General features: G+C 45.5%; 2 protein-coding genes across 8 annotated transcripts; both read right to left on the bottom strand.

Annotated features, from left to right (window-relative positions):
* Positions 1 to 13,962: 13,962 nt before the first annotated feature.
* On the bottom strand, positions 13,963 to 21,962 carry KLF10 (KLF transcription factor 10). Its single transcript, XM_006122403.4, has 4 exons — positions 21,822 to 21,962; positions 17,388 to 17,627; positions 16,361 to 17,273; positions 13,963 to 15,516 (listed from the first exon to the last, which is right to left on the bottom strand). Exons 1-4 carry the CDS (start codon positions 21,855 to 21,857, stop codon positions 15,257 to 15,259), a joined length of 1,449 nt encoding a protein of 482 aa, XP_006122465.3. The 5' UTR covers positions 21,858 to 21,962; the 3' UTR covers positions 13,963 to 15,256.
* A 52,236-nt stretch (positions 21,963 to 74,198) lies between these two features.
* On the bottom strand, positions 74,199 to 143,958 carry AZIN1 (antizyme inhibitor 1). Of its 7 annotated transcripts, XM_075919735.2 has the most exons (15): positions 143,650 to 143,958; positions 130,407 to 130,544; positions 125,877 to 125,965; positions 118,637 to 118,808; positions 117,812 to 118,025; positions 102,578 to 102,775; positions 97,196 to 97,369; positions 96,698 to 96,870; positions 92,363 to 92,497; positions 88,729 to 88,810; positions 85,498 to 85,572; positions 81,553 to 81,718; positions 79,759 to 79,877; positions 77,270 to 77,484; positions 74,789 to 75,465 (listed from the first exon to the last, which is right to left on the bottom strand). In XM_075919735.2, the coding sequence occupies exons 6-15, from the start codon at positions 102,677 to 102,679 to the stop codon at positions 75,354 to 75,356; spliced, it is 1,353 nt and encodes a 450-aa protein (XP_075775850.1). In that variant the 5' UTR covers positions 102,680 to 102,775; positions 117,812 to 118,025; positions 118,637 to 118,808; positions 125,877 to 125,965; positions 130,407 to 130,544; positions 143,650 to 143,958; the 3' UTR covers positions 74,789 to 75,353. The 7 variants fall into 7 exon arrangements, with proteins under 7 accessions (NP_001278670.1, XP_075775850.1, XP_075775851.1 ...); XM_075919736.2 differs by lacking the exon at positions 125,877 to 125,965; XM_075919738.2 differs by lacking the exons at positions 117,812 to 118,025; positions 118,637 to 118,808.
* Between the last annotated feature and the right edge of the window lie 221 nt (positions 143,959 to 144,179).

Below are 144,179 nucleotides of genomic sequence, written 5' to 3'. Positions count from 1 at the left end.
AACCAAGTGGACCGTTTTAGCAAATAAAAGATATTTATTTATAACAATGATGAATTTATAGTATTTATTCTAAGATTTTTAATAGACCGTGTTAATAATGAATTTACAGTATTTATTATATTTATTCTACGATTTCTAGTTAAACGTGTCAGAGATATAAGGATGGGAATGGCAAGGAGAATAGTCTCTATTCTAAAGTCGCAGTCTCTGAGCCACTGCAATGCACAAAACTTTCTCTGAACCCTGTAGATATCTAAACTCAACACCTGCATTTTTGCAGCATAAATTCCATAAGCACTTATGTTTCTGCCTTTCAGTGTGTACTGCTGCCATCCTTAAGCCTCCAGATACCTATCTCTTATCTAAGCTCTAGCTATTCACAAACTGGGATATATTTGGCTCTTTAAGTCATGTGCACAGCCCAATTTAGTTGGATCCAGTTCCACTGCTCTAATGACTATTTCTCCACAATGCAACAGCTTTAGGAGGCGAGAGTCAGGGAGTCCTATATCAGAATATCCTATAGTCCAGTTGTTAGAACACTCACCTGAAAGATAGGAAGTCCCAATTCAAATCTCATTTACCTATGAAGGAGCGAGGGACTTGAACTGGCGTACTCCCACTTTTAACTGGGCTAAAAATTATGAGAGAGCCTTTCCTCTCCATGGTTTTTGCTAAAGAAGCATAAACACCTGACTGCAGGAGAAAGTTCACAGTTGAAAAATCACTAGCAGAGAGGGGCACCAGCCTGGACTTAAGTGACTATCACCTGAGAGGGTCAGGGCTTAGCCTATAGCCCCCTTTATCAATGAAAGAGAGAGCTGCACGGTGGTTGCTTTTCCCCCCCTCTCCCCCAACAATTATTTACATTGGGCCTGATAATAAAGTTTTTATTAAGTATATAAAAAAGGATTTAAGTGGTTGCAAGTGAAAACAGTGAGATCAAAGTAACTTACCAAATTAAAACAAACAAAAAATGCCAGCTAGTTCTAATCCACTAAGAAACATGTTACATGCGTATCCTTACTATAAGCAGCTGTTCTTATCTCAGGTAAAAATTTTCAAGTTAGAGTTGATCTTTACTCTGGCCTGGGTCTACAGCTTTATCAGAGTTCTTTGTATCCTCTCAGGGTGGGCCAGGTAGTTTCAAAGGCCAGCTGAATCACAGAGCTGGAAGAGACCTCAGGAGGTCATAAAGTCCAGCCCCTTGCGCTAAGCAGGACCAATCCCAACTAAACCCAGCCAGGGCTTTGTCAAGCCGAGACTTAAAAGCCTATAAGGATGGAGATTCCATCACCTCCCTAGGTAACCCATTCCAGTGCTTCACCACCTTCCTAGTGAAACAGCTTTTCCTAATATCCAACCTAGACTGCCCCCACTAATTTGAGACTATTGCTCCTTGTTCTGCCATCCATCACTACTGTGAACAGCCTTTCTCCATCCTCTTTGGAACCTCCCTTCAGGAAGTTGAAAGCTGCTATCAAATCCCCCCTCCTCTCTTCTGCAGACTAAACAAACCTAAATCCCTCAAGGTGTGTCTAGACTACTGAGTTTTGTCGACAAAAGTGGACTTTTGTCGACAAAACTATACCTGCGTCTACACTACCGCTGAGTTCTGTCAACATAACGTCAACAGAATTCAGCAGTTTTGTCGACGCTGGTAAACCTCATTTTACGAGGCATAACACCTTCTGTCGACAGAGTTCTGTCGACAGAAGGTGTTATTGCCTGTAGGGTTGCGTCTAGACTACAGGGTTTTGTCGACAAAGCAGCTTGCTTTGTCGACAGAACTGAATGTGTCTAGACGCTCTATGTCGACAGAAGTTTTGTCGACAGTATCTGTCGACAAAACTTCCGTCGACAAAACCCTGTAGTCTAGACGTACCCTCAGTCTCTCCTCATAGGTCATGTGCTCCAGCCCCCTAATCATTTTAGTCACCCTCCGCTGGACCTTCTCCAATGCATCCACATCCTATCTTTAGTGGGGGGCCCAGAACTGGACACAATATTCCAGATGTGGCCACACCAGAGCCGAATAAAGGGCAATAATCACTTCTCTAGATCTGATGGCAATGCTCCTCTTAATGCAACCTAATATGCCATTAGCCTTCTTGGCTACAAGGGCGCACTGTTGTCTCATATCCAGCTTCTCATCCACTGTGATACCCAGATCCTTTTCTGCAAAACTGCTACTTAGCCAGTTGGTCCCCAGCCTGTAACAATTCTTGGGAGTCTTCCATCCCAAGTGCAGGACTCTACACTTGTCCTTGTTGATCCTCATCAGATTTCTTTTGGCCCAATCCTCTAATCCAGTGGTTCCCAATCTTTTTGATACTGGGGACCTGTAAACCCATTCACAATCTTTTGAAAGACCAGTAACATTTATTTTCATATTTGCATATGCAAATAAATTGTGTTGCTGGCCCTACCTGTCCGGTGGGTTGTTCCGCCCTCCCTCCTGGCCCTAATCCCAGCCGCTTTATTGACCGGTGCTGGGCATTCTGCGCCGGTGCGCACGGCACCTGGCCTTTTCTCTGGGTCCTAGCACCTGCCGGATCTAGCCCCACCGCCCGGGAGCATACCCTGCAGAGATGCCGCAGCAGCGAGCTCTCTCCCAAGTGGACCGCGCCGCTGCACTCAGCAATGCAGGGTGCTTTTATCCTGACACACAAATTAATAGGATCGAGCACGATAATTTTTGAAGGACTGATATTTTTTTCTAAGGACCGGTATTGGGCTGTGGACTACACTTTGGGAAATGCTACTCTAATCTGTCTAGGTCACTCTGGACCCTATCTCTGCCTCCAGCATATCTACCTCTCCTCCCTAGATTAGTGTCATCTGCAGACTTGCTGAGGGTGTGAGGGGGTCACTCACCACCGTAGCGGGGGTCCGTCGTCTGTCCCCCGGAATCAGTCCATTCCGCCCGCACCGGCCTCCGCTTACGTGGCGTTTCCCCTCTGGAATCTTCCGGTCGCGTTGCTCTCTTCGCCACACTGCCCTCCGGCAGTGCCCAAGTCACTCGCTCTGAGCCCCCCTTCCGAGGGTTTGGTGTCTCTCCAGCAGGCCTGTCCGCAGGCCTAGCAGGCTGGCCGGTTGGCTGTCCGAGCGCCCTGGCCCAGCCTAACTCTCTAGCCCTGTCCTAGCTCCAGAGAGCGTCCTGCTCCCTCGGCAGCCAGGCTCACAGCCTTGCCGCAGGCCTAGCAGGCTGGCCGGTTGGCTGTCCAAGCGTCCTGGCCCAGCCTGACTCTCTAGCCCTGCCCTAGCTCCAGAGAGCGTCCTGCTCCCTCGGCAGCCAGGCTCACACTCTTGCCGCAGGCTGGCCGGTTGGCTGTCCAAGCGTCCTGGCCCAGCCTGACTCTCTAGCCCTGCCCTAGCTCCAGAGAGCGTCCTGCTCCCTCGGCAGCCAGGCTCACACTGCCTTGGCTGAAGCAGCCCTTCCCTTTTATAGCCCCCAGCTGGGCCTTAATTGGCCAACGCCGCCCAGCTGGGCTGAACTCCCCGGGCCTGCTCCAGGCTGGGGTTTGGCTCTTAAGGGGCCAGTACAGGGCAGCTGCCCTGTTACAAGGGTGCAATCCATCCACTCATCCAGGTCATTAATAAAGATGTTGAACAAAACTGGTCCTAGAACCAATCGTTGGGGCACTCCGCTAGAAACCGACCGCCAACCTGACATTGAGCCGTTGATCACTACCCGTTGGGCCCGACAGTCTAGCCAGCTTTGTATCCATCTTACAGTCCATTTATCCAATCCATACTCCCTTAACTTGCTGGCAAGAATATTGTGGGAGACTGTACCAAAAGCTTTGCTAAAGTCAAGGGATATCACATCCACTGACTTTCCCATATCCACAGAGCCAGTTACCTCATCATAGAAACTAATCAGATTGATCAGGCATGACTTGCCCTTCATTAATCCATGTTGACTATTCCTGATCACTTTCCCTTCTTCCAAATGCTTCAAAATGGATTCCTTGAGGATCCCCTCCATGATTTTTCCGGGGACTTAGGTAAGGCTGACAGATCTGTGGTTCCCTGGATTGTCCTTCTTTCTTTTTTTAAAGATGGGCACAAAGCTGAAGACAAAGGACCGATGGCTTCCCATTGCTTAAATAGACTTTTCCCCAGAGAAGAAACCCTTTGTTCTGCATCCCTCATCCCCTTTAAAAAATATCTGGTTTAAGATGGATTCCAGTACCAGGTGGCATAGTAACATGTCTTTCTAGGACCAGCCACAGTTTGAAAGGCTTATAGGACAAACTTAACCATTCACAGGTGGTTTGATTACTAAGTCATTAAGTACCTGAAGTATCACTAATGGCCCTCATTAGAACATTCCATAAACAGATGGAAAGAATAGCTTCTGGATCTTATTTACTATATTGTAAGCCATCCAGTCCTGCTAGAGAGTTTGAAAATAAAACAAAATACCGGCAGTATTTATTACCATTTTTCATTCTAATTGTGTATTGTAAATAGAGACCCAATCTCTACAAAATTCAAGAAATATCTAGGTATGACAGCTACAGAACAATCCTAAGCCTACATCCCTTGAAAATCCAGTATTAGTTAATTTGTAAATACGAAGCCCATGACATTATTTATAATTTTGTGGTTTAAGCTCTGTCAAATAATTTGTATTAGAAAACAACTCGTTTTCAAAATATCCAGATTAAACAATATTTTAAAAATTAATAAACATAAGAGATAAAAATGCCAGAGACATAAGATGTCTGCAGTATGTTAATATCAATTCTTACATGAGTAAGATATTTCTTTAGTATATATCTAACATTGCGTCTGTTAGATAGTTGTAAGGCCATATCATGCACTATTGGAAGCAGATTTCTAAACCTACAAAGCTTCCATTTTATAATTCAATTACAGCAATTACTTTAAAGTGATTTCTGAATATTTATATCATTTGTCTATTGAAAACATAGATTTTACAGATTAGAGAAAGAATCATTCTCTGGACCAAAGATCATACATACTGGTGTATTTCGTGCAAGACTGTGGATGCCTTCAATTCCCACAGAAGATGGTGGGAATTGAGGGTATTTACAGATGTTCAAGATTGGCCTCATATAATTTTACAACTCCTGGTGAAATAAGCAGTTTAGATGTATTTGATTATTTATATTACAGTTGCACCTAGACACTCGTATCTAGGTTCTCTATAGGAGCCATCTAGGAAATAATTATGTTTTAATAAAAGTATCATTGTGCTCGGGGTGGGTGAACCTAGAATGTAGTTTTGAGAAAGAAACCAGCCGTGGTGCACTTTGTGGATTTTATTAAGAGAGTAAGCAAACACATATAAAACTAAACAATCACATCATTAATTACTATTTATATTAATTAACAGAACAATGCAATGATCAAAGTTATAATTGAATAAAAATTAATTGATCTATGGCTCAGTCTATCAATTGCTCAATTAACACAAGTAATCCAAATTCTGAGGCTGACATCAGAAAGAATTACTTTTGTAACCAGAGTTAAGGAGGAGGGGGTTTCTCTTTGATCTGAGTCTCCAACCAAATGACACTGCTCAGAGCAGATGATGTTCTTGCCTTGGATGGTTTTAAGGCAGTGGTTCCCAGCCTTTTCAAGCATACAGACCTCTTTTCAATCTATTAAAATTTCATAGACTTCCCTCCCTGGGGGAGAGAAAAAAGAAAAGGGGCCAATCGTTATTTTTAAAATTTTCACAGACTCTCTGCAGTACTGTTGCAGACTACAGATTGGGAACCACTGTTTTAAGGAAGTAAAGCTCTAAAAGCTCTGGTCTACATTATATAATTAAGTCAATATTCACTTCTGGGGAAGTATTAAAAGAAGCTATTTTCCTACAAACGTACACACCCTAATGTAGTGATGGGAGTTGGAGGAGTACCTCATACGTTATAAAAGTTCTCACTTTGCTTAGTTGTGTCTTAAACTCATATGAGTGTTGTTAACTGGAAGCAGGTAATAGATGTCAGAATTCATAACGTACCTGTAATGAATCCACATCAGCGGAGGCAGCGCTGACTCCCGCTATTGCCCGTTAAAGGGCAATTGCAATGTCACAGTCTATAGCTAAGCAGTTTATCTGGCCCAGCCCTGGGTCAGGAAACACAAAAGTTTACAAAGGGGGGTCAGGTCTCCTAGCTGGAGGAGAGCTGACAAACACAGGGGTTTTGTCTCTACAGGGAGAACAGACAGTGGCAGTGCAGCAGTCTTGTTTGGTGGGGATCCGGACCACAACACACCAACCAGGTCTGTGGGTCAGCTGGGATCCAAGCCACAACACGCTGCCCACCCGACTTTCATCTCCTCAACTGCCCCTGGGTTGGCATTCCCTGGGCCACTTCCCAGTCCCCCCTGGAGCCTACCTGGCTCAGGTGCTGTGTCTCATGGTCAGCTGGGGACAGAGGTGTGGCAGTGTGTCCATTGGTTCCAGCTCCGGCTCAGGCAGGGATCATGGGGGACCGGTCTAGTCATCGAGGTCCAGTGGGGGTCCTTTCAGCCAGTCTTTGGGCCATGGCAGCAGTCTCCATGGCCTGGGCAAGTCGTCAGGGGCCAGCAGGGATCCTGGAGGTCCCACCCAGTCAGGCACAGGGTAGCTGGGCTCTTCTCTGTGAAAGCTGAGGCCGGGCATCTGGCTTGTTCAGCCACCAGGCTCCAACTGAGCTCTGAGCTCTTATGCCCCTGCTTCCGGTTTCCTGCTTCCTGAGGGTGGGGCTAGGTGAGGCTGGACTCCCCCCTCCAAGAGGTCTTAGAGGGCCCTTCCGCTTCCGGATCAGAGGGAGGCCATGTTACTGTCCCAGACCCATTACAGTACCTTAATGCATATTGTGCAGGAGAACAGTCTCATTTGGTTGCAGATTAATCAGGATGGCATAGCCAAAGACATAGGACTTTGCCCTTGTCTTCTCTGGATGGCCTGTCAAGGGAGAACAAGGACATGTAGTGTCTGGTCTTGCTAATATCTCAAGAGAGACACATTTAATTGTCATGGTCTAAACTTTTACTGGGGTCAATACCCCATTTACTTCTCCTCAGGGGGCCACTCTTATATCTTCAAAGGCCAGTTAAATGGTCCCTGCATGTTAGATAAGACTGATGTGGTTCAAGGCTTTGACAGTCTCTTGGTCTTCAGTTATAAAGGATCATTTCAGTCTTGCAGGATCTACTCTGGTGACTGGGGGCCCTTCCAAGAATGCTAAAACCAGGACACATGTGGGGCTCATGTTTGGAGGGACTGGCAACAGGCTTCTACATCAGGTGATGGACTTGGAGCCTGTCCTTCATTTATTTGAAAATAATTAGCAACCTGTCAGCCATTCTTACACATTAACGCATGACTGTTATGAGGCAAGACATTAAGGAAGTGTCTCTGAAGCTATGTCTACGCAGCAACGTTATTTCTGAATAACTGACATTATTCTGAAATAACATAGTGCGTGTCTCCACTATAAGACTTTATTTTGAAATAATGGAGAACCGGAGGACTTCTTACTCTGACTCCTGTAACCCTTATTTTATGAGGAGTAAGGGAAGTCAAAGAAAGAGTGGTTTTCCTTTGACTTCCTGCTGTGTAGATAGCACCAAAAGCCGAATTAAGCTATTTCAACGTAAGCTACGCAATTGACGTAGCTGAAGTTGTGAAGCTTAATTCAAGTTTTGCCCTGATGTGTAGATATACCGTGAGAGCCCCACCTCAATGCAAGTCCACAGATTACCTCAGAGTGAAGTAATTCCAGGCCCACTTGAGTATGCATCCACATACTTAAAAACATACACACTGTGTGCATCTCTTGAGGACTTCAGTCTATGCAGACAAAACAAATGGCAGGATAAAATAGTATTATTTTCCCATTTTATAGATTGATAACTGTTAATTTTTGTGACTGGAGAGCTACTTGCTGGAACGTTAGGTGCTATGCAAATTAAACGCCTTTTATTTCAAATTAAAGGACGGAGAGGAGGGTTGAACAATTTGTCCCAAGCTGCACAGCTAAGATTAGAACAGGGCACTTCCTGTATCACAGTTGAGAGCTCTAGACCCTGATCCTCTTGAGGTTGCTGCTGTTGGGGTTTACAGTTAAACGGTGTTATTTCAAGTCTCCCTGAGCCAGCCAGCACTATAGCCTTGGCAGACACTGGCATTCCTTCTGGATGCCAGGCTGGGTGCCACAATGCAGACGTGGCATCAGTCTGTAGAACTGACTGGAGGATTTGGTCTTAGACATAGACAAAATATGAAGAATCATGGGGTTCTTCATTTACCTTGGCATTTGTGCCATAAATAACTACTTGCTGTCTGCTTTGTCAGAAAATTTTCACCATTTAGCAGACTCTGATAAGCCCTCAGAAAAGTGAAAACAATTGTCCAAGGCAGGATAAATAATGAATGCAGAAGTGACATCAATTAAACCACGATTCTTCCTATTCTCCACCACAACCTGGAGTTTACCTGAGAGGGAAGTGAGAGCATGTGTGTATGGCCAGGGTCAGATGAGGTCAGACAGCCTGTACTCAAATGCCACAAAACACTTAGCTGAAAAATATGTTGGCTTTTAATCAACTATATGATTTTTCTCGAGACTATATTTTGATCCAGAGTTTTGTTTTGTTTTCATTGAAGAAAATCTTAAAATGTTTAAGCAGAGTATCATCAGGACAGCAAGAACATAGCCAACATTCATACCTCTGATTTTCTCTGTTTGCAATGTCTACATGCTGTAATAATTGGTGCCCTACCTATAGAGAGTTTAGTTTTGTAGAAAACCTAATGTTTCATGAAATGGCATGTGATGCGGTGTGGCCTGGTCTCCTCCAGCCAAGGCACAGAGCTGAGATCACAACTCCTCCCCAAGGAGCAATATAAACACTAAACTCTTTGGGTCCAAGGAAAATGCAGTTTTAAGGCCCAACTTCCAGGGAAACAACACCCCAAATGGAATAAATCATTCAGGTAAGACCCCTTTAACAATGAAAGGAGGATGTACATATTGATTTCTCCCCCAGATAACAATTATTTACACTGGGCTTGATAGTAAATAAAAGTGATTTTTTTTAAGTGCAAACAGTAGGATTTAAGGGGTTGCAAGTAAGAACAGTCAGAGTAAAGTGAATTACAAATTTTAAATAACAGAAAATGCATAGCTAATTCTAACACTAAAAGCTCAGTACAAACTTACTCTAAAACTGTTCTTACTCCAGCTAACCCTCCAAACCAGGAAAGCTCTTTTTCCTTGGGGTCTTTGGTTCATTCTCTTGGGAATGACATGCCAGCCAAAGACTAAGGGCCTGAAAACGTTGCATCCTAAATAGCTTTATTTTCTGGCGGGAATTCTTTGTCTTTGCATTCCAGCCTTCCATGGAAAATTACCTGATCAGACCCCTCCTGTGGGGGTGGTCACATGACTTCCTAAGACCAATCGCTGCTAAGACTTAAAGGACAAATGAGGCTGTTGACAGGTGATCTCCCAGATATTGAGGGAAACACCCCTGATGGCTTTCATTTGCACATTTAAAATCATAAACCATTCAAACTCCATATTCCTAAATCTACATATAAGAATAATACATACACCAAAATAAGATACACAGATACAGCAGACTGAGACATTAAAATTGATAGGTTACATGAGGTATTTTATCGAAAGCATCTTTAAGTTATGCATATTGGTATTCATAAGTCAATTTCATACAGCATGGGGGTGGGGGGTGAACTGTCACATGGCACTAGTAGTAAAAGTATGTATTAAAAGTCCAGAAACCTGTTTCGATTGTGTGTCCTGCTTTATCTGCGTGTATTGATGTGAAGATATGACGATATCTTTGCGGAAAAAAATCTGCAGCATCCATTTTTCATCCATTTTGAAGGTTTCAGTACTTTGCTGTTAGGTAGCACATTATTAGTTTGTCAACGATTATGCAAATAAGTTGAGTTAGCATTAGCTAGAGACTGAATACACTAACACTTGTGTTAAGCCTGTGAGTATGCCCAGAGTCAGCTAAATCACAGAAGCCTAAGTAAACTAACTGAACTGAAAGTTAGTGCACTTTTAAATAAATCTTCTGTCCAACCAACCTGATTCCCAAGTACTTATGATGCATTACAAATAGAACCAACATATATCAAGTCTGGGTTTTTTTTTTAAACTTTCACAAACTTATTTCATTAATCCAGTCAGGACTGCATTCCCACCCAGTTGTTATTTATTTAATGTGCTTTTCAAAATTGATTGCTAGCGACTGGAAACTGATATTTGTTCTGTGCATGAATTTCACATATTTAAAAAGAAAACTGCAAGAGAACTGTATCTTTTAAAGTTTAATTGCCTATTTGGGAAATGAAGAAATATGACATAGCCTTAAAAAGAAGTCCCATATCTGCAGAAAAAAGCTTAGAAGATCACTGTATGCATGTAGCCATGTCAGCCCCATGATATTTGAGAGACAAGTCGGGTGAGGTAATATCTTTTATTGGATCTACTTCTACCAGAGAGAGAAACAAGCTTTTGAGTTTACACAGAGCTCTCTTTCAGCTCTGGGAAATGTACTCAGCAACTGGTGTGGAGCCTTTTCCAGTCCAGGAGTTGCTGCTGTAAGCTAGAACCTGCTGGGGCCTTGATCTAGCTGGCTGCTTCAGGGGTTGTTGGGGATTGTTCCTGGAAGGGAGAGACTTTGGCTGTGCCTGTGGCTGAGAAGGGCCTGCATAAACCTGCATAGGAGGTAATGTGAGTAACTGTGGCTGTATGCAAAAATGCTGCCTGGAACCGAGTGCAGAAGACAGACTAACTAGGTCCAAAGAGGGCCAGAGTGATCTGCCCAGTGAACCAGAGCTGTGGGGCCAACTCCAGTGGCAGAGCGATTTTGCAGTTGTTTCTGCCTGGACTAACTGACACACACATAACCTGCGCAGTGCTGTCTCCACTCCAGTTGCTGATCTTCAGGTGTGCCCACGCAAGCATCTGGGACTCTGAGACCCAGAGGAGTGCACATTTTGGGGTGGGATAAATGGTGGCAATGTAAATGCCAGTTAGATAAGTTTCATTTATGTCTGTGTATTTTAATTGATTTTATTCAATTTTAGTCTGTTAAACCCTGTTTCTTTGGGTTGTTAAGTAAAGGCGTGTTAATTCTAATTTAATCAATTAGATGTATATTGTCATTTTGGAGTTAGATCTAGATTATTACTGGAATAAGTTTATTCCTGGAGACTTCCTAAGCACACCATTAAGAGTGTATAGGGTTAAGTCATTAGGATGTGGAAGGTAGTGTACAAGCCAGCCAATATCTGTTCATTCCTCTCTGATAGGAATCAAACTTGTAAATGAAGTTAAGTTCCAACCCTTCCCTGTGTATTTGGCTTGTGGAATTGGCCTGAAACAACACAGTTTTTGTCTTTTATCAATTTCCTGTAGAGTTCATTCGAGAGCATAGTGACTGTTTGTTTTACTCACAGATTTGCTATGGGGCATTTTGTGCACTGGATAAGGTACAAAACATGTAATATCAGTGTGGCTGCACATTCCTCTTGAAAGGTGTATTGTGGGGGATATTGATCATTGTAGCAGTGGAGAGAAGTCAGCAAGTTTTCTAGCTATTGTTCTGGCAGAGTCGGGTGCCTCTGACTTAGGGTGTTTTGGTCTACTAAGTCTATGGGGCATTTACTTTAGATAATGATCTTGGAGAGGCTGCGGGAAGTGGGGTTGTTTGAAGGCCAGAAGACATGGGATTCAGGAAAGGCCATTCAGAATGGGGTCCCTATTGAATATGATATATAGTTGATTTATGATAGTCTATATGGATTCCAGTGTGGGTTGGTTGGAGATAGGAAGTGATGTGGCTTCAGAATGGGTTTTATTTCTGTATGGAAGCAGGTTCTCTCAGCCACCGGAGCAGCTGCATGGACCTAACTCCACTCTGACCCCTGGAGCAGCTGGACACCCATGCAACACCAGCACCCAGAGACAGCCAGGTGGCCCTGGCTCCACTCTGGCCCCTGGAGCAGCCAGGCAGCCATGTAGCACTGGCCCTGGCCCCAGGAACAACTAGGCAGCCAAGAAGGTACCAGTTAAAGTATCTAATTGCTGTGCATTTGTAATATGTCTGATTGGCATGAACAGGATATATACAAAGCCATTTATTTCATTACATGTTGTATCATTATATTTTGTTCTTGCTATGGTGAGCCTGGTAAAATAAAAGGATTAATTGAATAAATTGCTGAGAGAGTGCTTAATCTATTTAATAAAGTTTTGTAAATCTGCCCAAGTACAAGATTTTCAAAAGGAATGTCAAGATTTTATAGGCAGGTGTTTTAGACCAAGCTGGATGAGCAAGCATCTCAGAGAGGTGATTAAGAAAAAGCAGAAAGCATATAATGAGTGGAAGATGAGAAGGACCAGCAAAAAAAAGCTACCTTATTGAGGTTAGAGCATGTAGGGACAAAGTGAGAAAGGCTAAAAGTCAGGTAGAGTTGGACCTTGCAAAGGGAATTAAAACCAATAGTAAAAGGTTTTATAGCCATATAAATAGGAAAAAAACAAAAAAGAAGAAGTGGGACCGCTAATCATTGATGATGGAGTGGAGGTTAAGGATAATGTAGGTGTTAGAGAAAAAACTGCCCCCCCAGTAAAAAGTTTGGCCAGGCCGCTTTTGCTATAGTGGGCTGCAGTACTCCTTGGGAGAAACCGGCCGCACCCTTCCTGCATACCATTGCCTTTAGAAAAAGGGAGGGTGTGAAAAGGGGAAAATAGCCTCAGACTCTCCCACCCGTCACCTTGGTGTGAGAACTGAGGGGCTTACCTGGTCGCATGAAACCTGCACAGTTTCGGCCCAACCCCTGGGACACAGACCTCCCACTTGGTGACCATTGGGCCATATGGTAATATGCAAGCACGGGAAAGCGATGTGCAGATTTGGGGATAAATACCCATCGTACAGTTCCCTCGAGGAGGTCTTCGCAACACACGTACCACCGTGCGTGTGCCTTCCCGTATACTCCAAAGCGCTGCCGGCCTGATCAACCTACCAGCCACCTCCCCCGACTCTCGGGCGTAATCAAGGCCTTCGCAACCGAACTGATATCTTTGAAATGTTCCGTGTGCTGTGTAAGTTGGTATGTATGATTTGATTTTCTTTGTTGTATAAGCTTAGTGTTGTAGTTGTTTTTGGTAGTACAGAGAGTTTGTAGTTATCACTGTTATTAATTAGTGTAGCTGGATATCTTTAATAGAGATGTAAAATCCTGGTTAAAAAGTTAACTGGTTAAATCAAATGCTAAACATTCTGTTTAACCAGCTAACCATGATCCCGCAGGTGGGGGCTGTGGAGTGGCACAGCTGGGCTGGAGCAGCCTCTGCCAGGCTGAGTCTGCCCACAATGCGGTAGGCATATTGTCTCAGTGTTTATGCAGTATGATGTGCACAGCCGGGCTGGAACAGCCCCCCACCCGCCTTGGACTGCTCCAGCCCAGCTGAGTCATTGGTCAACCAGTAAGCATCACCTGGTAAGGATATTTACCAGTTACCCGTTAACATCCCTAGACTTTAGTATCTGAAACCAAAACTAGGTACCTATCTCCTTTTGTGCATCCAGGTCTCTGAACCTGATTTATGAGAGCCAGATTTTGGTTAATGTCCTCAGGGCTGGTCTACATTGGGAAATGTATTAACAGAAATGCAGTTTTAATGCTGCAGTTATATTGGTATAACTCCTTATAGAGACAGTTAGTATGGAGTAAGAGTGCACTGGAAAAAGAGGGCACAAAAGAAAGCTTATAGAAGTAATAGCATGCTTAACTGTATAGTCAATTCAAGTGAGTTTTACAAGGTTTACAAATAAGAGGGTAACAATACTGAATTTATCACTTATCAAGATTAATGCTGATGCATTTGTTGCACTGGCTTTTAATGTTTTGTAAGCAAATAAACCCAATCAACATGGATCACACAGATCTGTATTAAAACTGTTATTTATTGTAAACAAAGGTATAAAGTACAACATAAAAAGTACTGTGCAAAATTTTAAAGTAGTCACAAAAGAGTAGTATCTAGCACACTATTATCCAACTGTTGTCTATATTTATGTACTCAGCATAATGAGATACAATGGAAATATAGTTAGTGAACGCTGATGCATTAGGTCACAAAATCTACAGTATTAATTCCAGACTGGTGCTTTTACTGCCTTATTTCACTTTATAAATAACTCCTAACTTTCTAAATGAATACAGTATAGATTATACCCTCATTACATCAAGACCATTTATCTTTAATAGAAATTATCTTCAAAAGTGACCTCTACATTAAGTAACCTAGCATAACATTCTTGTTCTTTCCTTTTTAATAAACTCATGTTTATTCTTATGGTTACATTTTAAAACATACTGTCTGTGTTTATGAAAAATGCAGTAGTATGGAGTTTTGAAAGGTATAAAGGAATCCATAAGTAATTTGAAAGCAAAGGCATCATAAGATAATTAAATATAACCAATTATAATCATCATGAGCTTTCAAAAGGAATAGCAAAAATAGTACTAGCACTCTCTATTATAATAAATTATTCAGGATTCAGGTACTTTTGGCTCTCTTTGGCCACATGTCAGCACGCAATCTATTCCATATTTGGACAGTAATGTAAAACTGGCATGAGTGACATACTTGATACAGTATTTAATGTATCAATAGTTGTTGAGCCTCAATGCCCATCTCTCAAGATTGGGCCACAGTGTGAACAGAAAAAAAAAATCCTATCAAGGAAAGGTGATAGCAATAGGATAATCGTTTTTATACTATCTAGTTCAGATGCATTCCTGATCTATACATCTGTACCATACACTGATATTTGTCTCTAGTTTGTGCTCTACTGAAAACTCATTACATCTTTGAAAACTGTAATTTCAGATGGTTTCAAGAATTAACATCAGCCAGCAGCTCTGCATGATTTATAATCTGCATAAATGACAAATAATCTGCATAAATTCAAAACCCTTCACTACCTGTGCTGCTCTGTTCTCCAACCTTCAACCTCTTTTCTTTTCACCACGTTGAAAAGAAACCTGACATTCCATTGTTAGTCACTGGTTCTCTCAGTAGCATTCCTGTGACCAAGCACAGACTACCTTTGCCTCTCTGCTGTAATGCCATCAACAGATGGCACTGAAGAACTACAGACCTGAAGTAGAAGCTTTTATACATCCCTGGTGGTATACCATAATAACAAGTTAGTTCTGGTAAATTCAGGAGTTCTTTCACTGTGTAGGTATGGATGCAGGTGGCACACCAATGTCGTTTAGCTTGCTTACTTCCATTTGCCAGTTTGGTAGCTTCTTAGCTGACAAATGCCGCCGTGCATGCTTTGTTAAATGGTCACTCCTCATGAACCGCCGATCACACATTGGGCAAGCAAATTTCTTCTCACCAGTATGTGTCCTGCGATGCCGTGACAGTTCATCAGACCGTGCAAATCTCCTGTCACAGCCTTTCCAACTACAGCTAAAGGGCTTTTCTCCTAAAACAAAATAGAGATATGAACATTTATTTAGCAACAATTTTGCTTTTGACTGGTAATATTTGTCCAACATTTTTAGAACCAATTTCTACTATGTCAGCCAAGACAAAGGAAACAAAAGCAGAGATGTACAATATTAAGATGGTTTTGACTGTGCTAACTCCAAGGATCACCATCACCAAGTAGCCAGCTGTAAACAGGATCAATGCACTAGCCTTTCATCACTGGAAAGCAGAATACAGCTTGTGCTTAAAACCATGACAGCTTTGCATGATTAGCATCCGCTGCTGAAATGCAATGTATACTATAAGCAGGAAGGATGTTGCATGACAAGACTGAAATGTACTGTGTAAACATACGTAGCTCTCTATCCTTTCCTAGTGTGATAAAAAAAAAATCTAGTAGTGAATCTTAAGAACTGCCAGAAACCTGAATGAACAATTCTTTGGGGTGTTAACATTGAAGGCAAGAAGGCAAGTCATCTGTCCTTTTTGAAGCATCCTACCAAAGATTATGCCATGTAATAGCCATGCTGGCAAAAGCAAGCAATGGCACTCTGAGACTGCCCCACAATGTTTTCCACGATACCAGACAGTGTTCAGTGAAGACAAAAAAAGAAAAAAATATAGCTGTACAATGTTAAAATAGCTTTGATTGGGGTAACTAGACACATCACCATTACCGAAGCCAGCTGTAGAAATGATTAGTTAACTAGTCTTTCACCTCTGGAAAGCAGCAAAACATGGACAATATCAGAACACACTAGAACATCGATCAACATTATCATAAATATACATGAAAGTCTTTCTTTGGCATTCCTACTATTCACTGATTAATGACCTACCTGTATGTGTTCTCACATGGGCCTTCAAATGGGAGCTCTTGAAATAAGTCTTTCCACATCCTGGATAGTTGCAAATATGACTTCTTATTCTTGATGAGTCAATTGATGGAGTGATTTTGGCTACAGAAGGTGTAAAACCTGGAGCAGGAGCAATAGGAGAGAGTCTAGTGCCATTTGGACTAATGGTGGGAGCCTTTGTGTTCTGCACAACTGGCTGGGGCACAACAAACATAACAGCACCTTTAGGAACTTGAGTTCCCATGAACACCATAGGCTGGCAAAGGGTTGACTGTTGGCTAGAAGAAGAGTTGGGCACTACTGCTGTCATAACAGAGTTATTAGTAGGCAGAGGAACCATCTGGCAAATTACTGGCACAGGTGAAACACCACTCGCTTGTACAGAAGGTGCTTGTACAGAAGGTGAAGATACTATCATTGATGATTGTTGTACAGATCCAGGAACGGGATCATGTTTACTGGATGAAGTCTGGATCAGGGACAATGGACTGACAGCTAGTGTTGTTTTTTCTTCTAAAACTGGCCCTTTGTCACTTATGGAAGTTGCTCTGTTTGGTGACACAATTGCACAAGGTGGATTTTGTTTTACAATTCTACTCTGTGCATTTATTTCCCTTGAAGTACTGTCCTGATACTTTGACACACTAGCTGCTCTCACTGGACAAGTTTTGTGATTACAAAGCTGAGCATCAGCTGTATGGCGAATAACACTTGTTGCTTGAGCTTTCATTGGTCTTGGTGCTGGAGACTTTCCAGACTCTTTAAAAGCTGCTGAAGGAACAGGCTTTGGAATATCAGAGAATGATCTGCATTGTACAGCAGATGACGCTACTGCTGACGGATGAATTACTTGAGACATCTCAAAATCAGAAGGGCTGTACGGTGGAGTCAAGCACTAAAAAGGGAAAAAGAGATGCAAGCAATGACACAACTATTCCTCATGATTATTTCTCAGTTAGTGAGATTTTAAAAAAATGTATGGCATGCACAATAATAGAATAAAGCTTACAAATGCTGGTATTGCATGAAAGTCAGCTGCACCAGGTAGCAGGTTATCATCAGTTTCTTCTGACATATCAGATGCTGGTGTTATAGGTCTCAGTTCAGAATACTTTTTGAAGTCTGATTTCCAGTTGCAGCTCATAGACATAAGGGCTTCTACGGCTTCAAAATCACTCTTTTCAGTGGTATTGTTCCAGGAACGTTTATTATTATTTTGCTTCTCCGTAATCATCTCTATTCTTTCCTCCTAAAAGGAAAAAAATGAGTATTTTTCAGCTTCCTGTTAATTAACAGTTCCTAGTTTCAATTATAACAATTAAATGCAATCTGTAAAACCATATACTTTATGGAATGGATTTAATATTTTAAAAGATACTCTACATTTCCTCCCATATTAAATACCCTTCATAAAAAGGTTAATATGAAAGAGGAAATCTGATTAATATTGTGTCTGTACAATTGCCTAGTTCAGGGCTACTCAACAGGCGGTCTATGGGCCACATGGTCCCGCAGTCTGTTTGTTTGTGGCCCGCAGTGTGGTTTGGGTTTATGCGAAGCTCAACCCCCGGCCTGCAGGTGGGATCCTTTGAACTTGGCCTCCACTAGGAACACTCTCCACAATGGTGAGGTGTCTCCCAGGTGAGGTGAGCATTGAAAGATGCAAGCGGACAGGCTGGCTGGAACAGACTAGGGATGTGAAGGATGAGTCAACAGGATAGTTGACTAGTCCCTTCCCTCCCTTGCAGCCTCTATTAGAGGCTGCAAGGGAGGGGAGAAGAGGAGGCTACTTCAAAGCAGCAGCACTCTGGATCAGCTGCTCCATGCAGTGCTGCCGCTTTGAATGCCATGGGAAGCCCAGTGTCAGGCTCCTCATGGCATTTCAAAGCGACAGCGCCATGTGGAGCCCGGAATCAGCTGGGGACTCCAACTGATCCCGGACTCTGCACAGCGCTGCTGCTTTGAAATGCCACAAGGAGCCCAGCATGGGACTCCTCACTGCATTTCAAAGCGGCAGCACCATGCGGAGCCCAGGATCAGCAGGGAAGTCATGTGTCCCCTTCTCCCCTGCTTGCTGACCCTGGGCTTTGGCGCTTTCACCTTTGAAGTGTAGCAATAGCCCTAGGGCTGTTGCTATACTCCAAAGGCGGAGGTGCCCTATCAACTAAATCAAATAGTCGATGCAAAAATGTATTGACTATTCGATTAGTCAGTTACCCGATACGAAGTGAGCTGGGCTCACAAAAGCTCAAGATACCATTTACATGTTTTGTTAGTCTATAAAGTGCTACCAGATTATTTTTTTAAAGTTTATCCTGTATAGACTAACTTGGCTACCCCCTGAAGATCCTTAGAACAGACGTCAGCATTTCTAGCCTCCAGGGAGGAGGTGCTGGGGCATTGTGTGAAAGATATTTGCATATATATTTAACCACACTTAAGTTGTGGCCCTCAGCATGTGCTGTGAGTATCACTGTGGCCTCCTGGGGCTTCCAAAGTCGAGTATCCCTGGTCTAGCTTAGGAGGAGGTGTGAGTACCAAGGGAAGAAAAATGGCTCACTACAAAAGCAATTTTCTCTCTCTTGGTATTCACACCTCTTAAACTGTTGGGAGTGGGCCACATCCACCCTGACTGAATTAGCCCAGTTAATACTGGCCCTCCACTTGATAAGGTAACTCCTTTCTTTTCATGTGCTAGTATATTTATGCCTGACTCTGTAATTTCTACTCTGATGAATCTGACAAAGTGGGTCTTTGACCATGAAAGCTTGTGCTCACAATAAATGTTATTTATCCCTTGTTGTTTTTGCAGATACAGACTAACTCAGGTACCCCTCTGATACTTGCTGTTCCTTTATTCCATCCTGCAAGAATTTTAAGTAAGGTAAAATCTAATTTTTTTTGTTTACATAAACGGAAAAGGGACCATATTGAGGTTGAGGCACAAAATCTGACTGACTTAATACCTGATAAAGAAAGCTTGCCAGATAATATGGAAGGTGTTCTTGTTATTTTCCTTTGTGTGGTGTATATATATATATAACACTCATATAATTGGAATATTAAAAAGTTAGGTAAACACTATTTTGTGTAGGTGGAGGGTGGGTGAGGAGTGTTTTGGGCTCTCCATGAAGAAACCCATTGCTGATACTATTGATTTTTAGAGTGCTGATGCACAGATGGATATTTGTGTGCCTGAGCTGAACAATTTTCCTCTCAGAAAGCTGTGCTTAAAGTGTTTTTTTCCAAGGCCCAAACTCCAGGAGCTGTTTGATTAAGCTTTAAGGAGCAGGAGCAGGACAGGTAAGGTTTTATAGATAACTTTTTAAAGGCCTACGGTTTGCAGATTTTGAGTGTTTTAAGTACAAGAAAATATGGAACAATAATATTCTGAAGATGGAGGAAGTCCTATTAAAAAACCTCAGTAACAAAAACGGGCTCTAGCACAGCTAGGGAAAAGATATCCTCGCTGGGTTCTACAAAGAATTAACCTATAGCAAGACATGATCACTGAGCAAATGAAGGGGAGAAAAACTGCCTGTGGCTCAGAGGGGAGGCAGCAGAGGAGCAGGGAGATCCTCGCTGGCAGCCGGATGCTGGGTCTGAGCCACGCTCACCTCACTGAACCTCTGTGTGACTCACTCTCTCCCTACGTGAGCTCAAACCGCGCAGTGCCACCCCCGCTTCTCGCCCATTGGTCCCCACGGTCAGGCACCTCAGAAGCCGATTGGCTGGAGGAGGGCCGAGGCGAGGTTTGGGCGGAGGCATGTGAACAAAGCGTGATCAGTGTCTGGTCCCAGGCGCCCGCCAAACGTGGTGAACTGGGGACTGCCACTCAGCGACCTTTCCCCTACTTGTGCTGCGTGCGGTCTCCCTTCCCCCGTCCGCCTCCCTCCCTCCCTCCCTCCCGGACGGGCGGGGGCTCAGCCGGGGCTCGCTGCCAGGCAGGAAGGGAGCCCGCCTGCTGCAGCACTGGGCAAGGCGGACAGCCAGCCGCATGCTGCTTCCCGGCCAGAGACACACATATGCAGCAGGGCGGGGGAGGGGCGCGACCTCAGGCCACCCCCGCGGCTCCCAGGAGAGCCAGGCGGAGCCAACCCCTCCTCTCACAGGGCTGGGGCCGGCGGAGAGGTTCAGCACCACCACGCCCGCCGCTTTCCCGCCAAGGGCACCAGCGTGAGCCCGAGGGTGGGGCTCGGCTGCTCAGGGTGGGGGCTCTCAATAAATGGAGCTAGGGCGCTCCTTGCCCCCCGGCTGCAGAAGAACAGTCACCAACAAGCAGCGAGCCCTGCCCGGAGCCTGACCCCGGCCATCGTGCCCGGGCGGGGCTTTTGCAAGGCGGGAGCTGGCCACGCTGCTCTGCCTCGTCCGCCGAACTGCGCGCTGCAGCCTCGCCCACCCCCTGCTGGGCTCCCGCCCCCGCAGCCTCGCCCACCGCCTTCCTCCAGCCTCATCCTGCCCCGTTCCGCTTCCCTCGCCCACCGCCTTCCTCGGGTCGTGCCGAGGGAATCCCCCTCACCCGCCCCTTTCCCTCGCAGCCCCCCTTCCCGCCCCCAGTGCAGTCTGAACCAGGTGTCCACCCCTCCCGCCATAGCACCCGCGCACCCCTCCCTCCAGACAGGGCTTCTCCCATCACCCACTTTAGCTGCGTGCGCCCACAGCTCCCTGCACACCGCGTGCCCCCGCCACAATGCCCGGCGCTTCCCTCTAGCCACGCCGCCACCCCCCGCAGATCATGCCCTGCGACATCCAGCCCCCCAGTAACCTCCTCAAAACCCAGACTGTCTCTGTCATCCCTCTGCGGACCACCACAGAGACCCCAATCACCCTTCCCCCGACTGCCTCGGCTCCCCTATAACTTCCCCCAGCCCCCCCCCCCCGAGTGCCTCAGTCTCTGCCCGGGTTACCATAGGGTCCCCAATAACCCTTCCCCAGATTGTCGCGGCTCCCCCATAACCTCCGCCCCCCGACTGCCTCAGTCTCTGCCATCCCGTCTCCGGGTCACCAGTGGGTCCCCAACAATCCTCCCTCAGATTGCCTCCCTCTTTGCGGATCAGACTCCCCCATAACCTCCCCCAGCTTCCCCCCCCCCCCCGCCATCCCTCTCCGCAGCGCGCCACAAGCTCCCCAATAACCTCCCCAAGACCCCGATTCTCTCGCCAGATCCACGCAAACTCCCAGTACAGTAACCTCAGCCCCGGATCGCTGCCTCCTCTGCCATCCCCTCTGTGACCACAGGATTCCCAGCAGCCCCTCCCCAAAGGGAACCCCTTCTTCTCTGGGCCACAGACATCACCCCCCACAACATCCCTCTCCACCCTCCTCGGGCTGAGCCCCTTCTCGTGCCCCGCCTCGCGACCCGCATCCACTTCTCCCCGGGGAAGCTGATGCGGGGAGGGCTCGCTGGGATTCAGCCCCCCGGACTAGGAAGCGCTGCACTTACAGCTGGCTGGGAGAGAGGAGCTGCGAAATTCAGCATGGTCCTGCGGGGCGGCGCGGTGGCTGGGAGCTGCCCTGATGCTGCTGCTGCTGCAGCTGTTGACAAGAGCCTTCACCCCAGGCGCTCTCTGGCCGCTGCCTTGATTTTCCCCTTTTGTTCGCAGCTGCCCATTCAGCTGGCGGTTCCAGCAGCTCGGCGCAGGGGGAGTCCGGAGCTGGCCGCGGCCAATCCGCTGCAAAGGTGTGTGAGGCGGTGGCCAATGGCGAGCGGGAGCACGCGTGATCAGCGGCTGCCCAGCGGCGTGGAGAGCGTGTCAGCTCTGCGTGTGCACAAGCCCCAGCAGCGTGTTCCCGGCGCAGCCCTTGGGTAAGTCCCGACGCGGGCTGAGTCAGTGTCACGTCTCCGCTCTGTCTCCCTCTCCGGATCCATGTGGGAGAGGCGCGCCCGAGCGGGTGGAGGAGGGGGCAGCAAGATACTTCCTGTCAAATGAGATCATGCCGCTGGGGGAGGGGAGAGCACATAGCTCAGGTCACCGCATCTCTCTCCTCATCCGACTAGCAGGGGCTTGTCCTTGCGCCTCCTTTGACGTGTCAGTCTGAGCAGGGGGTACCTTGTTCAGTGTTTTTTTTGAGGTGGGGAGATCACCTTTAGGAGTCCAAATGGCTACTTAGGTGACATCAAATGGAGCAGTTTAGTCACCAGTGATAGCTGTTTATTATTTTATATAAAAGTAATTTATGGTCCCTATCTGAGCAAATTAACCAGCTTTTCACTGCATCACCCTGGTGAAGTATACAAGTATTATTATCTTAATGTTACAGATGGGGAACTGAGGCACAGAAAGATTTGTGATCCCTGTGATAGGTGTGGCAGAGCCTGAAAAGAGATCTTAGTCTCAGCCTTAACAACAGGACTATCTGATACTATTTGAGTGGGCTGCTCAGTGTGCTTTACAGAGTCCTATGATCAATATTCATTGCTCTGAGGGCGGGTAATCAAAGGAGACAGCTGCTCAGGCCCCTTCATTTTTGTGTGTGTGTCACAACTCTAAATCCAATCAAGCCCTAGTGACAGTGAGTTTGCAGTTCGTAGTTTAGAATGTGACCATAATCATCTGCAGAACCCAGCTAAAACCTCAGTACAGTACTATCCTAAGCCATAGTCTATTAATGTTACATACTATGTTACAGATGGCATGAGAGGATAGCCTTGGTTTCCTTCAGCTGCCATCCTAGTGGCTGGGTCAGAGGTGGGCAATCACTTTTTGAAATTTCTGAAGTGGCCCCGGGCTGCAAGGGGCGGGACCTGGTGTGAAAGGGAAAGGGCCGGGATACTTTCAGGTTCCCCACCCCCAGACCATGATTGGCCTGGAGGAGGGGAGAGCGCCTTTGTCCACCTGCCTCTCCTTCCCCGTAGGTGCCCATGCCCCTGGCTGGGAGGAGACTTCCCACACGCTCCTCTGCTCCCAGGCCATTCAGGGTCTGGGGGCAGAGGAGTGTGCAAAGTGTCCTCTGCTCTGTCCCTGCCCTGCGTGGTGCTTAAAAGTGCAATGCACTCCTGCCAGGGTGGGAAGAGGCTTCATGCCAATCAGGGGCTGGGGAGAGTGCAGAGTCTTCTGCCCTGTCAGGGAGTGTGTGGCACTTGTAAGTGTTGCATGCGCCTCATAGGGTGGAGGAAACTGCGCACTCCTCTGCCCCCAGGCCTTGATTGGCCTGGGGGCGTGGGAGTTCACAAAGCTTCCTCCCACCCTGCCAGGAGCGCATGGTGCTTTTAAGTGCCGCGTGCTGCTCGCAGGGTAGGGACAGAGTGGGGGAAACTTCTCCTCTTGGCCTGGTGGCTGGGGAACACATGAAGTCTCCTGCAGCCCTGTCAGGAGCACCTGGTGCTTCCAAGTGCTATGTGCTCCTGGCAGGGCAGAGGAAACTTTGCGCACTACCCCCACCCCCAGGCCCTAATTGGCCTCCATGGGCTGGATCCACCTGCTTGGCGGGCCAGATCTGGCTTGTGGAGGCCCTTTTGTCCACCCCTGGGCTGGGTCCTTAATCCACCACTGTCCAAGACAAGTTCTACTGGTCCCAGCTTGCTTTCTGTCATTGAGACTAAAAGGGGAGATGATGATAATTCTGTTTTTTACACACATGGTTCCTGGGAGCAGGCCTTGAGAGGATGGTTTGGTTTCTCCCCTGGTAAGTTGGGATATAAACTGCAAAGCCAGCCTCATCTGTATCAGAGTGATGTGGTTTATGTGGCTGTTAGTAGCTATTTTTATAAGTTCTTGTATTGTTACCAAACCTGTGGTATCTCAGTGCCTTCCATATATTAATAAATGTATTCCTATAACACCTGTTATTTAGGAAAGTAGTATTGTGTTTTACAGATGGGCACAAAGAGAGATTAACTGACTTTGCAAGATAGCACAGAGGTCTAAGGTGAAATTGAAACTAGATGTAATCCCAGTCTAATGCCTTGACCATAGCATCTGCTTCTCTGCCTTGATCTGAGAGAATGACTCTTGCTTGGTTCTCTCAGGCTAGGACCTGTTTACCCCACAGACCATAACTCTGAATCAAAGATGTAAACGAGTAAGGGTCATAAGGTTGAAGTTAGAGTGCATCTACACAGCACCTTAAATTTAAAATAAGATACACAATTTGCATAGCACATCTTATCTTGAATCTATTTTGAAATTTGGCATGTCTACACAGAGCCACATTTCAAAATAATGTGCTATTTCGAGCCATCCCTTAACCCTCGTGCATCCCTTAACCCTCGAGGTTTACCGGGATGGCAAAATAGCACACCTGTTAGTATGAAAAATATTTCGAACAAACGGGTGGATTGTGTAGACAAGGGGTAGCTATTTTGGGATACCTTTTGGTATCCCTAAATAGCCATGCAGTGTAGGCATACCCTTAGGGTATGTCTAAACGGAGCCATGTAGATTAGTTTTCTTGGCAAAGGGGAAATGAAGTGGCAATTTAAATAATCGCCGCTTCATTTAAATAAAAATGGCTGCCATGCTGTGCCGATCAGCTGATTGTCGGCACAGCGCGGCAGTCTAGATGGGAATCTGCTGACCCCAGAACCCTTCATCGGCAGAGCCTTTATGCCTCGTGAACGAAGGGTTCTGGGGTCGGCAGATTCCCATCTAGACTGCCGCGCTGTGCCGACAATCAGCTGATCGGCACAGCATGGTGGCCATTTTGATTTAAATGAAGCGGTGATTATTTAAATCGCCACTTCATTTCCCTTTGGGGTCTTGCCTAATCTACATGGCTCCGTCGACGGAGCCATGTAGTTTAGACACACCCTTAGTGAGCTGTGTTTGATAAATGGATCATGTTTTGATACCTATATCTCTCAATTTCACTGCTTTGTAGTAATTTGTTTTTAGATAAAATAAAAGAGGTTAGTAGTTAAGAGTGGTGTTTGATTGGTGGTGTGTGGTGGTTTTTTTAAAACACTGTTTCCCTGTAAATCTGGATGGAAACTTGAAGAGTCAACACATCTAAACAAATTTAATTTTAAATTTGTCCAACTTGTATTTTTGTGTTCTTAAAAGAGCTTATGTCAACACTATTTTAAAATTAGTGTTCTTTAATGTCTCGACTCTTTATCCAAAACATCTTTGATAGTGATGCTGTAGAAAGTACATAAGCGTCTGACCTAACTTCCATTAAATTCAGGGGGAGTTGGATTTCTGGGAGCAGTTTAGATACTGAAAAGCAAAAGTAAAGTACTTTTTTCCCCCTGCATTTTGTAAAATGGGTCTGTCTTTCAATCCTTAAATAGTAAACTTTATTTTTGGACATTTTATAATACACATTTTAAAGAAAGATTTAAAGTATTTATTCTAAAAGGTTCCAAAATTCTTGATTAACTACATACATATAACACCAATGAAATGCAAGCCTGTCTTGGGTGGAGGCTAGAAGTCATCTGACATTGCATAGTAACAAGTAGGGAATGTAAAAGGTTAACGCAGGGGTTCTTTAACTTTATGATTCCATGAGCCCCCCCCTAAGTTGCTTGTGACCCCCTGGGGGTTGGGACCCACAGTTTGAGAAATGCAAGGTTAACAGATTATGTCCCTTACCAGCATGTTTACCCGGATAACTGATAGGGGGCTGGTCTGGTTGGGCCCAGCCCCTGGAGGAATCCCCCACCCATGGTGCAGCAGACTTGGCTTGTCCGGGCTGGAGAAGTGGGGGGCAGGGGAGGTTGCAGCTGGATGAGGCTGCTCTGGATGGGCCAGGCTGAGCCTGCTGCACCCATGCCACAGGCAGGGGGCTGCTCTGGCTGGGTCCCTGCTAGTTAACTGGTTACCCAGGTAAGCATGCCAGTAAGGGGCATGCTTACCAGTTAATCTGTTAACCTTTTATATCTCTAGCCCTGACAGAGTTCAACATGCCATTCCATCTCTTGCTCAAGGGACAGCATCCAAAACACGGTGTGTGGCTTGAACATCAATACAGAGTATTTATTTATTGATGTAAAATATTTTTACCCTGCCTCTCTCTATTTAAAATATTCAAAGGGGTTTACAGAATTTTAAACAAATATGTAATATTATAAAATAATGAGACCCCAAATGGGGGGACATAAAACCTACTAAGATACCAAGGGGAGGGACACCTCCCCCCCTCCCAATAAAAGCACAGGGTAAAAAGGGTGACTTTAGCCCGGTGCCGAAACAATGACAGTTTTGGCACCAGGTGAATGTCCTGGGGGAGAGAATTCCATAGCTTGGGAGCAAAAGCTAAGAAGGCCCTGCTTGGCATAGATATTAATCTTATCTCCATAAGTGGAGGAACACAGCAGAGCCTCCCCAGTTGACCTCAATCCCCAGGCAGGCTCCTATAGGAGGAGACAGTCCTTCAGATACCCCGGTCCCAACCCATTTGGGGCTTTAAATGTCATAACCAAGACCTTGACTGTGTTCAGAATCATGCCGGAAGCCAGTGCAGCTGCCAGAGCACCAGCATAATGTGCTCTGTATAACGGGTGTTAGACACATTCTGGACCAGTTGAAGCTTCCGAAGACTCTTCAAAGGCAGCCCACATAGATTGCTTTGCATGCTATCACAATCCTGTTGTAATTCTTTTTCTCGCATCCTTTGGACTAGATTCTCAGAGACCTAGCCAGTGGCAAAAGGAGATGAGTTTGTGGTGGCCAGCAGAGAATTTCCCTGGTGCAGAAGAACTCCATGCTGGCAGAAAGCTGACACACTTGAGTCCTATGCCAGCTGCTCTTGAATCCCTGGCACTGGGGTTATATCACAGGGGAAAGGGAAGAAGCGCGATGGAATAGAATTTTGCCACGCTTATCCTCCACTGGCAGATTCCACTGATGACAGTGACCTAGACTTGTCAGGGCTGGGAGTGGGTGCAGACCAGCCCTGATGAGAGATCAGTCTCAAGAGTGGTCCTTTCTGTGTACTCAGAACTTTCTATTGGACTAAACTGCTACAGGATAGTGGGAAAGGGTGTAGCACTGTCATTTCCCTCTATTATGCATGTTGGTCTCAGGGTATTAGAGAAACAAGGCAAATGATATAGTATCGTTTATTGGACCAACTTCTGTTGTGAGGGACATGGTTGCAAGCTGCATAGAACTCTCAGTTCAGATTGCTGCTGAGAAATACTGTCCCTGCTTTAGAGAAAGGAAAATGTGAGAGCTTTATTTTCACACCTGAAGCAGGGCAGTGGGTGTCTGAGGCAGAGAAGTTTGAGGGGGTGAGAAGGAAGCACTGCGCTGAACCAGCAGAAGAATGCTGAACAGGGGAGAGGAGAGAAGTGGGAGGAAGGGGAACAAACTAGAATGTGAGGAGGGGAGGGAAGGGAAGAGACAAAAGGGAGGTCAAAGCTGGCCAATATGTGGCAGTTGAAAGGATAGATACACTTTTCCTTTGACTGGAGGAAAAATGCATTGAAACAGAAGTGTTTGGCTGGGGGGTGGGACAAGTGGTGCAGAGGAGGGTACAGTGCGAAGCTGTGTGGATATTGTAACTGTATAGTACAGATGGAACTTAAGAGTTTGCACCTGAGGTGACAGTTTGTGGGAGGTTGAGGAAATTAGTAGTGTTCATGGACCTGAGGGGGAAAAATGGTGGGGAAGGGTGAGCATGTGATGAGAGATGATACAGGTCCTAGCCACTCAGTGGGCCAATCTTGCACGTGCAGGGCTTTGATCTGGCTTGTGGGGTTGTTCCAGGCCCAGTCCCCAGCACGCTGCCTGGGAGCCAGAGTTGTGCGAGCCCTTTCAACTGCTTCTATTTAAAGGGCTCCTGCCTGCCCCGCACCTGTCAGGCAATGCGTTGCCTGGCAGCCATGGGGAAAGTGCAAGCCCTTTAAATAGAAGCAGTTGAAAGGGCTTGCATGTCCCCAGCTCCCAGGCAGTGCTCTACCAGCGAGAACGGGAGCAGTGAGCCCTTTAAATAGCAGGAATTGGAAGGGCTCACAGCTCCCATTTCCAGCTAATGTGATGCCTGGGAGCTGCAGGGGAGGCAGGAGCCCTTTCAACTCCTGCTATTTAAAAGCTCCACCCCTTCCAGGGTAGCCTGCAACCTTTTCAAAAAATTAAATGCCTCCTTGCCCCAAAAATGATTTCCCACCCCTGTCCTAGGAAATGTTCAGTGTCCTGGTTATATAAGTAGTAGTTGTAGTGTCAGAAAAAGGACAGAATTTAATCATAATGCATATTAAGGGGACTCTATAAGGCTCTGGAGACATGCAGCTCTCTACAGTTTCTCCTAGCAGACTGATTCCCAAACTAACTAAGGGCTGTGGCTGTGTGTGTGTGTTCCCCATCCTCACTTACATCTGCAGTAAGTAAATGAGGCTACTTTGTGTATGCATTTCACAGAACACCCCTTATAGCAAGCCTTAGGGCCTCTTGTCTAGAAGCACTTGTGGCTGATTGTAAGGCATCGTACGGCTCTGATTTTTTCCCTCTCCTGATTGGTGCCTTTCAAGGGGAGGGATCAAAAGAGGCTCATAACGGTGACCTTCTCATTCCTGATGGTAGGAGGAGACCAAGGCTGCCAGGAAAAACAGTGACTTGGACATCCATGATGAAATCTAAGGAGAGCAAGAGAAACTATCATCAGATAAAACATTTTCAATAAATAGCTATAGCCTATTGTGGTGGTTCAAATGCTTCTAATAAGCTCAAACTTAACTATGCTTCTCATTCACTTTGCCAAACATGTTCACAAATTTTCTCTTTGAAACATGAATGTAGTGAAGAGTTTACAAGTATGCATTTGTACAGGGCTTAGCTGTTTGTATATGCCTGTTGCAGTAGATTGCATCTCTTTATGCTGAATTTCCCAGAAAGTCTGCAGCCAGGAAGTCGAGAAGCAGGTCATATTCTTGTTATATGAAAAACTGTATTACCATGGAATTGTGAAATTAAACTGGGAGGATAATTAACAGCATGTCAGGTTTCAGTTGGGGATCTTCTAGGGTTAAGAGGGAGAAATCTTAGGTCCTGCCTTCTGGGGAGGAGGGGAGTTAGAGTTAACCTGTGGAACAACCACCTCACTTACACAGAATTGTTTTGTTTTGATGGTTATCCTAGGAATAGACCCATTTGAGGATCTCTAGCAGAGTTTATACAAACTCCCTTGTCTCTGACACTGCATACATCACCCCATTTTCCCTTCCCCCACACCCATGCGTGACTGCACACACAAGATCTCTGCTCTACACCAATGAATCCCCCTCCTCCTCCTTGGGTTGTTATAACCTGTCTGTGCATTCTGATGCTGGGATGTGATGTGAACTCAGAATGGTGTCCTGTCATGTGGTGTAAGCTGCTCTGTCAGCTTGAGGCTAGGCATTTATAAGAATCCCCTTTCGCAAACCGCTGGCTCTCTTCCAAACAACTCCCTAGCTGCTGTAGCTGAGGGTTTCAGCTTCCTGTGCTTGCTGCTTTCTTTGTTTCCTCCATGGATTTTTCCCAGGCTTGTCCCTGTCTGCTCATTTTCTCAAATCCTGTCTGAGTTAGTTCTGTATACTTTTTTTGGAGTGGCATCCCACCCCTGCCATCCCCATCAAGTTTGCACACAGTATCATCAGAAAGGGGGGAGAACAGAAGGAAGGAACTTTCTGCTTAGCCCCACACCCACCACTACGTAATATGTGTCACAAGATAGTAGGCATGCTCTGTGGCTTGGCCATCATCACTACTGTTAAAGTAGTTGGGTACAGAGACCACCTTCCTTCCCCTCCACCCTTTGGCCTTTGAGAACAGCAGAGTCCTCTGCCTCATTGCTCCGTTCCCTGACCTCTTCCTGCTCTGCTCTTGCCTTTCCACAGGGCCAGACTTACATGCTTCTGCCCTGGATATCGTAACTCTGTCACTCTCTTGATCTGTCTCAAAGCTGGGAACAAGGTCCAGGGTTTCTGGTGAAGATTCTCTCAGTGTGATCCACCCACAAATAGGAGCCCATTTATTCTCTTTGGCCCTGTCTGATCTCTTCCCCCACATTGTTTTGTGACTCATGCTTGAAGTGGCAAGGCCTGAGCATGTTGTGGTAGTCCAGGGTCCAGTCCATCCACAGACTTTGCTTACATCTTGAATCCTGGTTCTTTAGGGTATCGGATCCCACAGATGATGCATGACTTGGGGCCCCATGCTGGATCCAATTTGGAGTGCCTTGCTGCTTGAGTAGGACGAGATCCCCCTGTGCCAGGGGCCTGGCATGGACATGTATGTAATAGCTCTATTTTTCCTTATCTCGGTAATGGGTTGTTAGTGACCACAATCAGGCTGCCTTCTGAAAGCATTGGTGATGCTCCTGGGCTAGTTCTGGGACCCTTTGACCCTGGTTTCCCTAGGTGGCTGCCCAATGTCATGTCTGTTGGCTGCTGGCCCTGCCTGCTGACCACCAGGAATTGGGGGGTGCATTTTTGGGGTGGAGTGCACTGCATTATTGTATATGTAAATCAGTTCTGGCAGGTAGGAAGGCCAGTCTCTTGCTGCATTTCTGTCAGACTTCAGCCCTGGTTTGCTTGTTTGTAGGTGGTAGGCTCTCCTCTTCAGCTTGTGGCTGCCATAGAGTGAACAGTTCTTTGAGTCCAAGGGCATGCCTTCATCTGAAAGCACCTTGGTGGAATAGCTGTTGGCTGGACAAAGTAGCACCGGAAAGGTTCTGTGGTTGCTCTGGATGTGATCTCCCTGAGGAGCATGGTGACCAGGAATTTGGTGGCATGATCTCCCATGGCCAGAATGTAGGATGCACTGTTGTGGTTTATTTCCATTTTCACGGGATCCAGTGCTATTGACTCTAAGAGTGTTTTGGTCTCTTGGCTGGAGTATTTCTCCATTTCTATTTGTTTTTTTTTTCCTGCTGTCACCACACTCCTATATGGTTTGGACTATCCTCACTCAGTAGAATGTCCTTCAGATGTTCTCAATCTCTTAGGGGCCAGAATAGCTCACCACATCAAGGTAGGCTTGGAGCACCAACCTGGTTGCAGTCTGGCGCAGTAATATCTGGAAGATTTCTTCATTAGTCCCTGGGTCTTGTGCACCAGTCTGCCCTCTTCCTCACATAGGGCAGCAGCTGGGTCAGAGATCTCTGATCTGTAGCAGAAAGCCCAGCGCTTTGTTAGATGATCTCTAATATGCCCTGAATAACAGGACCATATCCTTGGATCTGGACAGAGATCTTTTCCCTTTTCAAACTCTTTTTCAAGGCTTTTTCATGCATGCCTACACTGCTTCAGCAGAGATGGCCACGAATTGTAACGTCTCTAAATCCTTATGATCATCTGGTGCTTCTGGCTCTGATGCTGTTGGGAGCCTGGATAGGACATCTGCACTAATGTTGCGCTGACCATGTCAGAATTCCATGGAGAAGCTGCAACTGGCCAGTCCTGATGCCCAGCATTGATCTAGTGCTCCTAGCAGGTGGGTGGTAGGAATATAGGAGGGGAGAAGCTTTCTGCACAGCCCTACCATGGTAAATCTCAGCACTGTATTTGTGAGCCATTTCAAATGCTTTTGAGTCTTGTATTGCAGCCTAAGTGGTTTGTCCTGTAGTCCCTACTCACTGCCAGATTTAGTTTTCCCCTTTCGTGGTAGAAACATACCAGCATCACACAGTAGTTCAAAAACTGTTCTGTTTTTTAGACATAGCTCTGTGCATAGTTGTCAACTCTGTGGGTGCCGAGCACCACAGGCGCTCCCCCCACAAGAGACCCGTGCCTGACAGTGGGCTACAGTGATCAGCACCTCTCCCTCCCACACCACTCCTCCCACATACTATGATCAGCTCTTTTGTGGTATTTTGGAGACCCTGTGGATGGGGAAGGATGTGGCATACTCAGGGAAGGGGGCCAAACTGGATGTGAAGAGAGAGGATGGGGGTGCAGCGAGGGTGGGCCCTCGAAACAACATGGGAGGTGGCAGGTCCTGGGGCAGCTGGGGATTAAGCAGCTCCCTGGACAGTTCAGAAAGTTGGCATCTGTAGGTCTGTACAAGTGGATGTCTGGCTATTGGATCTTGCTCATATGACCAGGGTTTCCCAGATCACCATATTTGAGGTTGGGAAGGAATTTTTACCCAGGTCAGATTGGCAGAGACCTGGGGTGGAGGGGTCCGCCTTTATCCACAGCATGGGACACTGGATGGGGCTCAGTAAGCAGCTAAATTGTGTGGTAGCACACCCTGCAGAGGGAACCCTGGTCCTAGGTCTTAGCCCCTAGTTTGAGAGAGGTTGCATCAGGCTATGTGCCTTGAACAAGAAGATTCCAGTCTACCAAACCAGGCAAAACCAAAGGCTGCTGTGTACTGATCACACATACTCTATAACTCTTCTACCATGTTATTGGAGACACTGATGTGTGCTGATTTAGTTAGGTTGTCTCGGGGGTAGCTGTGTTAGTCTGTTACTTTTTTTTTTTTTCCGGTTACAAACAACAAATCATCCTGCAGCACCTTAGAGACTAACAAAAATGGGCTCTGGACCCGTTGCTTCGTTCATCTGAAGAAGTGGATTGTGCCCACGAAAGCTCATGATACTATCTCCATTTTTTGTTAGTCTCTAAGGTGCTGCAGGATGATTCATTGTTGTTTTTTTTTTTTTTTTTTTTTTTTTTTTAAAGGTTTGTTATCCTTGAGAGCCATCAGCCCAGGGCGACCATCACTGGAAATGCCAAGGTCAGGGCAGGTTGTGAAAGGTGCCCAAGACTGGTGGATAACACCGAAGTTAAACTTCCCAACCCCACACAAACTGTGCTGCTGATACCCTCACTGCGTATCAAGAAGCAAAACAAAATCCAACTCTGAAACAGCCCCCATATTTCATTTCATTTCTCTAGCTCCCAACCAGTACCTGGGTTCAGTTCAGTGAGAAATATTTAAAAACTCTGCTAACAATACAAAATGTTATTCTGACCCCAAGGGCCAGCACATTGCCATGTCAATATTAGGTTGGATCTTGTTCAAAATACTATGCAGCCAGCCAATCTCTTAGGCTATGTCTACACTGGCGGCTTCTTGTGCAAGAAGTCTTGCGCAAGAAAACGTCCACACTGCCATGTGCGAGCTGTGCTTTTGCGCAAGAGCGCCCATGGCATTGTGGACGCTCTCTTGCGCAAGAAAGCTCTGAGGGCCATTTTAGCCATAGGCTGTGTCTAGACTGCATTCCTTTTCCGTAAAAGGGATGCAAATTAGACACATCGCAATTGCAAATGAAGCGGGGATTTAAATCCCCATGCTTCATTTGCATAAACATGGTTGCCGCTTTTTTCCAGCTTGGGGCTTTGCTGGAAAAAAGCGCCAGTCTAGACGGGGATCTTTTGGAAAATAAACCCTTTTCCGAAAGATCTTATTCCTTTTTTTTTTTTTTTTTTTTATTTAAAGAATAATAAGGGATCTTTCGGAAAAGGGTTTATTTTCCAAAAGATCCCCGTCTAGACTGGCGCTTTTTTCCAGCAAAGCCCCGAGCCGGAAAAAAGCGGCAGCCATATTTATGCAAATGAAGCGGGGGGGATTTAAATCCCCGCTTCATTTGCAATTGCGATGTGTCTAATTTGCATCCCTTTTACGGAAAAGGGATGCAGTCTTGACACAGCCATAGGGTTTCCTTGTGCAAGAAATCCCTGCTAAGCGTCCACACTGCCCTCTTCGCAACAGCTCCTGCGCAAGAGGGCTTACACCTGTTTAAAAAAGAGCGTAGCTCTTGCGCAAGGAGCCCTCTCTTACCACGCCATACTGTAAACTTACTTGCGCAAGAGCGGGCAGGCAGTGTGGATGCTCTGCAGATACTTGCACAAGAACAGCTGTACTTGCGCAAGAAGCTGCGAGTGTAGACATAGCCTCAGTGTCTAAAACTAAAGATTTATTGTAAAGGAAAAAAGTGAAAAGAAGAGATTTGGTAAATGATAAAGCAATTAAATATAAACAGAGATGATCAAAGTCCATATAGCAGATTCTTAGCAATATTGGTGAGTTTGCTGGCTTGATATCCCTGGAGGATCCATCCACAGCTTGGATAGGATCATTAGGTCCTTTGTTCAGAGCTTCAGTTTGTAGAAAAGTTACTTCAGAGGTAAGAAGCAGGAATGAAGTCAATGGAAATGATGCAGCTGCCTTTTATATTCCTTTTGCCATGTGGCTTGTACTTCCTGTGTCCCAAACAAACTTCACAGCATGTGGCTCTGAAATCCCTTAGAATTCTGTCTATAGGATGTCTCTACATGGTTTGCTAACTCATAAAGTGCAGTCCCTGGCTTGTTTCAAATGGGTTCATTATATAGCTGATAGCGCATCAAGGGACATTAAGCAAACCTAATGCTGATGCCAATCTCCCTGGGAGTGTCATCCAGAAAAATGGCACAAGTTTGGAAATATGGATATACAGTACAAACACATCTAGATATGTAAGTTAAACAGGATTGGAAAACTATACCATTTTCACAGATATCAATGTTGTTAAATTGCAAGACATTATAAAATTGCAAGAGCTCACATGACCTATATGCTTAGATATATCTGTAGTATGATAGTGTCTCATATTCCATACAATGTTATAGTTGTAACTCCAGCAACTTCACATTTTGAATTGCAGGTGATGCACACAAATTTAGAATTAACTTTTCCTCCTCACTTCCACCCAGATCAATGACACTGTGTTCTTGAGCTCAAGGTTTTTTATAAGATGATTGATAATTTGCACCTACCTCATAAATACAAAACCTTAAGTCTTGATCTGAGACTATAGCTGCTCTGGTTTTTTCAAGCCAGTTGGCTACTGCCCAAAATATCTGCATTAGGAGCCAGCATCAGACAGATGCAATATATTAGTGAAGCAGACTTCTGCCCACACTTATGAGAATAGCTCCTGGTGTTAGCTGCATTCTGTCTGAGGTTAAGGATGAGTAGGTGTGCCTGTATATACTGCAAGAACAGAATCTGTAAGAATTAGAGATTGCTGTTTCAAATGCAAAATGTATGCTCTCTGCCTCCATAGTAGTTCTTGGTGATTAAGCCTAGAGCCCACAATTTAGAGAATAGTCTTGGAAGTGTTCTTATCAATAAGAAATACACTCTTGTATAGAAGACCTTTTGGGTCTAAACTGCTCAGGGGAGAGTTCTTCTAAGGACTGTTCCCAGATAAGGGTAGATGGCATGTGGAGAAGGGGGGACATACAGAATCCCCAGCAGGGGCAGAATAGGGGACATTGGCATGAGGGTGAAGGGAGCTCAGACCCTGGGATAGAGGGGGAAGACTAAGGGAGGGAGTCATGGAGAGGCAATGTCCCTGGCATTGGAGGAGGGAGAAATGGGAGGACACACCCAGAGCCCCTGCCATAGGTGAGAATGGAGAGTACATAGAGCCTCACGTGAGGGAAGAATAGGAGATCTTGGTAATGGGAGGGGGAATGTAGGAGTACACACAGTACCTCTATGATGAAAGAGACAGTGGAGAAGATATAGGGAGTCTGAAATGAAGGGGGATGGGAGGTTGGCACACATGGAAGGAATTTATGGGAGGAATGAAGGGATGTGGGAAGCTTCTGGTGTATACAACCCGCTTGGTCTACAGAAGTCACAAAATTACAACCTTCTAATGAATCTTGCAGTTAGGGAAGCTGACTTTTTCTGCCTCATGGCTTTGAACTCTCATTCTGGGGGATTGTCTTGCTTGGGAAATGGAGCACATTAATGGGCTAACTCTTTCCTGTACCACACAGCTAGAATTCCTGGTAAGAGCTGAAGGAATGTTTGTTTTCACTAAATTAACGCAGCCAATGAGAGGCAAAAGAAGACTTCTCTATCTTTAAATGTTCAGATTAAACATTCAATCTACTCTCCCTTCTTCAAATGTTATCTGTTTGGATAAATATTTGCACTTCCAGGTATTTGTAGCCTTTAGGGTTCAATCACATTAGAAGTTAATATTAGATTGATTTGCTGATTCATTCCATATAGGCATTGTTTCAAATTTGGCCATATTTATGTATAATCTGAATATGGCCCTGTTCTTTTAGGGCTAGAGTTGCCAGTTCTTCTGTGTGAAATGTTGGTATCCCCAATTAGAAGTCAGAACTTGTGTTCATAGTCTACTCCTGGGGGAATTCTGTGTCAAACCTAAATTCTATGCACAATATTTAAAATTCTGCAGATTCTATCTGTCAAAATAATACCATTATGCCAGTTTCAATTATTTTGAAAGAGATTACCAAAAATACTTGCCAGTAAGTTTGTCTGTAACAATACAGATGACCAAAAAAAGGTCAGGAAATCTTTTTTTAAACTAATTCCTTTATAGGCATATCAATATGGAACTTAGAGTAATTTGTTGAAATTACAATACTGAAATGTATTTCTTGTTCACCCTCAGAAGGAGAGCAAGGGCTTGGAGTCAAGGGTTATGGGGGAGCTGAAGGAGAGAGAAGGAACCTGAGAGTGAACCTAGCGTGTTGTTGGTTGTGGGTGGGAGAAATATGGAACCAGTTTTATTTTCTGGGGGGTGAGAGATCTCATGCAGATTTTGGTTAACCTCTAGCCTCTTCCATTCAGTCAAGCACACATCTGTTCCCTGTCCCCATGTGGCCTGCAGCCCCACTCTGATTCAGCCCCAGTTTAATGCTGTCTCCTCACTAGCTTCTGTCCTGAGCCCACACTCCAGTCTTGTCTCCCCCACTGGCCCTTCTAAACTGCAGTCTGTGACACCTTCCCAGCAGCTCCATGTGCAGTCTGTCCACCTCATGCTTTCTCACCTAGCTGTTGTAAGTGTAAGGGGACTGTTACCCCTTACTAAAACTCTGTGGGAGTTTTTTGGTTTACCAGCTTCAGAAGGGGAAGGGTTCATGAGACTGACAGACCCCAGAGACAATGGAAAGCAGTCAACACTCCAGCTCAGCCTGACTGACAGGTTGTAAGTGGGGATTGTTCTGGCTCTGTCTCTGAACAAACAAGCTGTGTGCAGAAGAGGTCCTGCAAAGACAGAGAGCTGAAAGAGGAGTACAAGAAGAAGTCCTGCAGCGACAGAACCATACACAGACAGGCCAAGCAGTGCAGACCCTGTGTTGAGCAGCAGACTGGCAGTGCTCAGAAAGCCAAAAGGAACAGAGAAACAACACAAGGAGCTGGAACTGGCCAAGCAGCACAGCCTGCAGCTGGATGTGGTGAGCTACTGGGACCTGCAAAGTGTGGGGAAAGGCTCTGGACTGGGAGAGGGGTCTGGCCACTTAGAGACTGAGGCTGTGTGGTCACTGCCAGTGCAAGCGTGTCCAGCCTGCAGCCCCTTGCAGCACATCCAGGGCTTCTAAGGAAGAGACTGTGAACTGTCCTTACACTCTGCAGACTGCTGTGTTGATGTCCCTGTGCTACAGAGCAGGGCTGTGTGTTCTCATTTAACCATTCTCATTGTTTCTTATTCTATTCTCTTTAATCAGTTGATGTTTAATAAATTGTATTTGCTTTGAACCTTATGAAGTGATCACTGGGCCAAGAAGGCCTGCAGTGTAAAGAGAGCACCTCGGAGTGGGGACACCCTAACTCCTGCCCCTAGTGACTACAAGGTCAGGGATTAAGCCCCAGGAAACCTGGGCCCAGCCTTGTTGGGGTTTCAAGGGCTCTGCTACTCAGGAGTGTGGAGGGGGAGCCCTCAGGATCAGGGAGCCGTGGGGTAAAGGAAGTGGGAGCGGGGACTCAGATCCTTTCGCTGGTTCATTTCACCGGGGTGTATAGAAGCCAGGAAAGTTCCCCACAATAGCGGGACCATACCCCCGCTTACATAAGGATTGCATCTTCCCTGGATGCCTGCCCTCTTATGGTGCCCCAGTAGCCTCTGGTGGGTAAAAGTTGTAACTGCAGCACGTCTCCAGAAGAGTCTATATTCTGTGAAGGAAAAATAAAGTTGTGAGGGGATATGAATTCTGTGCATGTGCAGTGGTGCAGAATTCCCACAGGAGTATTTCACTTACATCGGTGCCTTATCCATCTTGCTTCAACAAATATAAACTGCTGGTGGGTCTAAAGATAAGACATATAAGGGTTGGGACAATGGGCAGCCTTGTTAGAGCCTATATAATTCAAGTTGTAAATTTTTCTCATTTTAAGAATGCTTTTGAATAGTTACATCCATCCCAATAACTGATTGCAGAAATATTTGACAAAGCTAGATTACATTCTTTTTGTACTTGGGTGGAAAAAAATCTCATAATACACAATCAGAAACCATTTTTGCACGGAAGATAAAAGAATGAGATAACACACAGGCTTCTGAGTAGTGTAGGGCATTGAAAAGCCTCCTCCTACAATTATTATTGATTTGCCATATGTAAAGTCCACTTAATCTATGTGAAACAGGACTTGATCTTGCCAACACTGATAGCTGAGCTGTCACCAACATTGGTTGAAGTACAACAGCCTTTAAGTATGACAGAATGATGGGCTTTCATGAGCATAACACCATCTGTCTGTATGATCAGAGAAGTACATTTCTTGGCAAAATGTTATATGCAAACTCAGTGGCTTTGATATAAAAAAAACACCATTTATTTGTGATATAGATGACTTAATTACTACTATTCTTGACAGAGCTCCTTTGATGTGATTAAACTCAGGTTGTAAGAAGTGGAATTGTTTAGTGATCTAAACAGCACAATTGGCATCTCTTATGTTAGTCTACATCTGCAAAAAAGCAAGGAGTCCTGTGTAGGGATGTAATAGTGTAGTTGATTGACTGTTAAGCAAAAAATCAGTTAATTTTTTTTTTTTTTTTTTTTTTTTTAAGCAGGCTGGCCCACAACCCGGATCCATCGTAGCTTGCGATGGATCCGGGACCTGCCCTTGCTGTGGCTCTGCATTTAAAGCGTATTAGGAGCCAGGTAGAATCATAGAATAATAGGACTGGAAGGGACCTCAAGAGGTCATCGAGTCCAGCCCCCCGCCCTCAAGGCAGGACCAAGCTCCACCTACACCATCCCTGACAGATGTCTATCTAACCTGTTCTTAAATATCTCCAGAGAGGGAGATTCCACCACCTCCCTTGGCAATTTATTCCAATATTTGACCACCCTGACAGTTAGGAATTTTTTCCTAATGTCCAATCTAAACCTCCCCTGCTAAACTTTAAGCCCATTACTCCTTGTCCTGTCCTCAGAAACCAAGAGGAACAAATTTTCTCCTTCCTCCTTGTGACACCCTTTTAGATATTTGAAAACCACTATCATGTCCCCTCTTAATCTTCTTTTTTCCAAACTAAACAAGCCCAGTTCATGAAGCCTGGCTTCATAGGTCATGTTCTCTAGACCTTTAATCATTCTTGTCGCTCTTCTCTGTACCCTTTCCAATTTCTCCATTTCTTTCTTGAAATGTGGCGCCCAGAACTGGACACAGTACTCCAGCTGAGGCCTAACTAGTGCAGAGTAGAGCGGCAGAATGACTTCACGAGTTTTGCTTACAACACATCTGTTGATACAACCTAGAATCATATTTGCTTTTTTTTGCAACAGCATCACACTGTTGACTCATATTCAACTTGTGGTCCACTATGACCCCTAGATCCATTTCCGCCATGCTCCTTCCTAGACAGTCGCTTCCCATCTTGTATGTATGGAACTGATTGTTCCTTCCTAAGTGGAGCACTTTGCATTTCTCTTTATTAAACCTCATCCTGTTTACCTCTGACCATTTCTCTAACTTGCTAAGGTCATTTTGAATTATGTCCCTATCCTCCAAAGAAGTTGCAACCCCACCCAGTTTGGTATCATCTGCAAACTTAATAAGCGTACTCTGTATCCCAATATCTACATCATTGATGAAGATATTGAACAGTATGGGTCCCAAAACAGACCCTTGAGGAACTCCACTTGTTATCCCTTTCCAGCAGGATTTAGAACCGTTAACAACAACTCTCTGACTACGGTTTTCCAGCCAATTATGCACCCACCTTATCGTGGCCCTATCTAAGTTATATTTGCCTAGTTTATCAATAAGAATATCATGCGAGACCGTATCAAATGCCTTACTAAAGTCTAGGTATATGACATCCACCGCTTCTCCCTTATCCACAAGGCTCGTTATCCTATCAAAGAAAGCTATCAGATTAGTTTGGCATGACTTGTTCTTCACAAACCCATGCTGGCTATTCCCTATCACTTTATTACCTTCCAAGTGTTTGCATATGATTTCCTTAATTATCTGCTCCATTATCTTCCCTGGGACAGACGTTAAACTGACCGGTCTGTAGTTTCCTGGGTTGTCCTTATTCCCCTTTTTATAGATGGGCACAATATTTGCCCTTTTCCAGTCTTCTGGAATCTCCCGTCTTTCATGATTTTTCAAAGATCATAGCTAAAGGCTCAGATACCTCCTCTATCAGCTCCTTGAGTATCCTGGGATGCATTTCATCAGGACCTGGTGACTTGCTGACATCTAACTTTCCTAAGTGATTTCTAACTTGTTCTTTGTGTATCCTATCTTCTAAACTTACCCTCTCTCTGCTTGTGTTCACTACGTTAGGCACACCTCCAGACTTCTCGGTGAAGACCGAAACAAAGAAGTCATTGAGCATCTCCGCCATTTCCAAGTTTCCTGTTACTGCTTCTCCCTCCTCACTAAGCAGTGGGCCTACCCTGTCCTTGGTCTTCCTCTTGCTTTTAATGTATTTATAAAAGGTCTTCTTGTTTCCCTTTATGCCTGTAGCTAGTTTGATCTCATTTTGTGCCTTTGCCTTTCTAATCTTGCCCCTGCATTCCCGTGTTGCTTGCCTATATTCATCCTTTGTTAGTTGTCCTAGTTTCCATTTTTTATGTGACTCCTTTTTTATTTTGAGATCATGCAAGATCTCCTTGCTAAGCCAAGCTGGTCTTTTGCCATATTTTCTATCTTTCCTACACAGCGGAATTGTTTGCTTTTGGGCCCTTAACAACGTCCCTTTGAAATACTTCCAACTCTCCTCAGTTGTTTTTCCCTTCAGTCTTGCTTCCCATGGGACCTTATCTACAAGTTCTCTGAGCTTATCAAAATCTGCCTTCCTGAAATCCATTACCTCAATTGTGCTGGTCTCCCTTCTACCTTTCCTTAAGATCATGAACTCTATTATTTCGTGATCACTGTCCCCTATACTGTCTTCCACTTTCAAGTTCTCAACTAGTTCCTCCCTATTTGTTAAAACCAAATCCAGAACAGCTTCTCCTCTGGTAGCTTTTTCAACCTTCTGAAACAGAAAGTTGTCTCCGATGCAGTCCAGAAACTTATTGGATAGCCTCGCTGTGTTAGTTTCCCAACATATGTCTGGATAGTTGAAGTCCCCCATTACCACCAAATCTTGGGCTTTGGATAGTTTTGTTAATTGTTTAAAAAAGGCCTCATCCACCTCTTCCACCTGGCTAGGTGGCCTGTAGTAGACTCCTAGCATGATATCACCCTCGTTTTTTACCCCTTTTAGCTTAACCCAGAGACTCTCTACACAGCTATCTCCTACATTCATCTCCACTTCAGTCCAAGTGTGTACATTTTTAATATACAAGGCAACCCCTCCTCCCTTTTTTCCCCTGTCTGTCCTTCCTGAGCAAGCCGTACCCTTCCATACCAACATTCCAATCATGCGTCCCATCCCACCAGGTTTCTGTAATACCAATGATATCATAGTTGTATTTATTGGTTAGCAATTCCAGTTCTTCCTGCTTATTACCCATACTTCTTGCATTTGTATATAGGCATCTAAGATACTGATTTGATCTTGCCTCCCTGTTGTGCCCTGACCCTCCTTTCTCCTTGCCATTATAGGCCGTAGTGTCCCCCCCGCCCCCATTTCCAACCCATCTCCCAGTCCCGCACATGCAGCACTTACCTGTGGCTTTGCTCACCTGCCCCCAACAAACCTAGTTTAAAGCCCTCCTCACAAGGTTAGCCAGTCTGTGTCCAAACAAGGCCTTCCCGCTCCTGGAAAGGTGAACTCCATCTCCGCCAAGCAGTCCTTCCTGGAAGAGCACCCCGTGATCAAGGAAGCCGAATCCCTCCTGGCGACACCATCGTCGCAGCCAGGCATTCACCTCCAGGATGCACCTCTCTCTGCCCGGGCCCCTACCTTTGACAGGAAGGATAGAAGAGAATACTACCTGCGCTCCAAACTCCTTCACCAGTACTCCCAAAGCCCTGTAGTCACACTTGATCTGCTCAGTGTCACACCTGGCAGTATCATTTGTGCCCACGTGGATGAGTAGCATGGGGTAGTAGTCAGAGGGCCGGATAATCCTCGACAATGCCTCCGTAACATCTCGGATATGGGCCCCTGGCAGACAGCATACCTCTCGAGATGAGCTGTCAGGGCGACAGATGGGTGCCTCCGTTCCCCTCAGAAGAGAGTCTCCAACCACCACTACCCTACGTTTCCTCCTCGCAGTGATGGCAGGAGACTGCTCAACCTTGGTGGTGCAAGGCCTGGTCTCTTCCCCTGTGGGGGGTGACTCCTTGTCTCCTGCTGAAAGTAAAGTGTAACGGTTATGTAACAACACAGTGGGAGGGTTAGGAGCAGGGGTGGAACACTGCCTGCTGCCGGAAGTAACCAGCTGCCAGTTCTCACACTGCACCACTGCCTCCTCCATAAGTGGCTGGTCAACAGTCCCACATCCTAGGACAGTGACCTCCGTGGACTCCACAGGAATACTGTCCAGGAATTCCTCATGGCTTCGAATGCTCCTCAGCCTGGCCACCTCCTCCTGTAGCTCTCCCACCTGCTGCCTGAGAGATTCCACCAGCAGGCACCTTTCACAATGGTTGTCTCCCCCAGCCTGGAGATCACTCAGTGGGAATTGCAAGCCACAAATACAGCAAGACCACACCAGGACCTGGGAAGAGGCATCCATGCTCAGGTTCTCTGTCTGGATACAGGCACAGGTGGAGGAGACAGGAAGTACTGGCACAAGCGCTTCGGGTCTTCATCACCATCAGTCACTCCCTCTGCTCAACTCCCTCTTGAACTCCCTTGTCTGCAGTCCCCTGTCTGCTTCGCTGATAGACAGCCCAGATCATTCCCATCTTGCACCAGGTCTGGGAGCTCAGACTCCTCGCCCCCTTCCAGACCAGGGCTGCTGCCACCCCATCCTGCTGGTTCTGATAATGAGACAGCAGTGCAGGGCAACAGGCATCTGGTCTGCATAGGGAGCTGGTTTTTAAACTAGCTCCCATCATGGACCAGCTCCCGTCTGGCAACCCGCGCTGCTGCCTCTGATACAGACCAGCAGTTCCCAAGCACTGGTCTGTGTTATTTATATGACTATTTCTCAGCCAGAAACTTACATATCTTCATCCCCCACTGCATGTTTAGTTTAAATTATACCCAAGGGCAGTGACTTTTGCTAACATGCAATACTCCAGATATGCTTGTGATAAGGAATAATGGGCCGTGCTGTGTAGGAACCTGAAGTTGTCTGCTCAGACTGTGTCGTGTGAAAGATCCCGCTGCACAGGAGCATGCTTCTGGAGACTTCTGTATGTTGATTCTAGTACATCTGTGTTGTAAGGCCAGATAGAAAAGTGTTCTTCTGATTCTGCCAAGTTATAAAGGGAGGAACCATGGAGGAAAATAGCAGATCTTATTGGGCAGCAGACATTTCTGCTAGCTGAGCACATTCCTGCTGCTTTCGTAGCAAGACATTACACAGGCAGCGAAAGAAGCAATTTATTTCTAAGTACACTAAATAATTGAACAGGTAAAACCAGGAGAGGCAGCAACCAGGACCTGAAGCTCAGGGAAGGTTCACAGAGTTTAGAGTAATCTCAAAAGCTCTTAAACTCCATTAATGTCCTTTGGGCTGGTCAGCCCCCTGCCTTTCGTAGACTTGTAACATTTTATTTGTATATCTACCCCACCCCCCAGAGCACCACTGGACCAGGCAGCACAGCCTGAGCCACAGCGTGCACCCAGCCCAGCCTAGCCTTTCCACACAGGCCTGTTGGAGCAGCTTTGCTCTGTGGGGAGCCCGGAGCACACAGCAGCTGCTCCAGAGAGCTTGGGTAGCGGCTGGGGTGCAATACCTGCCCAGCTCTCAGCCAGCCCGGGAGAGCGTGCCTGAGCCCAGCCTGCACAGAGCTAAGCCACATGGCAGGCACATGGGCCAGGCAGGCTGGGGGCAAGGCCCAGAAGCAGATGGACACTACTCCAGGGGGTGTGCTGAGATGGAGCTCCCGGGAGAGCGCACTGGCCTGGGTCACTGGCACATGCTGGAGCTGCTTGCTCAGTGGGGAGACCTGCAGTGTGGTCCTGAAGTGCTGTAGCTGGGCTGGGCCACACACAGCCAAGCTGCATGGTAGGCGCATGGACTGGGCAGGGCCCAGAGGGTATGCAGGGATGGAGCCACCGCCCCTCCTGCCCCATTTCATAGGTCACATCGTCAGGCCTTCTGGGGATGCAGAGTGACATGATGACATCACTCTGTCATCCCGCAGGAAAAGGTGTTTGTTGTTTTGTTTTTTGGGGTTGTTTTTTTTTAAATATAAAATAAACAATGAGAGACACTGCAAAAGCTACTGGAGGAAAACCAGTCAGTAACCATCAGCAGGACCCACAGCATGGCCAGTTCCTGGGCAAGGAGTATGTGTTAGGGGTGGGGGAGGGGGGGAGACCCTGCTCTGTGTCCCAGAAGGGGCATGGCCTTGGGCAGAAGGGGTAGGGCTGTAGCTAGGCAGCCCTCAGAACTGCCCAGAGAGCTCCTTGCCAAGAAACATCCCCCTTCATCTTTGGACAGAACAGCGGCAAAGGCCAGGACATCTCCAGACAGGTCCCTGCCTGCAGTGCCACGCTTTACTAGAGTCAGCAAGAGCAGCACGTCACAAAAGCGTGCTCACTCTGAACGGAGGCAGAAGTGCTCGGCACTGGCACCGACAGCACCGCTGCCTGACACAGCACTGAAAACTGCAACAAAACTGGTACTGGAGACCGCACCAAAGCCATCCTGTGCTGACATTCCCACTCCAAGGGCACTGACACTGCCATCACCCTCTGCACCAACAGCCCTACCATCAGCACCAATCAGGGCAGTACTGGGAGGGGGGAACCCCCAAAAAACCCACCAAGACCTGCCTCGGCACCAACTCAAGCTTCACAACAAGCAAAGGCCAAAATACACGCTGTGCTGCATTCACCAGTCTACTTTCCCAGATCTATCTATAACACTCCGTGAAGCAGATACAGGGCTGCACAGTAGATTTTCTTCCCAGCACTCCTCCTCAAATCAGACATCTTCCTTGGGAAGGGCATTCTACAAGTGCACCCACGTGCCTCCTTCACCGTGCTGGTATGGGCATCCCTGGCGATACCCACCACCAACATACCCCAGTCAATGGCCTCCATGGGACATGTGGTCATCAGATAGAAGCCATTAATACCGCACCCTCTGCCATTATACTGTAGAGCCAGGACACCATCCTGAACTCTCCAGAGCAGCCACAATCTGATGAAGAGGAGGGAATGACCAAGGAGGACCAAAGATCACCCCATCACAGCTCCTCTTCATTCCCAGATGAGGCTATTATTCCTACTACTCCAACTTCCACGGACAACTGGAAACAGTTACAGGTGTTGTTCCAGGAAATAGACCTCCAGGAGGTCCAAGAGAAGCAACCTAGACTTCTCCAAATTCTACAGCCATCTATCACATCCAAGATAATGCTCCCAATGGACAAGGCCATACTAGATCCTGCTGACACTATCTGGCAAACACCGGTTTCTGCTACCCGCATGAACCAAAGGGCAAACAGAAAATATTTTATTCTTGCTAAGGATATGGATTCTTTGGTTTTCATGACCACCTCCCAATTCCTTGGTGGTAGATGCAGTACATCACAGGGCTAAATGCCCATACCATAAACTCCTCAACAGATTTAACTGAAAGCTCTATTTGTCTTCAGCTCTACAATTCCGTATAGCTAACTATTCAGTGTTCCTGATAGACCATGACCACACAAATTATTCTAAATTGTAGGACCTCATGGAGTTCCTCACAGAGCAGAAATGTCCGCAACTCCAGGTGATAATTCAAGAGGGCCATACAATTGCCCACACGGTGCTCCAAATGGCCCTGGATGTGGCAGACTTTGCGTCTTTTAGCATTTCCACAGAGTTATGCTCAGTTTCATGGCTCCAAGCCTTGGATATTCCAAGGGAACTTCAACTGAAGATGGAGGACCTTCCCTTTGATAGGTCCCACCTTTTTTGCTAGTAAGACAAATGAGGTCTTACATACTATGAAAGACTTGCACATGACACTCAGGAACTTAGCACCCAACAAGTACCAGAGGTACAACTCGTATCCAAGACCACAAGAACCCTTCAGACAGACTCTCAGACCCTACAACTACAGAGACAGCAAAAACAGAGACTACGATGGCAATATCAATTGGCCACAAACCAACCATCCATCTCAAAACAACAACTTTGAAAGTTTTGGCTGTGGGGTTTCAGCAACATCTGTGATACCACCACCTACACCACACAGCCTTCAATTCACCCACTAATTTTTAAGCTTCTTTTACCATCAGTAGACTGAGAACATCTGAATGGTGGGTCCTAAAGATTTTTCATCTGGGCTATTCCATCCCTGTTCTGGGACTCTTCCCATCAAGAACTTATGACAACTTGTAGCAGATGCTGAATTTCAAATTGAAGCCGTAGAACCAGTCCCCTTGCCTTACCAAGGATGAGGGTTCTATTCAAAATACTTCCTCATGCAGAAGAAGTCAGGAGGGTGGAGACCCATGCTAGATCTCAGACAGCTCAATAAGTATGTAAGAAATCAAAGGTTCTAAATGGTCACTTTAGCAACCAGCATACCGGCATTTCCAACAGTGGAAATTGGTTCTCAGCCCTCGATCTTCAAGACGCCTAGTTCCACATAGCCTCCATCCAGCATGCAGATGATTCCTACATTTCACAATAAGCACCAACCACTATCAATACAGTGTTCTCCCGTTCGGCTTATTGACTGTGCCAAGAGTCCTTTCTAAAACTCTGGTGGTGGTAGCAGCACACCTCCACCATGTTGGGGTAATAATATTTCCATACCTAGATGAATGTTTTATCAAAGGCATGTCTTACCAGGATGTGCAAAATATAGTTGATACCACCATCACCCTGTTGTTCAGGCTTGGCTTTCACTTCAGTTAACCAAAAATCCATACTGAAGCCCACATAGACCTTCGAATTTATAGGGGCTCAACTAGATTCTATCATAGCCAGAGCAACACATCTCAAGCACAGGCTTGAGTCACTCACCACTCTCATAAACGTGACATGGGCTTTGCCATATACAACAGTATGCTGCTGCCTCTAAATACTCGGTCATGTGGTGGCCACAGTGTACACTGTGCAACTGGTCAGATTCCATGTGAGATGCCCCTCATGTGTGGCTGGCCACTGTTTGGGTACGTCTAAACTACATGGCTCCATTGACGGAGCCATGTAGATTTGTTTGTTTGGCAAAGGGAAATGAAGCCGCGATTTAAATAATCGCGGCTTCATTTAAATTTACATGGCTGCTGCGCTGAGCCGACAAACAGCTGATCGTCGGCTCAGCACGCTCGTCTGGACGCTCCCCTCTCGAAATGAAAGCCTTTTATCGACATTCCTGGTAAACCTCATCCTACGAGGCATAACGGGGATGTCGATAAAAGGCTTTCAGGTCGGCGTGGAGTGTCTAGACTAGCGCGCTGAGCCGACGATCAGCTGTTTGTCGGCTCAGCGCAGCAGCCATGTAAATTTAAATGAAGCCGTGATTATTTAAATCACGGCTTCATTTCCCTTTGCCAAACAAACAAATCTCCATGCCTCCATCGACAGAGGCATGTAGTCTAGACACACCCTTTATGTCCCTTCCAGGGATCTTTTACACAGGACCGTTTGCATTCCTTATCCTGTCCTCTCTTCCCTACAATGGGAGACACAATTACACAACATGCTAGAAGATCCCTTCCAACAGTCTTCCCTGACAGTTACCATAACCATAGATGCCTCCCTTATGGGCTGGGGAGCTGTAGCCAGACATGAACCCCATCTTGTTTCCCCTCCCCCCCTCCCCCAGAGAGCAAGAGAAAGGCAGTCAGCCTTTGATGCCCTGGGAACGCAGGTGTGCTGCCTGTCCCTGACTCTACCATAAACAGAAACCAGACACTAAATGGGCTAGCTGACGACCTGGGGCCTCCCAGCCCTGATGGCTAGTACCAGTAATTGACACGCCTGCACTGTCCCAGGAAAGGAATCTTCGCCCATCACATACCAGAGGTGCCCACTGTCTGCATTTTCCCAGGTGTGAATTATGCTTTGCACCCTTCGTGGGAAACTTGGCGTTCAAAGCCATTTTTCCTAATTGGCCACTTGAGACCAGGAAGAAGCCTACATGACCCAAGGGGTATAAAGAGGGGTTTAGTAGCCCACCCCATTTGAGCTCCAATCATCTACACCTGCTGACAGATATTGATTGTCTCCCGAGGTCTGTGGGACACCCAACCTCGGCCTACTTCTTCCCAAGGGATTGAGAGAAAGACGCTGGCCACGCCAAGTCTGGAACGCAGGGGTGAGAATATCTACCTGCTAGGTGTCTATTTTGCATGCATTTAATAAGAGCTCAGAGAACCAAAAGGGTTTCATGGTACCTGTAAGTGACTTATTAGTGTAATTTCTGTCCTGTCCTTTGTAGTGGCTGTGTTATCTGTAGTGGCTGTGTTAACAGCTAAGTTTACCCTGTAACAATAAAATAGTAATTGTTTAAGCTTTAACCTGACTCCTTCAGTTGCTGTAACAGAACCAAGCACAATTTAAAAGAACTTCAGCCGGTCATAAGGGACAGGTATAGGAAGAGCTTGGGCGTTTTGGATTGTGTCACTCCCAGGTGACAGATCCGTTGGGGCATCTCTCAGTCTTCCCTAGACTGCCCGCTGCAAAGGGATCCTGTATCCTAGCAGCTGAAATCTGAGGTGTAATAAGCTCTCCTTGTAAACTTCTTGGGGCGCCCGTCAACCTTCTCTAGGTTGCCTGCTGCAAAGGGACCCCGGACTCAGAAGTTGAAGTCTCGGGTGTATAACACACACACACACACACACCGCTCACTGCCCTGACCATCGGCTGACAGGAGCACTCCTACATTCTCACACAATACAGAGCAAATGGTCCTCTCAAGAAACCAAATCCACATCAATCTTCTAGAGTTAAGGGCAGTACATTACGCATACTAGCACTTCCTTCCGCATATCAGATGCAAGGTCATCTGTGTCCTCACAGACCAATACATCATGCATGTATTACATCAATCACTGCGGGGAGTGTAATCTAACTCTGTGTATTGAGGAAATCCAACTCTGGAACTAGTGCATACAACACCACATTACCCCTACAGCAACCTACCTGCCTAGAGCCCTCAACATTATAGGAGACAATCTCAGTCCTGTATTTTCAGACCAACACGAGTGGGTTGCCCTTCACGAGATGCCCTTTACGAGATGTTCCATAAGTGGGGTCATCCTTATGTCAGCCTTTTTGCAACCTGGCTCAATTGCAAATGCCACCTATTTTGCTCCAGGGTAGGCTTTAGAAAGGGATCCTTTCTCTTGAGCTGGGAAGTACCACTGCTTTACATGTTCTCACCACTACCCCTCATCCACTCAAGTGATCCTGAAACTCAGGACCAAGCATGAGTCCTGCTGATAGTGCCATCATGGTCCAAACAGACCTGGTTCCTGAACCTGCAACAGCTGGCGGTCTGCACTCCCTACATTTTTCCCACGATGTCCCAATCTCCTATCCCGACCTCCTGGCTGTACTCTCCATCTAGACCTGACAGCTCTCCACCTCCAGACTTGGCTCCTTCATGGCTCCATGATGCTGAAGTCACCTGCTCAGACAGAGTAAAAGAGATTCTAATAAACCAGCGGTTCTCAAACTTTTCCAGAGGGGGACCTATTTTAACAATTCAGGAAGACTTGGTGACCCAAGGCAATTCAAAAATGGGGGGGAGGAGAGGGGCAGAGTCACCTGGGAAGACCCTTGGCCACCCTTTTGAAATGTAATGGTCACGACCTATAGGTTGGGAAACCCTGTAATAAACAGTCGATGGGCATCCACTAAAAGGACTTATATGTATAAGTGGAAGAGATTCTTCACGTGGTTCCAACAAACCACAACATCTCATCCTTCACCGTAGCCCAATATCTTTAATAGGGGTATCTCCTCAAACTACAGGAGTCAGGTCTCTCTCTTAACTCAAAGGTCCACATGACTGCAATTGCAGCTTTTCACAAACCACTTGACTGGGTCTCTCTTCTTGCACCCAATAGCCAAGCATTTTATGGCCGTTCTCCAAAATACCACCCACTCCCTAGTGGGACCTAAACCACATCCTTAAAAACCTCACCAGACCTCCCTTTAAGCCACTTGCCACATGCTCACTGCTACATTTGTCTATGAAGGTAGCTTTCCTCATAGCAATCACATCAAGCAGATGGGTTGGCAAGATAGCAGCTCTGATGGCAGACTCTTTTTACACAATTTTCAGCAAGGTCAAGGTGACATTAAGACCCCACCCCAAATTTCTCCTGAAAGTTTTCACTCCCTTCCATGTTAATGAGCCAATCCACTTACCTGCCTTCTTTCCGAAACCACATGAGAACGCGCTACAAGTGTTGTTGCACATTCTCGACATATGATGAGCAATTGCTTGCTACTGTGACAGGACCAAGCCCTAGAGGAAGTCCACGAGACTTCATCTCCTTTGCAGAACAATCCAAAGGCTAATCCATTGCTTCTCAACAGTTGTCAAAATGGATCTCCTCCTGCATCCATACCTGCTACACCAACCATAATAGGCAACTACCACCTGTTATTACAGTTCAATGCACCAGGCCTGTGGTATCAACCGCTGCTTTCCTCAATGTTCTACTCCTGGACACTTGCAGAGCAGCTACCTGATCACTGGAACCCACATTTGACAGACACTATGTTTTAATATCCCAACTACATCAATGGGACAGGCAGTCCTCTCCACTATCTCCAGAACACTGCTCCAAAGCCTGCCTCCAAGATGGACACTGCTCTTCCAAAACTAGAAGTGGAGCACCCACAGGGCTAGCACTTAAAGAGAAAGTTACTCGCCCTGTGCAGTAACAATGGTTCTTCAAGATGTGTCCCCCTGTGGGTGCTCCTCTACCCTCCCTACTCCCCTACAGTTTGAGACTATATCCAAGGTAGAGAAGGAATGGAGATGTCCCATGCACAGTCAACAGATACTAATGACATGAAAGAACACTACTATGCATGCACAGCAGGGCACTGCTAGGAAAAATCTCCGATCACCAGGACACCTCAGCACTTGAAGTGGTGTACCCATAGAGGGACACATCTTGAAGAACCATCGTTATTGCACAGGGTGAGTAACTGTCTCTTTTTATCTTTCACATGGCTCTTTGTCAGTGGAATGATGCTATCTAAATTTAACCTCTGTTTCTATAGCAATGAGGACAACGTGCTTGTACAAACCCATTTCACCTCATTTCAACCTAAGGACAAGGAAGGATTGCTGATGGTGTTTGTGGTATGCATAGAGGGCGAGCTGTGGGCAGATGGGGTTTTGAGGGAAGAAGCTAAGTGAAATGTGGGAAACTTGGGGGAAGAGTTGCCTGTGGCTATTCGTACGTTCCACTTCTAGGGAGCATTGCTTCCAGCACTCCAAAGGCAATGGGCTAGTGTGCTTCCAAAGGGAGGTGCCTGTGCTGCATCTGTGGCATTTATCCTGCTTGTCCAGGTTTTTTTTTTTTCTCCCCAAGCCTCTAACCTGTGCTCTCACATTTGTGACACAAGCTCTTTGCTTTTAGACACCCTTTGTGAACTGGTTTTCTTTCAGAAAGTGCTGTCAATTTGTGCTTGTATGCTGTGGGTGGTTTCTAGATAGGCGATAAATGGATTTTGTGCATGTTCAGTCTGAGTGTTTGCAGGTACTAGTGTTAGAAAAGTGTACATGCTTGTACACAAAAGGAGGATGGGGTTGGAGCCCTTTGAAATTCAGACCTTTGAGCTCCATTGCCTGAGAGAGCTGAGGTGAGACTCCGATTCAGGTCATTTTTGTGACAAGAGCAGGCACTTCGTGCACAGTGACGTTTAGTGCTCTGGAGCAGAAAACATCAGTGAACCCTTTCCATCCAAACGAGGTGCTTTCTCTCTTCTTTGGAACAGTACATGCTGGTGAAAGAATCTCTGAAGTTCCAGAAGTTGGTGTGAGTCAGTTTGCTGGGATTATCACTGTGTGAACTGAGCTGTGTTTGGTTTACCCAGTAGCAGATTAACCTTTGGGCCTATAGAGGTCAGTGCCCAGGCATCCCTGTCAATTGCAGGGCCCCAGAAAAATGGGTGTCCCAGCAGAAATCAGCTGCAGTGTGGAGGAAACCCATAAGCCATGGGGCAGGCAGGGAAAGTCCCAGCACCATGTCCCAGTTGTAGCCCTGGGACTGGAAGAGCTCTCATTCTCTGCTGCAGCCCCAGAGCTGTGGTGGGGGGGTAAGCCCCCAAGCCCTGACCCTGTTCCCAGGACACAGTGCCAGGTGGACAGGGCAGCAGAAGCCCCAGTGCCAAGACTCTGGCTGCAGCCTTAGGACTGGAGGGAGCTCTGGCTCCCTGCCACAGCCTCATGGCCGCACCAGGGAGTGTCCACTCAGAACTCATCTGAAAACCTATATTCAGAATTCATTTTGGTAAGGTGTTTTTTTTTTTTTTTTTTTTTTGGTGTGACAGACAAAAGTTTGTCCATTTCTCCTACAGCTGTCTGTGTCCTTCTCTGTATCACCCCACACGAGAAAGGCAGAGTTCTCAAAGCTGCTTAGCAGATTTGGAGGCTCAGTTCCCATTTATTTGAACTTAGTGTGTAGATAAATTAAGCAGTTTTGAAAATTTCAGCCACAAAGCTCTGACTAGTCTAGTCAACCAGGAAACACCCCTCCCCCCTTCCTCCTCTTCATTAATATCCCTTCCAAATACTACTTATGCACTGCCACAAAAAGTGAAGGAAAATGCTTTAAAACAGGGTGGGGTGGAGGTTCAACTCTAACAATTCATCCAGCTATACTTGCTCTCTCCTGTCTGCATCAGTGGCTAAGGTCTTTGAGGCAGAATCTGAGTTTTGTGTATTAAAGAGCAACATTGTTCACAACAAGCAAATGTACCATTACAAAGTGGGTGAGGTAATATCTGTTTTTAGATCAATTTGTCATGAGCTCGAAATCTGGTCTCTCCAATAAGAAGTTGGTCTAAAAAGATATTCCTTCTTCCACCTTGTCTCCCTAATCCCTTGGGACCACCCCTACATACATTATAAAATCTTAGAATAAGCATCCAGAAAATGTTCTTCCCCCTCTGCTGTACAAATACATGTCAGGCTTCTTGCCTAAATGAGAACACCACTTAGCACTGCCAAATACAACACAAGGAAGAACTATGCAGACAGTTTTATGTAGGTGAAAGGGCCTGGGAGCCCTGTTTACTACTCTAGCACTTATTATCCATCCTGGGACACTATCATGTTGCACAGCCAGTTTTGTTGTTGCAGCATTGGGAAGACATTGTTTATTGCAGTTTTATGTGGTATACATATCAGTAGTCTCTTGTGTCTCGTAAGGGATTGTTTGAAGGATGAACATAAGAATGGCCATACTGGGTCAGAAAAGGTCTGTCTAGACCAGTATTCTGTCTTCTGACAGTTGCCAATGCCAGGTGCCCCAGAGGGAATGAATAGATCCAGGTTCAAGTGATCCATTCCCAGCTTCTGACAAACAGAGGCTGGGGACACCATTCCTGCTCATTCTGGCTAATAGCCACTGAGGAGTTTGTCCAGCTCTTTTTTGAACCCTGCTATGTTATAGACTTGGACTTCACAACATCCTTTGGCAAGAAATCCCACAGGTTGACTGTGGATTCTGTGAATACTCTCTTTTTGTTTGTTTTAAACCTGCTACCTATTAATTTCATTTGACCCCCCCCTTTTACTTTCTCCACACCAGCTTTATAGACCTCTGTCCTAGCCTCCTCATTCATCTCTTCCAAGGTGAAAAGATCCAGTCTTAGATGGAAGCCGTTTCATACCCCTAATCATTTTTATTGGCCTTTTCTGAAAATTTTCCAATGCCAAGGAGTAGCTGTAACTATGAGGTCTAATTCTCTGCAGACACAGTGATGGGAGGACCCAGGATAATGGTTTAGCCAGTCTTGGTCTTAGTGAACAATTACAGAAGTGGACCCATCCAGCTCTGTGACCATGGAGGCAAAGGTGGATACTTCCCTGTGTGTGTGTGGGGGGGGGGGGGGGGGGAGTTTGGGCGGGTCCCTTTTCTCAATTCTGGCCTAAGAGGAAGTCACCATGGTGAAGTAGTCTGAGCGTACAACCTATCAAATGGGAATTGGAGGACCTTGCAGGAATGGACTCGGCACCCCGTTCCCAATAGCACATCTCTTTTATTACTAAAGTGTATTGGGGCAGTGGGGGTGGGGTGAAACAGGAGCTGGTGCTTGGAGGAGCCTCCCCCCCCCCCCCCCGGCTTCTACTACATTTAAACTGCAGAGCCACCGCAGGGGTAGTTCCTGGACCTGCCAGGGGAGAGCGCCTTCCCTTATTGACTAATTATGTAGCTGTACAAATTGTTTATCAACCACATGATTAGTCAGTTACCCTCCTCTTAACATCCTTAATTTTAAATACCTCTGTCATTAGAAAGCAAGGAGATGCAGAGTGAAGTTTATATGTGAAAATCAAGATACTGGAATGTGTGGAAATGCCTCATGAAAGCGGCTTGAACAATTGGGAGTTATCCCCTATCAGTTTGTGCACTGGCATGCTAACTAGCTAAATTCTGGTAAGGGCTTTAAGAAGTCTAAATCCTGGGGCAGGAGGCAACTTGAGCCTTTGCATCGCACTGCAGTCAATTCTGTTCCTGAAGGTGACATAACTGCCCATGGGAATATCACCCAGCGCAGGAGAATCCATCAGGAGGCATTGAATGTGACATGGGACCTGCTGTCTCATCTAGTTCCCTGCTGTTGGCATGGAAGGCACGACTGGAGGTTTTCAGTGTTGTTTTGAGCCCTGGCTGTTGTGTTGGCCCTGTGGGGGCAAAGGTGTGCTGGGGGAATTGGCCTGGTGCATAGCCAGTTTTGGATCAAGGGAGCAGAAAGGCCAACTTCTCCCCATTTCTGAGCTGCCATGGGCGCTACTTGGCTATAACTGAGGATTTGGGCTTTTCCAGCCCTGTACATTTGCATTCTTCTGCAGCTGGCTTGTGAGTACCAGCCATTCCGCTGATAACGCTAAATCTTGCATAACTGCACTCTGACATACTTGGCAAGTAAGCTGGAATAATTCTGCAAAGACTGCAGGGGAATTTTAACATCTTTAAATTGCTAACCCCCAAACTGTTCACTTCTCTAAAGGGCTTTCAGAAGTCCCAACCCTGTAAGGGCATGTCTGCATTAGGAAATTATTTCAAAATAACTAAATTTGACATCATTCCCGATTTAACAAAAGCAAAATAGCATGTCCCCACTGATTGGAGCCTACCTTGGACTTAGAGCCCTCACAAGCACTCTGAGAAGGGCACCTGGAGGGCTGACACTTCCTGTGGCTGCTTGGTCAGGCAAGCTGCAGCACGTGCTTTCAGGGGCTCTTCTCTACGGCGATGTCTCACATGCCACTCCTACACTGCCTCTCCCCTTGTGGGACACCAAACAGATGCAGTGTGTTCTGGTTGTCCTTGTGGATGCCACAGCACTTATAACCTGAAGCCAGAGCTGCTGCAAAGCAGTGCCAGGCTCATGGGCCTCATGCTATATCTCATGGCACAGTTCGTCCGGACTGCCCGCGTGCTGCTCCAGCAGGATGAGGACCAGCCTGGACTGCAGGCCTTGCTCGCTCAGGTCCTGGACCTCCTACTGCGTATGCCGCTCAATCCCTGGACACCATGGAACATCACTTCTGGCAGCGGGAGACCAGTTTGGACTGGTGGGACCACACCGTCCTGCAGCTATGGGACAACCGGCAGTGGCTGTAGAACTTCTGCATGTGGAAGGCCACCTTCCTCGAGCTCTGCGAATGGCTCACCCCTGCCCTGAGGTGACAGGACACTCACATGAGACCCACCACTCCCATGCAGAAGCGCATAGCCATCGCCCCATGGAAGCTCGCCACGTCTGAAAGCTACCACTCCATCAGGAACCAGTTAGGCTTAGGGAAATCTACCGTCGGGGTTGTAATCATACAAATAGCAAAGACCAACAACCAGGTGCTGCTATGGAGGATTATTACTCTGGGCAATGTGGACACCATCGACAGCTTTGCCACCATGGGCTTCCCCAACTGCAGGGGGGCCATGCACAGCGCTCACATCCCTATTGTGGCCCCCAACCACTGTGCCTTGGACTACATGAACAGGAAGGGGTACTTCTCTATGGTGCTACAGCCCCTCATGGATCACAAGGGATGCTTCACCGACATCAATCTCAGGTAGTCAGGGAAGGCACATGATGCCCACAACTTCTGGAACTCCTGCCTCTGTGGAAAGATGCACGCTGGCACTTTTTACCCGACCACACCATCAGAGTCAGGGAAGTGGCTGGTCTTGGGTGACGCAGCCTATCCCTTGGTCCCCTGGTTCATGAAGCCCTATACGGGCAGCCTGGACCCTAGCACAGAGCACTTCAATGTCAGGCTGAGCAGGTGCTGCATGGGGGAGGAGTGTGCATTCAGCCCGTTTTAAAGGGGAGGTTCAGGAGTCTCCTCACCCATCTGGACCTCAGCAAGCGCAACATCCCCTTCATGATTTCAGCCTGTTGTGTGCACCACAATCTCTGTGAGAACAAGTGGGAGACTTTACTTCTAGGGTGGAGGCAGAGGCTGAATGACTGGCCAGGGCATTCGAGTAGCCAGACACCAGTGTCATCAGAAAAGCACATCAAGGGGCCGTGCTCATCAGGGAGGCCTTGAGGGCGAGTTTTTCATGCAAGACCAGTTGTGAGACTCTCCCCGTGCCTCTCCACAAGGGGCCCCTGCATTCCCTCTGTGTGCCTTTCATCCACCATCCTCCCTTCCCTCCTCCCCTGCGGAGCAAATAAAACCTTTTTTGAAATGGGATTGTTTGTTCATTGGGGGGGGGGGGGGGACGTACAATGGGAGTGACTGGGAAAAGAACCTGGAATGGGGGGGGGAAGAAGGGAAGGGATTCAGGGCTGGGGCTGGGAGAGACACCTGCCTCTGGTTGTCTGGGATGCTTCGACTGACCAAGAGGTCCCATCACTTTGTGTTCTGGGGCCCCAGCGGCCCCTGGGGAGTTGGGAGGGGGAGCCACGTGTGGGGCAGGGAGATGGCTGGTGGGCTGCTCCATGCATGAGTCCATGTGCTCCATTACTGAGGTGAGGGAAGGAGCACATGGCCTCGTGCTGGCACACCAGCTGGTTGCAGGTGGCCTTCCTCTGCTCCTTGTCAGCCCAGCGCTCCTCCCGGTCAGTGTCCTGCTCCTTCTTGAGCCATTGGACGAGGGACTGCAGGCAGGGCATTTGTTCCCGTGTTCAGGCCTCGCAGGTTCTTTTCCTCCTGTGGATTCTGCAGAGTCGTGCAGATGGTGCGGGAGGTGGGAGATGTGCCAGGCTTGCAGCTGACCCAGCTCTGAAGAAGAGTGACCGGGGCAGTTGTCCGAGGAGACACTGTGTATGAAGCCTCGCCCTAATCTCTGCGCTGACACCAAAGGTCGCCGTTCAGACGATGGTGATGTGCTTCGAGAAAGACCATCTGTTGCCTAGACAGCAGGCACTTTCCAGCAGGGGCACGGATGCCCCGGGGGGCATCGCCACACCCATGGCCTGGGGACAAGCAGACATGGGAAGGTACTGTTCAAGTCAGGAGTCTGTGGGCAGGGGGTGGAACAGAGTGGCTCGGCTTTCTACTATGTTCTGCATGTGCCAGGTGGCATCCTGCAGAGAGAGAATGTCTATCCCTGCCCGCTGGGGGAGGAGTGTAGTGGAGGGGTGTGAGCGGCTACTGGTTTCCCCTCCTCTTCGGCTGTGTCTACACTACATGCCTCTGTCGGCAGAGGCATGTAGATTAGGGTTGTAGGCAAAGGTAAATGAAGCCGCGATTTAAATGATCGCGGCTTCATTTACATTTACATGGCTGCCGCGCTGAGCCGACAAACAGCTGATCAGCTGTTTGTCGGCTCGCCGCTAGTCTGGACGTTCCCCCTGTCGACATCAAAGCCCTTTGTCGGCAGCCCCGTTATTCCTCGTGGAATGAGGTTTACCGGGGCTGCCGACAAAGGGCTTTGATGTCGACAAGGGGAACGTCCAGACTAGCGGCGAGCCGACAAACAGCTGATCAGCTGTTTGTCGGCTCAGCGCGGCAGCCATGTAAATGTAAATGAAGCCGCGATCATTTAAATCGCGGCTTCATTTACCTTTGCTGAATAAACAAATTTACATGCCTCTGCCGACAGAGGCATGTAGTGTAGACGTACCCTTCCTTCCCCAGGCAGGTTCCCAGGCACGGGATCAGCCTCTGCATCGCTGTGCTTGACCGGGAGTGAATGCTGACTGAGAGTGGGCATGGCCCTCTGCGGTGTGCAGCACTGCTGTGTGTTTCTATGACCCCTTAGCGGTGACTTGTCATGGGAAGATGTCCCACCATGGAGGCCAGAGTAAGGCAGGCCTACGTAGGAACCTTGTGAGAAGGACCCGAGGGGTGGTTCCTGTAAGAGAGCATCATGGGGCTGAGTGTACCGGGCTGACGTTACTTGTGCACCCACATGCACAGGCTATGAGCCCCAGGCTGAATATGCCAAGAGAGGAGCACGAGGCCCCTTGCAGCCCATCGCCTGCCCCCGTGTGTATATAGGGAACGAGTTATATGAGTTATAGAACTCACCCAAAGTACCTTCCCGGGTTCGTCCAAAGCCTGGGAGACATCGGGGGAGTGGGGCACTGGCTCCAGGTTGAGGAGCAGTTCCTGGCTGGTGGGCATGGCTGCCTGACTGGCTGCCACCGCATCCTCCTTGTCCTCTGACACCCTGCCCTCCTGGAGGCTGACACCAGGCATGTCCTGGCTGGACTCCAAGATGACGTGGGGAGGAGGAGGTGACTGGTCCCCCCTCCCGGGCTTGCATCCAGTTGGTCACAGTAGCGTCAGGTGTGTGTTGCCACCTGATTATCCGCTCTGTTCCCTGGCCTTGTGGTAGGCCTGTCGGAACTCCTTGATCTTCATCCGGACCTGATCCAAGGTCCAGTTGTGGCCTTTGTCGGCCAGAGCTGGTGGTGATCCGGCTACAGACCTCTAGAGGTATTTCTCTTCCTGGTGTGAAGATCCTGGAGGTTGGTCTCTTCCCTCCCAGACCTCGACGAGGTCTAGAATCTCTGCACTAGTCCAGGCCAGTGGCAGCCGAGGGAGCAGCAGGAGTGCTGGCAGTCGTGGGAGGCTCTGAGGGAGCGTTGGGGTCCATCCCTGGCTGCTGTCTTGCATGTGGCTCTCACTACTCTCCAACATGTGAGAAGTCGTTCTCCTGCTGCCTGGAGTTTTAAGCTCCACAGGAGAAGGGGAGCAGTGGATATGCCAGGTGTGGCCAGAGTGGAGGCCAATTATTTTGAATTAGCAGCACTGGAGCATCCATACTAACGCTATTTTGAAATAATGATTTAAAAATTAGCATTATTCCCCAAGGAAAGCAAGAGTACAGATTTGAAATAACCAGCCAGTTACTTCAAAATAACGGGCTTGGTAGTGTGGACACTCCACTTATTAATTTGATCTAAGGGGAGTTATTTCAAAATACAAAATTTTGAAATAACTCCCTAGTGTAGACCCAAGGCTAAGGGTGCTTGCCCTGGCTTTGCATGGCAGGAGGGCAGGACAAGCTGAGAGTACAAACAAGAGGTGCTGCATAGTTGAGCCCAGAAAGGGGATATCATTTTGGCTGATACTAGGGGCTAGGCTGAGACCTTCACAGCTGACAGTATGAGTTTTTTTTACAGTTTGAGCAGAGCTGAAGAGCCAGCCTGTATAGCTGCAGCTGTAAGATTCTCTCCTCCTGTGGATCAGGCAGAGGGGGGCATATAACACACGAACCGGTCTGATATACTTGCTTTCCCTGTGTGCTGAGGTGCTTGGGGAATGATTTTGCCTTCTGAACAGTTCCTGACACTCTGACCCTGCCCCCAAGAGGCCAGTGACAAAATGCAAAATTGGGCTCTGAATTGTTTTGACTGCTTGTGAGGGGATGTATCACAGCTGTAGCTACATGCTCGTATAGCTTGGTGTATCTGTTGAATTGAAGATACATAGGGTATGTCTACACTGCCACCCTAATTCGAACTAGGGTGGCTAATGTAGTCATTTGAACTTGCAAATGAAGCCCAGGATTAAAATATCCCGGACTTTATTTGCATGTTCCTAGGCGCCGCCATTTTTAAATGCCCGGTAGTTCGAACTCCCTGCCCGCGGCTGGCTACACGCGGTATGGGCTAGGTAGTTCGAATTAAAGCTCCTAATTCGAACTACCGTTACTCCTATGAGTTACTCCTATGAGGAGTAACGGTAGTTCAAATTAGGAGCTTTAATTCGAACTACTTCGCCCGTGCCACATGTAGCCACGGGCAGGGAGTTCGAACTACCGGGCATTTAAAAATGGCAGCGCCTGGAAACATGCAAATAAAGCCCGGGATATTTTAATCCCGGGCTTAATTTGCAAGTTCAAATTACTACATTAGCCACCCTAGTTCGAACTAGGGTGGCTAGTGTAAACATACCCACGGTGCTTGACTACAAGATGTGTGCGTGTCAGTGCGCAATATGCAAGCCACACAGATAGCATGCACACGGGATGGTGTACTCTGTAATATGCACGTGGGGGAGGCTGCTGTGTAGTAAGGACGTGGCATTCTTGGAGGTATTGCATGGTCCTTTGGTTTGCTGCTGAGCATTGTGCATTCTGGGATTCCTCACTGTGTGTATTGTGGGAAGCCAAATAAGTGTTAAATTTTTTTGAACCTTTCCTTCCCTCCCCCCACGTTTCCTGTATCTCAACCTTGTTGTTCCATGCTAGGTGGCTTAGCAACATTTCAGAATTGCTGTCAGCCAGCACAGACCCAACAGCTCTGCACTGCTATACTGGCAACCTTGAATATGCAGAGGGAGTTTGGACTATGTATTACAGCTCTCAGCGCTGGATACATTTGACTTTGGATTCTACTCACTACCCACTGAGCAAGTGATGTGTCGGCAGGAGATTCAGGGGCAGAGGAAGCAGGCCAACGATGATGATGAAGAGGAGGATGCTAAGCAACTGATAGCAGAAGATTGGTTCCTGGAACCTCTTCATATTGCGCAGGGCCACTTCTGGGCGTGAGGAAAGTAGTGTGGGTTGAACATTCTGCAGATCTGGAACACATAGCAAATTACAGGATGAGGAAGGCAACCCCAATTTGCAGCAGTGATTGAATATGAGTAGTCCCATACCAATGATCAGTTGGGTAATTCTTGCCATCTGGAAATCGGCCACCTCAAATGCTACTGGTTCACAGCTAAGCCATTCAGCATGGGGAGATACACCTGTACGACAATGGCCCCTATGTTTGATGCCATGGAAAAGGTACTGCTGAATTGAGTAATAAAGCTTGATAATGCTCAGGGAGTTGACGACTGCACACATGGGCTTCCAATATTGTACTCGGATGACAGGTGCATAGATTGCACCAGTTATTTACTCACAAACTTCCCTCCCTCATCAGGGATCATAGTTTATATAAATATACAGAAAAGGTCATTTTTCCATGGTGCTCCAAGAGCTTGCAGATCAGGTCACAAATGCTGGCTGGTTTGGAAAGATCAATGATGTTAGGATCTTTCAGAACTTAGGTCTGTTTACTTTAGTGGTGAGACGACTGTTTGCCACCAGGAACACTATGGATTGTCATGGTGTGAACACTGCTCATTGTCCTAGGAGAGACAGTTTGTTTCCCTGGCTAATGAAGTCCTTCCTAGGACACTTGTCCAGGTAGTCACAGAATGGTAGGGGATCATTAATTTGTCTGTTTAAAAGGAACATGGTTCTGTTTTGTGGAATACGTGGGAAGCAGCAGGGGAAAATGTGCCAAGGATCATAGCAGCATGTTGTGCTTTACACAATATTTGAGAGAGCCTTTATGATGAGGGAGGCTTAGGCTCCAGCTCAGCAGTTTAAGAAGCAAGCAAGGCATCCAGTAGAAAATGGAAACCAGAACAATATTGTCAGTGATGCCTACTGATCCTGCTTTGAGTCTAAGCCTAAAACTGTGGCTATAAATCCATCTGTTAACCTTCATGGAAGGGTAGATGGATTGTGAGCAGTTCCATGATGCTTATGGGTGCTGGAGGTGCAGTATTGTGGCAGTCCTTTGTTACCTCATATCTTTGTTTAATATAACTCATACCCATTTTACAAAACTTTAAAGTTAATGAATTTTTGGCATTACATGCCTTGACTCCTTATGAATGTGTCTTATATATGTTTGTTATTAACCTGTTCATGTAATAAGCAAAACCAACCATAATAAAACAATGTTTTTCAATTCTGAAACAATGCATTAAACAATCTATTGCCTAACTACAAAGGAACCCCCAATAAAATAATAGTCAAAACATTAAAGTGCAGCACCACAGTACATGGCTTGAAGTCACAGGCTCGCTTTACATTTTGTCTATGCGGCTTCTCGTTTATGGGCCTTCTGGTGTTAAAGGGTCAGGCTTGAAATTAGAGTGGTAAAACTCCATGTCTACCTCAGGCAAACAGAGAATGCTAATCAAGCTTCTTTCTCTGCAGTCACTATCTCAATAAGCTTCTGCATTTTGCACAAAATAATGTTTTCATTATTTTAATCTGCTGCAGGAATGGGGAGGATGGGGGAGGAAAGAGCTAGGAAAGGGGCTGAGGATGTGGGCTGCTGCTAGTTGCCATCTGCAGATGAGGAATAGGGGTGTGGGCTGGGCAGGACTGGTTGTGGAAGGGGAAAGGAAAATAGGAAAACTGAGGGATGCTTAGGAGCCATACATTATTAGAAAATTCCCACTTTGTCACAGCTACACACAGTTTTTGTACAGGTAGAACTATTTCGGAGAGGGCACGATTTATTGTTGGGCTTTAGGGTCTTTTTTTTTTTTTTTTAATTTAAACTCACATCATTAGTGGTGCCCACTGCCCACAGTAGAGGCTGTATATTCTGGAATAAAGGTGCCATGTACCTGTATCATGTTGCCCCTTCCCCTTCCCGAATAGCTATGCTTGTATAAGCAGTTACACAGAGTAAATGTAGCCATTCTAAGGCTTCTACCAATATCGTTAAAACAATAGAACATCTGTGAGTAGCTAGGGCTTTGCATTTTACTTTGGATTCTGTTGCAGAACGATTTCCCCGAGCTGACAGCTTACTTTGGCTCCATCTCCTGTTGATGACAGTTGCTATGGAAAATGAGCGATTCACAGGGTTTATGATCATCAGGTTCAAGGCAAATTGGAAGAAGAGACATTAGCTCCTAATCCTTGTCCTCCCTTTCTTTGATGCCTGCCTCTTTTTGCCTTCACTCCTGTGTCTCCTCTGTCCTTCCCCAGCACTTCCCCAGGCTGTTTTCACAGTTGGATGACAGCTTTCAACCAAACGAACAAAAAAAACAAGGTCCATCAGCAGTGTCTGGAGATGCTTCAGGGAGAAGGGAAACTACCAGTCAGCAGCCAGTATGCTAGCCAACTAAAGGCTACTACTGTCCAGCTTGGAAGGGGGAGTCCTGTCTGGGCTCTCTCTCCAGCTGGAGCAATGGTGTAAAGCAGCAGGAAAATTGTGGGGAAATCCTCTAGTCTGTATCAAGGCAGGGAGATAACCAAGGCATGGAGACATTTCCTGGCTGTAGAGGCAGAGAGGAAGGGTTAAAACTTCTGTTTGTTATGCAGGAAGAAATGCCAGGATTTGGCAATATCCTGAATGTGTGAAACATGACACTAAGTGCTAGATCTACAAGGCAGACTTAAGTTCAGTGTAGGAAGGCCTCATATTTAAGATGCTCTGCTGCTTAGCATAATTCATAGCCTTAAGTAAGATACCCAGGCTCCCTATACACAGGATGGTTGGGGGAGGAGAAAGGTGTAAGGGGACTCACAGAAGCCAGTACACTGAGGCTACATCTATACTGCAGAGTTTTTGCAAAAATGGCCATTTTTGTGCCAAAAACTTGCAGTGTCCACACTACAAGTGTGGTTTTGTGCAAGAAAATTTACAGTAGATTGTCAGAAGACAGGGCTTTTTGTGCAAGAGTTATTCCTTTTTCTACGAAGAATAAGCCTTTTTGCACAAGAGCTCTTGCACAAAAAGGCATGTGTGGACGGACAACTAGGGTTTCTTGCGCAAGAAACCCCTATCGGAAAAAGCAGAGGTGCTCTGATGGCCATCAGAGCTTTCTTGCGCAAGAGCGTCCATGGCAGTGTGGACGCGCTCTTGTGCAAGAACTTTTTGTGGAAGATCTCCTCCACAAAAAGTTATTGCGCAAGAAGGCTGAAGTGTAGATGTAGCCTGAGTGGAGGGCTACCTAAGCTAACCACTAAGACATGCTGAGCAGAGGGTTCAGGTTTAAGTCCCACTCTTGCAAGGGATTTATAGGCTTAACACCAAGTCAGAGGAAGGTGCCTATATCTAGCTGGGATTCAGAAATGACCCCCCCAAGTTAGGCTTTTCCTGACTTAAGGGGCACCTTTCTTAGGAAAACTGGTGGCAGTGGTGACTTTGCTGTGTAGTTCAATGGATGTGGAGCAGGGTCTTAACCTGGACTTGCCTTCTTGGTACATGACAGTCCCAACTGCTGCGCTAGGGAGTCAGTCTCTCTCCTAATGCTAAAACTGTAGGTACCTATAGCGCTAGGTGACAGCTGAGCAGAGATTTTGAGGGTAAAAATTTTGAATGTAAGCATCTAAATGCACTATGGATCTAGCATTAAAATTGCAATATAGGTGAACTGGAAGATGGTCATAAAGGGAGGGAGAAAGAGAACAGGCTGAAAGAGAACATCCTGGGGATTGTTAAAATGTATGTAGTCAGGTAAACGTATAACCACGTTTACAAGTGGAGGGAGAGGTGGCTCCTGTGGAGCCACCTGTCCTCCCTCCCCACTACTGCCTCTGTATCAGTGGCAGCAGTGCAGGGTGAGGTGGCAAGTGGGAGCTGGTGTAAGTGGGGAGCTGACTTAAAAGCTGGCTCCCTATGCTGCTGCCGGTGGCACAGAGCCAGTAGCGTGGGGGAGGGGAGCAGTGTGTAACTGAAGATTAACCGATAAGCCCATGCTCTTTGGTTAACTATTTACATTATTACATCCCTAGAACATCCACCATCCTAGGTAGTAGGCTGGACTCGAGGGAAAGGTCAGGGTGGAGAGAAATGTCAGAGTTATTGACCAGATGGTAGTATAAATAACCTAAGCAGATGAGGTCACCCAGTAACAGGGTACACAGGGAAAAGAGGATCAGATCCAAGAATAGAGTTGAGGGGTAATATAAAAAGGGAGGAACAAGGACAGAAGGGTCCTGGAAGTAGCAGCTGGAGAAAAACAAGGAACAGATCAAAATCCTTAGTGTTCTCCATGAATGCTGTCCACAAGCTTTTCCTGAGCTAATAGTCTGTGATCTTTTCCCAGCCCCTGAATCCTGCTCCTGAAGGTTCCCTGACACCGGCCTCTTTCTGCGGTAGCTAGTCTTACGACTGGCTCAGTGCATGTCTGCCTTGCTTAGTCAGCTCAGTGCTGTGCTTGACAGAAGGCAGTTTCTTCAGGGTTGAGTAACAGTGTGGACTCGTGGAGAATTAGATTCAGGATGCTCTTCAAGTAACCGTTGTCAAGAAATGGAAGGACATGTTCCTTATAATTATATCTCTGCCTCTGATCGTTACAAAATAATGACTGGAATAGGAGTAAACTGGACTGGGTGGCCATGTTATGGAAGATGGCAAGTTTGAACATGAGGTACAGTCCAGACTTGGGAGAGCTGGAAGATTGTGTAACATCATCTCAGGAGTTATGTATGAAGGTCCACTGTACAGAGAAATGGCTCTGAAGCATGGATAGTGAAGAGTCTGCAGTTCAGTGCCTACAGGGGTTTGTGATTAGAAGTCTTCATGCAACAAAGTTATGTGAAAGAACAAGATTTTGAAATGGCAGCATTAGGTAGGAAATGGCTTTCAAATCTAGGAAGCACAACTTTGCCCCTGTATAAAACTATGGTAGGCCCACATCTTGAATACTGTGTACAGATGTGGTCTCCTCACCTCAAAAAGATATTTTGGCCTTGGAAAGGGTTCAGAAAAGGGCAACTAAAATGATTAGGGGTTTGGAACGGGTCCCAAATGAGGAGAGGTTAAAGCAACTGGGACTTTTCAGTTTAGAACAGAGGAGACTGAGGGGGGATATGATAGAGGTATATAAAATCATGAGTGGTGTAGAGGGTGGATAAAGAAAAGTTATTTATTAGTTCCCATAATAGAACTACTAGAGGACACCAAATTAAATTAATGGGTAGCAGGTTTAAAACTAATAAAAGAAAGTTCTTCTTCACACAGCGTGTTGTTAAACTGTGGAGCTCCTTGCTAGAGGAGGCTGTGAAGGCTAGGACTATAACAGAGTTTAAAGAGAAGCTAGATAATTTCATGGAGGTTAGGTCCATAAAAGGCTATTAGCCAGGGATAGAATTAGTGTCCCTGGCCTGTTTGTCAGAGGCTGGAGAGGGATGACAGGAGACAAATCGCTTGATCATTGTCTTTTGTCCACCCTCTCTGGGGCACCTGGTGCTGGCCACTGTCGGCAGACAGGATACTGGGCTAGATGGACCTTTGGTCTGACCCAATATGGCCGTTCTTATGTTCTTATGGGTTTGGATATATACAAAGGAAGAAGAGAGAGGTTTGGGTGGTGATAGCATGGCAGGAGAGGGTGGTAAGAAAGAGACCATGAGGAAAGCTGAGGAAGTGATGGATGGATTGTATCCAAGAGGGCATAGCAGGTGGACCATAGTGCCAGCACAGGTAGGTGAAAAAGCAAAAGCTCAATCTGATCTCAGATGGCGGGATAAGGGAAGGAGGAAGAGAAGAATGAGGAATATGAATAAGGAGCTGGATTAAGAAGGCAAGGTCTAGAAAGAAAAATAGTTTGGGGAGAATGGAATGAGATCAAAACTTACTCCTCTCCAGCTGCTCTTGCCACTCATCCTGGCCGTCTTGCAAATAACCCTATTAAGAGGCAGGAGAGGAGACCACTGATACAACATGTTGATTGTCTGCTAGACTGGTCCAAGTGTACTAGAAAACTGTGGAAAATAAATATCCAAGACTAGTTCATGTTCAGAACCCATCTTTGGAGGCAGGTGAGGCTTTGTCTCCAGTACAGATCCTTTGACCTGACTAACAATGTAGCATCTGAATAGATTCTATTTTCACATACCCAATCTGACTGTCACTTTCACTGCCACTTACTATCCCTGCCAAATCCCAGCAACTTCTTCAGGTCTGAGCTTTTCAAGGAAAAGTCCTGCCCATTGAAGTAAAAGGAATAATAGTCTCTTTAGAAGGAAAGAACCACCTCCGTTCCCCACTCGAAGATGTTCATTAAATTAACTCTTACTATGGAAGTAGAGGTTGGGAATTTTTCATGGTCTAATCATAGTGATAAATACAATATTTTGTATTAGTTCATGTGAATGTTCTGTAAAGTGTTCACACAATGCTTTATGCTCGTAAGTTAGAGACAAAAGGTAAATTATAATGCAAGATTTAAAGCTATAGGAAATGGGCAGATAGAGTAATACAAGTCAAGTGGTGACCCCTAGTGGAGAAAGAGAATATTAAGAGGCAAATGTGGGAGGAAGGGAGTGAATAGATAAAGTGGTGTGGTAGCATCAAGAGACAACTCCTCCTGGTTTGTCTATTCCACTACGTCTAGATTGCATCCCTTTTTCAGAAAAGGGATGCAAGTTAGACGTATCGCAATTGCTAATGAAGCGGGGATTTAAATCTCTCCCGCTTCCTTATCATAAAAATGGCTGCCGCTTTTTTTCGGCTTGGAGCTTTGCCGGAAAAAAGCGCCAGTCTAGACGCGGATCTTTCGGAAAATAAAGCCTTTTCCAAAAGATCCCTTATCCTTTATTTTAAGAGGGATAAGGGATCTTTCGGAAAAGGTTTTATTTTCCAAAAGATCCGCATCTAGACTGGCGCTATTTTTCCGGCAAAGCTTCGTGCCGGAAAAAAGGCAGCCATTTTTATGCTAATGAAGCGGGGGAGATTTAAATCCCCGCTTCATTAGCAATTGTGATACGTCTAATTTGCATCTGTTTTCCGAAAAGGGGATGCAATCTAGACGTAGCCAAGGAGTATTTGATTAAAATAGCACATGGGCTCTTATTAGGCAATAGACATAACCAATTGTTTGAGCTGTATAGGAAATGGTACATCTCATTTTCAAAGCTTAAAAGTGTTAATGTAGAACATTACTCTGGAACCTCTGGTTTTCTCATATCTGGGTTTAGGATGGTGGTGACTGATTTGTCATCCTTTTCTGAAAGATCAAAACAGGTATTTTTTTTTTAAAGTACTCCCATTTCAAAACAGGCATGTGCAGAACTGAACACAAAGAATACTATTGGAGTAAGCTATCTATCCTCTTCCAATGCAGGATTGTTACAAATAATCAGACTGGTTTAAGTATCTTGTCCCCATCACTGCAGTATTGAGTGCTTCTCAGATACTTACAAATACATGTAATGTTTTTTTCCTTTTTTAATGTGTAGGAGCGACAGCTTAGTTAGGGCTTATGTGAGTGCAAAGATTTTAGTGAAGGAAAGCCCAAGTCTAAGGAATGAGGTTTGCATTTAGTTCTGAGAATACTGATGATAGCTGTGGTCATTCTTATCTGCTGCAGGAGTGAGTTCCATAAGTTGTCTATTTCTTGTAAAGGTTTTTGTCTCCTGTGTCGACACACCTTATTTATTGGTCACACATTTGATCTAGTGAAACCAAGAGGTGTCATGGAAAATCACTGTCCTGGAGAGAGAGGCAATGGCTCAGAAAACTAGATGAATCCATATGGAGAACTTTAAATATCAGGATAGAGATGCTAACTGGATTCTGTTGTTGGGGTGGCAAAACAGTACGGCTACGTCTAGACTGGCCACAAATTCCAGAAAAGGGATGCAAATCAGGTAAGTCAGCATAGGGAAATCCGCAGGGGATTTAAATTTTCCCCGCGGATTTAAATAAACATGTCCACCGCTTTTTTTCCGGCGTGGGGAAAAGCTGGAAAAAAAGCACCTAGACTGGCACGATCCTCCGGAAGAAAGCCCTTTTCCGGAGGATCTCTTATTCCTACTTGACTCCCTTTTCCGGAATTTGTGGCCAGTCTAGACGTAGCCTACAAGTGTGAGATCACCGACATTTGGCAAGCAAATGGGCTGCTGTGTATAGTACAATTTGAGACCCTTTTCTGGGTTTATGGCTTCTTTCCTAGGAGTGAGTTGCAATAACAAAGCCTAAGAATCACCTAGACACGACCAGTTATCTGTGTGTGATTCTGGTAGGATGAGGCTTTACCTTCTGGCCAGACAGATTCATAGATTTCAAGGAAGAAGGTGTATTGTGATCTCACCTTGTTAGTCTATAAAGTGCTACCAGACCCTGTTTGTTTGTTTTTCTGTACAGACTAACTCAGCTACCACCTGAAGCTTCTAAAAAAAAAAAGATCATTGAGCCCCCCCCCCCCCCCCCCACATTTTCTATAGCATATCTTTTAGGAAAACATACAATCTGGATTGAAAAAATGACCAGTGACTGAGAATCCACCATGACCTGTGATAAATTCTCACCTGTTAAAATGCATGCTTTATTTCTGGTCTGAATTCATTTAGTTTTTTTTCTAGATTGAAGAGTGTTTTCCTTGTATGTACTTATAGAGGTGATCAAGTCGCATCTTCATCTTGGTTAGACTCAAAGAGCTCAATCTTACTATAAGGAATGTTTTCTAATCCTTTAGTCATTGTCATGACTCTTCTCTGAAACCAGTCAATTTTTTCCCTATAGCCCACTTGAATTGTGGGCACCAGAACAGGGCACAGTATTTCAGTGGTGGCTGCACCAGTATCAAAATCAAAGGCAAAATATCCTCTCAACTTCCACTCACAATTTTATGCATCCAAGGATTGCATTAGTCCTTTGAGCCAAAGGGTTCCACTATGAATTTGTGTTCTTAGAGTGATCAATCCCAATGCTTAACTCTTTGAGTTACCTCTTCCTAGAATAGAGTCCTCCATTCTGTAAGTATGGCTTACATGCTTTGTTCCTAGAGGTGTATGTTTACTGAGTGTAAGCAAACTATGTATTTTAATATGTGAGCACTCTGTATTTAGTTACCAGTTCTCTACTCAAATTGAGTGGTAAATCTGCAAGCTTCCTCAGTGATGACTTTTTCTTCCAGGCCATTGATAGAGCATTGCACCAATAACTGATCGCTGGGGGATCCTGCTGAAAACACACTGACTTGATGGTGATTCTGTAGCCAGACAGGAACCCCCCTTGTAACATCCATTTTTGCTTGCCTGGAGCATACAGGGCACACAGAGCAGAAGGCCCAGGCTGCTGTGACCATGAATGGCTGTAAACAGAGATATGCCAATTGCTGACCAAGAGACTGCCAAGGAGTGTCCTTGACTTAACCCATATTGATACGAACACACAGCGGTCCACGGGGGGAGGAATCTCTCGCCCAGTAAAAACATGTCTAGTGCTCACAATTTAGTTCTCTCTTGCAAGTGTAAATTAACTTGAAACTTGCTTGTAAGAACTGGCGCCACAAAACGGACCAGTACAATTTGGCCTCTTAGATAAGAAAAAGGATACGGGCCCCCCAGGGGTATATAGATGGGTCCAGCAGCACATTTTCTCTGAGTGTCAATCTACCATCTATCTGCTGGTTGGGTTAGGTGTTTGATCTCCCAAGGTTCCAAGGGGACGCCCACCTCGTATTCGTCTTTCCTAGGAATTGAGAGACCAGCCCTGGCCTGACACGCTGGAGTCGAGAGGCACAGAAAGGGGTAAAAATTGTACCTGGATGTGGTCCTTTGTTTAAGTATATATATACATAGTGTTAGAGCTCTTTAAAGATTAAGCTGTCACTTGGTACCATTATTTCTATTTTCTATCTTTACCTTTTTCCTGTAATCATTTTTAAGACCTATATATATATATATATTTGCTAGCATTTAAGAAATAGAGCAATAGCCATTGTAACCATATTATTTATAAGCTTCTTTAATAAACCTGTAACTGTTTAAGCTTTAACCTGACTCCTTCAGTTGCTGTAATAGAACCAAGCACAATTTAAAAGAACTTCAGCTGGTCATAAAGGGACAGACATAGGGAGAGCTTTTGGGGGTTTGGATCTGTGTCACTCCCAGGTGACAAGATCTGTTGGGGCACCTTTTCAGCCTTTCTTAGGCTGCCCGCTGCAAAGAAACCCTTGTGTTCTAGCAGCTAAAATCTAAGGTGTAATAAGCTCTTCCTATATAACGGGGCGTCTGTTGGCCTGCTGGCCACTCTCTGCAACAGGACCCCGGTCCTAGCAGTAAAGACACGGACGTTAAACCTTTTCTCGGAAACACACACACACACACACACACTGCCCTGACCATCGGCTGACAGATTCCCAATTTAATTTCTGACTTCAATGGGTGTTTTCTGTGTGTAGAAGAATTTAAATTTTTTAAAATGAAAGATTGACCATCACATGACTTTAGAAGGTGGTGCTAGGGATGATAAAATGCATTTTTTGTGTAAATGTGTAACTGCACATTTACACATGGGTGGGGGAGGAGGGAAGAGGGAGCTAGCTGTATCAGAGGCAGCAGCACGGGAGGAAGGAGGATGGTGGCTCTGCAGGAGCAGGTGCAAACATAGACTCTCATGTCTCTTGTCCCCTTCCCCCACTGTCTCTGATAGAGAAGTAGCAGGGGAGGGCTACATGTAATTATGAGGCTCATTGGTTAACTGTGTATCTGAATACATAGGTAACCAATTCACATCCCTAGTTGGTGTCTAAACATGTCTATAGGGGCTGTGCCTAATTACAGGGAGTCAATATCAAACCAAGTTGCAAGATTGTTTTAGACTAGCTGTTGCTCTTCTATTGAATTTTAGATATTTCTTCCAAGGGAAGTAGAGCCAGCTAAACCCACAGTTTGTTTTTCATTGTATATTAACTTTTCCTGTTTTCTCACCCTGGTTCAAGTCTGTGTGCAGCCCATTAAGAGTATTAAATCTTCCTTTTGCGTTACCTATAGTCTCCCACACTAAGTCATAAGATAGGGATAGAATTTAGCCACCTCTGATACAGGACTCATTTTTGCTACGTGACCACCCCTTAGATATAGATAAGTTTTATTTTTAGGTTGATTGGGTAGCAGCAAAGGATATACTAAATCATATATAGGGCACTGGCTTTGTGGCTAGAAAAGATGCAGAGTATCTTTCCCTACCAGTTATCTTTTTGTAGAAGTTTTTGAACAGCTTGTCTATACAAAACAGAAATGGACCACTGCCTCAATTTATAATGCCTAATTACAGGGTGGTGATGAATGCTCAGGAAATTCAAAAACAGACAAAAATTGTCAGATATTAATGGAGTACTTCAGAGGAGGTATTAATTTGTAAGAATAAGTATGGTGCAACACTAAGCCTCTTTGGGATATAGTAGAATGTTCTGGAAACAATGCTTGAATATTAACATCTAGGAAATGGTTTATAAGTCCCACTGTCTATTCATACCAAGGTCCACAAGAGTAGTTTTGAGCCACTGAGCAGGAAGTTGTAGATGTGTATTCAGCATGACAAAGCTACATTACAGTTCAATTACTATATAGAAATCATTTAGGTTTATATTTTCACTTCTGAATTGAGATTACAATATTGTAAACATGATAGTAACAATTGTTAACATCAAGTTGAAATATATACCATGTTCAAACTTCACTTTTTATGGCAAACTGTCTTCATGTACAATAGATATGTCTGAAATGACCACCATATAATTTACAAAGGAATTATTTGCCACTGAGCTGTAAGTTTAATATAAAACAATTCTCCTTAAGGCTCCATAGCAGAATCCTACAACATGATCTCAGATAAACTACAAAACATCAACTAGAGTTCAGTCTGTGCAATCTGCTTTGTTTTAAGATTTCAGATAGACTTGCCGTTGGAGCACTAGAGAGTATGTGGACTTTTTCAAACCTAGAGAAATTTGGTTTGACTATTTTCAATAAAACTAATTCCAATAGTTTTATAATAGGACTATCTTCAATCTATCCTTTCAATAGACAGGAACATTTTAACTCAAAAAGCATAACTTAAGACAGTCCAGAACCACATAGATATTTAAGCACCCAAATACTTCTGAGGATTTGGGCCTTAGCGCTTCCCTTATGGCTGGCCTATGACATTCTTGTACTGGTTTAAGTATAACAGTTGAAAGACAGATGGTAATATCCCCTAGTGTGAATGCAGTTACAGGTATAAAACTCTGTGTAGGCAAGCCCTTGGTGCTAGAAGTCCAAGGTGAAAGGATCATTTCATGATAAACTCACATTATTTCCATATTGAAGGGTATAAAATATTATTAGCCTCTCTGAGCTGCCAGTTGGCACTAATGTTAAATTATATTTGCACATGTGAGGCAGAAATTTCACATTCCCAGATAAGGAGCTTAAGAAATCATTTTTTCTAATTAATCCTTTTCATTCAGAGATTCAGGATTTAACACGAGCCATATTTCAAAATCCTAAAATGAGAGAGGAGCAAGGGGAGAGACTGGAGAAAAGAGAGACTTTAGTTACAGAACAAGTAATTCCATGAACAGCTTTAGTTAAGATTAGTTGATGTAGTTGGCATATATAGAGTTGGTGTGCTTTGCTGTTAAATACACAAAGAAGAGTGCAAAAGAGCATCAGGGTTTCTGAAGACATATAGCCCTTCTATTGTAAGGACTTAATGCTGTACCAAACTAGCTGAAGTTTCTATAAAGCTGGTTCAAAAAAAGGAACTAACATTTCCAATTTAACATCCAGTACAACTGTAATTCATATTTCTACATGGGTATTACATGCATTCTAATTATCTGTCCTGCTATTCACTACTGTTGACCTGAAGGTTTGATTTGGTGTTAGAAGTGTTAATATAATTTAGTTTAAGCAACACCACAAACTGCATTTTAGCTTTCCAGGAACTTATCTGAATTTTACACATTAATTGAAGTAGATTAAGTTTGAACTAATTATTCATTATTTTTAATGCTCTGCCAATCTAAACCTGAAATAGTTCTCAGGAGTCCCCCACACAGGCTATTATCTCTACACATCCATTTCACTATCTAGCCCTTCTCACAAAGAGAGCCTGAAAAAAAATCTACACAAAGTTTTATTGCAATCATACACTGGTTACGTCAAGGGTCAAATACAACAAATACTATGATGCATTTTTACATTTATTAAAACTACAGTTCAAAGCACAAATTTACACACTCTAAATACACTGAACATCTCTAATGAAGTCACACTAGTCTCCCACTGACATTTGATATATCTGGGTGAAAGACAACTTTACAAGACTTTCTAACAGGAATCCTTAGTATAAAAACTGTGTACTTGTATGTAAACTGTTTAACTGAGAACCCAAGTGATGGGTTTCCATCTCAACTAAGTCATCCATTTTGTTGCATATTTTATTTAAACGCTCAGGGGTTGAACATACTAGCAAATTTAAATCTGGACACTTATCTTACCTTCCCACCCCCAGTGAATTGTAGTTGTAGCTCGTTTTGCCTGGTCCCAATTAACTATTTTTTTTTCAAGTTTTGAAGAGCAAGTTGAATTAAAGATTGTTCCATTTTAATTCCACAGTGGAATGTTGACCAGACAAACTACAGGCTTGCAACTGCAAGTCTACATGAAGCGTTACTGCCTGTTTAAGCTGCAGTGGAAAAGCGGTCTTCTGGGCTCAGCTGAATGCAAGAAGGCACAAAGAAGAAGTTCTTCATCAATGTGTCTGAAGTAATTCCAGCATCTTGCATCTCATACCTGCAGCAGAAAGTATAACAAAGGTATGTTCAGGAAGAATAAAGTTCAAGGCAGCTTAACATTGGAAACCCCAGCATTAAGTTCAGTATTCAGTCTAACAAAAAATTTGGCAGAATTAAGATTAGGATCACCTTCTTCACTCAGTAATGCATTTTAGCATTTACTGGTGAATGTTTTATAGGCTGTGCTTGTCACCACACTTGCTTTAATACACTGGATAGCTGCACAGAGCCTGTCAGTAAAGCAATACAGGCAGTCCCCGAGTTACGCGGATCCGCAGTTACGAACGGGGCACTTCCTCTCCCTGGTCTCCAGCAGACCAGGGAGAGGAAGCAAAGCAGCGGAACACGCGGCCAGCTGACAGCCCAGACGCGTCTGGGCTGTCAGCTGTGCTCCGCTCTGCTCCCCCCCCCCCCCATGGTCTGCAGACCAGGGGGAGGGGGAGCAGAGCAGAGCAGAGCAGAGCGGCAGAACGCGCGGCCAGCTGACAGCCCAGACGCATCTGGGCTGTCAGCTGGCTGCGCGTTCCGCCGCTCTGCTCTGCTCCCCCTCCCCCTCCCCCTGGTCTGCAGACCAGGGGGACGGGGAGCAAAGCAGAGCAAAGCCACGGAGCCTGAGGGCAGCAGGATAGCCATGGCGCGTCTGGGCTGTCCCGCTGCCCCCGTGCTCCGCGGCTTTGCTCCGGACGCCTGTGGTACAGCAGCTGGGGCGCTGCTGGTTGGTCCCGTAGCGCCGCTCTGGGCGCCACTGGACCAACCCAGCAGCACCCTAGCTGCTCTGCCCCAGGTGTCCCCAAGTCAGCAGCTGCTGAAAATGACCAGTGGCTGACTACAGGAAGCCCCTGCCCCGGGCTTCCTGGCATCAGCCGCTGATCAGTTTCAGCAGCGGCTGAATCTGGACGCCAGTTCCGACTTACATACAGATTCAACTTAAGAACAAACCTACAGTCCCTATCTTGTACGTAACCCGGGGACTGCCTGTACTTACAACTGTATATAGTCTACCATTGTCTTAAATAAGACTTGTCTACACTGCAACACATGGTAGACTAGTTCAATGTGCTCTGCAATTCACAACCCCATATTCTGCTCTAATTTGCCCTGCATGGACACTGCTGTGAGAAAAAAAAGTTACCATTCTGTAACTGTTCTTAAAGATGTGTTGCTCACATCCATTCCATTGTGGGTGTGTGCATGCCCACATGTAGAGTTGCTTTGCAGTACCTGTTCGAGCTTGGTTGTGGTGCCCCCAGAGCACTGCACTCCCACCGCAGTATATCCAACATCACTGGGCTGCACCCTCTTGGTTCTTCTTGCCAACAACTGACAGGGATTTGACGGTGGGTAATGGAATGAACATAAAGCAAAACATCTCAAAGAACAAGACCTCAGTGTTAACAACCAAAAAGGAGACCTTCCAGGACAAAAGCAGAAGGGAGCAGAATGCTAGGAGTTTGAAGGGGGGCCCTGTGAGCCTGGTGAGCAGGAGATGAGAGCGGAGGAAATGTTGTTCAAAGTCAGCCATAAAAATGGCATATTGTGGGGCCATGCAGTACTGCTGACTTGAAGGTATAAATTGTCTCCAAATTGGAAATAGTTGTGGGTAATGACAACTTAATTCACGTTAATGTAGTCCTGTATGAAAGAACAGTGGCATTGTAATAAAGAATTGTCTACATTGATTTTTGAAATCTTCAGTCTTCTTACAGCAGTTATGCATCAACTGTAGGATTATGCTTAAACTTCTTCCCATTAAAAAAATAGCTAAAGAGCAAACACTACTGCAAATATTAAGTTCATCTTACCAGTCAGTGAAAGACATCATGTAGTAAACTGGTGGTCTCTGAAAATCAGTAAAAGCAGACTGCTGACCCAAGGTACCAGAACCCATATTATCAAAGATTAGCCAGTCTCCAACACTCAACTCAGGAAGAAGACAGTTTTCCACAATTTGATCGAGCTCATCACAGGATGGACCCCAAAGGCTGCTGACAAACAGAGGCTCATCTTCCTTGTATTTCTACATTAAAAAACAAAACAAACACAGTCAAGTCAGGCTTTAGTTTAAAGTGAAAAACAAATTTGTTAAGGACACATAATAGGAATATTTATATTAATTTATTCAAAATTCCTCCCCCCGCCCAGAGGAAGTCCACAGATCCATAACAACAAGTCTTGAGCCTGCTTACAATTTCTTGAGGGCACAGATTGGTTGTAGCCAAACCCTTAAAGACCCCGCCCAACCATTACACATACCTAGAATTTGTGGGGTGTGCTGATTTGAACTGTAGCAGCACTTTCATTAGATGCGGAGGGAGTTCATTACTCTTTAGTCAAATGTGTGCAACCAGCACATACCTTGCTTCACATGCATGTCACTGAGTAATACCGGTAGGAAAAAAAGCCGCACTGATGTAAACTAGTGGAATCTGGCAAACCATCTCTTGTGTGGGACACACACACACACACACACCCCCACCCCACCCCCGATGGATGATAGGTTGCCTACCACTGACCTAACCAGTCCAAGATAACACTGCAAGGAAACTGACTAAAGGTCTCTATCCCTTCTCCTTAAAAGACACCTGATGAGACTGCCAAGGGCTTAGCAGCAGGGGTATCCAGAATTGTTTCCATGCAGACTATGGCATATGCATGCCCAGTGAGTGAAGAGTGGCACATACATATTTTAACCCATGCAGCCTCGCATCAGTCTGTTCCAAAGAAAGAACATTCCCCCATCAATGACTCCTCTAACATTTTCCATCCATTTGTGTGAATGTGCACCACCAGTAGAAACAAAAAGCTTAACAGTGTGTGCTCTGCTAATCAGCAAAAGACAGTATTTGAATCTCTCGAGCACAAGCACATAGTTTACACAGTACAGTTTCTGATCAAACGGAAGGTCCTAGAAAGAGGTCTGTGTATGTCCTGGGCCCGACCAGCTATCTGAAACCAGAAGCTGTCCCATGACTACCACCACCAACACAACCACTAATTCCAGTGTGTCCCACAATGTGGAGAGCGCACCTAGCTGCTGCAGCTCTCTCCTTTACTGTGGTGCTCAATTCCTGGGACAGAACCCAATAGAAGGACTCCTTGAAATTAAAGAGGGACTTCCATAAGTTAAAATTGTACCTGACCACAAGGGCTTGATGGTCTGCCACCTGGAATTGGAGGATGGCTATATTTTATTTTCTCCCAAAAAGGTCCAGTTTTTCAATCTCTTTATTTTCGGGAGTCAAACTAGCATGCCCCTGCTTGTCCTTTTTGTTGGCCTCAGGGACAACCAGAGAGCTCTGAGGTGGGTGGTTTAAAGGTATCTGAACACATTAACCAGGACACAGTACTACTTTTCAGCACTTTTGGAGGTGGGAGGGACAGACAATGGGGTTTGCCAGAAGGCCCTGGGCATTTTCAGGACCTTGTTGTGTACTAGCAGTGCAACATAGGGTAGGGTAGAGGCTGAGAGAACACAATCCTAGGATGGGCAAAGCAGGTTCCATAAGGAATGATTCCACCTTGTTAAAGAGGGTGAAGTAAATTAGAAAAGTATTGAGCGGAGAGGACCATAATTGCTGCTTGTTCCTTAGCCCTTCAGTATGGGGCATGGCTAACAAGGTCATCTGAAGAAGTAGGCTGCACCCACAAAAGCTCATACCACCATCTACATGTGTTAGTCTATAAAGTGCTACCAGGCTTTTTTTTTAAGTTGATCCTGTACAGACTAACTTGACTACCATCTGAAGCAGGGTCCCATTAGGCTGGCAAACAGCACATTGCTGACCCACAACACAGAGTTGAGCTGGCCAGGGAGTTCTGGCATAGCCATCCATGGCATAAGTATCCTCAACTTAGCCCAGACATTTTTGCACCCTCCTAAACGCCTGGGAGGTGTTCTACCAGAGGTATATCCGGACAGGCATGTTACATTGGAAACTTCTGCAGCCAAGAAGTCAAGAGGAGAGAAGAGTGTGTTTAGTAAGCCTGCTGCAGAGCACAACCGCCTCCCATCTGAGGCAAAATAAAAACCAAGTAACACTTAATTCTTTGTGGTTGCTTTGTTTTCTTGTTGTTCTGAGCAGGAGGTCTTATAAATCCCTCTAGCCAGCTTAAACTGGCTAGAGCTGGGCCTTAAGGGAGTTGGTAACTGCACCTGCCTGATTAGCAGGTCTGGTTACTGCCCCAAAGAAGCTGCAAACAGAAGCAAGAACCACTGTAATGGACCTGCAGAATTCCCCTGCAAAAGAATAACCCTTTATACATTCTATAAGAATATGTGATATAGACTCACCTTGTGAACCTCTGGGATGGTATTCAATTCCTCAGACAATTTACTTGCAAAAGAGCCATAAACACCATCATTCATGTAATACATAAAGATTGGCTCAACATCACTCCTGGTTTGCTCCGCTGGAAGAAAAACAGTTACATATTTTTGTAATAAAAACATTCCATTGGTAATTCTCTGTAACAGTTTATTTTCTCTCACGGGTATGTAAAATATGCACTGGGATAAGAATGTTGGGGAAGGAATGTGATTCTAAGACTAGAATATACAGGCAGTCCCCAGGTTACGTACAAGATAGGGACTGTAGGTTTGTTCTTAAGTTGAATTTGTACGTAAGTCGGAACTGGCGTCCAGATTTAGCTGCTGCTGAAACTGACCAGCGGCTGACTACAGGAAGCCCGAGGCAGAGTTTCTCCGCCCTGGGCTTCCTGGAATCAGCTGCTGATCAGTTTCAACAGCAGCTGAATCTGGACGCCTGGGACAGAGCAGCTGGGGCGCTGCCAGGTAGGTCCCTGCAGCGCCGCACCTCGGTGCTGCGGGGACCAACCTAGCAGCACCCCAGCTGCTCTACCCCAGGTGTCCCCAAGTCAGCTGCTGTTGAAACTGATCAGCGGCTGATTCCAGGAAGCCCGGGGCAGAGCAACTCCGCCTCGGGGACGCCTGGGGCAGAGCAGCTGGGGTGCTGCCAGGTTGGTCCAGTAGCACCGAGGAGCGGTACTGCAGGACCAATCGGCAGCGCCTCAGCTGCTCTGCCCCGGCATCCGCGAGAAAAGCCTGGTCTGCTTGCCCCCAGCAGACTAGGGAGACAGCTTTTCTCACCCCGGAGGACACGGGCGGCAGGACCGCGGCTGGTCTGGGCGGTCCTGCCGCCCGCATCCTCCAGGGCAAGAAAAGCCCCGTTCGTAAGTACGGATCCGACATAAGTCGGATCCGCGTAACCCGGGGACTGCCTGTAATTCAAGCCTACCACTAAAGGCTATACATGAGGGCACATTTTGCATTCTTAATATTCTAGTCATTTCTTTAAAAAAAAAATATATCCAAAATCTCGATTAGAAGAGGGACAATAGTAGCTCTATTGAATGTTCTTCCATCTGCCCCAATACAGTTTTCATTATATGCTGATAGGATGCCTGAAGAGACTAGATGTTTACTATTTGTCACGTTTACTAGTTAGGAAACAAGCAGTGCCAAACACACACAAGAAGTAGAAAATGAACACAGATGCAGATTAACCAGGCTTGGAAGGATTAGATTTTTATCCATAAAGGTCTTTCACTATATACCCCACAAATTGATGAAAAATATTTCCACCAATGATAAATATATATATAGGCAAAATAAGAAAAACTCTGCTCGAGAATTTTAGTTTGATTTAACTATATTCATTTTTTATATATTGACATGTAGTGGCAATGACAATTTGTTTTAAGGTATAAAGTCCAAGCTTTTTATAAGTATTGCTTGACCACCCAACATGATTTCCCACAAACGTGAAAATTTAAACTACATATGAAACAATATTTAAAAAAAATATATATATATATATATATATATATGGGAAAAAAAAGCTTAAAACCAAACAGCAGTATTATTGTTCAAACACTTAATTCTGCCAGGCCTAAAATAAACAATGGGCAGAATCTCAAAACACAAATTAAAGTATGAGCCATTTGCTGAATATAAGACATACAAAAAAAGCACGTAATCATGACCTACAAATGAAATTGAGCTATGCTGAAAACAGTGGAGACTTATGGCTTGTTCACATATACACAAAACAAATATGTTGCTTACTTCCAGAGGGAAGAAATTTATCATATTCAACAGCTTTCTTTGCAATTATGTTAACTGCCAGAGTAAATGCAGATGAAACATAATAACATCCGGGCTCTGCAATCACATTAACACCAGATTCTTCAGGAAAGTAGACATCCAGCAATGGACTGATGACATGATTAACCTAGGAAATTGAAGTCACAGCTAATGTTTAGATCGTTCACCTGATTTTAAAGTTTATTTATAGTTCTTATTCCTAACCAACAATTTACAGTGCTGGTGAGTTAGCCACAAGCTGATTGTTACTCTCCATTTTGGGCCTTCGCTGAATCAAGTTTCAGACATCACTGTTAAGATTTACAAAAATAAAATGGATATTACTTTTGAGATACTGATTTCATACTTAGGCACCTAATAATAATTCCTAACTCTATGTAAGAGTTTTTCCATCACTAGATCACCAAACATTTTATAAGAGTTAAGGATCATTATTTTCAGTTTTGCATCTTGGTAAATAGAGAAACAAATTGGAACCCAACATTAATCCTATTTTTAACTTCAGTATTACGGTCATAGCCTTGCATGACTTGTCCATAACTACTCGGAAAGACAATTAAATAGGAAATTTTGAAAATTCTATTAATGATTTTAACTGTTTGAACCTATTTGTTTCAGCACCCTAAGCTTTGGAAGTTTACCCTTTAAGAGTACACAAAACTCAGTAATCCATATAAATTGCCACTATTCACTAGTCACCAGGTCACGACTAAGGATGTTAAAATGCTGTTATCAGGTTAATCGTATAGTTGACAGGACCGCTCTGCAGAGCTGCAGCGGGGATAAATCCAGGAGCTGGCTTGAGCAATCCCAGCCTGTGCTGGGTCAAGGAGCCACCCACATTACGGCTTTTCATTTTAAATGCAGTAGCGCGGCCAGGCTCTTCACAAGCCGGGACTGTGGGATCCCAACTCCCGCTGAGTCCAGCAGCCCCTGTCTGCAGTAGACAGTGCTGTCTGCTGCAAATAGGGGCTGCTAGTGGCAGCAGCTCCTGTTCGCAGGAGGGCTTAGCTCCCCACTGAAACCCCTGCAGATACGGGCCACTCCACAGTAGTCTCCCCATTCCCCACTGCTGCCTCTGATAGACTCATCTAAGCAAATGTCCAGGTCTGATGAGACAGTAGGGGGGAGCAGGTGGCACTCTGGACGTGGTGCTGGGGGGAACCAACTTTCAAGACTAACTTTCCCTTCCCCCACCTCCGCTGCCTCTCACAGAGGCAACAAGGGGAGAGGGGGCACCGCAGGGAGCATGGGTACAGTGACCATATTTTCTGAACCAAAACAGGGACACAGCCACACCCTCTGATCCCTTAGGCCCCACCCACCTGTCACATAGTCCCACCCCTGGAGGTAGTGCTTCCAGGGTTAAGATGGACACATGACTGGAAGGAAAGGGTGTTGTGTGACCCCTCTAAGAACTCTTCCCACTGTCCTCTGCCAATAGGGATGGGCTTGGCCCCCAAAGGACCCTCCCATGTAACTATACTGCATTAATCCAACTTTCACTGCATTAACACAGGGGTTGCCTCTATTTCAGTGGTTCTGAAACTTTTTGGCACGTGAGCCACCTGGCTCAACATTAACCTTTCACAGTTGCTAATGGAAGCTCACTGTTAATTACACTCGAGCCATTTTGCTGGTGCGGCAGCTAGGGAGAATGGTTTAATTTAAAATTATAAAACAGATTAAGTGTTTTAACTTTCCTGTGCTTATCAAACTTCATTTTAAATAAAGTAAAATATTAATTTATGACCAACACAAAAGGTTTCAATGTTTTCTTTACTTATGGCAGGGGTGGGGAACCTTTTTTTGGTTGGGGGCCACTGACCCACAGAAAAATCAGCTAGGGACCACAAATGAGAAGAAAAAAACTTCTCCAAAAACTGTCAACTCTCACTGATTTGGCCTCCAACTGAGACACCCGATCCCTTTGGTGTCCCTGCTCCACAGTGCGAAGGGATGGGACAAAGAGGAATGAGGTTCACGGTAAAGATGTTAAATTGCGGTTATCAGGCTAATCATGTAGTTGATACAATTTGTATTAACTATAGAATCAGTCAGTAAGCACCGCTCTCTAGAGCCACAGTGGGGTAGCTTCAGGAGCTGGCTCTAGCTGGGACTCAGCAGTCCTGGCTCATGCAGGTTCCAGGAGCCTGCTGTGGCTCTACATTTTAAATGTGGTAAGAGCAGCCAGACTCTCACATTTAAAATGCAAAGGTGCAGCTGTCAGCATGAGCTGGGACTGCTCGGTCCCAGCTCGCACTGAGTTCAGCAGTCCCTGTTTGCGACAGACAACTCAAGCCACTGTGAACAGGGGCTATTTGGTGGCAGCAGTCCCTGTCCATGGCTGGCCAAGGCTCACTGTAGACAAAGGCTGCTTTGCAGCAGCCTCCCCTCTCCCTCCACTGCTTCTGATAAGAGGCAAGGGGAGCAGGGGCAGGCAGCACTGTGGAGACGGTAAGTGGGGGGAACCAGCTTTTAAGTCAGCTCCCCCCAGCACCAGCTATTTCCTCCTTCTTGTTGCCTCTAGAGGAGGCAGCAAGAGAGTGGGAGGGGGAAGCAAGTAGTCTATTCTCTACTTGACTACTCATTAAGCTTTTGCTTATCAGGCAGTCAACTACTCCCTAATGTCCCCAGTACAGGGCTTCCCAGAGGCAGATTTACTTTTCTAGGGTCCTGGAATTTTATGGACCTCTTTAGGCTCTGGCATGAGGAGAAAAAAGGGGTTTAATGTGTGGGACAGGGCTGCCAATGTGTGGATTAGAGATAGGGTTCTGAATCTGGGTGGGAGGTGGGGTGCAGAAGGGAGAAAGGCTGCGAAGTCTGAGTTGGAGATAGGGTGCACAGACAGGCCGGGGGTAGGGTCTCTGGCCAGAAGGGAAGATGCAGGAGCAGTCTGGGGGGGTGGGGGGGGGGGAGGTAGGGATTCTGGCCAGGAGGGAAGATAAAGGAGACCCCCGGCTCCCTGAAGCGCTGCTGTCCCACCTTGCCACAGAGCCAGTGCTGGGGGGAGCTGGCTTAAAAGCCGGCTCCTGCTCTCCCACTTGCTGTCTCTCTCTGATAGTGACTTGACTAGTTGCTCACCTCCTTGTTGCCTCTATTCGACTGTCTGATAAACTTATGCTTATCCGATAGTTGACTAGTTGCTTATATCCCTAGTCATGACAACACACCAGAGATCAAATGAGGGTCTGTCTACAGTTCATGAAGACACTATAGCGACAGAAAGTTTTCTCCCTTAGCTCTATGTAATCCACCTCCCTGAGAGGCGGAGCTGGATCAGTGGAAGAATTTCTTGGTTCACCTAGCACTGTGCATACCAGGTGTTAGGTCAGCTTAACTGTCTCCCTTCAGTGTGGATTTCTGACATCCCTGAAAAGTCACTATGCCATTGTAACTTTTCAATGTAGACCTGCTGTAAGAGTACATATCTGAAAGCTCATCTAAGCAAACATCCAGCTGATGCACCATGTCAGCAGTTCTAAACCAGAATACTGAAAATTCCAGCTGCAGCAGCAGGTCAGTACGCATCCACTATGAATATGCTAAGAACTGTCTCCAGAAGAAAGGGGCAAAATCCTCATGGTAAAAAGTGTTCAGCATTTTAAAAGTTATAAGGATAGTGGAGGCGTTGGTTTTCTGGACATTTAGAATGGTTACTGTTTCTCCCATTTGTAAGTCCTTAGCACTTGACAATTTTGTGAACAATTTATGTGGACCGATATACGAATTCTCTGCTAATAACTTCACACTGAAATCCTGGCATATAATTCAGTCCATCCCCATGGCTTTAAATCTATTGTCAATTGGATTTTAATGATCAACATTATTTGGAAACTAACATGTCAAAACTCCAAGCCAATAAATGAAAGGCAAGCTAGTTCTAACGTCCATTGAGTTGCATACCTCTTCCAGCTGAAGTTCTGAACCTGTGAAGCCCCCTCCAATGTCCAACATGCTCATCTTAAAGCCAAATTCTTCCTAAAAGGAAGTATAGACAGGCCTTTAAGTATGCAGTCAATAGAAAGTTTATTGAAACTCTTCTCTCCAATCTCATTCAATATTGTATGATCATGCTATTAAACATGAAATTGTGACATCTTAAATACAGTGGAAAAGTACTCCTCTGAAGACTTCATTCCAGTTATACCTAGTATTATTCTACAGTACACATTACTGCAGTATTCATAAAGAGACTGAAGTAAAATCCCCATAAGCAACCTTAACTCGGCCCATGTTGAGTATGCAGTAGAGTCTTTTCTTACAAAAGTGGACAGAGCAGCATGATGTTCAGCGAATACTTTATTACAGTATAATGGAAAATAATTATATGTTTATAACCTCAGATGCACATATAGTATGTATAATATAAATGGCTTCATGGTATCATAATATAACGCAAGCCTCTCTTAAAATGCATATCCACAAGGGAGCAGAGTTACAACCACTGTGGGAACTTCAACGGTCTTCCTTAATTAGTCACTTCAGTAATTTTGCAGTAATCACAGAAAGGTCATTATCTTGGGATTTTTCTGAAATCAAATTTATTCTCCCAGAAAGTAAACAGAGATTGAAAATGTGTTTCCTTAACAAGAGAGGCATACATGTATATCTTAAAACAAAAAATTAATTTACCAGTGTCAAAAAATAAATTCCTCTTTGCCAAGAGCAGGGCCATCCTTACCAACAGGCGAACTACATGCAACTGTGTGGACTAGAGCAACAGCATTCCAAGCATTCCTCCACAGCCAGTCAGCTCCAGCATCCCTTCCCTCCAAGTGACTAGGAGTGCATGCGTGACTAGGGCTGCTGCAGAGCTCCTGTGGGAAGAGGGGAATCTCTCGCTCTCAAGGGGAGGGGCTGCTGATCAGCTTGGGTCCAGATGCTTGGGCTGGCTGCAGAGCAAGAAAGTGGCTCACACTTGCACCTTAGCAGCAAGCCTGAGCGTGTACTCTAAAGGCATGTCTACAACTAGCTAAAAGATCAACCCTCCGGAGGTTGATCTTTTAGCATTCGATTTTGAGAGTCTAATGTAGACCCGTAAATCAAATGCTGAGGGCAGTTCCCATAGGCATCCAATACTCCTCGTTCTGCAAGGAGTAAGAAAAGGCAACAGAAGACTGTGTGGACAATGTTTTAAGATAATTGCGTAACTGGAGTCAATGTAACATAGCTGGAGGTACATATCTTAGGTCAACCTTCTGCACCAGGCTTCTGCTGCAGACCAAGCCCAAGTGGTAAGTTGGGAAGCAGATCCATGCCCGTGGCTGCACAGCATCCCCTTTTGTGCCTCCCTCCCTGCCTACCCACCAGTGTCACCTTGTTCCTCTTCCCCTGCCCCCATAATTCCTCTTGTTCCCCTCCCTTTCACTGTCTCCCTTCCTACCTGTCCCATTTCACACTCACTGACTCCCTTCTCCTCCCACCCCCCGACATCCTTTTTCCCCTGGGCCCCCCTTGCCCCAGTCCTCCTGTTCCCCTGCCCCCCTCTGATCCCCATGCCCCCCCGCATCTCCACCCCCCCTCTGATCCCCATGCCCCCCCGCATCTCCTATCCCCCACTGTCCTGTTCCCTTGCACCCCCTCAATCTCCACATACTGTTCCTGTTTCCCTGTCCCCCCATATCCACTCACTGCATTGGGCAGGAGACGCAGCTGCACCCCACAAGTCCCTAGTCCCCGAGATGCCAGGCAGCGTTTCTTGGTGGAGTGACCTGACCTGAGGGGTTTGCTGCCGCTCCTTTTGGCACTCAGTATGAAAGCTGTGGACTTCCAAAATCCACTCTTCACATGCAATCTCCTCTACTGCAGCTATTGGACCAGCTGGCCAGCAGTGAGCCAAGCATGAATGCATTTTACAATGTAGCCATTTATCAGATTTGGGTACGAATATGTTGAATATTGTTTTATTGCAGATTATTTTCTCTTTACATTTTTCAACTATATGTTTACACACAGTTCAAAATGAACTGGTTTTCCTCTTTTTGCCAAAGTCTTGATGACATTTTACCAAAAACAATGTGAGACTGTGATTTAACCTTTTGGTTGTAAAAAATGCTAACAATGCTCAATCCAATTTCAGTATTTTTGAAAGAAAAACCAATACCTTAGCCAAAAATAGAAAATTAAAGTTGACAGTTATAAAGTGACTGGCTTCGTGGAGGGAGTGGGCCAGTTTACATCAGAAAAACAAAAAATGTTGACCAGCTTTCCTATAACCCTGTTACTCTTAATATAGCATTTAGTCCATCAGTATTAGAGTGTGCTTAATTTGTTTAAAATGCATAAGAACATAAGAACGGCCATACTGGGTCAGCCCAAAGGTCCATCCAGCTCAGTGGCCTGTCTGCCAACAGTGGCCAGAGCAAAGTGCCCCGGAGGGGGGGGACCGAAGACAATGATCAAGCGATTTGTCTTATGCCATCCACCTCCAGCCTCTGATAAACATCGGCCAGGGACACCATTCCTACCCCCTGGCTAATAGCCTTTTATGGACCTAACCTCCATGCATGTGGCATGTTTTCCAATTCTATAAACTTATGTTTGTTTTGCTGAGAGCAAGTCAGGCATAGGGGTACCAGTTCATTAGTATGGTGTAGAGGACCAAAAATCCTAAGGATGGCCCTGGCCAAGAGGGTTAGAGTTCTGTCTTCGTCCCCCTCCTAAAGCTCAATTACATAATTATATAAGACAACATAAGGAAGGGAGTCACATGCACTGTTCAGTTGGTAATGATTTCAACTCATGCAGAGAAAACAGAACCTGTACATTGGTCTTTCTAGATAAAACATTTTAGTTTACTTTAAGATGTATTCTTAACTTAGAAAGACAAATATATTCTGCTTGAGTTGAGATCTGGGATTTAAAAAAATAACAGTTGACCCTCAATGAAAATTTTAAAAACCAATCAAAATGATGTTTTAGTGGAAAACTGTAACGTTAAATACTAATTAAGATCTACTATTTACTATTCAGTAGTGTAATCATTCCTTTATTTGAAGGGTCTTCATAGCAATTATCTTTCCTACCCATATCAAACTAGCAATGCACATTTTGGGATACAATTCTTCTCATCTCCATTAATGAGAACAGAGTAGGATGATGACTAATAAATCATATACCAGCAAAACTACTTACAGCCATGTCAAACACACACCGAGCATCAGATATAGCATGAATGTACACTTGAGGTTCCTTGCAAGAGCTTGAAACCTGAAATCTAAAAGAAAATAAATACAGTAAACACATAGAAACCTACAATATGCATTAACAAACAGACCACTGATATATTTAGACTAATAGGAATGTATAGCAGATCACTCAAAGAAATATGACAAGTGAAGTATTGTTTTGATAGTAGTAAAAATGCACATAAGGTATACTATAAATATATTTCCATGAATAGGTGGATTTTATTTATTCATGAGAAACGTATTCAATCTACACAGATTACAGGAAGAGACTTCAATACATTTTTGCTTTCCTTCTAGCCCATTAATCTTGTACGAGACAAATTTGTACAGCATAATTTAAGAATGTTTAACAACGAAATTGTCAGTGTTCTCAAAATATTAGTTAAAATTTCCAAATGGAGAATCCATATAAATAATGTACTGAAATAGGCTGAAAGAAAAATGGGCTCAGTAGTGAGACAGCATCTGAGAACAGATTACAGAAAATACTCTGAAACTCAGTCCTAGAACTTCACTATCCACTGTGTCCATCTTAGTTTGATTCGTTTTAAAACAGAATTTTAAGCTTTGAAGAATTCAAATGAACTATACAAATGACCCGAGGGACACATTAAAACAACAGATGATGTAAAACTACTGGGAACAACCGTTATTTCCAATTATCTCTGATTATTTCCATTGTAGACCAGATTGATGGCACAGATTAGATGGGGTAATTCAAAACAGGTGAACAGAAAATGAGGTTAAGAATAGATCAGACTAACCTGTCATTTTCTCATACCTAAAACTAGTCATGAAAGGAACAGAACACAGTTTACGCCAGCACTCTGGTCTCAAAAATCTCAGATCACTATCTTGCTATGACAGAACTGACAAAAATAAACATCTTCATCACTGTAACTTAAAAATATTGTGATACTATGTTTTTCATAAAAATTGTTCATTGTTCCTTAGCAAAGGGCCTTTTAAAAGTGACACAATGTTTATAAAACGTTTTGTTCTGAAGGGCCAGAAACAGTGAAGGTGTACATTTCCTTTATAAAAAAACACATCCATTTTGACAATGGAGAGATGAGAAGGTAATTCTGATTCCATTGTTACATATAGTCTTCTAGACCAGTGTTAGTCAACCTTTTTTTTTTTTTAAAAATAAAGTACCCCCTTTAAAAAAAAAAAAAAAAAAAAGTACTACCAGTACCTGCAGTTTTCAGACAATTTTTTCCTACCATTTCAACACATTTGTTTAAACAACTTAATTGCAGCTGGGTGGGCGATGAAGTTTTGGGTGTAAAAATTACAAAAATAATAAAGTGCTGTAAAACTTAACACAAAAATTCAGTTCTCCAAATTTCACTTGTGCTGACGTATCCCCCAGACTTCTCTTGAGTACCCCTAAAGGTACTCGTACCACTGGTTGAGAAGCACTGTTCTAAACCGCTCTGCTCAGGTTGCCAACAAGGTGCCAATTAAAAGGGCGACTCTTATCCAAAGGAACTAGATGAAGACTACAATTTGTTTTATATCTTTTGTTTTTCACACCCCTATATTATGGCGCTTTGGTGCTTGTGAAAAAAAAACACTAACTTTGCATCAGATGGTCACTTCTGATCACTAAGTTGGAAAGGAACCAAAGCAGCAATCTAGAGGTAAAAGGCTCTGTATCCCCATTATCACTACCCTTGAGCCATTCAACCTCTAACAATGAACACGTTACATATTAAAGAAGTTTGCACATAAGTATTTAAACAGCACAAAGAGCAAAGTAGGTGATGTGTAATGGACAATAAGGCTGAACACAATCAAATAATGGGAAACCGAATAGAATGTAAGTTTGGACTATAATGGAGAACATTTTAATATATTTTAGCGCTCAATCTTGTAATGTCACAAAAATGGACTAAGTATTTTTTTTCAGATTATTTGGCCGAACATCTGAAAGATGAAAGGAGATAATGAAGAGTGAGACAAAACCAGGCACAAACTCCGTCAGCTATATTTTCTGCCTCTTTTGGAAGCCTTATGAGCCACATGGCACATTATAGAAATGAAAATCAATTAAGTTAAAAGTTTTAGACATACTGATTAAACTTTGTATACTAACAAATTGTATTCTCCTCTCAACCTAGCTCAGCCTCAATGTTACTGAAAAGTGACAAACTCTAGACAGATTATTGATACCTCATTCAGAGTCTTCATTGTGACAGACAGGATGGATCCATTTAAATCAACTTTAATCCTGTTTTGAATTTGTGCTTTTTAGTTATTTTTCTAAAGAAAGGGTAATTGTCATTGGCTGGTACAATCTGGTACTTTTTTGCTAGCCAGGAGGATACATTACCTACAAACATTTATTCAAAGCAATTATATAGCTTAACAGATTCAGATTTTTACATTTGAAAATGGTGAATGATGCAGTTCTAGTGATTTTTTTTAGATAATTAATATTTTTACTGGTGATGGTTGTCAAGCTGCATTTCATCGATGCAAATTAGAATTCAATTAAAATGCACAAAGTTTTTAGTTAAAAATATTTCAAGTGTGCTGGATACATAAGTTTATCAAGTTATATTTTCCATTTAAAACTGATTTGACTTCCCAACTTTGAATGAACTTGTCATTCAATGAAACTAATTGAAATCTACACTTGCAAAAGCAACTACTGCTGTCAAAAAGCTGGTTTAGCATTTTGACACACTGGTTCCACGTGACTAGCCAATGATTTCTATCAGTTCATTGATTTCCATCAGCTGACTTTAAAACTTTGGCAGCAAGACACATACTGTTTGAGTATTAGTATTAAAATTAAATACTTCTGGAGATTATAGTAAGTCTAAGAATTAATATATGTTGCCAATTTCAATTTTAAATAGGTTCGTTTTTTAAAAGATGTATTTAATTTAAAAAAAAATCAAATGCGTGTAGTTAAATAATCAATTTTTAACCCATGCTGGTGACTGGTAATCAAAATAAGAGGAACATTTTTTTTATTTCCTTAATCTATCAAACACATATTCATCAATGTTCCACAAGTTTTTTAAAGACAGAAAATGTGTACATCAATTTTTGGTCACTGTGATAAGAGAATTTTTTTACTCTTTGTGTACCTATGTTATTCTATATTAAAAGTATCACAGGTCACTGTTTAGGAAGACTAAAAATACTTCAAAAACATCATCTGCCATCTACAGGTCAAAATCTAAAATTACAACTCTGAACTTTCAAGTGATTACTATGGATATCACTCTAAACTTTCCATAGTTAAAATCTTACATCATGATCTCACCCAGTGTCTGTACTGATTTCTCTCCCCCTCCCCTCAATTGCCTTTCATCAGTTCAATGATTTATTCTTCTATGCAGAGTTAGACAGATAAAGCATAAGAACAAAAGAGGGAAGTCAATGGCAGTCAAAAGTAGGGAAGCCTTAGCAGGTTTTCTGACATGCAAACAGATTTTATTTTGTTCCCTATAAGAAAGGGAGAATATAGTAGAATGAACTGGCACACTAAAAAGATATTTAAGTTAAATCCAGGTTTGATTAATTAATATTACAAAGGGAAAAAATGAAAGACTGCTTACTTAACACCAACTATTTGGACTTCAAGCTCCTTAGCACATTCCATGAGGTGCCTACAGCTCTTCAGCAAGGTGCCAAATTTCATGTTCATCTCCTCAGCTCCACTAATGTCTTCTGTGGCAATATGTAGTAAGAGCCTAAGAGAAGGGGAAGATGATTGGGGCACAGTTGGTTTACATCATCATCAGCACATGTGAAGCCTGAAGACTGTCAGAAGTATGTTGATAATGTTGTCAGTACTCCAGCTCCATCGATGGATGAGTCAAGTGAACCTAATAAAACAATCCTGTACAGAGAAAAAACTAGCAATTAGGGGCTAAAACATGGAGCCAACAAGGAAAAGGGATTTGGAAATGCAGCAACTAAGACTCTGTTGTAGCAGCAAGAGTCTGTTGGGTGCTGTAATAAAGAAAGTGTTACCTTCTCATAAAGGCTGCTTGCCCATAAGCTGCTCCTTAGTGACAACGGATTGCATCTCTCTAGCCCTTTCCTCCTGGAGTGCCAGGAGGAAGAGTGACCTGGTATTCCCTTTACAGCCTGCTATGTTTGTCATCTTATACCAGCCTTGTCGGATAAAAGTCTGACATATGTGGAGACCCTTCCCATCCCCCCTCATCCACTGGGAGCTGGATTTGGTGCAAGAAGTGTTCCATTCCTTTCCCCCAACTCTTGCTGGGGAAAAGGAATGCTCAGTCTCCTTGCCAAGCAAAGATAAGCACACTGCTGACTACTACCAGCGATGTGATGATCCACCTAGGGATGGTGAAGGGGTAATGGGCTGGGGCAAGAGCCAGCAGCTCCTCATGGTGCCAGCAGAGCCAGCAGCCCCACAAACTGGGAGCTGCTCAAACCAGGATGGACTGGGTCCTCCACTTGGGGATTCTGCTTAATCAGCTAAATCTAATGTTTAACCGGTTAACTGACTAAATGGGATTTTACATCCCTAGATGCAACAGCTGCCAAATATTTAATGAAATCCCCAAATTTCAAACCAACATTTACAAAATTACAGTTTACAGCAGATAAACCTGGGGTGAGGAAGTAGTAAATAACTTCCATTTTTTCTACATGTGCTCTTCAGCATCCTTGCTCAGTCATTTATGCCATTTGTTACTGCTAGCATTTCACTCATTCGGGAAAATTAAAGTAGACTGGCCATTTTCATTTCCTGGCTCTTTTTTACCAGCACAAATACTGAAGATAATTTTTTTTAGATCATTGAATCATTTATCACAGAACATTGTATAACTAAAGTTTTTTAATAACATTTGGATAAAACTGTATTTTGGGCCTAGTTATATTTGACAAAAATCAAATCTTTGAATTCATCAGATGAACCCCTAAAAACATAGTATCTATTTCTGCACACAGCAGCTTAACTAGCACCAAGGTTAGTTTGAATGCATTTCTTAACAAAGACTACAAACACCATACTGAACTGGCAAGTATTTATGACAGCATTATAAAGCATCAGTATAGATTTTCTGTGAAAACTGTACAAAACATAAAGGAAAAGCTACTTTACCTTGTAATTCTGCTCATCTGAAAATATCTTGCAGGATTCTCACTCCTGGGTCTCAGTTGGCTTAAGTGAGGCTGGAGGAAGTTCATGATCTTAGTGCTTTTTGATCCTTAAAGGCAATGGTAGTAGGTAGGAGCATGAGCTATTCTTCCCCTACCGGAGGTCACATAACATCCTGAATATAATTATTACCTGTGGATTCTTTCAGTCAATTCCAGATTTTAGCAGCATTTGAAAGCTCCACAAAGACAATTAGCCAATCACAAAACAAAATAATTAGGGAAAAAGATTGCCTCAGAAGGCTGAATAACAAAAGCATCAAAAATCTGAGGAATCAACACTTCATAAAGGTCCTCTCCAAACACAGAGAGATGGATGAAAATTTGCAGATGTACAAGTTCTACTAGATTTTAACTCAAAAATGGGATTTCTTCCTATAAGCTGAATCTAAACAACTGCTTTGTAACTACATGGAACAAAGATATAATGTAGCCATTTTGTATACTGCTAGAAACATCCAGGAGAAAGACAGCACAAGCCACCTGAACTGTCTGAATGAATGATCCTTTAACCTGGCTAACTTACAAAGGCATTCATGTACACATGCTAGATACTATCACTCACATCAAAGACTGTCTACACCAGGTGCCTGGCAGGTTCATGCTCCCCTGCACTATTTATTTTGTACCTTAAAAAACTCCTGGCATTCTGTCTCAGGAAACTGACTTAACCTGGGCAGAGGCTTTTTTCCAAAGGTCAGTCTGTCCTTTGACCAGGAAGACCTGATATTTCAGAATGCAAAAGGCTTCAACTATGGCAGAGGTGGGTAAATTCCAGCCCGCAAGGTTTTTCCCTGGCAGGTCTCCACCTTCATGCGCCTCCACAGTTATCAGAGGATAGCAGTTCTCGTTGGCTGCAAATCGCTGTTCGCGGCCAACACAAATGGTGGGAAATGGCGTCCCCAGCTGCAACGCTTCCCACCACTCACACTGGCCACAAACAACGATTCACTGCGATCCTCTGATACCTGTGGAGGCACAAGTAAACATGGCAGTGGCAGCACACCAGGGACTAATCCTGCGGGCTGCCTGTCTTTTATTGCCCACCCCAGATTATGGACTAGTAAACCTTTGTCCAAAAGAATCTTAGCATTGAAGCTCAGGATCATAGCCTTGGCTCCAGTGATGGCCACCTCAAACACAAGCTCATGTAGGAATGGGGTAAAACAGAGATAAGGGAAACAGTTGAAATAGATGACAATCTGGACAGCATGTTGCTTCTTCACCAGCTGGATCCAAAGAGGATGCAATGGCACTGCAACCATACTGGATGAAGGTGAAAGTCCGGATTATAGCCTTTGAAGATTCCTGAATTGGCACTAACTCAAACGAGCCAACTGAGCCAGTTTAAGAAGCTAGAAGAAGCCAGATCTGCTCAGTTTTGCTAACCTGCTGCTGCTCTGCAACGGAGAGGTATTTGCAATTTATTGGTGGTCATCTGATCTGAATCAGAATAAAGCCATTGTCATCCTGCTTGCCACCTGCTCCCATTCAGGTGAGCTATCTAACAAGCTAATGAAGCATAAACAGTAGCACAGAAGTAATCAACATTACTCTGGCTAGGACTCTTCAAGTGCATGTGGTACCTACGTCATGGCCAATGCTTCATAGACCAAGCAAACACAACACTTGGGTATAGTCTCTGTGCAGATGATGCTCTGGTAGTGCCATGCACCATCAGGTATCAATGCAGGGTGGGAGATGGGCACTGAAGGTAGCACGGTAGCCTTTGAGACAGCCCGAGAGATAACCAGGAGGGACATGGCAAGATCCCAAGCATATCATCATACCATCTCCCCAGACTCATTTCCAGGATGCGAACCTGAATAGAGTCATGTGCTTTGGTAGCAGTATGTCAGGGCACCTTGTTTCTTGGTGTTTCCTTTGAAATTTATGTGGAAGCAGTGTCTTGTTAACCAATGTGAAGCACAGCACTATTCATTTCAAGTACTAACTTCCACTATTTGGGGACGCTCAGAGCATGGAGGAGTCCCCTGTAATGAATGGGAATGAGGCAAGATGCTTTGAGGAAGCTCTTACACTGTTTGGAGAGAAGTGGAATCTGTACCAGTGTGGGTAGCACTATCAGAACTCCAGCACTCAGGAGGTAAAGCAGATTTAGGTTTACGATTAAGTGATTTCTCTTCTGAATTACTGAGCCATGGTCAAGATCAAGAAGGAACTGGAGGCAATACCCACTACTCTCAAATCGCTGATGACGTCTGAAGGTATATCCTAAAAATCACTGCACAACACACCTACATTCTAGGCACAAGAGGCAATGTACGAGCTTATTTGTTGACAACTGAAACCACTGGGAGTCAAGTAAATGCATAACATCCTGAAATAAAACACTGAAGCCATGCAAAGCGAGACTACTTGTAGATGAAGAAGAGGTGAAGCCTCAAGGCAGGCGCCCAAGTACTGAAATTAAACTGCCAGAATACTGAAGTTAAAGTTGGACCCCCCAAAGCCAAAGTTCCCCGAGGCTTTCCTGAGCCTTGGGAGTTTCATCTGTTATGCTATGAAGCTGAGACCCAGAAGAGAAAATCCTGCAATAAAATGCTATTTTTAGAGAAATGCTGCTATACAAGCCAGGGAAGGTTGGACAAAATACATGCAAGTGAACTGCATTAAAAAACCCACATGCTTCTCTTGCTTCCAGGTAAACAGATAACCCATACCATAGCCAAAGTTAAAATTCCCACAGCAATAAGAGAAACTTAAGATTTCTCTCTTTTTAACACAACACTTACTTAGCACTTGGATGGTTACGTGCAATTTTCTTTAGTTCACTTTCACTGTCACAAGTCATGATGTTTACCCCAGTTTTCGCTGCATACTTTATCTGAGAAGCTTGCTTGCAAGGATTTGTATATATAATGTTTTCAGGAGCAATGCCCAAGTCTTGTATCAATGCCATTTCAGACTGAAAAACACCACAGTATTAAAGCATTAGACAAGTCAAATTAGCACCAGTAGTGAATCGATCTTCATTTATGTGGAGACATATAGCTCAAGTAAGGTTTTCCTCTAGCAAAACTACATTATAAGCTGCTTTAAGAGCACAAAAATGGAATTGCTATCCTGATAAAGAAATAATAATAAAGGGTTTACATAGTTTAAGGCAAATAGTATGTCTGCATAGTAACTGGTACCAAGAGCTGAAATTTTACCCAGTACAGATTTAATAGGCCCCAGGATAGAGAGGGTAATTTGACAGGCAAACAGGATACACAGAACAAGACACTCACTTTACTAGAACATGCAAACCCAGTTCCAAGAGCTGCCAGAATCTCGAGTACACCTGGAGTGGAATTGCATTTTACAGTGTAAAATGGTTTTACTGGTGCCATCACATTCTGCCATTGGAGGTGTCTCTTCAGAAGCTTTCCAAGATCACCAACAAAAAATGCATTTTTTCCAGTCTATAAACAAAGGACAGTACAAAAATAAGTCAAATTTCTATAATGGTGGACCTGAAATAAAAGCACAAGTATCCTATGAAACACAAATATTTCATGTTTCTCAGATGGGAATCAGATTATATTTTCTGTTCTGCCAGTGGCTTAATGTAGGACTTTCACTATTTCATTTGACTTTGGTGCAATCTGTGCCACAATTTACCCAATTTTAAAATGCAATACATACCTACTCCTTCAAATAAATTATTACAATTGTTTACATAATACTTTAAGATTTCTTGAGTTAAGGTGCTTCTTTAAATGCCAAGTATTATTGATTTAAAATATTTGTATCACGCTTCTCTATTTAAAATATTCAAAGCAGCTTACAAAATTTTAAAACACTGATAGACAGACACAACCCAAAAGGGGGGACATAAAACCTGTGAAGACACCTTAATAAAAGCACAGGTAAAAAGGATGGCATTAGCCTGGTGCCAAAACAGCGACAGCACTGGCACCAGGTGAATGTCCCGGGGGAAAGAATTCCATAGCTTGGGGGCAAAGGCCGAGAAGGCCCTGCTTGGCGTAGACATTAACCGTATCTCCGTAAGTGGAAGACCACAGAGCAGAGCTTCCCAGCTGACTTCAATCCCCAGGCAGGTTCCTATGGGAGACGGTCCTTCAGATACCTGGGTTCCAACCCATTTAGGTCTTTAAATGTCATAACCAAGACCTTGAATTGTTCTCGGAAACATACCGGAAGCCAGTGCAGCTGCCAGAGGACCAGCCTAATGTGCTCTGTATAACAGGTGTTAGTTAAAACTCGAGCAGCCACATTCTGGACCAGCTGAAGCTTCCTAAGACTCTTCAAAGGCAGCCTGTGTAGAGTACTTTGCAGTAGTCCAATTGGAATGTGACAAGAGCATGAATCACTGTAGCTAGGTCATTCTTATTCAGGAAGAGTTGCAGCTGGCAGAAGCTACCCAAAAGCACTCCTGGCCACCCAAAGAAATCTGGTTCTCAAATGTTAGAAAGAGGTTTAAGAGGACTGCAAAGCTGCATAACTTGGTCTTTCAGTGGAAGTATGACCCCCATCCAGAACACGTAACACAACCACATTCCCAGAACATGGCTTCCTGATCTACAGAACCTCAGTCTTATGTGGAGTCAACATCAGTTTATTTGACCTCATCCAGTCCACCACTGCCTCTAGACACTGGTTCAGATTGGTCACACTTGGACCCACCCTTGTAATGGCTGCAGGCAACATCTGCAGCTAAATGTTCTTAGTTTCAAAGAGGCAGGCGTCTCACCCAGGCAGTGGTGCGGCAGCAACAGTGGCCGCAGCAACAACAGCAGGGCAAAGGTCTTATGACTTTTCCTAGAACGATATTTAAGGTTATAAAATAGCTCCTTACAAGCATTTTTTTTCAAGTCCTTTAATTTTTGGCTATAGCATCACACAAATGTAGGACTGGAGGGACATCAATAGGTCATCTCGTCCAGTCCCCTGAACCAAGCCAAGATTAAATCTTTATCATCACGATCATCCCAGACAGGTCTTTGTCCTTCCTGGTCTTAAAGACATCCAGTAATGGAGATTCCACCACTTCCCTATGTAATTTGCTCCAGCACTTAATCACCCTTACAATTAGAATTTTTTCTAATGTTTTATATTAATCTGCTTTGCAGTCCTCAGTGTATAAGGAGTACAATTTATCACTCTCTTCTTTGTAACAACCCCAGTTTGCCTGGATCCAGCCCGAGTCTCAGAGCCCCCTCAGCATCAGGGACCCCCACATCTCCACTGCCCCATTACAGACCTGGAGCACACAAAATCTACTAGCCTGTGCCCCCGTAAGACCTGGTGTGTGAGGAGACTGTGGGGAGTGTCTTTCTACTTCTCTGTCAGGAGCCATGTTGGTGAGAGTTTGCTTTTGTTTCTAATTTGTGTGTGGCCCCCAACTGATTATTCTGTGGGTCAGTGTCGTCCTCCCCTCTCCCCCCCCCCCCCCCCAAAAAAGGTTCTCCACCCATTTAACGTACTTGAAAACTTATATCCCTTCCCAGTCTTCCGTTGACCAAATAAATCCCATTATTTCAACTTTTCTTCATAGGTCAAGTTTTACAAACTTTTGAGTTTTGTTGCTCTTCTCTGTACTTTCTCCAGTTTATCCCCATCTTTCCTGTGGAGGCCTTTGCTCGGCACTAAATTGCTCAGCAATATATTCCAATTGTTGCCAATACAGTGCTGAGCAGAGTGGAAGAATTACTTCTCATGTCTTGCTTACTACATTCCTATTACTACATTCCAGAGTGAAGTTTACTTTTTTTTTGGTAAGTATTACAATGTTGACTCATTTATTTTGTGATCCTCTATAATCCTGAGATCTTTTTCTGAAATACTCCTTCCTGGGCAGCAATTTCTGATTTTATATTTGTGTAATTATAAGTGTAGTATTTTGCATGTGTCTTTATTGAACTCTATCTTATTTCTTTCAAACCATGTCTTCAATTTGTTGATATAATTTTGAATTCTAGCCCTGTCCTCCAAATCGCTTACAACTCCTTCCAGCTTGGTATCCTCTGCAAGTTTCATAAGAGCATTCTCTATGCCACGATCCTAACGATATTAACTAGGACTGAACCCAGAACAGTTCCCTCTAGGAGAGGGGTGGCCGGCATGCGGCTTGCAAAGAAAAAAACTGCAGCTCCTAACTGAGCCGAGATAGAACCCGGAACCGCTCAGGTCTGCCGCTCTCACAGCTGGGCCGCTGTGAGCCGCATGCGCGCTCACGGACCCCAGCGCAATATATCATATCCTACATGTGCAGGCCAGGTCTCACTGAGCGGCTACAGGACCTGGGCATAGTTAGTGGAGGACGGGAATTGGGCTAGAGCTGATGTGGGGGGGAAGCGGGGGGAAGGAGGTGGAAGAAGATGCCTGGCTTTGGAGAAGGGGAGGGGGATTGCATGGGGTGTGCGCATGGCATCCCAGACGCGCATGGCAGTAGCAGTGGCGGCGGCATGGCTCTGGCTCCGGGACCTGAGCATAAGGTTGGTGGAGAGAGTGGCACATGGTGTGCCGGCCGCTCAGCGTACATGCATTCCCTGCAGGGAGACACGTGTCTGTAGCAGCAGCTCTGGGACCCAAGAATTATGTTAGAGCGGGTGCCTAGCTCTAGTCTGGGGGAAGGGAGGAGGATTGGATTGGGGGGCAGGGTGCACATGGTATCCCAGGCAACACGTCTCAAGGCAGGCCACTCAGCGCACATGCCCCAGTGCCTGGAGGGAGACGCGTGTGGCTGTAGCGGCAGCTCTGCGACCGGCGAATTAGTTTGGGCAAGGGGAGGGGTGCCTGGCTCTGGGGAAGGGAAAGGGGATTGGGTTGGGGGGGAGTGCCTGGCTCTGGGAAAGTGGACTGGGTTAGAGCAGGGGTGCCTAGGGGAGGGGAAGAGCAGCCTGCATGCTTCCTGAGACCCAGGATCCCCAGGTTCTGGCCTCAGCTGTATGTCCCCTCCCCCTGGCCAGTCCCCTCCCACGCGTACCCTGCTCCCACCCCGACTGACTTTTCTGTGGGTTAGTGATCCGACTCAAAACAGGTTCCCCGTCCCTCTCAAATAAAAACAATGCTGAAAAATTGTGTGTTGAGATAATATATTTAAAAATGAAGTCTGGCTAACAAGCTCCCAATTGTGGCCAGCCCCCATCTGGCCACAGCAACATAACACTCCTGTACCCCACAGGCCCCAAACCTGAGCCTATCATACACTAAAACTCCGTCCTGAGCTGCTCACATCCCCAAACTCCTGCATCCCCAGTCCTCTGCCACAACACTCCTGCACCATCCACACACTGCAAATCTGTGTCCTGAACCCATCATACTCCCAGCCTCCCTGCCCTGAAGCCCTCATGCACCCCACCCCAAACTCCTGCACCCTCACAGCCACAAGCCTGCAGCTCACGCAGCACCCTAACCACCCCCCTGACCCCAACATTCTCCAGCCTGGAGCCCCCTCCCTGAGCCAGCATCCTCTTCTCTACTTCCTGCACCCAAATTCCCTCCCAGAGCTTGCACCTCTCACCCCTTCCCACGCTTTTTTTGTGATGGTATGCCCCGGGACGGTGTACTGGCACCTATTTTTCCCTGGCATGGTGTGGATTTTTTTTTTTTTTGCACTCAACTCTCCCCCCTACTCCCCTTCCCAGTACATGGCACTTCATGCTTTATCCACCGCTATTTTGACTCTTCATCTCTAACAAGTTGGCCACCTCTGCTCTAGGATTCCACTGGAGATGTACCCATTCACTTTGACTCTGAACCATTGAGAACTATTCTCAAATGAGAGAATATATTTCCCTAGTTTGCTTATGATGAGATCATGTGAGACTGTATCAAGAGCCTAATTAAAGTTGAGAGATGACATTTATTGTTTTCCCCATTTCTTCACATATGCTAAGCATGCTATATATGCTCCCAGATCCCAACAAGCCTCCTACATGCTAGGAACAGGGGTGCAGTGAGAAAACAACAATTTACTTCTTCAGCCTAGAACACGTACGCTGCACTAGAAGCCAGGAGAAGGTGCTGAGTTCTAGTCTTGGATCTTCTGGATATTCCTGTGATGTCATAGCCCTTTTTTACTGAGCATTTAGTATATACAGAGAAGAGTTCTATGGGGCTAATGGAAAACCCAAACAATCTCTGACCATGTGAAAATTATTCTTTTCAGATGCTTATAAATCAGCCAAATCTGGGCAAATTTTCATGGGGACAATAAAAGGTAATTCTCTAACCGCAGCACTATGTACTGGCCACACCTCAGATACCTGCTCCAGATCCCATGGATGCTAAGCTCTTAGGAACAGCTGGATAATTTTATTTATTTAACACTGGAAAGGCTATTTCCCCCCATAACTTAATTCTTGAAAGTGGCTAACCAGTTTTTGCTCAAACTTTGCCACAAAATTCAGACTGAGACAGAGCAAACATGAAAAACTTCAGCCCAAAATGGTTTAAATTCAGCAAGGTTATAGGCAGTTGGAAAGAGGTTTAAAATTAAAAATGCTAGGCAACCTTAACTTCATGTACCATGGCCATTTTGCCTATAATACATGTGACAGTCTGACATACCTTTTTCAATTTCTAGTTTCAAACTAGTATTAGCAATTTAGACATGAATATTAATGTAATTAAAATAAACTAGTAGGACTTGGTCAAATACTTACAAGTGTATGTTCATAAACATAGTTGTCAATAACATCTCCGAGAGTTGCTCCTTCATCCAGCAAGCCAATGGAGTAGTTTGCATCCTCAAGAAATCCTTTCATCTCAGCCGTATTCCGCAAAGCCGACAGTCATAAACCAAGAATCACAAGGGACAGGCCACCAAGCCTTAGATCCGGGTCCTTAAATTATGCAACAAACTGCAAAATGGGGGGGTGGGGAAGAAGAGTAAAATAAATCAGTTGATAAGACACATCCCCCAGGTCTTCTATTTAAATTTACAAATGACCTTCCACATTTGTTGTGCTGCAACAAATAAGATAAGACACTTGTTAAATGAAGCTTTCTGCTCTGCTCCCTTCATTTATCAGGAATCAAGAAAACATGGTTCCTAAACAAAGATACACAATTTTACTAATTCTCAAAGCAAAAAAAAGAACTGATGCTAAACTTTGAGATGAGTTAGCTTTTATATTTTCTGCTAGAAAGGTGCTACTCTTACCTCTATTCAAATAGCTCATTTGAAGTCCTGTTCTTAATTGTCTCAGGCTAGACACAAATGCTATTTGTTTGGTGACAGGGATTTATAATATACTGCTCTGGATTATACAAATATTAAAAACACTCAAATCAGAAACTCAAAATGTAGGTAAGAGCTTATCTGCAGTATTGTGGTAGCTGTGTAGGTCCCAGGATAGCAAAGTCAAGTTGGGTAAGGTAAAACTCAGTTGGGCTAGTTTCTGTTGGCAAGATACATAAGCTTTTGAGTTGTATAGTGCTGCATGTGGCTCAAAAACTTGTTTCTTTCACCAGCATAAGCGAACAACTTCTGTTCCAATAAAAGATATTACTTCAGCCACCTTATGTGTGGAAGCATAATCCAAAGTCCCAAGTGCCATGAGCACTTGACGTGCTTTATCACTTTAACACCTGCAACCCCTTCTATGTTATTCCCTATGTTTGGAAACATGTGTACACCCAGGCTTTCAATAATATGCTTCTTGCTGAGGCCTGGTCTACCTGAGAAAGAACGGTTACTTACCTAGTAACTGTTGTTCTTGAGATGTGTTGCTCATGTCCATTCCATGTAGGTGCGTGCACACATCTGAGATTTTTCCCTCAGCAGTAGCTGTTGGGCCAGCAGGGGAGCCCCCTGGAGTGGCACCGGTATACCAGCCCATATATACTCCTGCTGGTCCTCCACCCACTCAGTTCCTTCTTACCGGAATACTCTGGAGATTTGGGAGGGGATTTGGAATGGACATGAGCAACACATCTTGAAGAACAACAGTTACGAGGTAAGTAACTGTTCTTTCTTCGAGTGATTGCTCATGTGCATTCCATGTAGGTGACTCCAAAGCAGAACCTAAGGAGGAGGGCCGGATGCTGATGCTTCCGATGAATGGAGAACCACCCTGCCCAGGGTGGCGTCCTCCCAGGCCTGGTGTATCAGCGCATAATGATTAGCCAAAGGGTAGACCGAGGACCAGGAGGCAGCCCTGCAGATGTCCAGGATAGGGACCCGTGCTGCTAAAGCCGTGAAAGAGGCCACGGCCCTCGTGGAGTGCACTCTAAGGGAAGGAGCTGGAACCCCCGCCAGGGCATAGCACTCCTTAATGCAGGTGGTAATCCAGGAGGAAATCTTCTGTGAGGACACAGGTTGCCCCCTTACATGCTCTGCAACGGCCACAAAGAGTTGGGGCGATTTCCGGAATGGTTTTGTCCTATCTAAATAAAAGGCTAAAGCCCTTCTAATGTCTAAAGTGTGTAAAGCCTGTTCTTTCCCTGATGCATGGGGCAAAACACTGGGAAGAAAACGTCTTGGGAGGCGTGGAAGGCAGACACCACCTTGGGTAAAAAAAAAAGAAGGGTGAGGGCGGAGCCTGACCTTAACCTTGAAGAACACTGTATGGGAGAAGGCGGGGGGGAATCTGTGGTGAGTGCCCTGAGTTCAGATGCCCACCTGGCAGATGTGAGCGCTACCAGGAGGGACACCTTGTAGGACAGGTACAGTAGGGAACATGTTGCCAATGGCTCAAACGGTGGCCCTGTGAGTTTTGAGAGAACCAGGCTGAGGTTCCACTGGGGAACAGGCTGACAGACATGAGGGTAGAGTCTGTCCATTCCTTTCAGAAACCTGTTAACCATGGGGTTTTCAAACAGGGTTTTTCCCCCTTCTCCGGGATGGAAGGCCAAAATAGCCACTAGGTGGACTTCAATGGAGGAGGAGGAGGAGAAGAGTCCCTGGAGCCTGAGGTCCAACAGGTAATCCAAGATCACAGGAGACCCAGACGTAGAACTACTTCCACTTGGTGAGCTAGGTGACCTTAGTGGAAGGTTTTCTACTACCCAATAGGATTTCCTGGACCCGGGCCAAGCACTGAAGCTCTGCCACCATCAGCCGCGGAGCTTCCACGCTGTCAGGTGCGGCGACTACAGGTCTGGGGGGTGGAGTGTGCCTAAGTCCGGAGAGATCAGGTCCGGGGACAGCGGGAGGACCATAGGTCTCTCGCATGACAGACTGTGAAGGGCTGAGACCCAGTGCTGTCTGGGCCACGCTGGGGCGATGAGGATCAGTGATGCCCTGAACTCCCTTACTCTCAGGAGGACCATGTGAATGAGTGGGAATGGCGGGAAGGCAGAGAGCAGACCCTCCAGCCAGGGGAGGAGGAGAGCATCTCCCAGAGAACCCCGTCCCACGATGGCGCAGAACCTTAGGCACTTCTAGTTCTCCCCTATGGCGAACAGGTCTAGATGGGGAGACCCCTCCCCCCCCACGCACAAAAAGTGGAATGGGCCACATCCCATCTTAGAGACCATTCACGCTCAGCAACGGTCCTGCTCAGCCTGTCCGCTAGGACATATTGAGAACCTGGGAGGTACGAGGCCATCAGGTGGATATCCACCCGATACAGAGATCCCAGAGGCGGATTGCCTCCAGACACAGGCGAGGGCATCGTGCCCCGCCCTGCTTGTTTATATACGCCACCACTGTCGTGCGGTCTGACAGGATAAGGATGGACTTACCTCTGAGGAGAGCCGCACAGGCCAGACAGACTGCCCGGAGCTCTCTGATATTGATATGCAGGGAGAGCTCGTCCACGGCCCACATACCTTGTGTATGCAGGTCCCCCAGGTGTGCTCCCCAGCTGGTATCTGAGACAAGATGTGTGGACAGTACTGGTCTGGAGGGGGGTGGGAACCGTCACCACGCTGTCCCATATGAGTGGACAGCCAGGTTGTGGTCTCGCAATAGCCACATCTGAAGCAGGCACATGCGCAGTCTGGCATGCTGCACTATGTAAGTGCAGGCAGCCATGAGGCCCAAGAGCCTCATGCATGTCCAGGCGGTAGTCACTGGAAAGTTCTATAATGCCCTGACAGCAGCCTCTATTGAGCGGAACCGGGACCTGAGCAGTGAGGCCCTTGTCAACAAAGAGTCCAGGGAGGCACCCACAAACTATCATCAGGATTGGGATCAGGGTTGACTTGTCCAAGTTCAGAAGAAGCCCGAGATCCCCAAAGAGGCTCTGGACCAGGCCGATGTGGCCTCTCACCTAACTCGGAATGTCCCCTTAGGAGCCAGTCAGAGGTAGGGGAACACTTAAATGCCTCCTTTCCTCAGAACGGTGGCCACAACCACCATGCATTTGCTGAAGACCTGAGGGGCCGTCAAAATGCCAAAAGGAAGGCGTGAATTGGTAGTGGTCCACGCCCACAGTAAAACCAAGGAACCTCTGATGGTGGGAGGCAATGGAAATAAGCGTCCTTTAAGTCAAGGGCAGCGTACCAGTCTCTGGGGGCTAACGAGGGAATTATGGAGACCAATGTTACCATTTTGAATTTTGCTTTGGAAATGAACGAGTTGAGGGCTCTGAGGTCCAAAATTGGACGGAGACCCCCTTTGGCCTATGGGACAGGAAAATAACAGGAATAGACTCCCCTGCCCTGCAAGTCAGAGGGAACCCACTCTACCACCTCCAGCGTAAGGAAGTGGTGAACCTCTTCTTGAGCCGAGGCTCGTGAGAGGGGTCCCTGAAAAGGGGCAGGTAGGGGGTTGGGAGCGAGTGGAAAGAGATTACATAACCCCTTTCCACTATCTCCAGCTCCCATTGGTCTGACGTAATGGACTGGCAGGCCTGAAGCAAGTGAGATAAATGGTCCTGGAAGGTGAGTGGGGAGACTGGCAGAATGCCCTCAAGCGTCCCATCAAAACCCCTGGCAGGGGCCCTGAGTTTTTATTGGGAGGCCCCTGGTTCTGATCTGGGGCTGGCGCCTGTTATTCCTGCCGTTACCGCTTCTGCTTCTACTGCGGGAGAAGTCATGGCATGGAGCTTGTGGAGACAATCTAGGAACATTCTTATTTGGGAACAAGGGCCTCTGAGCAGCAGGGGTGTGCATGCCCAAGGATTTCAGGGTGGCACACATGTCCTTGAGAACGTGGAGCAGTTGGTCCGTTTGCTCTGAAAAAAGCGAGGGACCTTCAAAGGGGAGGTCCTGGATGGTGTTTTGGAGCTCCGAAGGGACCCCAGAGCCCTGGAGCCAGGAGCTACAGCGTAGGACCACATCTGTGGCCATCACAGGCAGTAGCATCAGCCACGTCGAGAGCCACCTGGAGGGCTGCCCTGGAGATTGCTCTACCCTCCTCATGGAGAGCTTTAGGGTACGTCTAGACTACATGCCTCTGGCGACAGAGGCATGTAGATTAGGCTACCCGACAGAGTAAAATGAAGCGGCGATTTAAATAATAGCCGCTTCATTTAAATTTACATGGCTGCCGCGTTGAGCCGACAAACAGCTGAGGTGTACTTGAAGAGACGCTAACTCAAGGCCTGTCTCCTTTAGGTGCATAAGATAGTCCAATACCAGAGGGTGATGATGTTCCGTGGCAAATGCACAAATTCCAGAAACAGATGGCTTCCATGCACAGGGAACGGGAGTGAGCTCCGCCATGTCGGTTGATGTAATACACGGCCGTGATGTTGCCCATAAGTATTCTCACTGTGGTGTTCTGGATGTTTGTGCGGAAACACTTGCAGGCATTGAAAAGCATGATAGCTCTAAGAGGTTTATGTGCAGGCGCTTCTCCAATGGTGGCCATTGGCCCTGTGCTGAAAAGGGACCCATGTGGGCTCCCCATCCTAGTAAGGAAGCATCTGTTGTAATGTGGTGGTGCAGCTGCTGTTGGCAAAAAGGTACCCCGGATAATAGATTTTCCCGGTTGGTCCACAATAGGAGCGACCGTGTAACAGAAAGACGAAGCGTTACTGGCCTGTGGAGGTCGTGTCTGGTGTGGTTGTAAACCAGTGTCAGCCAGTATTGGAGGGCGTGGAAGTGCAGTCTGGCATATCAGACTATGTATGTTGTGGCAGCCATATGGCCCATCAGTCTTAGACAGGTTATGAGTGGAACGGTCGGACTGCCGGTGATGGTTTGAATGAGGTCCTGAATGGACTAAAAAATGGTGTAAGGGCAGGAAGGCCCTGCCTGCAACCGAGTCCAAGTGAGCCCCTATAAACTCCAAGGCATGAGTTGGGCGCAAAACGGACTTTTGTTAGTAGAGGAGGAGTCCGAGAGTGTGGAAAGTTCGTCTGGTGAGATGGATCATGTGAAGAACTTCAGAGGCAGAAGGACCCTTGAGAAGGCAGTCGTCTAAGTATGGAAAGATGACTACTCCTTGCCATCGGAGGAAGGCCACGAGTACCGATAGGATCTTTGAGAATACCCTGGGGGCAGAGGACAACCCGAAGGGTAGAACTTGGTATTGGTAGTGGTCCTTGCCAATGACAAAGCGTAGGAATCTCCTGTGAGAGGGGTGGATAGCAATGTGGAAATAGGCATCCTGGAGGTCGAGGGCAGCAAACCAGTCATGATGTTCCAGTGCAGGAATGATGGCAGATAATGTGATCATTTTGAATCTTTGCTTGCGCTGGAATTTGTTCAAACGGTGGAGGTCTAGTATGGGTCACCAACCTCTGGATCTCTTCTGGGTGAGGAAACAAGTAGAAGCCCGTTTCTGAATTCGTTCGGGACCATCTCTATAGCCCCCAGAAGGAGTAGATGGTTGACTTCTGTTCGCAGGAGAACCTTTGAGAGGAGTCCCTGAAAAGGGATGAGGTGGGGGGAATGGAAGTGAAGGGGATGGTGTAACCCATTTGAATGATTTCCAGCACCCATCTGTCTGTGATTTTCCATCAATGAGCATCAAAGGGCCTCAACCAGTGGAGGAAGACGTGGGTAGAGTGATATGTGACGTTGCCTGGGACTGTCTGCACGCCCCCGACCAATGCATCAAACTTGCTGCTTGTTATTGGGGCCCATTTGGCCACGGCCATTCCATTGCGATGTCGCTGGGGTTTCTGGCATGAGCATTGATTATCAAAGCTCCTTTGTTGTTGATGCCATTGATGTCGGATGTACGAATCGTTGTACCTGCACTGGTATGGCATGTATCAGCATCTCCTGAAGGGAGGCATTTACATCCCCAAGGTTCTCAACCTTGTGCGTGAGTCCTTTGAGGAGTGTAGGACATGTCAGTATTTTCAGCGAAAAGCTTGTCATTGTCAAAGGGCAAGTTCTCAACCTTGCTCCGTAACTCCCAAGGGGCACCAGCTGCTTGCAAGAGGCTCTCCACATCATGACTGCGGTGGTGGTAGAGCATGCAGCGGTGTCAGCGAAGTCCATGGCCATTTGGAGGGATGTTCTTGCTGACGTGTACCCCTCCTGGATGACTGATTTCAATATGGACTTTGACTCAGGTAAGCGGTCTATGAGTGGAGTCAAACGTGAGAAGGTGTCAAAGGTATGATTGGAGAGGTTCGCCATATAGTTAACGATTCTGAGTAATAGGGTTGCAGATGTGCAGACTTTCCTGCCCAAAAGATCCAGTCTCTTAGCCTCTTTATCGGAGGCTTGGTGTTTGAATTGCAGGGCCTTAGCCCTATGTTGAGCTGCATCCACAACGAGGGAGTTACGTTGAGGATGGGCAAAAAAGAATTCCATCCCCTTCGGGGGCATGAAATATTTTCTATTGGCCCTCGTTAGTTGGCAGTGCTGATGCCGGGGCATGCCATATTTCGTCAGCAATCTCTAAAATACCCTCATCCAAGGGAATGGCGAGGCGCGATCTGTGCTGTGGCTGAAGATTCCTAAAGAGTTTGTGCTGCTTGTCCTTGAGTTCCTGCAGCAGTATCTCCTGAGCGATGGCTACTTGCTTGAACAGATCTTGGAACTGATGAAGGTCATCCGGTGGAGAGACCTCGCCAGGGATGACTGCTTCGTCCGGTGAAGAGGAGTCTGCTGGCGAGACTTCGATTGGCTGTTCGGCGAAAGGCGTATGGTCAGGTTCCGACAGAAGTTGACAAGGCAAGGTCACACGTTCCAGAGGAGTGGAGGGGGCAGGAGCCGGAGACGGTCTGGAAGAGGCATAGTCCTAGGCAGAGCGTGAGCAGGAAGAGTACCTGCTGCGGGAGTCATGGGTGTAATAGTCATCGCGAGGATATAGCCTGTCTAGCGGCGAGCATCTCTCTGGATAGCAAGAGTGTGAGCGATGCCCGTGATGGCGTGGAAATACAGCGAGCAAGAGCAGCTGTATGATGCTCTGGAGGAGGCAAGAGAAATAGATTATTGGCGGTAATGATGTCTTTGATAATGAGGCTGAGCTACCAGGAATGGTGATGGCGGTCTGGCAGGAGAACGTGGAGATCTGCGGCAGCTACCATAATACAATGGAGAGCGCAGTGCCAGAGGGGAGGATGACAGTGCTGGGAAGAAGGCAAGGGAGTGAGACCGGCTCCGGCACGGAGGAGTCAAGCGGGCTGGGCTGCCCACTCCTGATGTGAAAGCGAGAGCTGTAGTTCTGGTCTGTGCCATGCTCCCCGGTGCCAATGACTCAGGTACCGTAGTGGCCGGTGCCGAGATTGTATGCTGCATTCGTGCCAGCGCTGCTTGTTCTGGCACCGTATGTTGGTCTGGGAACGGTGCTGCTGTAGACGCCATTGTGGTCAGCTCCAAGGAGGCTCTCATTGGTGGTTCGGTGGTCGGTGCTGGCAGCTGGGGCGCAGGCAGCACCGTGGCTTAGAAATGCTGGAGGTCCCGGGTCTGTCTACCTGGCTCACCTAGCCTTGGATGGCAGCAGGCAGGGATCCTGTGGGAGAGAGCCTTTGTCTTTTTGATGTGGCCATGGTGGGAGATGAAGCCCGCCACTTAGGGGTGCTGTTTCTCTGTGGCAGATGACGGACGCTGCGGCTGAAGGGCTTTGTCGAAGAGGAGCACTCTCAGGCGCTTCTCCCTGTCTTTCCGAGCCCTAGCCGTGAGCTTAGTGCAGTAGGAGCACTTTTGGGGAACATGGGACTCCGAGATATTTAATGCAGTCCGCATTGCCGGGAGGCAATGCCAGCCTCCGATAGCCAGTGCCGCATTTCTTAAAGCCCGGGGATGATGGTATACCGGTGGTTTTGCCGGCGTGTCAACAGGGAGCGAGTCTCTGAGAATTTTTAGCTTTTCTTTCCCTTAATCTTTCTGTTTCTCTTACTTTCTTTTCTCCTTTTTTTTTTTCCCCAAGGGGGAACAAACGAACAGAGGAGGAAGGGAAACCAGGTTAGGGCAATTTACAAGGTAATTTGAGGACATATAGTCTTACAAAGGGGTTGAGGTGAAGAGTGTGGTTTCTATCAGTTTGCAGCCTAAGGCAGTCTAGAGAAACTGGCGGTTGGCCATACCACGCACAGGAAAAGAATGCGAATACCGCAAGCACAACGACGCATGCGCAGCCCGGCCAAATACTGCTTCCAACAAGTCTCCATCCTGTGGCTCCGGGGCAAGCCCAGCACCCACAGTGGAGCACCCATAGGGAAGTCCTTGAAGAAGAACAGGTGTTCATTGCTCTCCTGGGGAACCAAGTACCTCCTCTCAGCCTGCTTATCTGTCAGAGGGGATGGATATGGGGGTTTACCACAAGGCTTTGGAGATCTTTGCTACGGTCTTGTTGACCAGTAGAGCCACTCTGGAGGGGGCATCGGATTGGAGGATGTCCACTGTGGGGTCCAAATTTTCGGACACCACCTCTGTCTGGACCCCCAAACTTTGGGCCAGTCAGCAGAGAAGGTCCTGGTGAGCCCTAGCATCCATGGAGGACTTGGGCTTCATCAGCAGAGAACAATGACCTTTTCTGGGCTTCCCCCATAGGGGCCTGTGTCACACTGGATCTTGCAAGGGCCCTGGCATTGAGGACAAGGGAGGTTGGCTCACAGGTGCCACGCATCCCGAAGGGCCTGGAGAGGTTTGGCCAGGAGGTAACGACTGCCCCGAGTTAGGAGACCTGGTCACAGGGGTCGCCGAAAGAGGAGGCCCGTGGGACTGAGGAGACGGAACCCGGCCTGGATGGGTCCACACTGTGGCCCTGGTGGTATACCCAGAGCGTGCAGAATGGCCACTGGCCCGGAGGTTGCGGAGGCCATGTCCATTGTAGCATCGGCACCAGTTATGCCCACTGTTGTTGGTACAGACAGGATGGACTGCAGTGCCGGGAGCCCCTCGATGACCAAGTGGTCTCTTCCTCGGAGTTGGACGAGTATTCCAAAATGGAGCCGACGTGGGCGCCGAAGAAGCTGCTGCATGTGTGGATGGATTCGGGCTTACTGTGGTGCCGAGGCGGAGGTGGCGGCATGGCAGTGTGGGTGTCCCGTGCGGAGGTAGGTAACGCAGGGGCCGGTGCCGAAGATGGGACAGGGTGATAGTATTGCGCCAAGCCTGGTGCCGCGTCCTGGGAGGGGACTGGGGACGACTCAGCAGCTGGTGCCACAGGTCGTGCCAGCAGAGCAGGGAGGGTTGGGTGGTGATCCCTGGCCTCCAGTGCTGAGTCCTCAGGCATCCTAGAGGGAGGCCAGTGCCTACTTGTCCCGTGCCATCTGGAGGGGGTTGGAGTGGGAGGAGGACCCTCGCTGCCTTGAGAGCCTCCAGTGTGGAGAGTTCGGGAAAGGCCTCCAGAGGAATAGTCTCCCTATGCGGTGACTAAAGTCCGCCCGACTGAGATAGCCCAGGCTCCGATCTTGTAGGCGCCAAGTGATCCACAGGAGGGCGCATGCGTTGGTGGAGACCTGCCTATTAGGCCTTCTCTTTCTCTGAGGCACCGGGGACTGGGACCGGTGCCAAGGTCTGTGCGGTGCTGGAGTAACACGCTGCACCAGACTGTCCTGCACCGATGCCAGTGCTCTCTGGCAGACCGGTGCTGGGTCCGACGCCGGTGCCAGCCTGAAGGCTGCCTCCAGCAAAATGCTTTTGAGACATGACTCTCTCTCGTGCTTGGTGTGGGGCTTGAAGACTTTGAAGATCTTCCAAGCTTCTGCAAGGTTAGCCTCCCCCAGACACTTTAAGCAAGCTGAATGCGGTCACCACAGGGCATAGGCCTGACACTTTTTGAAGGGCTTGAACCCTTGCAGACTGGGTATGGCGCGCCGCCGCAGGCGACAAACAAAACAACAAAAGAGTCTAACTTAATTTGCAGCTACTTAGCCAGTGATTAACTGTGAAACCAGAAGACAAACCCTGAAGACAACGATCGCTCTCCAGAGCTGAGGGTTGTTCCAATGACAGCCACAGTGGTAAGAAGGAACTGAGTGGATGGAGGGCCAGCAGGAGTATATATGGGCCAGTGTACAGGCGCCACTCCAGAGAGGGTATTGCTGAGGGAAAGATCTCTGACAATGCATGCATGCCACGTGCACACACCCCCTACATTGAATGCACATGAGCAATCACTTGAAGAAAGTCAGGCTGTTATAACTAGATCACTCTGAGGTGTTATTAAAAAAAACCTCCACAGTTAAACCAACCTAAATGTCATGGTAGAAAGCAGGTCAGTGGGAGAATCCTGGCAACTGCCCCTTGGAGAGGTAGAATACCTATGTTTATAGAAGAACCCCTCCCAGCTTCATGGAAGTGCTACTGCAGCATTTTAAAGAGTAGACAATCCTATACTTATTAGCAGGGCTTGACGATCCATGGCTCGCCAGCCCCACACTGCGCATGTGCAAAAGCCACATTGTGCATGCACGCGTCACCAGTAAACGAGGTGCCTAGCTGAAATCTACTCGCCACAGGTGAGTAGATTCAATAGATTGTCAAGCCCTGCTTACTAGGGATGTTAAGGACTATCGGATAAGCAAATGCTTATCAGATAGTTGACTAGTTGCTTCCCCCCACCCCCACCTTGGTGCCTCTATCAGATGGAGCCCAGCACTGCGCTCCTCACAGCTTTTCAAAGCAGCAGTGCTACATAGATCCCAGGATCAGCTGGGGACTCCCCCACTGACCCCACAGTCTACGCGGTGCTTTTGCCTTTGAAGTATAGCAAAATGCATTGACTATTTGATTAGTCAATTAGTTGATATTTAACATCCTTAATACTTACGGAACCCTTAACCATAAGGAAGCCTTGAGCCTACTGGCAACATGCTAGCATTGAGACTTGTTAGGCTGTTCAGTTTTGTTTTGAATTTAGAAAATACAAATGCATACCCATTGTGTGTGTTTTAAATCCAGGGTGCACGGGGGAAAAAGCCCTTTACTTTGCACCAATCTAACTTTATGTACTGTCTTTGAAATCTCTATTTCAGAAGCACTAAAGGTATCAACAGAATTGAGATAAGACCAGTGAAAAAGCAGTTATTTAAGAAGCGGTGAATTATAAGAGCACTGCATGTTCTTTTAAAACTCCTGAGTTGCATCTGCTTCATTGAGATCAATACTGTCAGACTTCAAGATAAAATCTCTGAAGAAAGAAAACGTGTGTGTGTGTGTGTGTGTGTGTATGTATATTCATAGCCAAGTTTCAATTTATCTTTTGTTTGAAAGCTTCCCCGCCCCCCATAAACATCAATTCTACTTAACAAAATGACAATCTGGAGAAAGAAGGATCTCAACCAACTTTATTAAATGTATGTAATGTAATATGGGAGTATGAGAATTTCATGTAAAAATCTGCAAATGGCTGAACTACTAATGGATGATTGGATCATTCTATCAGTCTTACTTGCTCAGTAGCCTCAACTAGTTTAATCTTGTTTAAAACAAGTTCTATTAATCTTTAAAATCTCAAAAGGTTCTAAGTGTCCCGCCTATTTTTATTCAGATCCCAGTCCGAAGAGCAAAAAACCCTGTCTCACTACCATTTTTACATGAACATAGTTCATATTCCACAAAATCTCTAAATGAAGATCACACTGATTAGGAAACAAGCTGTGAACTTAGTAGAAAAAAGGATATTTTTGCCTTGAAAAAAGCTTTGTAGATTTTCCTAACAGTTCTGGGAACAACCATTCTGAAGCTACAATAACCAAACGAAAAGGACCTGTGGTTTCAAAGATCAGCAGTTTCCTACACTTGGGCTCCTAAGCAAAGCGTTAAAAGCTCTATTTCTACCTAGAAGTTAACTAATCTTCAGAGCCACCACAAAAATATGACAGGTTTGAGTTTCCAAAAGTTAGTAAGATAATTACAGCTTCAGATGGTTTGAAGACTACTGTTCTACACCCAGGGAGAATTCTGCACCTGTGTGAAAAGAATTCATGTCCCTTCAGATTTCTTTGCTTTCCCTCAAATATAATTGTTTACCCACAGCAGCCAGCTGAGAGGTAAATTAGAGGGAGAACAACCCAGCCAGTGTTGGGCTGAGCTGCCAGTATTGGTGGGGCTGGGAAGGATGGGACTTTCTCTTCAAGGACTAGCCAGGGCTGGATCATATCCACCCCTAGAAATGTCTGCACACACCCTGCCTCCACTGTTTCTCAGTCAGGGGGAGAATCACAGTATGGAGAACTGCTTCCCTGTCCAAACTAACCCCAGTACATTCAGGACCCCCCCCCCCCCACACACACACCTTATTCAGATCCTTCCCACTGAGGTCCCTGCAACCTAACCCCCATTCCAGTAAGCCTCACAATTTGCAACTGGATACTCTTGCACCTAGACCCCTGCCCACTTAACCCTCACTCCAACACTGGAGCTGCCCCAAATTTGAAACCAGATTCCAACAAGGTCAGTTCCACCCCACCTACTTCTGGACCACACTGCCTATGCATCCAGATCCCCAACCAGCTGCATTCCAACCCTCACACCAAACCAGCACCCCCAATTCCCTCTGCTGAGCCACCACCACCAAGACTCCCCCTGTTGAGACCCAACCATCTTCACCTGGACCCACCTGCAGAGTCCCCTTGCCAAGACACCGGGAACAGTCCCAATGAACTCCTGTGCATCCAGATCCTGCCAGCCCCCACCTCCACCCCACTATATGCATACAGATCCTCTGTCCCCAACCTGGATCCCCTCACACTTAAGCCCCTCTACACTTGAATCCAGATAGGTTGAGTCTTCCTGCCCATCCCAGTGGATCTGGGGAGGAATAGCAGTGCCCTGGGGTGTTTCTGGGGAAAGCAGGACTCCTGCGCAATGTCTGGGTTAGGTGCAGCCTCTCCACCAAGTCTGTTTCACATGGACGGGGCTGCAGGATGACCTCCCACTTCTATGCAGTCAATGGTCTGTGTTCCCCAATGCTAAGCTAGAGTCACTGTGTTTATTTTATGACACATACAATTTGAAGACTTTTAAAATACCATGGGCAAAATTGTGTGTTTAGTGCAAAGTTCTCAGAAATACACTGTAGTAGGCCCCCAAAAAGGTTCCTTACAAGTGAAATGTAAAACTGATTTAGCTAATCCTATTTAATAAAATTACAAAAAACAAACACTATTTGCATCGCAGGCCATCTTTGAAAAAGACAACCAATATACAATTCTACTCCTTAGCGTTTGGTTTAATCAGAGACGCATTTTTTTTTGAGACTTCTAAAGTAACTACAGGAGAGTGAGATGAATCCTCTGATGAAATAATTCTGTTGCTGTTAAAGACGAACAAAGATTTGGACATGAGCTTTCTGTGGGCAGGTACCTACTTCACCTGCATGAAGTAGAACCCTAACCTAGCCGCAGCACTCAGGGAGGGTACTTGGAGGAAGGGACAGAACTGCCCCTTGCACTCTCACAGCAGAAAGCACATGGGGGAGGCTAACCTCTACTGCCAGTACCAAGCCCTCACTAATCCCTCAGGACCTATGCCCCCCCCCCCAAAATGCAACACCCAGGGCATCCATAGGATGAGCCGAATCTGCCTGCTGGCTCCTTACTCCTCCTTCCCTCAAGTATTGGGGAGGCACAACTAAATGCTTTGCCCCCACATATCACCTCTGGGTACAGGGGTGCAGAAAGAATAAGATGCATATTTAGACAACTGATGAACCTCAGCAGACCCATGAATTTTCAATTGCTCAAATTACCCACTTTTTCTAAATGATCTGTCTAGTATAATGGTCACCAACCCATAGATCAGGATCTACTGGTAGATCTTGGAGCCTGACAGGTGATCTTGACAGGTTTGGCCAAGAAGATATCACGTGCAGCACTTCAGCTGCTCCTCCCCCCCACTACTGTGCAACTCCTGTCCTTTGTTTTGGCTCTTGGGTGAGGGGCACAACAGGGCTTGGGGTGGAGGGAGTTTACTGGCTGCTTTGGGGAGTAGTGAAGGGCCAGGGCAAGCGTAAGCCTGCCTTAGCCCCACTGCACCACCACACAGGAGCCACCTGTGGTAAGCAGTCCAGCTGGAGCCTGCATCCCTGTCCCAGCATGTACCCCAAGCTGCTGCCCTAGCCCTGATTCCCTCCCCCCGATACAAACTCCCACAGAGCCTGTATGCTGAACGCGCTCCTGCACCCTAACCCCAGCTCAGAGTCCCCCCCCCCCCATACTCCAAATCCCTTGGCCCAAGACCAAAGCCTACACCCCAGCCTGATGAAAGGGAGGAAGGAGGGAGTGAGCCAGTGTGGGGCCTTGGAGAAGGGGCACAGATATTTGGGTTTGGGATAGATCCTGGATTACACTTAAATTAAAAAAAAGATCTCACTTTAAAAGGTTGGAGACCACTGGTCTAGTACTACAAAACGGGCTAATTAAAAAAAAGTCAGGCCAAGTTTTATAAGACACACTATGTGGTCTTTTTTTTCCTATTAACTAAGAACATGTCAGGGCCTGCTGATGGTTCATCTCTGCTTTGAGATGTTTGAGTAAGACAACTGAATTCTGAAAATGAAAACTCACTAATGTCCGAGGTCAGGGGCCAAAAACAAGAGGGACTTTTACAAGTGAGTGGTTAATTAACATTTTATGTACAATAGATATTTATACCTCTACAGCGTATTAAGAAAAAATTAAATTGCTAAACAACAAATCCATCCCCTCTTCTTCACAGGTGCAGAGGCTCTTCAGGCAGCAGACGTAGGTTTTTTTGGAAAAGGGGCAAGTATGCAGGAGCTGCTCTCGCCTTGTGGTACATAGCTTTGCAGCAGGTCCCTATAGAGCAAGCAGGTAGTGAAGAGGACTCTCTGATGTATCGATGCTTCTGTGGGGGACAATTAGAGGGTGTTGGTTTCAGTAGCCTCAGTTATACATCTTCTGTCCATTCAGCTTAGAGTTCTCTCCCAATTAGTTTTTAGAAAAATCAGGTGTGTCAAGTTATTGTTCATACGACTTTTCCAAAGCTCTCAGCTTAAGTCTAGCTCTGTTCCCATTGGAGTCAATGACTGACTCCAGTGGGAACAGAGCTAGACCTAGGCTGAGAGCTTTGGAAAAGTAGTCAATGACCGACTCCAGTGAGAGCAGAGTATGAAGCAATTGTACTTAACTTAGACAATACAGGCTGAGATTTTTATATTTAGGCAAAGTGGTGGTGTTTAGTATTACAGACTAAGTAAGCTCAGTGAACAGATTCCCTAAAATCCTCTGCTCCTGCTGCCCCCCAACACAATTAGAGCAAATCAAAGACAAGATACTTAGAGGGAGGCAAAAAGATAAACAAAAGGAGGAAACAGGTTGGGTGATTAATTTTAATCTTCTGCAGCTCAGTCTGAACAAGTTGGTCAGAAAACACCACTCCAAATTATGAAGGGAAAGTTTTGCATGGAATGTTTGATTATAAGTCACACAAATGTAATGCATTGGTAGCAACCATACCTTCTTTATCCCAAAAGTATCACTCTTCATCACCCTCCAAACAGTATCTTTTATGGCAGACTTAACTATTACCAACTGAGTGGGATGAAAGACTTCCACGTAACCATGCAATTGCTACCTTTGATGTATGTATGTATGATATCACCAAGCTTCTCATGATTTAACAGTGGATCTGCAATATTAAAAGCTTTCAGTTATTGACAGTTAAATTCACTTTTAAATTCACTTTTACACTGAAAAGCAATTAAAATCAAATGTGTTATTCTATGTGAGTGTCCATAGCAAATGGCCTTAGTTTACTTTTAAAAAAAACTGCCAGCCCTGGATAGATGCTCTATGATCTACAGAAGTTAAAGTGGGTTCTCTCTGACATGTATCATTCAGAGCTAGCTGAAGAATGGAAAGTCCTTCCCACAAAAACAAAACAAAAAAACACTACTAAAACAGTGTTTTTTCAGCCAAGTGAAGGGAAGAATTGCCATGAACCACAATAGAATTGACAAGCACTTACAACTAGGCTGCCAGAGAGGCAGAGAGCCACAGCACAGAGCTTCCTCTTTAGCTCCAGGGCCAGAGGTAAAATGTCAGTCTCTGCCCTGTGGCCACATGGCCTATCCAACTTCTCTTCCATCTCTCCCAGCTAAGTCAGGGTGCTAAGCCTTGGCACCTGTCCTGAAAGCTTTTATTGATCTCACTCACATAATTTAAATGGACAAAAAACCTGTGAAGGTCTAAAGCCAGGGAGCTGTCATTCTGATTTTCCTGACAGAAAAAACAAAAATTTTCAGGAAAGTTGAAGCTTCCAATAGAAAATTTCCGTTTGGCAAACAGGGCGTTTTCTGGAGGTGGTGGGTGCCAGAAAAGCATTCCTCTAAGTTTTCTGATGCGCTGTAATCAGTAACAGGAGCTTTGAAGGGGAAAAAATAGATTCTCAGTAACACTTATCAAATCTATTGTCTTCAGTAGAATTACAGAGATGTAAACCAATTGGAAATTTAGTAAACAATTGATGTACTAAGGAAGATAATTCCTCATGGCGGTAGACGTTTTAGTTCTCCAGGGGAAACAAGTAAAAAAAAAAAAGACTACTGAAGCTAGCAGATTTCACTGAACACATCTGAGGCCCTCCTGAGTCAGGAAGTGACATTAGACCTTTGTTTTTATGTACTAAAACCCATGTCATGTTAAACAAGGAATGCCAAACATTTAAAAAAGTTTGAAATGCCTGTTCAAGATACTCCAAACCACCAACATTCTGCCACACTGTGCATTTTCCATGTACAAACTAACCTTATTTTGGTAATGCAGTTAACTGAATTTCCCCATTAACAAGACAATATAGGAACATGTGTGGGGTCATACTATATTTAGGCTAGGCCTACACAGTGAAGTTCTCAACCTAGTTTATTTGTGCAACATGCAGTAATTTAACTTTTGAGCTGAAATGTGTCTATGGGGCTGTGTTATCCTAGTTTAAAGTATCTGTATTGTTAATCATTGCATCCACAGAGATTTGCACTTAACCTAGGGGTGGGCAATAATTTTTGAAAGGGGGGGCACTTAATGAATTTTGCTAAGTGGTCACAGGTCAGTTCCACTCCCCAGAAGGGGTGGGGCTGGGGCCTAGCCTCCTCCAAGTTGTCTTTGAAGTAAAAACATAGCAGTAAAAACCTAGGTTGCTTGTGGCTACTGGCTCCACTGCTACCATGTTGCCTGGCAGCCACCTGGGGTTGCTGAGGCTTTTTTAAAGGCTCCAGCCCCTGCCAGGGCAGTGCCACGAATAGGAGCAGTAAGCCATTTAAATAGGATCCTGCTGCCTGAGCTACCATCTGGAAATTTGGTGGTATGGAAAGCAGAATATAAAACAGACAGCAGCCGGATGCAGTCTGGACTGGATCAAAGTGTTAGGTGGGCTGGATCCGGTCCCTGGGCCACATCTTGCCCAGCCCTATGTTAACCAAGAAAAATCCCAGAATACTTATAGTAGTATAGTGTGGGATACCTACCTACTGAAAATTACAGGAATTCTGGAATGGTGACAAACTAGCACAAGGAGCCGTCTACACTGAAAAAAAAGTGGCAGGATGGCTCTTGCCCAAGAGGGGGTTTTGAGCAAAAAGGAGCTATGCAGATGACTCCTTTTTGCACAAAAGGCCCTTGTGCAAAAATGGTGGCTCATTAAGTATGCAAATGAGGCACAGCAATATTTGCCTCATTTGCATATTTTCTTGCACAAGAGGAGGCAGTCTAGACATAGCCCCATACCATTATGGTTCTTCCTTTTATTCCAGAAGCTAAGCTTAACTTGTGCTTCTGTGGCTCAAAGTCTTTTTACTAGACACTGGACAAGAAAAAAATTAAACTGCTTCTTTCAGAAGAGCAAATACAAAATGCCAGTAGAGTGTGCGCGCATATCTGGAAGGGAGGATAGGTAAGTAGCGCTTTATGAAAAGGCTTAAATGTTTATCATTAAGTGCATCATCATAAGCCTGTGCTTTATTTTGTAAATCTATAAAAGCAAAGGAGAGCCTGGAGGATGGGTGGGAGCAGCATGTGGAGAGACTTTTGAACCAGACAGGAAGTGTGTGGCTAAACATGCCCCAAGTGGCCAACAAAACAAGGTGAGGTATGCACTAGGCTCATAATTTGGAGACCAGAAGTTGCTAGGGAAAATGAGTGTTCTGTAACCAAAAAACAAACCAAGATGTTTCATTTTATGAAGAGGCAAAAGGGAGGAATATTAGGCAATTTATGATTGAGCTGTGCCCTCACTGAAATTTCAGTCAAACTGCACCAAAATGAGTGTATTGAACTGATAAAGCCATCACTCCTACACTGTTTCTTTAAGTTGGGGGGGAAGGGAAGCAGGGGCCTTTCTGGGTCAGGGACCACAAAAGTGAAAAGCAAAACCACACCCCACCGCATAAAATCCTCAATGACATGGCTCCTGAGTGAGAAGTGGAAAGCCACTCCTCCCATCATCCTGTCTCTCCCCCTCCCCCCTCCAACACAGAAGAGACTAGAGAGGCCCAGGATAGTAAATGTGGTGGAAGAAAGCCTCCAGGTAGTGCTTTACTGTACCAGCAGTGAGAGCAGCAAGCTTATGGAGCCACTTCCTCTTCTTGACAAGGCAGAGTCATGGATTAGATCTGGTTCTGGCTTGCCTGTCTCTGGCCCACAAGGCTCAGGGCTCCTCCCACCACAGCCAGGAAACAGCACTGGCTTTCTAGGCCCATAGGGGTGGTGGGGAGGAGATGGCATGGGTCTGGAGCACCAGCACACATTCTCCAATTCTGGGAGGGGGGGAGAGGAGAAGAGAGAGAGAAGACCCAAGAGCTAGAGCTAAGCAAGCCAGGGGCTGGATCTGGCACCCAGGCCTTAGATTTCACACCCCTTCTTTAAGCCAAACAATTAACCAAGACAGGATATAAACTTAGAGCAATGGACCTGAGACATAGCCAACCTAATGTGCTCACCAATCCCTGAGATTCACTCAATAGGGTTCATGTCGCAAGTAGGGAAGAACAGTGTACAAATGTCCTTAGTGAAAAGGGTCCAGTAAGGTATTCTGTTTTGCAGGACCATCAGAATCATATGGTGCAGTATCTGACCTCTGGAAGAAAAAGGGATTAGAGCAGCTCTTTGCCTCTACATCATGTTCCTTTCCAGGGCTATATGCTCCTTTTTGCAGATGCCTACTGGACCAAAGAACTGCGAGGACAGACTGCTGAATGAGGCGGCTGGCTAGTGGAAGCATACAACTACAAGAACAAGGCAGAGAAGCGACTGGCTAGCAAAGGAGGAGGAGGGGGGAGCTGAGGCCAGGTTTGCTGACTTGGAAAATGAAGGGGTGAAACAGGCAGTAATAAAAGATTAGAGAACAACAATGAACAGCAGAGCAGTCAATCCTACTAGGAGAAGGGAAGAGGCAATGCAGATGCCCAGAATTCAGAGACACAGGTAGATAACTCAAGATTACAAGAGAGAAGAAAAGAACTTTCAGTCAGAAGGAACAAAAAGGAAAAGGCAGAGAATTGCGCCAATATCAGGAAGAAGCAGGTTTATGGGATTGGGGACTACTAAGAAAAACCAGATAGGCCTGTCACCAGAGCCGGAGGATAGAAGATTGTGCTCTGACAGGGACTTTATATAGCATGTGGACCTAGTGCTGAAGAGGATCATAGTGGGATAGGGAAGAATCCACTGATCATCCTTTACATAGGAGAATCTGTGACATTCAAAAGGAAGACTGTGCTAGTCTGGGGAAGATGCTTAAAGAAACAGAAGCTTGGTGATCTTCACTGGGATTCTCTGTTCCTAGAGGACAGAAAGGGAGAGACAAGGTTATGAATATGAACAAAAACACGGAAAATGGAGCTCTAAGGAGGGCTAAGCGATGTTCAGCCAAAGAGGAATTCATGGAGGGATGAATGTTTGCATTGGATATGGAGATGTTGACAACTAAAAATAATTTTAAGCTAGGAATTCAGAGGAAAGAACTGGAGACCATCAATCTCTACACCTGCTTACAATACTGAGTGAGGAAAATCCAAAGTAAAAAAAATACAGCAATTAAGGAAGAAACAGAAGGCAAGAGACTGGACAAGAGAAAAAAGTGACAGTAACCGTCAGGTAGGCAATACAGATAGGAAGATGTCATCAGGTCAGGAATCTGGGTTAAGCCAAAAACTACAACATTTGTACACCACTGCAAGGAGCCTAAGTACGAAGCAGAGGAGAAACAATGGATGCAGGCAATTATAGGGATAATGGAAACTTGGTTGAATAATAGCCATGACTAGATGACAGGTATGCAGCATGTGCACTGTTCAGGAAAGAAATAGGTAAAAATGGTGGACTAACAGTATATTAACAAGATATATTATAAAGTAGTAATGAAATAAAGCTGAAATGGTTAAAAAAATCACTTCAGGGAAGAAAGATCTAAGTGGAGCCTCTTAACACTTCGGTTTGCTACGAACCGAGTCTAATTTGGATGGAGACAGAGCCTTTAATGAAACAATCTAGCAAGATTTGTGTGATTATGAAAGACTAATTTCTACATTACAGACTACAGGACAAGTTCTACTAATAATGATAGAGCCCAGATATTTCTGGATGTGAACACAGATTTGTCCCCACCAAATAGTCACGGAACTTGAGATGACATCTTAGATTTAGTATCCTTAAGTAGCAAGGACCTCATCGAAGAGCTGGTTAGAGAACAATGGTTTGAGTGATTCGTGAATTATTCAGTTTAAACACAAAGATAAATAGGTCTGCACCTAGGGCCGTTGATGTCAAAAGGGCAAACAGAGAAACGTGCTAAAAGCCAAGCAAAGTTGGACTTCTCTAAACAAATATTTTGCCTCAATTTAATGATGCATTTGGGGTCATCAGCAGTGTGGCCAATGGAAATGGAGATACAGAAACACAGTTTATCTTCTAACTGTTCAAGACGTTTGGCTCATGTCCATTCCATTTTACATGTGCGCACACCCATGTGCACAGTTAGACTTTCGCATTAGTGGTATCCATGGGGTCAACTGGGGCAACCCCTCGAATGCCAGGCTCATCCATCAATATATTAGTCACTATCGTTCCTATATTCACTCAGTTACTTCATGTTGGCAATTCTGACGGAGGAGTAAGAGGGTAGGTAATGGAATAGAAGTGAGCAATACAGCTTGAATAGTTACAAAAGGTAGGTACTTCTTATTTCAGGTGCTTGTTCATATCAGTTCCATTCTAGCCAACTCACAAGGAGTATCCTCAGAGGTGGGATTGAATTCAGTTTAGTGGCTTGCAGGATTCTACTGCCAAGGTGGGTGACAACAGTAAGTAGCCCAGAGCCTTGAGCACTCGGTCAATGCTGTGCTTGCTAGCGATATAGACGGAGGTCAGCCCCACCTGCAGGGGCCTAAGGTAGAGCCACGCATGCCAGACCACGTAGAGCGCAGGCATGTGAGAATGGTGGTGAGAGGGTAGGCTTCCATACATGAGATTAGGTCCACCGTGGCTTAAAAACAAACAAGCCAGTCTGGGGAGGAAAACTTTGGCCTCGATGGAGTCAAGGACACTATAATGAATTCTATGCATCACACTGACGTTAACCCTGACTTTCTTTTTTATCTGTAGTCTCAGGTTGTGACATGAGAAATAAACCTGATAGAGATGCTGCTTTACCTGATCCTGTGACCGACCTTTTAATCAAGGTCAGGATAAAACTGAACATCCTAATACCAGAGGTAAACAGTCACTGGTGCTATCGACTTTGTAAACACTCTTGGGGCTGACGAGCAACCAAAGGCCACTGCTGTGAATTAGAAATGGCGCTGGCCCAGTACAAAACAAAGGAAACACCTGTACACCAGAACAATGGAAGTACTTATTCCTTACATCAAGGGCAACATACCAGTCTCAGATCCAGGGAAGGGATGGAGGGCTGACAGACCATGCAAAACTCAAAGCTTTCTGAGAGACCTATTGAAACGACAGAGATCTAAGAGGAGTCTGAGGCCTTCTCTTGCTTTCAGGATTAGGAAGTAGCCTGAGCAGAACCCCTTTCCCCATTCGTGTCCCAATGGACCTCCTCCACTGCCCCCAGGTCTACAACCTCCTGGGCGAACTGTTGCTCATGATACAGGTGAACTCTTGGGTTTGACCCCGTGAGTGGACCTCTGACATTGTTAAAGGAGTCCCATGGGTTAAAATTGTACCTGCCTGCCTAACACAGCCTAGTGGTTAGACACACTGAACTGTAGGCTGGCAGTCAAAAGTCTTTCCACCAAAACACACAAAAACAAAAAACCCAACACACCAAGTGTCTTGCCATCTTTGTTCTTTGGGTTGCCACTAACCCGGACAGCCTGCCCCCTTCATTCAGAGCAGACACAACCAGTGATATCACTGAACGTTGTATGTAGAGGTATTTGAATCTTTATGCAGGGACATACTTCTCTGCTTTCGTACAAGTTGGTGGAATGAAGAGGGCTTGCTACAGAGACTGGGCAATTTAAGAATCCTGGGGTGGATGGGCAGTGTGACTCAGGACAGGGCAGCAGAAGATATTACTGAGGTCAGACCCCTCTACAACTTCCTCAGTTTGTAGGTTCAAGTTAACAGCCACCCTTTTAAGGCTCATCTGGTACTCTTTGAATTTGTTTGGGGAACTGCTTGCCTCTGCTTCATCCATGGATGACAACAGCTATACTACCTGTGGAAAATCAGGTTCCCCTACCTCTTTGGAGACTGCTCCTTAGGTGCTGGATTTCAGTGTGCTGCCCGGGTCCGATTCAGCATTGCATTCCAACTCCAGTGCCAGGGAGGCTGGTGAGAATGCAAGACCAGCATTACTGGCATGCCCTACAGGTTTTAACATGACTATTGAGCAGGCCTCTGCCCCTGCTGTCAAGTTGTTGCTGTGGCTGCCACACCCATCTCAAGTCAGTGATCCACCCCTTGTTGTCAAGGAACTAAACTCCCAGTCCTACTCAAACCCATGCCCTTCCAGTGATTAGGGTGGAGTTGTCAAAGCCTGACTTTGCCACCTGACTCTGGTCAGTGACTGGTGATGAGAAGGCAAAGAATAGCATCTGCCCAAATGAACAACACTGGGAGGAAGGGGACTGTTGCCATGACCAACATCTGGACTGTGGCAATCTGAGGAGACACTTGCCTGTACTGATGAGAGAGACTATCACCCCAACTCCATTGCAGTGTCTTGCAGGTAGAGAGCACTGAGTACCTACCTAGGTCTTCAAGCAGGAAACCTAGCATATGGTATGAGGATCCAAGGTTGTGCAGAAGGGCATCTGTGTTACAGGTTTCTAAAAAGTTATGGAAGTCTATGATCCCACAACATCTGCTGGCAAAGTTACTTCTTGGCTGCCCTTTTCCACTGATTACATTACTGAAGAAACACTGAGCTGATGTGTTTAGCTTACCAAGTTTCCTGTATTTGCAGTTAACTACAGCTCTACAACTGGGCCATATATACAGTAAAAGTTATATTGACTATAATAAATCATACATCTCTTTTCTATACACATTTTAGAGAGTTTGTGCATCTGTCTGGGAATCTGTTCAAGAACTACTCCTGAATGGTAAGAGACAACACTGCCAAATTCGGAATGCACCTTCTTATCCTAACTTAAAGCAAGGTCAGGGTTTAGTTCTGGCAGGAAAATAGGATGTGCCTGGAATTCAACTCTTCCATTCATGGAAATGGAGGGGTCCAATAAGAGGGACTAGCTAAAAGTTAAATGGCCTCCCCACTGCCTACTAATTCCCTACATCTCTCCAATCAGCTGGATCGGACAGCAAACAAAAGCAGATTGTCTGAAGTAGTTCAGACCACATATGCTAGCCCAGATATGCTGTTCAGCAAGAGCAAGGCTTGAAAGAGCAGGCAGAGCTAAAGAAAAGAATGGGCTCATAATGGTGCCAAAGAAAAACAGCTCAAGCAGTTCCTTCTTAGCCACCATCAGATAGAAAAGGAGGAAGAAAAATGGGAAGGAAGTAGGTTTAATGAGACTATAAACACACTCTCAGACATAAGCAGATTTTTATGAGCATCCATATAAAAGAGATTAATAATTATGCTTAATTGACTTTCCTCAATAAACCATTTTATAAGTGGAACAAACTCCCAAGGTGTACATCAATCAACTATTTTAAGCACATCTTGGCTGTGGTGTTGAGGGACGGCTGTGCTTTAGCACAGCCAAGACGTACGTATATATTGGCTGATGAAAATGTGTGCGCTGTGGCTTGACGCATCAAAAATAACGTAAGCTTTAATCTCCAATTCATTTCTTACTATTTGAAGACTAATTACAAAACAGAAAACCAGAGTGTCTGAATACCCTGTTACAAATATAATACCTTTGGGGCACATCTTTTTTTCTTAAAACTCAGACCAATTTTCCCATTATTCCCAATGACACATCTGTTTTTGTTTTTTTTTAAAACTGGTAAACTAAGACTTAACATTGCACCATCAAGTCCCTAAGTCAATTCTGATTCTGCAACAACATTTTCCTAACACTTCAAACGTACTTCCTCTATTCCCAGTCACTGTGAACGACCCATCTATCAAGGATAAGTGACCATATACAAAGTTGAGTCAAACTCAAAGTGGAGAAAAAAAAAAATCCATGATTACTCAAGAGAAAGATGTTATTGGCAAAAAAGCAAGTAAAGGATTTTCAGGGAGTTTTCAAATTGAGACACATTCTCTCAGAAGACTGGAATAAAAGGAGGTATGTTTAGATTAAATTAAAAACAAAATTTGACTCCATCTGTATTAGATGCCTAAATGAGCTTTCGTGGACATAACCTCTTCAGAAGAATGCAGCCAAGGAGTTTTGCAATACAAATACGTAGCAGAAAAAGAAGGGGATAGGGAGGGAAAGAGAAAAAAAAAAATCTTGTCATTTACAGTGTCCATGCTAAATGGGGCTAGTAGAGTGGGCTGTAAGTGCCCAATAGTAAGCTTTTGATGTCATTAGGATGTTGAATGTAGAGGCCCATCCAGTTCATGTCTTTGTTCAAACCTTGATTAGAAGGGTGTCAAATTGCAAAATGAAGGCAAGTTCCATAGCTTCACGCTCCAGCTTGTTTTTGAAAATGCTTCGTAATATGTAGTCACTTTTATACCCATTAGTGAGAGTGCCCGAGCAAGTTAAAACGTTTCCCCCAACAGGTTTATACATGTTACCACTTTGAATATCTGATTTGCGTCCATTAATCCTTTGTCATAAAGACTGTCCAGTTTGGCCAATATACATGGCAGAGGAGCATTGCTGGCATGATCACAATGGATATGCAATTGTATGAGCCTCTGATGTGTTGGCTTACGTGGTCAAGTCCTGTGACATCGCTTGCATAGATGTATGGACCGAGTTAGCGCTGAAGTTTATTGCAGGGCTGGGTTCCTGGGTGAGGATGACGGAGGTGTGGTGCGTGGTTGCTAGAAAGAATGTGTTTCAGGTTAGGGGGCTGTCTGTAGGCGAGGATTGGCCTATCCCCCAAGGCCTGTGAGAGTGAGGGATCATTTTCCAGAATAAGTTAGATTGTTAATGATGCACTGGAAAGGGTTTCAACGGGGGGCTGTAGGGGATGACTAGTGGTGTTCTGTTCTTTTGTTTGTTGGACCTAACTAGAAGAAGCTGATGCCTGGGTACTTGTCTGTCTGGCTCTTGCAATCTGTTTAACTTGCCCAGGTGGATATTTAAGTTTTAAGAATGCCCAATAGAGATGCTGTAGGTGTCTGTCTGTGGGATTGGAGCAAATCCAGTTGTATCTTAGGGCCAGGCTGTAAACAACTGATTGAGAAACTTGTCTAGCATAGAAGCTAGAGGCATGTACATAAGTGAAACTGATGGTAGGTTTCCGTTATAAGATGGTGGAAATGTGGCTGCCATTTCATTGTACTGTCGTGTCAAAGAAGTGGATCTCTTGTTTGGACTGATCCAGACTAAGGGTGATGGTGGGGTGGAAGTTGTTGAAATCCCTCTGGAATTGAAGGGTCTTCTTCCCAGGTGTCCACATGACGCCGCCAATGTAGCATAAGTAGAGTAAGAGGGCTAGGGAACAAGAGCTGAGGAAACGTTGGAGGTCAGCCATAAAGATGTTGGCATATTGCGGGGCCATGTGAGTGCCCATAATTGTGCATCTGGCTTAAAGATATAAATTGTCCCGAAATTGGAAATAATTGTGGGTGAGGACAAAGTCACAAAGCTTAGTCACCAGGTGTACAGTGGTATCATCAGGGATAGTGTTCCTGACAGTATTTATAAAGGTACCTGAAGTCTGAGGGGAGATTTCAAAAGCACTTGAGTATTCCTAACACACTTTGGGTGCTTTTATATAAAATTCCAGAGAGATTTCTAAGAGTTACACAGCAATTAGCAAATAAAGCAACATAGCATATTACTTTGAATCAAACTGAGAAAAAAATAAGGGTACCATGCATAGTTTATCACATCATCTTAACTTTTAGAGTTAATTCTTACCATTGGTAAGAATGTATTAAAGTCACCTAAAGCAATTGTTTTACAGTATTGTACAAGAGGCCTATCTAAAGAAGTGCAAAACACCAAGCAAGATTTTGCAGGTTAAGAGGCCACTGGAAAAAACCACCCCAGTAAATTGACTGAAAGATGACTGGCACAAGTTCTGCATTTCCAAGAAATTAGGTTCTATTCTAACTGGACTATAGCTATTTGTGGAAGTAGCAAGGTAATTAAATAATGCAGACAGGCTTTTGCAGAGGCACACCCTTCAAAAGCAGTATTCATACAGTTTACATTAGCAGATTTAACTATTTAAATATAAAACACGAAAAACATGGTACTGTGCCAAACATTCAATATTCTAAAAAGCTATCATCTTTAATTTAGAATAGCACTAAATTGTGAAATAGCAGTAACAGTGAACACATTTTATTTTCATTTTTTTCCTGTAGCTTATAGCCATGATTCAGGAAAGCATTTAATATATCTGACTTCAGGGGGACTTCAACACATGATTAAGCACAATGCTCCTGAATAAGGAACAATTTCAACATTCGTTTAACTGCTTTCCTGATTCACAGCCAAAGATTCCATACATTTCCCCACCTATAAAAATCTTTTGCAATGAAGTACATTAAATATTAGTCAAGGTATCTAAATTTATGAGAGAAAAAGATATGTTTCCTATACATTTCTCTAGGTTGCATTCTTGCTCACACCACTCCCCTACATAGCAGTTAAAGATAACTTACATGGACAAGTTAGGAGATGGAACCCTACTATCATCAGCTAGGTTCCCAAGGTGGCTCCGCGTTGAAGTCGAACTGTTCTCTATAAAGCACTTCTCCTAGGCCTTCGGGATAGTTGTAAACCTGATCAGAGAGTTTGCCCTGAAGGAAAAACACAAATAAAAGTGATCATTTAGGAAACACCAGTTTACCTTCAAATACAGAACTGTTGTTCTAAACGGAACCTTTAATATGGACTGCTATTTGTCTCCTGTAATATACATCTACAATTTACAGACCCCATTTTTCAAATTAGCATAACCCATTCAAATCAACAACAACATGTTTAACTAAGAAAACATGATACCCACCTTATAGTCTCTTGACATTTATGCCTCCCTAGAACCTAACCCTAACTCTTGCTGTCCTCACTATAGTAGCAATCATTTTCCATATTCCTTAGGAGACCCTAATCTCTATCCCCATCCCTGCAAGGGCCTACGGGGAGTAGGGATGTAAAAATCTCAAACCTCCCACAGAGCTGGAGCAGCCCTATGCTGGTGGTGGGCTGCAGGCAGAGCTATTTCTGGGTACCAGTTAACTGGTAGCCAATAAACATCACTTACGGGTGACGCTTACCAGTTAACCAGTTACCGCTCACATCCCTAGTGAAGAGCACAGAAGGTCAAAGTTATGTAGGATGATAATGTTTACAAGGACAACACGTAGCAATCCATGGGTGGGAAGTACATGTGCGAATTAAGCTAGAGTATGGAGTGACATAAGGGAGTATGGGACTGACCTTAAGATGGTACATATGGAATTTAATAGGTCATCCTTTAGGGCAGGGGTGGCCAACCCATTTAACAAAGAGCCAAAACAGTAGTGGAAAAAATGTGAAGAGCCACACCAGAATTGTTGGGGGGGGGGAGGGGGGAAGGTGCTCCCCCCCCCCCCCGAACAGAATTGTCAAGCAAAAACAAAAAAAAATTAAAAAACCACTTTTTTTTAAAAAAAGGAGACTGCCACTTAAAGATGGCCACCATCTTGGGCGCCCATTTTTAAAACCCTGCAACTCTGACCCAGTAAGCACAGGGAAGCCGGGGGCCATGCAGGAGCAGCTTCGCGAGTCGCAGTTTTGGGGGGCAAGAGCAGCACATGGCTCATGAGCCACAGGCAACAGCTGCTTTAGGGGATTTGCAGTCAGAAGTGGTGCTAAAAGCAGCCCTGTTCTGATGGCCCACCTATGATGAGCTACAGGTTCATTAGAACAGATACTCTTTGAAAAGCTTCCTGTAGTTCGTGGCCTTCCAGTTTTTCCCTCACTGATTAAGGATGTTAAGTATTGTGTAATTCAGTAATCCAACAGTCGATGCGGTAGCATTTCAAAGCCTCAGTGCTGCACAGTGCCCTGGCTCCATATGGTGCTGCCACTTTGAAGTACTCTCCTCTTCCTCCCTTGCTGCCTGATAGAGGCAGTGGGTGAGGGGGAAGAAGCGACTAGTCCTTAACATCTCTATCACTGACCACATTTAATTCATTCCAATTGAAATGGAGCCACCACATGACCCCTTGAAGTGAAATATATACTTGCCCAATTCCTACCCAACTCCAATCAGCCCCCATCTCCAAGGAGGTATGTAACTTGTAGGCCCTCCTACAGCGCTTCCACATCCTCTCAAGCCCAACAGGGATTGGGGATGTATTTTGGGGGCAGAGTGAAGGGACTTGAGCTCTAGGAAAGTCAGTCTGTGCATCAAGCAAATGGTTTTTTTGATTACTCCCTGAAGGGTAAAAGATATTAGAGATTCAAAAGTCAATCTAAAATGTGTTGTCTATGCAGATAGGGTCAAGAAAATAAATTCAAATTCAAGATCTGAACTCAAAGTAGCATAATTAAAATACATTCAACTCCTGCATGAACTTATTGATTCTGAATTCAAGTGGCCTTAGCTTAGTTTATTTCAATTTACTTTGGAGGCAAATTTAATCCTATTTAGTTCATCACTTAAAATAAACCAAATAAAACAAACTAAGGCCATTTCAATTCTTTACAACAGCATCTACACAGAAGTTTAATGCAGTTTAACTATTACACGTCATATTCATAGCTTTTAATTAATTTTCTTGCCTGTTGCTATGTGGGCAGAGCCTTAGGTGTTAAAATATGGACAGTATCGGTTCCTGGGGAAGCATCGCAAGTCAGGGGTGTCTTAACTTGAACCTTCATTTACAATACATGTCATGTGTCATCGTAAATGCAAGCCAAGGATGTAAATGAGGGGTTTTCAGCCCATTCCACATTTACAAAAATGGTTGTAAGTGCAGGGAGTCGCAACTTAGGGGTTTCCTGTACCTGACTTCAGTTACAACAGTAATTTAATAGATCACAGTGGAATTTAAACCAGCCCTGCTGACAAACCAAATACTTCACAGGCGCAACGCAAGCATGATCGTCACATTTTAAAATAACTGATACAACTGATGTAAGTAAACTGGTCATCTGGAAACCTGGTACAGTAAACTTCCGATAATCCGGCACCTTTAGGATCCAGGGGGTGCTGGACTATCAGATATGCCGGACTATCAGAAGGGGGGGCTATTGAGGGGTCTGGAGTGGGGTGGGAGGGGATGCCACCCCAGACCCCTCAGCCCCCCCTTACGATAGACCGGCTCTGCCCCATGCATCCCTGATTCAGCCGCTGCTGGTCAGTTTCAGCAGCAACTGAATCGGGGATGCCTGCAATAGAGCAGCTGGGGTGCTTCTGGGTTGGTCCCGCAGCGGCAAGAGGCGGCGCTACGGCACCAACCCAGCAGCAGTCCAGCTGCTCTTGGGGACGCCTGGTCAGTTTCAGCAGCGGCTGAATCCCGACGACTGGGGCAAAGCAGCTGGGGTGCTGCCGGGATGGTCCCATAGCACCGCCCCTCGGCACTGCGGGACCAACCCGGCAGTACCCCAGCTGCTCTGCCCCAGGGGTCCCCAAGTCAGCCGCTGCTGAAACAGATCAGCGGCTGATTCCAGGAAGCCCCGGGCAGAGCAGCTCTGCCCCGGGCTTCCTGGAATCAGCCGCTGATCTGTTTCAGCAGCGGCTGACTTGGGGACCCCTGGGGCAGAGCAGCTGAGGTGCTGCCAGGTTGGTCCCGCAGCGCTGTCCTTTGGCGCTGCGGGACCAACCCGGCAGCACTCCAGCTGCTCTGCCCCAGGTGTCCCCAAGAGCAGCTGGGGTGCTGCCGGGTTGGTCCCGCAGCCCCGAGGTGCAGCGCTACGAGACCAACCCGGCAGCACCCCAGCTGCTCTGCTCCCGGCTTCCCCGATTCAGCTGCTGGTCAGTTTCAGCAGCAGCTGAATGGGGGAAGCCTGTCCGGCTGCCCCAGCACTTCCGGGTTCCTGATGGTGCCAGACCATCAGGAGTCCCGGAGCATTGGATGCCAGACTAATGGAGTTTTACTGTACTTTCTGAAATTAAAGAGTACGTAGCAATCCATGGTATAAAAATATAGAGTACTACCTGTATTCAATTAAAAATAAATCTACATTAACTTAAAAATGTGAATGCAGATGGTCTACCAAAAGTGACTGATACCAATCTAACCATGTATTTTACAGATCTTCTCTCAAAGATCTGCTTCACCACTGTGGTTGAAGAAACTGCTTGTATATGTATCAGGAAGAATAAGTGAGCAAGTACAGTAGATTTATGCAACAAAAAATTCCATAAGTTGCACTCCAAAAATATCTTTCCTTCTGTCTCAGCAAAACCATAAAAGCAGCACTGCAGTGGAATCTCATTAATAAAATGTCATTACTTTTACAAAACACAATATAGAACATTTACTAGTAGTTATAAATATTAAAATGGAACAGATTCTTCACTTCTAGCTGACTGAAAGTTACTTTGCATGTTCAATTAACCTCAATCTTTCCACTGCAATTCTTTAAATTATAGCTAAGCTAATAAAATTAGTTCTCAAGACTACTGGCATAAGAAATTTGTTTTAAAAAATCAAGTGTTAATTCCACAGAAACAAGATGTTTAAATATCTACACTAATTATGAATGCTATTCTAAAAAGCAAACATCTGTATGTTGCTTTAAATCTAAGAACACTTCTAGCAAGACAAGTCTCTTAAAAACAGGTGTTGCGAGCAGAAAAGATTATATAAAGACTGTACTATAAGGAAATATAATCTGCAGTACAGTCAAAATAAATTTTGCTACACAAAATTTTCTTGGAGCTGGAATAAAGACTGATAGTTTTCCCTAGTGATAACATTTTGTTGTGTTAGTTCTGTAGTGTCCCAATGAGTTCTGAAGCAGTAGCTACTATAGCAGCTACTAAGAATGTTATATATCAGATAGTTCAAGTGATTACTCAACTATTCAATTCTTAATGGTTACTCCACTATTCTATAGTCCTTGGGGGGCAGGGCTGGCTGCCAGTGCAATCTAGTCCCACTCCCCGGAAACCCCCTACCATCCTGTACTCCTGCCTCTGGATCCAAGGTAGCAGCACAGGGTGAGCGCTGGAACACGAGGGGAGCCAAATAAAAAGCAAGTTCCCTGCACAGACCAGCTACCTGCTGTCACATGGCTTCTGATACAGAGGCAGCAGCCCCTGTCTGCAAGGGTTAAACCACGTGAGATATTATAAACCACCTGATCAGGACAGTGATAATGACTTTGAAATGCTAAGGGAGATTAGAGAGGCTATCAAATTAAAAAAAACCACACGATTGTAGTGGGGGATTTCAACTATCACCTCAGGACAGGATGCAGAGATAAATTTCTTGATACCTTAAACGACTGCTTCTTGGAACAGCTGGTTCTGGAACCCACAAGGGGAGAAGCTGTTCTTGATTTAATCCTAAATGGAGCACAGGATCTGGTTCAAGTGGTAAATATAACTGGGCTGCTTGGAAATAGTGACCATATTATACTAAAATTGAACATCCCTATGATGGGAAAAATACCTCAGAAGCCCAACACTGTGGCATTTAATTTCAGAAAGAGGAACTACACAAAAATCAGGAAGCTAAACAGAAATTAAAAGCTAAGCTGACAAAAGTAAAATCTCTGCAAGCTGCATGGAAACTTTTCAAAGACACCGTAATAGAGGCCCAACTTAAATGTATACCTCACATTAATAAAAAACATAGTAAGAGATCCAAAAAAGTACCACTGTGGCTTAATCAGGTAAAAGTAGCAGTGGCAGATAAAAAGGTATTTTAAAAAGTGGAAGTTAAATCATAGTGAGAAAAATAGAGAGGACCATAAACTTAATCAAATTAAGTGTAAAGATATAATAAGGAAAGCCAAAAAGTAGTTTGAAGAACAGCTAGCCAAAAACTCAAAAAGTTAACGGTAAATTTTTTTTAAAAGTACATCAGCAGCAGGAAACCAGCTAAACCACCGCTGGGGCCCTTGTATGATCAAGATGCTAACAGTGTACTCAAGATGATCAAGTCATAATGGGAAAGCTAAATGAATTCTTCACTTTGGTCTTCACAGCTGAGGATATTGGGGAGATTCCCAAACCAATTCTTTAGGTGACAAATCTCAGAAATTGTCCCAGACTGAGGTGTCATTAGAGGAGATCTTGGAACAAATTAACAGTGACAAGTCACTGGGACCAGATGGCTTCACCCAAGAATTCTCAACTCAAATGGGAAATTGTGGCACTATTAACTGTGGTTTGTAGCCTATCCTTTAAATATTGGCACCTCATTGGCTGTCTTCCAATCATTAGTTATGGAAGCCAATTTAAAAAAGAGCTCTAGAGGTGATCCTGGCAATTACACACCGGTAAGTCAAACGTCAGCACTGGGCAAATTAGTTGAAATTATAGTACAGAATAAAATTGTGAGAAATGGATGAATATAATTTGTTGGGGAAAACCGACAGTTTCTGTAAAGGGAAATCATGCCTTACTAATCTGCTAGAGTTCTTTGAGGGGGTCAACAAACAGGTTGAGAAGGGGATCCAGTGGCTATAGTATACTTAGATTTCCAGAAAGCCTTTGACCAGGTCCCTCACCAAAGGATCTTAAGTAAAGTAAGTTGTCCTTTGGCAAGAGGGAAGGTCCTTTTGTGGACTGATAACTGGTTAAAAAGACAGGAAACAAAGGGTAGGAATAAACGGTAAGTTTTCCGACTGGAGAGAGAGACCCCCCCCAAGGGTCTGTACCGGGACCAACCCTATTCAACTTATTCATAAATGATCTAGAGAAAGGGGTAAACAGTGAGAAGACAAATTTGCAAATGATACTAAACTGCTCAAGATAGTTAAGACCAAAGCAGACGGTGAAGAGGTTCAAAAAGATCTCATCAAACTAAGTGATTGGGCAACAAAATGGCAAATTAAATTTAATGTTGATAAATGTAAAGTAATCCACATTGGAAAACAATCCCAAGTACGTACGTGTACACACACACACACACACACACACACACACACAAAATAATTGGGACTAATTTGGCTACAACTACTCAAGAGAGATCTTCGGAGTTTTGTGGGTAGTTCTCTGAAAACATCCACTGAGTGTGTGCAGCAGCAGTCAAAAAAGCAAATAGAATGTTAGGAGTCATTAAAAGGGAGAGAGACTAAGACAGAAAATATTTTATTGCCTCTATATAAAAACATGGTACGCCCATATCTTGAATACTGCGTACAGAAGTGGTTGCCTCATCTCAAAAAAGATATGACATTGGAAAAGGGCAACTAAAACGCTTAGGGGTTTGGAACAGGTCCCATATGAAGAGAGATTAAAAAGACTTGGACTTTTCATCTTAGAAAAAAAGGAGACTAAGGGGGGGATCTGATACAGGTCTATAAAATCAAGACTGGTATGGAAAAATTGAAAAACAAAAAATTATTTACTTATTCCCACAATAAAAGAACTAGCGGTCACCAAATGAAATTAATAGGCAGCAGATTTAAAACAAAAGGAATTTTTTCTTCACTCAGCACATTATCAACCTGTGGAACTCCTTGTCAGAGCATGCAGCGAAGGCTTGAACTTTAACAGGATTCAAAAAAGATCTAGATAGATTCATGGAGGTTAGGTCCATCAATGGCTACTAGCCAGGATGGGTAGGAATGGTTGTCCCTAGCCTCTGTCTCTGGCAGAGGGTGACAAAGTAGGGATCACATGAGGATTCCCCGTTGTGATCCCTCCCTCTGGGGCATCTTGTATTGGCCACTGTCGGCAGACAGGATACTGGGCTAGATTAGATGGACCTTTGGTCTGACCCAGTATGGCCGTTCTTAGGTTATGTCCAAGCTCCCCACATACAGGTGCTCTTCTAGGTGAGGGAGAGGAGAAGGCTGCTTCTGCAAAGCAGCCTCCCCTGGCTTCTCCCTCCCTCCCAGGCTGCTGCCTCTGACAGAAGCTGAGGTGGGGGAGAAGCTGAGGTTGGAGGCAGCACTTTGGAGCCAGTGCTGGGGGGGAACCAGCTTTTAAGCTGTCTCCCCCTAGCACAGGCTCCTATTCCCTTGCAAAGGGGGAGAACGAGTGTAACTGAGTATATGAGTAATCATATATTCAACTACTTTTACATCGCTAGTTGCTACTGCTATAGTGAACTAGCCACACACAACTGGCTCAACAGCCACATGTGGCTAGTGTGGTTGATACTATAGTTTTAGAAGAATGCACTGGAATTTTACTTAACATACTTATTAACATTGTAACTCTTAAAATCAGGATCTTTTTCCTATCTTGTCAGTTCTCAACTAATACATAGAAACAACCATTTCATAGAATATTAGGAACTGGAAAGAACCTCAAGAGATCAAGTTCAGTCACCGGTTCTCACAGCAGGACCAAGCACCATCTCTAGATCATCCTTGATAGGTGTCTAACCTGCTCTTAAGTATCTCCAGTGATGGAGTCCCCACAACCTCACTAGGCAATTTATTCCAGTGTTTAACCACCCTGACAGTTAGGAACTTTTTCCTAATGTCCAACTTAAACCTCCCTTGCTGCAGTTTAAACCTGTTGCTGCTTTTCCTATCAGAGGCTAATTAGAACAGTTCCTTCCCTCCCCCCCCCCCCACCGTAACACCCTTTTAGATGCCAGAAAACCACTCTTTTCCAGACTAAACAAACCCAATTCTTTCAGTCTTCCCTCATAGGCAATCTTTGCTAGACCTTTAATAATGTTTGTTGCTTTTCTCTGGACCCTCTCCAATTTCTCCACATCTTTCTTAAACTGATGTATCCTGAACGGGACACAATACTCCAATTGAGGCCTAATCAGCACAGAGTAGAGCCAAAGGAGGACTTCTCATATCTTGTTCACAACACTCCTGTTAATGCATCCCCGAATCATGTTTGCTTTTTTTGCAACAGTATCACAAAGTTGACACATTTAGCTTGTGGTCCACTATGACCCTGATATCCCCTTCTGCAGTACTCCTTCCTAGACAGTCACTTCCTATTCTGTATGTGTGAAATGGATTTTCCTTCCTAAGTGGAGCACTTTGCATTTGTCCTTATTTAACTTCACCCTATTTACCTCAGACGATTTCTCCAGTTTGTCCAGGTCATTTTAAGTTCTGACCCTATCCTCCAAAGCACTTGCAACCTCTCCCAGCTTGGTATCATCTGTAAACTTAATAATCCTACTCTCTATGACATCATTTAAATCATTGCTGAAGATATTGAACAGAAGCGGTCCCAAAACAGACCACTGCAGAACCCCACTTGTTATGCCCTTCTAACACCAAGGGGGTTGCCCTGGTCTCAATCTGAATGTAAAAAACACATCTCCCTATGGGACTGGATGCCAGCCAGTGACATGTTTCTAATGAAAGAAGTGGAATGCCATTCATTTGCACATTTCCAAACTTATCAGAGTAACACTTGGGTATTTTTAGATCTATTAAAGCACCTCATTCAAAAGTGCTCATGCCAAGGGATGAACTAGTCTTCCTCAAGAGCATTCTGACTAGCCATGTATATACTATGGATAAACTCATCCCCAATCTTCTCCACAGGTATCAAACAGGTCAACTTCAGCAACCTACTCACTTCTCATGCAGGAGTATTTAACTTACCAAATAATCATAAAGGATAGCATAGTATGAATGAAGTCTGACTTTTTACCTTTTTAGAATAAAATTTTCAGAAGTTTAACGAAAAATGTTCAGTTTTCCAAATCTAAGTAGGGTAACTGCTAAAATGTTAAGTCATGTCCAGACTGAAATGTTTAGTTTTTCCCTATTTTGGCAGTTTCAAAGGTGGCAATTTTTTTTCTTTACCAAAGGAGCAAGTTTTCAGCTGAGGAAAGTTATAAAAATAAATGCCTAGTACTTCTACTTTGCCTTACAGCATTTGTAAAATCATCCATGGTCCATACCATCTTACAAACAGGAAAAACTCAGGTATTGTACTAAAATATCTGGAGCCCAAACTCCTACAAATCCAGAATTGTACGATTCACAAGTTTACCCTAATTGGCACAATGAGCAGAGGCATCAAGAAGTACCTGAGTCATGGAAACTGACCTATCCCTGTTGTCCCTTCAAGATCAATGTTGAGGCAATATGGTAGGACAGTATGTGCAGGAAGCTTGCCCTCCTTGCTGCCCTGCAGATTAGGATGCTTTCTGGTGGTAGCGCTCTTTCAGCAGCGCTAGATCAAAAATTATTTTAGATTACTTACTTTTCAATGGAAGCTTATTAAATTATTTTCATTAAGTTTTCATGTGACTAAATATCCTAATTTTCTTCTATGGAAGAATGGTACAGTTTATTAAACAATATTCAGATCAATATTAAGCCCACTAAAGAAAATACTTGAGATTCAAATCTAGCCAAGGCACACAATCACTTATTAATTTTACAGCACAGGCTGGGGAAACCCGAGGTCCAGCTCACTGTAGGTAATGGATGTTCGAGTGTATACCACTAATCATTTAACCAATAAGCTGATGCTTATTGGTTAATGGTGTCTGTTACACACAGCCTCCCAGGGAGGCGATATCGCTACAGCAGGGCAGTAAAGCCACCTTCTGGGGAGAGGAGCCGACTTCTGCGGAGGCATCACTGGGGAGTATATACTACAGAGTCCACAGTGTATGTAACCAGTGAGGTTTTTTGCGGTTATCCAAATAAACAATTTTAACATCCCTACTGTAGATCAGTTTATATAATGTACAAGTTTCTCTAATACAGAAGAATTCCCCCAAGGAGAAACATTTACATTACTACATTGCTATCAAATCCTGTGCTAGCTTCAGACCTAGCTACAACCCCTTCCTATCCACGTGCTTGAAGTTCAGTGCTGCCCCTCTGCCTGCCTCCCTGAGAATGCCTGCTGGAGCTGCCTCCCTGAGAGCGCCTGCTGGAGCTGCTTTGCAGAGAATTGCTGTTCAGTGCATATGAGGCAGAGCAGGGAGGGGGCTTCAACTCTTGCACTCACTGCAGTCTGAGACACATGGGGTGGGGGATGCAGTGTCACAAGCAGCCAAGACGGCAGCAGCATTGTTCGCATGGTGACAGGAAGGAGAGAACTAGACTGGACCAGTCCAGACTGGAACAAACCCCTCCCTCCCCTTCCACCACCATTATTCACCACAAAAACCGGCTGAAATGCTGTTGTCTTTCACATTCACCAAGGAAAGAACAGCAAGCAAGTGCATTATCTCTACAGTTGCCAACCCTCACAAACGGGGGAAAGGAGAGAAGAATTGGGGCAACACTTGAGCTCACTCATGTATAAGCATGCAGTGCAAAACAACAACTCCAAGCTGAGTTGGAGCCCAGAGAAAGGAAAGCCAGAGCTAATCCATTTCATAATTGTTATACAGCCGCTTACCACCAGCTAGGGACACAATGCAGCTGTAATCTACTGAGGCTACCCTAAACAAGCCACGCTCTGCCACCAGAGACTGCTGCAGACAGAGTCTGAATTGCAGCAAGTAATCACTGTAATAGTACTTTTGCTCCTGTGTACTTTTTGGTTACACTGGAAGTTGTTCAACAGAAGATGCAGATTAAACAAGACTCAAAGAAGTTTTACTTGTTTTCCCACTCACACCAACAATCTGAATCCACCCTTATTCCCTCATATAAATGTGCACACACACTTGGAAACACAGTCCTCACCATGTTGTCTTGGTGTATAAAAAGCCCTGAAGTTTCCTCACCAACTCCCTCCACCCTTTGTATCTTCACCCCCCTCCCTCAAACATGTATCTGGTTCTGGTCTGCTTACATCCCCTTCCAATGAAGCAGGTGGTGGGACCAGGATACCAACACACCCAGCTGACACCACTCACAGAACATACAGACAGCCAGAGCCTCTTTATACACAATTCTGCCAACAGCTGAGCAGTGACTCAATCCACCTTCACACACTTTCCATGGGACACTACTGAGAGACTTAAGGGGCTCCACAGTCAAACCAGTACAATTCTGGCTTCACGAGGCAGCACCAATGTTACTGTTAGTCTAAGATGGGCAGAGAGAAAGGGAGAATGTGTGTGTCCTTAAGGCAAGAAGGGAAGGAGAGACTGTGTCGGAGGTTGATTGCTAAGCAGGATAGAGGGGGTACAGAAAAAGCATTTCTTACCCATTGGCACATTAACTTGTAAGTTGATGTTCCCACGTGTTCCAAAGATAATAAGACCCCCAAGAGAGGGCTGGAGTAGGCCACCTGTCCAGTATCTTGAACCCTTATTCCTCTCACTGCTGCCACACGACCTTCACACTTCCCCCCCATCCCCAAAGGTAGTAACAAAGATATGGTATAAAGATCTCACTATTAACGGCCAGCACCCACAACACGGCTCAAATGATGAGGATAGGAGAAGAGATCTGTGACTCCACAACAGAACCCGGATGGATAGTGAGGCACACAGCTTCACAACATGGCCTCTGAGAAGTGAGAGGAGACGTCTCTGCCATGCTACAAACACTCTTCTGCTCTTTTCCTGTCTAGCTCAGGCCTTCTTTACTAACCAACACTTACAGTTAAGAACCTATTTCCCTATGTCTCCAAAATGGCATTCTGAGACTCAGTTTATTGAAGATAAAGAATCATTGAGGACCCACACGGGAAGGCACAAGACTACCGAGTCAAGGCAGCTGTGACAAGGGGAACTCATGGTGAAAACTACTACAAGGACTTTCAGGAGGACAGAGGAATCTGCTTTCACTGTTATTAACTAGCTAGGTCAGAAGAGTCCCCTCTCTCCCACCTCCCAAAAAAAGGGTATTCAGCAATGTAGAAGCAGCTGGAAAAGGAGTCTGCCATCACTAACTGACCCACTTCTGAGAGACACCACACAGACATCAACCCCCTCCACAGGAATCCGCCATGTTAGAGCAGCTGCTAAACCCCCATACAGAGTCACATTTGGGTACGGGGTTAGTCTCCTCTCGTGCCCCCCCCAAAACGGGCACATTAGCCACTACACAGAAGCCCTCAGACCGCTCTCACACACAAGTGTCCGCCATATTCGAGGAGCAGCTACGCCCCCCCCCCCCCCCCGCCACACACACTATTCCCTCGCTACATGTGCGATGGCACCTCACTTCTGCCTCGCTCAGCGGGAACTAGCCAGCCCCGCGCTCAGCGGTAGAGATCCGCAGCAGTGCGTACTTGGGGGGGGGGGGGGGGAAGGGAGGGGACAGATCCGAGTCTGTGACTCATTCCCTTCTCCGCTACTGCTGCTGGGAAGGGGGTGCTGCCCGCGGCTCCCTTGCCCCCGGACCTGCAGCTCAAGCCCCCACAGTAACTCATTGACGGGTGGGGACGGGGAGGCCGCAGGTCTGTGGATCCCTCCTAAGAATGAAGCGGTGCTTCGATTCCCCCCTCCCCATACGGGGAAGGGACGGACACCCTCCGCTGTTTCTGCGGAGCTGGAGCCTGCGAAGCGCTAGGGAAACCCCCCTCCACCTCCCTGGAGGTCTGGGACGAAAGCCCGCAGAATCCGACTGTCCCCATTCTCTCCTCCCCCCCCCCCCAAGCACCAGGCCTTGGGAAGGCGTCTGCTTCCCTGCCTTGCGGGCGTAGGGGGCTCTGCTTTGCCTTGCCTCAGCGGCTTGGGCCCTCTGTCCACACGCCTTGGCTTCTCCCCGCGGCCTATTAAAAGAGGGACGCGCCAGCGGTTAGGGTGCCTCCCCCACCGGTCCCTGCCCCGCAATGCGCAGTGCGGGGAGGCAGAGGGTCGTCCTGCACAAGGCCGTGCCCCCCACCCACGCCCAATGCCCGGGGGTGGGGGGGGTCTCCCTCCGCCCTGCCCCAGCCCAGGTACTCACGTGGGACAACGGCCCGAAAGATTTGGTAAATCGTCTTCGCTTTTTAGGCGGAATTTTTAAAGAGGGATGTGGGAACCTACAGCAGAAATACAGGCGGCGGCAGCGGCGCCCTCCAGGGCCATAGGCTGCGGGGGCGGCCGGCAGGGGGAGCGCAGTGCAGCGCTGGGACGGCGGGGTACGGGCGCGGAGAGACAGGCAGGCCGGGCGCGCGAGGGAAGAGCCGGGCACAGCGGGGCGGCGGCGGCCAGCCAGACAAGGACACGCGCAACAACACCGAGCGGGCAGGAAAGAAGAGGAGGAGGCGCCGCAGCCCGGCACTTATAGGGGGAGCGGGCGGGGCGACGCCAAGCGTCACAAGCATGAGGGAGAGGGCGGCGCCTGCGGCGGGCCAAGCCAATAACCCGCGGCCTTCCGCCTCTGCTAAGCAGGACGCCGCGCGTGGCTGGGCCTGGGGCGCATGCGCCGGTAGAGCGAGGCGAGCCGGTCCCTGCCCTTTGCCCCACGGCTGCCAGGCGGGCTTCCCTTTGCTC

Source organism: Pelodiscus sinensis, chromosome 2, assembly GCF_052426305.1.
Source record: "Pelodiscus sinensis isolate ZL-2025 chromosome 2, ASM5242630v1, whole genome shotgun sequence".
NCBI lineage: Eukaryota > Metazoa > Chordata > Testudines > Trionychidae > Pelodiscus > Pelodiscus sinensis.
This window is presented reverse-complemented; position numbering and strand designations above follow the sequence as displayed.

Coding starts and splice junctions, on each gene's coding strand:
- KLF10 (XM_006122403.4), bottom strand. CDS start 21,857: ATGCTGAATTTCGCAGCTCCTCTCTCCCAGCCAGCT. Junction 17,628..21,821: donor CTCCTCTCTCCCAGCCAGCT/GTAAGTGCAGCG, acceptor TTTTCCTTTTAG/GAGGAAAGAATAGAGATGAT. Junction 17,274..17,387: donor TTCATGCAATACCAGCATTT/GTAAGCTTTATT, acceptor TTCCCTTTTTAG/TGCTTGACTCCACCGTACAG.
- AZIN1 (XM_075919735.2), bottom strand. CDS start 102,679: ATGAAAGGATTTCTTGAGGATGCAAACTACTCCATTGGCTTGCTGGAT. Junction 88,811..92,362: donor GTCCAAATAGTTGGTGTTAA/GTAAGCAGTCTT, acceptor ATTTTCTTTTAG/ATTTCAGGTTTCAAGCTCTT. Junction 77,485..79,758: donor CCATCCCAGAGGTTCACAAG/GTGAGTCTATAT, acceptor TTTTTAATGTAG/AAATACAAGGAAGATGAGCC.